Source organism: Crotalus tigris, unplaced genomic scaffold (genome assembly GCF_016545835.1).
Source record: "Crotalus tigris isolate CLP2741 ecotype Arizona unplaced genomic scaffold, ASM1654583v1 scf7180000019154.1569036, whole genome shotgun sequence".
Lineage (NCBI taxonomy): Eukaryota > Metazoa > Chordata > Lepidosauria > Squamata > Viperidae > Crotalus > Crotalus tigris.
The window spans coordinates 470,852-608,050 of NW_024097404.1; the positions used below are offsets into that span (position 1 = coordinate 470,852).

General features: G+C 37.7%; 1 protein-coding gene across 1 annotated transcript; it reads right to left on the minus strand.

Annotated features, from left to right (window-relative positions):
- Positions 1-7,404: 7,404 nt before the first annotated feature.
- On the minus strand, positions 7,405-65,902 carry SLCO2A1 (solute carrier organic anion transporter family member 2A1). The gene is made up of 14 exons (XM_039360092.1): positions 65,662-65,902; positions 35,265-35,402; positions 30,546-30,708; positions 27,468-27,680; positions 25,612-25,710; positions 22,714-22,847; positions 21,929-22,007; positions 19,492-19,656; positions 18,055-18,244; positions 16,108-16,264; positions 14,427-14,596; positions 12,871-12,935; positions 12,524-12,647; positions 7,405-9,399 (listed from the first exon to the last, which is right to left on the minus strand). The coding sequence occupies exons 1-14, from the start codon at positions 65,755-65,757 to the stop codon at positions 9,279-9,281; spliced, it is 1,914 nt and encodes a 637-aa protein (XP_039216026.1). The 5' UTR covers positions 65,758-65,902; the 3' UTR covers positions 7,405-9,278.
- Positions 65,903-137,199: the final 71,297 nt, after the last annotated feature.

Genomic DNA, 137,199 nt, shown 5'->3' on the forward strand with positions numbered 1-137,199 from the left:
GGACTTGGTATAAGTCTTGTAGTCTACCGATATTGAATGACTTTCTGTTAGTCCTTGGTTGCTTGTAGTGTAAATGGGCTATGGGTAGGCTCAGGACTGACCAGACCAGCTTGTGATGCACTCAGCACTTCACATAACATGGGTAATGGGCTTTTAAGATCGCACTGACATACTATGACATATATCTTAGGTAGGTGCCAATGCTTGGATTTGGCAGTTTTGTACTTTTGTAACAACCAGGTAGTTTTGTACTTGTTTGCAAGTGTGAACATAGTGTTTGTGATACATAGGTTGCACTCAGCATATTTGCTCAGAGACCAGCCACTGTTGTTTTGTTTTCCCACCCTGTATCTTGCAAGATTCTGTTCCAGTTGTCACTGTCTGTTTCCACCCTAGCATTGAAATCTCCCAGAATGATGAATTTATCACTGCTGGTGGTTGTTTAATAATCTGGTCCAAGTTGTCGTAGAAAGCTTCCTTTGTCGGGACTTGTGAGAGTTGGTGCATGCGCACTGAGAATGGTGAGAGTTGCTGAGTAAAAAGCAGAAGTTCATTATGCATTCAATATTCCAGTGGTTAAAGTTGGGATGTACTTCAGCAGAGCAGCTTTGATTGCAAAACATCTGTTCTAAAATGCCTTGGCCTTCTCCCCATATATGGACTCAAACGGGGAGAACCCAAGTTATGGGTGCAATAGAGCTTGCTAACTAAGGCATTGAGGAAACATCAAATCCGAGCTGTTAGAATATTTGGTTAGGATACACTCTCCTAACTACCGCATGCTTCCTATCCACATTCTGATTATCTGTTTCTTTTGTTTGGTATCCACATTGTTTCCTGAAATATATGAAGGTGCATCCTCAGTCTGTTGGATTTCATACTGTTTGTGAATTATTTATGACTGGCAAGATGCCCATAGAATAATGGACATGTATCAAAAGGAAGCAATAAACAGAGGGGAAAAATGCTACTCTCAACCTCCTTTTAACACTCCAGCTTGGAGTTAAAAGGAAAGCAAGATTGTGAAAGAATTTTAATTTCTTGTATTTATTTGAAAGCCAACAATGGGATTGATTAGTCTTTATAGAACAACTTAAAAACTTTGCTCTGCTCTTGCATAATTATATAACAAATTCTGTTTGACTTTAGGAATTACAGTTGTATCTATTAAATATAAATAAGGTGGACTGCCTAGGTCAGGGGTGTCAAACTGCTGGCCCGCAGGCCGGACACGTCATCCCAAAACCGCGCCCACCCCATTGCCAGCAATGGAGAAAAAGTTCCGATACATCGTGCGATGTCACGTGACGTCACAAGTTTGACATGCCTGGCCTAGGTAATGGAGCTCTGTGGTCCAACCTGGATTTGTTGCACATTTTCTGGAGTTTCTTCTTCCTTTAGGAACCAGCCAAGACACTAATTTATCTGCTGTTTAGCAAAATCTAATGCAAAATGTTTGTGCACGTTGTAAAGATTAAATGTTAAAGCAAATATTTCTGTTGCAGGAATATCACCTTTCCCAGCACTCTGAGTTCACTCAGTTTCAGTTTCTTGTTGAACTTATACATTGCCTTTTTACACTTTGGCCCTCTTTCTACCCTTCTATTTTTTTATCACCTACACATAGTTTTGCACTTGACATTATCTGATTGATTTGCCTTTTTTTCTCTTCTGATAAATAACTTCCCTAGTCAAATGTTGAAACTATGTGTTTTAGAGATATTGAAAGGATTTTTGTTTGATATGGCTTTTCCCCAAATAGAACAACAGCAACAAAGGAAACTGTAACTGAAAGGATCTCTTTTCTCCCAAGGTCATAAAAACCATAGAATTCAAGATGCCCATTTAGGTCAAGTTCAGTGACCAGAAGAGCAGAACCAGCAGTGCAATTATTGTCCCAGAACAGGACTTTTTAAAGTGGTGGGCTATTTTTAGCATCTGAACAATGTGAACAATACCCAGACATGTTAGTAGGAATTTTGAAAATTCTCCATTAAAAATGTTATCCTCTTTTCCCAAAGTAAGCTGCAGAAGAAAGGGAATGCTAAACTATAATTTAACTATAACCTGTCATAGATGGGCAAGTTGGAGAATAAGATGTTTAGTTATTTATGAATTCTAATCCCTATTGGCCCCGGGTAGAATTGCCAACTATGGAGGTACAGATTTCTCTAACTTAAATTATTTGGAGTCATTAGAATATCTGAGAGAACAAGACTGTGAAATGTGTTATTCTGGATGTTTAAAAACATAAATCACCTGAAAGTAATAACTGTAGGAAATGAGACATTGGTCAAATGTCTTTGATTTTATTTCACTTGCTGTGCAGCAAAGATATGTAACAGTACTGAACGCTCATGGGGTGAGAGCACAACCTTTCTCAAAAAAAAAAAAAAAAATCACACAGAGGCAAGTAAATAGAAATAAATTTATACAAGCTAGTTCAGAAATGTCAAACACAAGGCCCCGGGGCTGGATGTGGCCCAGGAAGTGGTTTCATGTGGCCCGCGAAGCCATCCTAGAAACAGTGAGGGAACAGCCCCCACTGCCTTGGCCCTGGCTCAGGCTGGCCGGGAGCCAATGTACAATTTTGTGGTGGCCATCTATGCTGAAACATATTCAGTCTTAGCTCAAGGCCATCTAGAAACAACGAGGAACCAGCCCCTGCCATGTCGATCCCGCCCCCTGGGTGCATGCTGGGGAGGTGTCATCCTTTGTGAGGAATGAAAAAATAGACCATGCCTTGGCGCTTGCCCCGGTCCCACCCCCTTCTGCTAGAGACCCTCAGATCTGTCCCATTCCTGCCCAGGCCCCCACAGGCACCTTGACACGAACAATGTAGAGCTGGTCATGCCCACCCAGTAGGCCACACCCACTCCATCCACGCCCACCCAGTAGGCCGCACCCACCCTGGCCACACACACCTGCCCCCCCCCCAGGGCAACCGCAATGCTGATGCGGCCCTGAATAAAATTGAGTTTGATACCCCTGAGCTAGCTTGATCAGCTATTTACAAATGTGTAGCTAAAAAAGGCTCCTGTGATACTGAAGAGGCAGTGTCCTGCTGTTTGGATATGAAAAATATCTCACAAACCTTTAAAGGAAAATCAGTAGAAATCAAAAATTCTCCAGTTGCACCTAACCCCAACATAGACTTGCCCTGGCAACATCTTTTGTGTGATATATTATCATGAAGTTGTCTTCGTATCACCCCTCCCTGCACCAGGGGCCACCTGAAATAATCCTTAGCTGTTTTGATTTTAAACCATTTCCTCTCTTTATAATGGTTACCGTCAAGCTAAGTCAAAAATGTGAAAAATCTGACCATTCTCAATTATTGTGCAAGTGGCACAGCTGAGTGTCCAGGTAGAATTAAACATGTAAGAACTTCCAAGATATTGAGGCCATTTATTCCTAGACTCTGATATACTATTAATTTATTACATTGATAGCAATCACAGAGGCATTTTCTGTTTCCCTCCTGCTTAGCTTTTTCAAGTTGTCTTCTTTTTCACTGATCTTCCTTGGCCCATTGTTTGGATGTGACAGAACTGGTCTTATCTCCCCTTTACCCATCTCCCCAAAGAAGCAGGCTCTTGATAGCATGACATCTGCAAAAATTACACAAGATATGAACTTTTCCTAGTTGGAGAATCACACTGCTTCAATTCCAATTGCAGCTTGAGGTCTCAGCTTTTGAACTTCAGGATTATGGGGGGGGGGGAACATCATGTCCTGCTGTGATGTCACCTTACTTGTATTGAAGTAGATAAGAACACAAGTTTGTCTACCGGGAGATGACTTTCTTAGAGGGTACATAGGAATTCTATGCTCATTGTGACACCCGCCCCCGCCCCCATCTTCTAGCATTTATCAAATTTGGGAATAAGAAATGCCACTATCTGCATGCAACAAACTCCTGAAGCTGTTCCTCCAGTAGCTAGATCAAATGGAAGTCTTCCCCTTAATCAGCTGAAGTAAGATTTCTTTGCTGAGCTGGCCGTTCATTTTGGTTACTTTTTAGTTATTGGTGAGATAAAAATGGCTCTGTTGAACAGCAAATGGCAGTTATCAGAGAGGCATTGAAGAGAGTTAATGAAGCACCTTGCTGAGCAGATGGCCTCTTATCTTGATGTTACAGACACCTCCATACAGATTTGTCACCTGCACAGTGTTTTATTAGCTCCCTTTGAAATACTCACTGGAACAGGAAAAACATGCTGGATATATATCATTCGCCCTCCTGGTAAAGGAATCATAGATGTTGCAGTCTTGAAGATGAAGGCAATCCATACTTCTGAATGAACCAGTGGCCACAAGCTTGCTCCTATCCATTTAGTTCCAACCCATTTTTTCCTCTCTTTTCCCTCTCCCTGGGTGTTATCTAGCTTGTTAGACTCCTGCTTTTATGGATCTGAATTTTAGTGCCTGTTCTTGTGCTGCTTTAATCAGACCCTCACTGTTGTCTTTTAATCCAGCCTTTCCAGCCAATGATAGGATTTCCCAATGCCTGACACCTCAGCTATCTTTGATGGTACATGCGGGTTTTGATATGTCACAGCACTTCCTCTTCTTGATCTTTCTTTCATGTCTGTTTGTGCCTCAAGCATTCTTTAGCAGCTCATATTTGGATGCCATCTTACCAATGTATTCCTGGATGCTCTGGGTTTTGTCTAGGACAGAGGCATTGAAAGTCACCAAACCTTATCCACTCTCTTTCTGGTTGGTGTAAACTCTTGAGTGTTGGACTTGCACTGGAAATTTCTGTGCATTGTGAAGACTTTCCAGATTTTCACATTGGCAGATTCTTTATCCTTCATATCCTCAGTAATCAACAGAGTATCTGATAACTGGCAGGGCATATCTGTTGATGGTGTGAATTTTTTTTTTCTTTCCATTGAGCTGGACTTGTCTTATCCTTTGTCGATACTTGCTACTTGAATGTTTCTGTCTTCCTTATATTTTTCTCATGGTTCCCATGTGGCTGTGGGATAACAAAATACTTTTAGCTGGTGTATATGTCTGCTATGTGGCCTGTTGGTAGTCCCTCCCCATCAGTCTTAACTAGTTCCCTCTCTTTACTACCATTTCAATCTAAATGACATTCCAATGTCCTCATTATAGATCAGGGGTGTCAAACTGCCGGCCCACGGGCCGGACGCCTCATCCAGAAGCCGCGCCCACCCCATTGCCAGCAATGGCAAAACCGTCCTGATACGTTGCACGTCATGTGACATTGCGAGTTTAACATGTCTGCTATAGATACATGTCAGGTGGATCAATGTCTCATTTTCTCATTTACTCTTAGCATACACTTGACATCATCAATATACAGGAGGTGGCTAATGGTAGTTCCACTCTTGAACTGATACTAATACTCATGGTATCCAGTCCTTGTGATAATCCAGCTGAGGAAGTTTAAACGTATACAGAGAAGCAGTGGGGACAGTGCATTACTTTGTTATATGCCTCACTTAATAGCCATTTACCGTAAATGCCGGCGTATAAGGCGACTTCTGCGAGCGCTGAAATCGGCGCCAAAGACGGGGGTCGTCTTATACGCCGAGTCGTCTTATACGCTGGAAATACTGGTAGTTTCCGGCGTATAAGACGACGTTCTAGGAATGCGGCCCGGCTATAAAGACGGGGGTCGTCTTATATGCAGGGTTGCCTTGTACGCCGGCATTTACGGTACTGTATGTGAGCAGCCAGTGTTGTCTCGCAGTCCTCTTGAGGAAGATCCTTAGTGTCCTGTTGACTTTGTATAGTGCCAGGCATCCACAGATCCATCTGTTTGCCCTTGAGTTTGCTCCCAGGTTTTAGGCTGTCCTGTAGTCAATCCAGGTTGTGCTCAGGTTGGTCTGTCTAGATCTTGAGGATGGCTCTTTTTATCTATTAGCATCTGGTGTTTTGAGCCTCTGGTGTTTTTCCAAATGCCTTTCTGAGCTGTGCTTATGTAGTGACCCATATGGTCCTGTAGCTTGAGGGCTACAATACCTGATAGGAATTTCCATGTTTTGGGGAGACAGGTTAATGGTCAAAAGTTGGACAGTGCTGTTCCTTTGTGACCATCTTTGATGATCAGTAATATCCTTCCTTGTATTAGCCAGTCTGGGTGGGAGCCTGGTGCTAGCAGCTGGTTCATCTGTCCTACTAGGCATCAATGCAATGTTCTTAGCCAGTGGGTATAGATCATGTCTGGGTCAGGAGCTGTGTAGCGTATCACGTTCTTGACTTACTGTTGGCTATCTGCTACTGTGGTGGTAACTGGTTCCTGTTTTGGAAGATCGGATGGTCTGCTTTCAAGTCCTGCAGTCACCTAGTGCTACCCGTATGTGTTTTCTCTTTCTCCCTATGTTCTTCCAGTGCTGCTGTTTCTGTGTTGCACCGCAGTTAGGTATACACCATGGATGGCTGTTTGGGGAACAGGGCATTTATCTTCTTGACATCTGCTTCTCTAGTGTCATCTCCTTAGACTGGTAGCCAGGCTGTGAACCTTTGTATAGCAGTGGAGTCAAGTCCTTGTATTTTTTCAGTACCCAAGTCTTATTCTTTTTCTCATTATTTTCAACCTGAGCTTTCCACTTATCTCCCTATCTCTCTCTCTCTCTCACACACACACAGACACATCCATCCATCCAGTTCAGATTTCCTGTTTCTGACACCACAATCTGTAAAATATGATTTACAGTTATATAAAACTGGGGGGTTTTAATGTTAAAGTACTGGAGACAGATTGCAATACAATCAAATTATATGCTTTTAAAAAGCAAATCTAAAGGAAGACTAGGAAGACACGGGAAGTATAAAATTATGTTATACAACACAATCTAATCTATATGGATGCAGAGATGCTGCTATCTTGGACTGAATAAAGATACAGCTGCCAATCCAGTAAACTTCTATATAGAAACAGGAAGTACTCCAATTATTTTAGTCACGTCATATTTACTTATGTAGCAACAAGGCTTAGTTGCATCTTCTCTGATACAGCAATTCTCTTTCATTCTTGTTCACTGAGATCTGACTGGAATCTTCTACTGATTTGAATGTAATCTCATTCCCAAACCTTCTAAGTTCTGCAGATCAAACTATTTGTAGTACTTGTTACAAATCCAGTTAAAAGGAACATTCTTGTACTTCTATTTCAATAAAATCAGTTTGATTTTTAAAAATGTGATCGAGACATGTTGTAAAAGCACAGAAGATTAGGCTGAATGTGTAATGCTAAAATTATAAGTGGTAGCTGAAATAATGCTTTAGATGCAGTTTTAGTAGCTTCATATTTTTTATTAAATTGAATACTATTTAACCTTCCTTTCAAATGCCAAAATTTTCTTTATGGTTTTTAGATATGTGGATTTTGCAATATATAAAACATGCAATAATTAACTACTCAACTACTTTGCTTTTAAAATAAATTTATTATGTGTATCAAAAGTGTATGTTGTACATGTGTGTGTTTACAATAGCAGCATAAGGAATGGTACTGTATACTTGAATATAAAAACACATATAACTCTCCAAACCATTTTCCTATTCAAATTGTACTATTTTATTTTGCCATCATAGGATTCCCAAATAAATGTTAAACTTGGTAAAAACTAGAAACAAAGGGGGGTGTTTGGGTCAACTAAACAGTGAGTAATGTTTAAACCCCATTACTCCCATTGCCAATCCAACACTTAAAATTACATCTTCTTATGGCTTGCAAGTTAAAATGACTCATGTAGTTTTTTCCTCACTGGCTCTGTTTACAATATGTATTTCATTTTCATATTGTTGGTAAAACTATAAATCAGCAAAAAAAAAAAGCTGTACTTTAAATTGCTCTATTGCTCTATTTGGCACGCAGTATAACAACTTTGTTAAATATAACAAAATATATCCGTCATAAATCAATGTGCCACTAGGTGGTGGTACAACATTTCTTTGTGGTAAGTTTTTATTCTTTTATGCAGATATTTAAAAAAAGGTTTGAAGAAATTACATATTTATGGAGTTGGAAAATGACCTACAGTTTCCTCAAACTTTATAATTTTGTAAACACATGCAAACAATTGTTTGCCAACTATGCATCTTTCTCTTTAAGGCATGCTTCCTAATCAATTTATTTATCCAGTCATTTATTTGCATCTTTCTCTTCCTCCAGCAGAATAGAGAAGAGAACACTGCCTTTGATTAAATGGGTCAAATCTCAAGCAAATATAATGCAGCATAAACTAAATAGCATCTTAGTGGTTTTAGATTTAAGAAGCTTAACAGATTTTCTCTCTCTGTCCCCCCAAGTACTCTTCTGTTTAGGGGAGTAGGGGAAAAGACCAAAATGACAAGCCATGCTTTTAAGTTGAAGAGAAAGTAACATGAGGAATGAATTATTTCTTGATGAAATATCACATATTTCCATCACTATAATTAAAAGCTGTTCTGTTACTAAAAAGATTCATAAGAATTAAAATTTGGATGAGTACCATGTCAAAAAATTCCAAAGTCAAACACAGTATGGCTTATAGCAACAGGGAGGCTCAAAAGCAGGGGAAATATTGAAAAAAGTGGCTTCTTCAAAATCTGTCAGTAAAAAAAGAGTAAGAACAGACTAGAAAAAAGTTTTTTATTTAAAAGTGTACATGTCATAACTACCAACTTTATACACTGACTGGCATTTTTATCCGTTCTGGCCTGTATAGTAAAGGAAGTAAAGGAAGAAGCAAAGGAAACAGAGAGAGGGCAAACCAAGTTGAGATTGCTTCTCCCATGGTCCCATCCCTTTGGCAAGCCTGGATAATGCGTCAAAGTTGATTGAGTAGAACAGTCCAAAACTCCATAGCCAAATTGGATGGCTTCCCCTGCTAGCAACTTTTAAGTGACTCATATGGTTCTTTTAACTGTAACAGTTTTCACTTGCCATTTCCATTGTTTTGACATAAAAGCAAGAGAACCCGTTGTCTTCCAAATTACATCTCTGGCCCAGTCTTTGAAGATGCCTCTACCACTGTAGCCTGGGGGTCCCTTTTGCTAGCTGTGGGTGTTTTCATTTCAATGCCTCAGTGAGATGAGTTGGCTGTGCGATCTCTGTTCCCCAACACAAGCATGTTCTTTTAGTTGGACTACATGCAGCAGAAACTGGTCACTTAGGGAGTTCAAGTTTAGCTGCTAATATAAAATGGCGCCTGTACTGTAAAAAAAATAAAATAAAACAAAAGGCACAAAGGCCACGTTAAGTAAATTTAAACATCATACAAAATGATGCTTGAAGCAGGTCTTGTTGTAGTGTGGAGCTACTCTGGATCAACAGCTTTATCTTGCACATTGTACTGCTTGTTCCTGGTCAGCTTCCAACTGATGAAAGATAACAGCAGAATGCCAATAATTTTGTAGCCAACCTGGAGGCCTAAGTACCTGGAGAGAGAGAGAGAGAGAAAGACAGAGAGAGAGAGAGTGAGAGAGAGTGAGAGAGAGAGAGAGAGAGAGAGAGAGAGAGAGAGAGAGAGAGAGAGAGAGAGAGAGAGAGAAGGTAATTTCTTTTGAAATAAAACGCAATAAAAAAACTTAGCTGAATGACTTAGAAAAAAAACAAGTGATTTGCAAAACATGTTAAAAGTAAACAATTCTGAATTTGAACTCTAAGCAGTTGCCCGAGTGCAAAGCAAATGTTTCACTGATGAAACTGGCTATTTCAATAATTTTTAATTGGTTTAAAATGCTCTGTTTTAAGCTCCGAACACTCAGATTTGGATACAAAAATTTGAATTTTAGAAATCTTTAGATTTCTATGAAAATGGAAATTCCAGATCTGGATGTGAGTTTTGATAGTGAGAACAATTAATCCAGTGGAATGGATTAATGTCTCCAGAAAGCTCCATCACTGTAAGTTTTCAAGAAGACACTGGACAACCATTTGTCTTGAATAGTACCCCTTGTTCGAGTAGGGGGTTGGACTGGAAGATCTCCAAGGTCCCTTCCTGTTAGTCTATGTGATTCTATGTTATCAAGAAAAGAAAGCGGCACGAGAAGAAACTCCTCTGTTAGGGACAAAAAATAGTTTCCCTTCTATAGGTGTCCCAAAACTGTTATATTATTTCTTTTGGAGAATTAACAAAGTGAGATAAGTACAGTAGCAATTTTTCAATCATTTTATGAAGTGGAATGTTACAAGTGGCTGGCATTACAGTAATAAGTCTTCTGGGATCAATTATCCTGAACTTCCAGATAATTACTAGTCATATGGTTTTTCAAAAGAAAAAAATGAGGTTATAAGATAACAGCAATATTATACAGGTGATTCATAATTACTTAGTGAAGCAGTTCATATCATGGCAGATTGTGTGATTCAGTGTGCTAAAATGTTTTCTGCTGTCTGGAGAGCATAAGATGTGCAATCCAAGTTAATGATTTATTATTATAAAGGCAGGAATATGCTTGCCTCAGATTGGTTTCCATTTTATTTCCATTTTAAGACAAAATTCCTTCCTTCTTGAATCCATATTGCAATCTTCTCAGCCACCAATGATATGGCTCTCTAACTTCCATTATGGACAAATTGGTACCGCTACATGTGTTGGAACTGCAAGCCATAGATTTCTGACAGTTTATGTCCCATCTGGAGGCAGCAGGTTGGAGAGGTCTTCTACAGATGGCTCTGATTCAAGGGTCTGCATCCTGAGTAGCTGTGGAACTATTACTATTTGTTCCCCATTCAATTAGCCCCAGTTAACTGCTCTACTCTAGGAAGGGAAGTCATTTCCACCTCATAGTTGTTCCTTGGGAGAAGGAATGAAAGGACAAACTGAAAATCAGGATATGTACTCTACGGATGCTTAATTCACTTCCATGGTTGGAATGCTAGGAAATATCTGAGATTCCTTATGAGGTGAATCTCCTGAGGTATCAACAGAACAGTCACTGGAGAATGTGGTAAGAGATGCCAAAGGGCCATTGCAAAGACTTCCTTTGTTACTGATTAAAGTCTCAAAACTTTACTAATTTAGGGGTTGCTGGAGCCTTGATTGGTGGATGGAAGGAAAGCTCAACCCATTTGCATCCCAAGGAGGAAACTGCTAATGCACTGACAGCCAAGTTTGTTTTCTTAACTTTACCTAGCCAGAGGCAAGGGCAGAAAGAGTGAATGTTCCTGCTCTTGAGATGGACTTCATGGAACATTACTGGGGATTTCCTGGCAAGATGCATTCCATTTTTTCTGATCTATTTATGTTAGTCAAACTCTCTGTTGAAGTTGATGATGGCAGGAAGCCTGAGGATCAAGGGGAGGAAGCCCTTGTCCTCAAATTAAATCATTGGGAATCTACTTTCCCAACTTCCTTAAAGGGCCTATCCTGGAAATAATTGCTCAGTGATGAATAGCCACAGCTAGATCACCTTCATAATGCACAGAACTTTTCTATAGCATTCAATACACGACCATTTCCACAAAAAGCCAATGTATTTCAAAATTGTGGGGGGGGGGGAGATGATGGAACGGGTGGTCTTCTCTCATTTTATTCAATAATCCTGCAAGACCTTTTGAGCTCAGAGTGACTGACTGGCAAAAATCATCCAATATACTCTAACTTCAAGTAGGAATATGAATGAGGTCTTCCTAGACCCAGTAAAATACATTACACTGGCAGTTCATATATTTTCCCTGAAGCCGTGTAACCAATGTGCTTAAAAGTTAAACGAAAAGGATGCTATCTCTGAGAAGACACCAGTCTTTTTGCATTAAGATGGGGGTCCTCTCTGAAGAGTGATATAAGGTGCTTTAAGAAGAAGCATATGGCAAAAGTTCTGAGACAAAGGGGATGGGGAATTCCTGGGAATTTACATCCTCCTCAAAATCCAAGTCAAAACAAGTCTTCTCAAATGAGTGTGTGTGTGTGTGTGTGTGGGTGGGTGTGTGTAAAAATCCTAAGTGGTTGTAAAGGAATGCCAAGACATTCACACTTTAGGCTTCAGGAGCATTAATAATTCTGTCTCCCCAAAAATATTACACATTTTAAGCTGATTAAACAACAACAGCCTTCAGACTCAGCCAATTCAGATGCATAGATAGAGCAGCAATCAAAGCCCAGGGGGCCTAAACATGAGAAAGAAGAGCCAAGAAGATTCAGGCATCAACTACCGTTGTTCATACATAGTCAGATGCAGAAATAACTGCATCAAAGCCTTTTAAGAGACAAGCAGAACAAAGCCACATTATGAACAGGTTTTCCTGCTATTGCTTTAAGCTTTGTAATTATTAATTTTCGTTTAGTTTACACAACTTAAAAGTGATTTTAATGCAGCAAACTTGCACCCTGAGTGCTATGCACAATAAAGAGAATATTGGGCAAATTACCAAGTCAGATTTTATGCTGCAGATAATAATAATAATTTATTAATGACATCAGCATTTTTGGAGGGCCCCGTAAATACTGGCATGATTTATGGAAGGCAAGCAGTCCATCAGTTCTATCTATCTACCCCAGATAAGAAAAGCCCTTGTCTAATTCACACAGAGAGAACTATCACTATTCCCATCACTTACCTGCTGCGGAAGAAGCTGTTGTTATAATAATGGCAGGCTCCACTCTTACTATTGCAGGCTTTCTTCCACCATGTGCAGGAAGAGTCAATGAGGATGCCAAAGAGGGTAGGAGCTGGCAACCAGGCTTGGAAAGAAAGAAATAAAGAAAAACCCACTAGTTGCCAATCCTTAAGTCATTTTCCCCCCTTTTTTGCTATGCTCAATATAAAACCTTAAAATAATATTTCCTTAAAATAATATTACCAACACCCTTTGCATGTATACTCAGAAGTAAATCCCTACTATGTTCGATGTGGGTTATTGCTTTATAAATAACTTTAGGTTTGCAGACTTGGGCTGATACTCACCCAGTAATCTCATCAATAGGAACTGGATTCCAATAGCAAAAGACTTTTCATCATAGGACACCACTCTGTTTAGAATCAAAATATAGTAAAGTATATCAGAAAGCCAAATAGGGGGAGCAAGGATTTGGTACCGCTCTCTGAAAAACTAAAAAGACTGATGATGATTATGAATGGTTGTAGAACAGCCATAGCAAATTAGTTATCTATTTATTTAGCATATGGCATATCACACATGATTTAGCAATATATATTAACATTTCACCTAGATTAGTAAAACACTGTAAAATATAAATGTTAAAAAGATCTATGTTCAAATACCAATATCTAGGCCTTTTAGAGACCGAGTGCCCAAACTGCAACCCAAAACCCACTTATGTATTGTTGGGTGCCGAGTGGGTGTGGCCCATTGGGTGGGCGTGGCTACGGTGGTAACGGCAGACTGGGTGGGACTAAACGTTCAATCAATTCCAACTTTGTGAGATCTTTTTTTTTCCTGCGAGAAGTTGAAATTGATCGATTGAACCTTTTTTTTTTGCACACAGCGGCGGATGCCTAAAGCGAAAAGGTTTTATAAAACCCAGCTGAAGACCTAGGACTGGGGCAACGGTGCATGTGCCCAGAGAGGGCTCTGCGTGCCACCTGTGGCACGTGTGCCATAGATTCGCCACCATGGATCTAGGCCATCCAACCACTGAAGCGCAGCATCATTTATTTTTTTAAAATCAGATACTGGACTGGTATATGCCCTCAGCTTACAGTGATTTGATCTACAGCAGGAGTTCCCAACCCCTGGTCTGTGGACCAGTATCGGGCCATATGCATGCCAAACAAACAAGCATGCCAAAGATTTTGTGTAGGCAGCACACAAAATCACGCACCCTCTGGTCCATGGAAAAACTTATCTCCATGGAACCGGTCCCTGCTGCCCCAAAGGTTGGGGACCTGTGATCTACAGTTTGATGTAGAACCCTGCAATTACCTCCGAGGGAAGGATACAATGCCCCATTTATACGGTGGGTCCCAGCAGATGCTGTGTGGGGTGTGAATCCTATTGGGTTTTTTTTCTATGGCTGACATGGTAGTTCAAAGCCTGGCACTTGTTTTTGTAGGGTCATTCATATGCCTGGGCATTCAGCAACCCATTTGGCTTTAGTTATTTAATTATTTTACATAAAAAAGTGTTAAACTTGAAAAGAGCCTATAAAAATATAAAAAACATTTCTGGTGATAGTACTCCATAAATTCTATACTTTGTACAATAAGACCAGGTGAAACCTAATTTCTTTTACTTTTAGAAGGCACCTGGCTGCCCTACTAATGGTCAGACTTCAATTTCAGACTATTCAGCAACAGTTATACTGACTCAGGAATTTTGGAAGTTGATTCAAATGTCAGTAGAGCACCTATACTGGGAAAAGCTGTATGAAAATATATCAAGGTTTTAGGATTTCTTTTATTTTACTCCATATTGCTATGTTACAGTTGGCATTTGTATGTATTACAAATTACAGATGTATTGCATGGGACTATCTACTAAGGCCCTAGCCCCTTCTTACCGTAACACCATCATGTAGAGAGGGTTGTGAGAAAGACAGGCAATCAATGCAGAAAATGAAATGATGAATATAACAGGCAACAACAGATGGGCACAGCTAACAGGGCAAGATCCAGTCTTTGCTGAAGATTGTCCATACTTGGTGGAGATACAGGAGCAATTTGTATAGATCTTGTTGAAAGAAAAGAAGGGAAATCAATCTCAAGAAATCAATTCACTTCAAGGTTGGACCATAGCTTAATGGTAAAGCATCAGAATCGTAAGTACCCAGATTCAATCCCTGGCCTTTCTAGTTTAAAGTACAAATGTTAAGAAAACCTCTGTTCTAAATGCCCAACTGGTCAGAATATACAACACTGAATAAACAAATAGTTTGATACAATATAAATCAGCTCCCACTGGTTCATGGCTTAATTACTTCATGGCCAATTCACTGTTTGGCTGCTGAAAAGTGTGGTTATATGTTTGAGGGGAAAAGGAATTTGGTTGTAATACTACTCTAGTGTTATAGACATTATATGCACATTTAAAATTATATATTGATATTACATTTGTGATCCATTATTCTGAAAGTTTAGAGCAGGAATTAATAAATACAAATACCCAAATAGATAAATAAATGAAAAAGTACAGTGCTGATACTGCATCTTAAACAATTAGCTTTGACCACAAAAAGCAATTTTAAAAGTAAAATACAGCTTCTAAAGCTAACTTAGATTTTGGCTTCTGCACTTCTTGAAGTACATGTGAAAGCCCAATAATAAACAGCAGACATTATAAGAAAGCTGTTTAGCACACCAATATACAGTCTGTAAAATGGTAAAAGTTTCCCTGTCAATCATGTCTTGACTCTAGGGCAAGGTGATCATCTCCATTTCTTGGCCAAAGGAGCATAGTCCAAAGACAATTTCCATGGTCATGTGGCCACCATGGCTATTCGCCAAAGGAGCACCGGAACACTATTACCTTCCGACTGAAGTGGAACCTGTTAACCTTCTTGAATTTGCATGCTTTTGTATTCTAAAAATTATTATATACTGTAATTTTTATTATGAGAAGGGGAAGTGATTAGATACATGGACAATAAACATATTTACAATATTAATTTACTGATCTGATGCTAAATTTTAATTTAAACAACAAAATCAACTTTGTTCCAGCCTGATCCATTTTTAAGTGGAGTGTGCCTTCTCACCATACTTCTCAAAATTTATGTATCTCCTAGCCTGAAAAAAATTGTGTACTTCTGTTTCAGAGTGATTATGGAGTGTGATGAGATATTAAAGAAATGGATCCTTTTTAAATAAATAGAACAGGACTCATATTAAACCTGACAAAAAACTGGTTTTGTCTTGATAGTATTAGTAAAGCTACCTTATGTGTTGTATTGCCAATCCATGTATTTTTTATTATTTATGTTGAAGAACAATATTTCTTCAATTTTTTTTTGAGAAGTATATTTAATTAAAATAATCAGAATTAAAACTGAGATTCTCTGCATGAAAAGCACTATTTTCAGTAATGAATCCTGCTCTAAACACTATCATTAAGGAGAAAGCACTTGGTTTCCTTATCTAAGAGTGACTTGGCCTTAGTCCCACCCTGTCTACGTGTTGAATGCTAGATAGATTTGAATCCCATAAATAACCCAATAGAGCCATTCTGCATCCTTAACCTCTTACAATTCCAGAGACTGAAGAATTAGAGAAGAAACCACTACAGCCAGCATGACAGGGAGAGAGGTACTCCACACCATCATCTCCGCAGACTGGATGGAAGAGATACTTTGAGCAAGAGCAGCGAAGGTTACATGGATCCTGTTCTGGGGAACTTGATGTACTGCCAGAAAAAAAGGAGACAAAATAACATGAAACCAATGAGTGAAATGTGTTTTCTTGAGTGGGCTGGTGATTCCAGCCTGTTATTGTTGGGTTCTTGCCATCTTGAACCTTGGCCTATTGCCTTCTGAAGGTATTGCTAATGATGTTTAGTTAAATCATACACAATCATTACACATACAAACATATGCAGATAATTTGGGGAGAAAATCATTTGATTCCTGAAATAATCTATCTGATATAAGCCTATCAGTAGAAATCAAGTGGAAACCAAGGGGGGAAATGTCAAAATGATACTGTAATTAAAATGGAAAAGCTTCTTAAGGCAAAAGTACATTCTCAAGGCAAGATCACATTCTTACAATTCTCTTTTTGAATTGGACCCTTCATTCCCCCATATTATGAACTCCTGACCAATGACAATTTAACATTATGAATCAATGGAATGCAATACATAAGTTTTTTCGAGGACTAAGACTGGAGCCACTTTCGTTCTAAGCACAGATCACGTATTTTATCAGTGAGCTTTCATCTTTCTAAAGCATCACAGGAAAAGCTTGCTAAATAGTGGGATTTTCTCAAAACCTTTCTGGGAATGAGCTTATAATCTTTGGAATGAATAAGACTTCCATCATTTTAGCTTCTCTATGCTCAAGTTCTTGAATGGAAGAGCTAGTGAAAACAGATACAGGTAGTCCTTGATTTACAACCATTTGTTCAGTGACTGTTCAAAATTACAATGGGACTGAAAAAAATGACCTGACCATTTTTCATACGACTATTGCAATATCCCCAACATTCAGATGCTTGGCAATTGGTTCGTATTTATGACGGTTGCAGTATCCCGGGGTTATAAGCTCACCTTTTGTGACTTTCTGATAAGCGAAATCAATGGGGAAGCCAGATTTGCTTAACAACTGCATTACTAACTTAACAAGTACAGTGATTCACTTAACAACTATGGCAAGAAAAGTTGTAAAATGGGGCAAAATTCATGTAAGAAATATTTTGCTTAACCACAGAAATTTTGAGTTCAATTGTGGTCGTAAGTTGAGGACTACCTGTATTGCTTTCATGTCTCCAAATAATTTTAAATGAATAATTTGGAGCTTTTTGCAATATTATAATATAAGAACAGTTCTACTAAGTTGGACCAAAACTTCATGTGAGTAGTTTACCATGGTAATTACTAGGATATTCAAAGGCAGAGTATGGACACCATGTCCTGGAATTGGGAAGACAAACTTAGCGATCATAACTAACAGTTGTAGCTATCATTTCCCTCTACTTATCTTTTAAAGCCATCTAACATAGTGGCAATTCCACCTAATTCCATAACTTAATTATGAGTAGTCTATGGAGAAGAGTTCACCCCAAATATCATACAGTGCCAGTGATACAGTCCCATAACATGCAGCAAGGAGATGCACAAGCATCATTGGAAAACAAAGGAGATAGTTTTAGTGATATCCCTGCACAAAATGATTCAGCAAAATGTAGACTGCACAAGTCAGCATAAGTCAGAATAGCAAAAACAATAACGCCACAACAAGACACTGGCTAAAGAACCCATTTTGGATTTCATCGCCACACTCATTTGCCATATTTGTTAGATAAGGTGGAATAAAGTAAAAAAAATGAACAAATTAAATAAATAAAAAATTAAATAGAAATCTGAAGACTGGGACAGGAAGAAATTGTCAAAATAAAATAAAGAGAAATCTCTGTGCCATTTTATAGCTCTATGTCCTAGTTGCCAAAGAGTACTGCCGGAAGAGTAGAGCATGTTACCTGGACAGGTGAATTCCAGCCACGGTCTGTGAAGAGCAGCCCATAAAAAAGAGAGGAAGATAGCAAAGGGTGGAGAAAAGTAACACCACAATGGTGAAACGTGGAATGGTTTTGAGTGAGAAAGCAAAACGTTTCATGATGAACCCTCCAAAGAGCATCCCTAGTGCAGCTGAAGGCAAATTCATAGATCCTACAAAGGAAAGGAAAGGGTTGAGGAGAGTTACAAATCCTTAACAATTGGAAACAGTGCTACACAACTAAAGAAAAAAATCTCTTGATGGAAACAGGATGGAATCAGTCTTAAAATTGGTACAGGCAGGATTGTATGTTCTTTTTGCATAATAAAATCTTTCTTCATTTTTATTGTGAGGATCGGATAATCAATTCCATTTCCTAGCTGTTGCACTTTGAAATTCCTACTGGCAATTTTTTTCTGCATATAAAACTGAAGGAATCCTGCATCTTGCACACTGAACATCCAGCAAAAGGCAGACGATTTCTACAGGAAAGGCAACTGCAAACACAGACAATTCTTTTGCAGAGAATACTGTGATTCTATTTACCCTCCCAGAGCCAAGGGGAAAAAAATGACATTGTCTCCTTCCAACATAATATTCTCAGTAATAGGGAAAACAGTGAACATGCTCCTGTCATCGAGAGGCCTAGTTCACTACTGCTAGTGGCAAAAGAAAAGCACTACTGAGCCAATTATTTTTCACAGTAATAGCAACAGCAAGAGCGCCCTAGGCTCTAACCTCCTATACAGTACTGTATCTATCTGCTGTATAGAAGGGCATTTAATTTATCACAGGGATGTTGGATTTGGTGCTTTCTGAGCTTGGTTGTTTTCTTGCAGGTGTTTCATTAACCAAACTAGCAGCTAGTAACAAAGATCCCTTATTTCAACCCTGAGCTACACATATTTTCTTTTACTGATATTGAGGTATTTCATCCATTTAAATCAACGTGCCTCTTAATTATTTAAGACAGCAATACAGGCTTCAAAGGAGGAGTTACACAGCCACTGTATCTTAAAAAAATAACAAATATAAATATAAAAGGAAGGATTTTGGATGGATTAACAACTAGAATATGTAGAAATGGTCACCTGCAGCCACTATACTGCAGATGCAACGAGAGCAATATTCTTGGTGAATTCTAATTTTCATTGCCCTCAATTTAGTGTTGTTAACAAATATTTGTTAACAGATATTTGGTGGCACACTGTTGGCAACCCATAGATTATTTGCTAATTATTCTATGCCTTCCAATTTCACAGATTAGATCTTCAATCTCAATAGTGCGCTTGCTTTCTGGTGCATTACTGGATGAAATGAATATGAAGAACGTAGCTAAACACTCTAAGTAGTCACTGCTTTGTTTTCAGAAAGCCTCAGCTACTAGCTCAAATTAAATGGGTTGTTCTAGTTTTCTCACCAATGAGGAAATTAGCATAAGAGGAGGTAGCACCAAATTGTTTTTCCAGGTACTTGTTGAGGAAGGTAGAGAGACCAGCAAGAATAGAGGAGAAGCTGCATTGCGTCAAGACCAACAACATGAAGAGTGGATTGAGGAGCAGTCTTAAGAAGCCTTGTGGGAACTCTGAAAATAAAAATAGAAGTGTGTGAAGATCAGAAAGGAAAGGGCTTCAGGACATGGGTACACCCAAAGAATTATTGTAGCATTTTATTAAAGATGTCAGTTGCAGTAAGAAGACCAATTCTTAAGATAAGTCTGTTAGGCATCTATTCTTAAAGATGCTGATGCTTTTCTAGACTAAGGTTCCTCTATCTGATATTCTCCAGATTTATTTAACTACGTGAAATGTAGGGTTGCAGTTCAACGTATCTGGAAACCACTAGACTGGGGAAGACCAGGCTTGATTGATTTAGGCTTTAATTGCTTTCTGCTAAAATGCTCATGGAAAAAAAAAAAAGACGAGAGCTCTTTAGAATCTTTTTTTCCTTTTCTTATCCCTCCATCTCACAATAGTTCAAAAGAAGTATATAAGATAAATAACACAGATAACATTTACTCATACTTTCACTGTGTTATGTTCAGAGATAGCTCTGAATTGGAGCTTAAGAGATTTAAGTCTACAATCCTCAAACTGTTAAAGCACATACAGCTCATTCAGAGCTATATTCCTCTATCTTGTGAACTTTTCTCTATGCTCATCTAGCAAAAGTCAACAAATCAATATCAACAAAGTATAAAATTACTTTTGGAAAGCAAGGAACCAAGGTTATAAAATAATCTATAAGATTAGTTCTCTACAACTCAGCAGAAACTTTAAACTTGCATGCGGTATGGAAAGTTTTCAGATTAAACTTTTTGTTTCCATTCAATCATTCGATTCAATCATTCCATTCAATCTGATTCTTGGAGACTTCCTGGACATGTGATTTGCCATTACTACCTTCCTAGGATTGGCTTTATGCTAAAACTGGGACTAGAATTCCAAGTCTCCCGGTTTAAAGTCTTATTCTTTAGTATGCCAAGCTAGCTTGATTAGATTTATCTTATACAGGTCGTCCTTGACTTACAACAGTTCATTTAATGATCATTTGAAGTTACAGTGGCACTTGAAAAAGTAACTTATGACCATTTTTCACATTTATGATTGTGGCACCATCCCCATGATCACGTGATCAAAATTCAGATGTTTGGCAACTGATTCCTCTTCATGGCGATTGCAGTGTCCCAGGGATCATGTGATCACCTTTTGCGACCTGACAAGGGGGGGAAGCAATGGGGAAGCAGATTCACTTAACAACAATACTAACTTAACAAGTACAGTGATTTATTTAACAACTGTGGCAAGAAAGGTCATAAAATGGGACAAAACTCACTTAATGACTGTCTTGCTTACAAACAGAAATTTTGGGCTCAGTTGTGGTTGTAAGTCGAGGACTACCTTGTACATTATGAAAAGTCATGGCTACATTCACACAGCTACTCTGATATGCCCCCATCCTATCCCAGAGCATCAGGTTATTATATTATGCTAAATTTTGCTGACATCTCCTGAGGCTTGCTGCATTGGCCCTTAATTGTACTCCCAAAACAGACAGATACAAAAATTCTAAAGGCTATGATTGATGGTTTCTCTGTTTGAAATTCCAGCCCTGCCCAATATAATTAATTAACCAAAAATCTTCTTCCAATTGATTCACAATGTTCTAGTTTCTCCATGCACTGATTTTTCTTCTTTTCTGTTGACAAATTGAACTTTTCTTCATCCATGAAACTATATATTCAACCTACTGATCACTTAGTAGCATCAATGGATTAGAGTTGTTTATATCTCTTGGTTTCTATCTAGTGATCACCAGTGTATTTTGAAAAAAAAAAGCCTATTAGTAGATATGTGCCAAACAGTTGAGTTAGCCATCAGTTGGAACTAGTGAAAATTTTTCTAAGATTACTATACAGAATGCCTAAGCGATTATTAGAATATGATTTTTCAATCATATTTCAAACAATGTGGAATATCTATTGTCTCTTGGAGTAGAATTTGAAAATACCTCTACCAGCTAGGTAGAGGTAGTTTGTAATTTTATAATGTCATCTAAAAACACTGAAAGATAGGTCATTAGATGGCTAACTCAAACCATAACAGAGTGAGTAAGAAATAAATAGCTATTTTTAGTTATCTTGCTTTTCAGTATTGCTGCAAAAATTGAATGAAATCTGGTATGGGTTGACTTGAAATATCCAAACAATAAATCCATATTGAACTTACAAATATTAACAGGATGGTTGCTGTCGTAGATGTTAAGAAACATTGTTTTTTTTCCTAAAGAGGTGTAATTATTTACCAAAACAACGAGTTACTTTTACTGGAAATACACTTTTATTAAAATCACTTTACTTTTGATAAAAACCATCAGGGACTCTTCCTCTGCCTTTGCTTTCTCAATCTTCTTCAGGATATCTGCTTCAGATGCTTCCTGATGGAAAAGAATATTTTTTTTTTAAAAAAAAATCACTGCTGGGAGCCCAGTGAATTTTTTTGCAGGTTCTGTTATAAAATATTACAACATTTTTGGTACTCTTCTTGAAGATCTGAGATTGGTAGGAAGGAGTGTGTAGCAGAAAGTAAAAGATAAATGTGATGGAAAAAGATTAATGAATGAACTCACAGATGCAATAAAGCTTTTTTTATGTAAGAAAACAGAAGATCATTTGGAAGGTCATAGAATATAGACTATACAGTATCCAAGCTTATGTTGGAAATCTCTTGGTGGCATTGTACAGCATTGGATGCATTGGCTTTCAGTTGCCTACCATGTCAAAATGAAAGCATTTGTTTTATTTATAAAATCCTACATGGCTTTACTAAGTTGTAGTATCATTTCTATCTTTTCATTATATATGGATCTATTGTTTTATTATGTATAACAAAATGTTTGTCTATAAATTGAATTCATATATTAAAATAACCAATGGCAGTTTCAGGACAGTAAAAAAAAGAAAAAGTTTGTAATTTTTAAAAATGGCTAATCTAGGACAAGAAATAATCACTTCTCACCGCACAAAGTGGAAGTAAATAGGTTTTTTCCCCTCTTATGTAACACGCTATATTCCATTATGGACAGGACTCTTTGACCGTTGCCATTTAGCAAGATCATCTCCAATCCAATACTTAAGACTTACCTTCCCTTTCAGCATATATCGAGGGAAGAAGAAATAAGGAATGGAACAGAGGAGCAAACAACCAGCAGCTACGAGAAGACCTAACCACCATGCTCCAATCCAACGTGGGTCACCTGGGGTCAAGTTTACATCCTCTAAGAGATATATGGAAAAACAAATCATAAATATCAAGAAGTAAAATTACCAGGCCAGACTCCCAACCTGGCATTTTTCAAATGTACTGGATCTGCAATCCCCCAAATTCTCAAGAAGCATGACCCATAGTCTCTTTGCGAATTGCAATCCCATTTTAGCTGGAAGGTATCAGATTGGAGAAATCTGCACTAAGTAATATGTATGCTGTATCAAGAAATTACATTACAATTCTGCCAATACTTAAAATATGAACCTTCTTCCTCAGTGGCCAAATGCCTTGAAATTCTAATTATTTCTATTGTTAGAATCTATTTTCTTAGAGACCAATCCATCTCAGGATTTCTTTTAAAAAAAAAAGCCAGTAATGCTGTCACGTTTGATCTGCGGTCCTGTTTACCGTACATCCCCCCTTCTTTAAAATTATGGTCAACCACAATTATCTATTACTCAGTAATTCTAACCTTAACAATATTTCTTTGTTTAGTGGGTTGGATAATTGTCATAATTCCAACAAGCCCTAGCAGGGCTTCAACAAGTATTAGTCTTAATGTAAGTTAGCATAGCTTTACATTCTAGTCGTGTTTTACAAATCCTAGTACTGCTTATGTCTTTTTATAGTTTTTCTCGTAGTTATCTATAGCATTTAGTTTATTGATGGTAATACTGATAGTAATTTTATAGGTCTCCCTCAGGTTTGGATTCCTATATTTTGAAATGTTACATTAATAATTTTATTTTGCCTAATCTTTTTTAATTTTTATTTCTATTTTAGAGTTACTGTTATGTTGTTAGTTTTATGCTGGTCTGTGACTGAAATGAAATAAATACACATTATTTAGCATAATTTCATTAAATTGGGTTGAAGAAATGGTTCAGTATTTTTAAGGAAAAACTGCTTTAAAATAATTGACAGGAAATATTATCTAATGACAATTTCTTAAAAGAAACAGCCTCTAATGGAATCGTGAATAAAGAAGTATAAGTAATGAGAAAACCGAAAGAAAACCTATCTATAGAACTGGGCACCAAATATGAACTTCTGGTGAGGCAGAAAATTGTGGAAACTTAGTAGTATCGTGTGGTGAAAGACATTTGTTTAAAGTAAAGACTTTTAACAGTTTATGGCTGAAGGAGGGAGGCTATGTGACATGTCTGATTCATTTGTGGAATTGCAGCATTATTATAGAAACCATTGTATTCCAATTTTTTTTCTAGATGTCTGATGGTTTTTTAAACTGATTAGTCAACAACTTAAATAGTCAATGTAACTGGAAATATTAACTGTCCTTTCCCTGAAAAGAATCTCAGTAGAGTAGCTGTCTTAATAAGGCCAACATTTGGAGTCTGTACTGTCCTGCAATCTTAGGGAAGAGACCTCAGATCACTGTACTTTGAGGCAGGACATCCTCCCAGCAGGATGTCTAGCTTCAAACAGTCAGCTGATCACTAAAGCTGGCACAGAAAGTATCGCTCCACATTGTTAATGAGCAGGAAGGAATAAATAGCAATCTTCAGACTTTTCCAGCTCTGCCTAGATTTCCTGTCCTTCAGCATTAAAAGCATGCAGAAAAGAAGAGCCCACACCCCATTTAAACGATGGTATAGTTTTCCTGGATGTGACTATTCCACTCAAGATTGGGTGAAATAATCAAGAGGCAACTAATGAGAAGAAACGCATTGCCACTTCCCGCTCTCGGCATATTTATTTGCTTAATGTAGGACAAGATGTCCGCAATCCTTCTGAAATTCCAGTCTGCCTGGGATGTCTTTGGCATGCGTATGAGAAAGAAAATCTCTGGGCTGCTAGAAAGAACTGTGTGTACCCCACACATTTATAAATGTACTAGTATAGTGGCTGAAGTCTGTGCTTTCAGATTTACAAGATTCCATTAGCTTTATTATTAGCAGAATTAGTTAATTCTATTAGCCTTTTTCATCTCGTTATATTTCCTGTCTGATTTACGTGGGAAAGCTGACATCAACTTTTTGCTGCTACTTTTAACTGCCTGACCAATTAGGGCGGGTCTCTTTTCTAAGTTTCTTCCTCTGACTTTTAAGCCACTGGGGGCTCCTGCCTTTCTTGCCTGATTCTTTCCTATGCAACTTCTCTTCCCCTCATTTCCCAAGGTCATCCACATATTGCATTATACTTAAACTTATAAGTCCAAATTCTTAATTAGATGCATATTATTTTGCATATGCAAAACCTATTACAATAAAATGTGAATTTCTCCCTAGAAATCCCATGGTAAGTAATAGAAATAACATTACAATTAGACAGGACATGGGAGAATTGGACAAGAAAAGGTGAAAGCAGATCTCTCAGTTCAAGAGATCCATCTTGACAATTGGTTTCTGTAAATTTGATCTGAGTTCTTGGCAACACATTACATGATAATACTTCATTCAAAGCATTATTCAAGCCATAGTAGCTTATACACGCATATCCAACTGACTTCACTATGTGAACAACTAAATTATCCCCTCCCAATTTGATAATATTCATATTAGAATAATATTTTAATGAACATATTTGCATACTTCCTACTGTTTCTGGCTTTTTGCTTCAAGAACAAAGAACTGCAGAATTTCACAGTACCTCTAATTGAGGAAGGCTGTATACTTCCACCCTGCGATGTCTCAAAAATCTGCCTGCAAGTGGCAAATGGAGACAGGAACATATTCTATGTGATTGTGGCTTAATTTCCAAGCCTCTGAATGTGTGAGAGCCCATGGCTTCCCTAAATTAGACCAAACACTTACTCAGGCTAACCCGTCCAAAATCTACAAAAATCCTCAGTGCTGCAGAGCCGAGAAGGTAGCCAAAAGCTGGACCAAACACTGAGATGGAAAATAAGATTGCTGAAAAGAAAAAAGAAAAAAGGGATTACATTGTGCAGAATACGTTTCTTCAATTACAATTCACTGGTCTTAATTCTTCCAAGACTGTAATGAAGTTTGATCTGAATATCTAAAGCAAGGACTTTTATTTGTACTACAAAATAACTGTGTAAAGTACTATTGTAAAACAAATTGTATAATTAAGACTTACTGCACTACATTGTTAAGCCTGTATTTAAAAGTAACTTGACTGTCAGTTGGTCTTTCTGTGAACATACATAGGCCAAATACTTGTAAAAATAACCCAGAGTGTTTTGGCAGACAGCCTCTGTTAAAAACTTGCTTTCTAAGAAAGTGATTGGTGATGACTTCCCACTGGGTCTGCATATTTAATGGGGATGAAAACAATGATGTGTTTCTGGCAGGATAGGGATCACCAGTGGGAATAGCAAATGTTACGCTGGTATTATTTTCTCCTAGTATAAGGACTGGCAACCAAAACTAAAAAAGATGAGATAATAGACAGACAGACAGACAGTTATATAGATGACCAAACAATAATAGAAACAAAACCAGGACATAACTGATTTTATTAATTTTCATCCACACCTATTGTATCTATCCCATTTTTAAATCCAATTTTTAAATAAGACTGAAAGTAAGTTTTTTTTAGAGGAGGAAAAGCCTCTTGTAAAAAAAAAAAGCCTCCTCAAACTGAATCAAACAACAAACAAAGGCCTTGTTTCAATTAACAAATACTAAATTAAAATTTGTGGTAAAATTGCTTAAGAGCATTTAGAGTCTGACTGGTGTCTGAGCATTTGTACAACATGTCCTTATGCATGTAGGTCAGCATTGTGGATGCTGGTTTCTACCCTTCCTCTCTTTTCCTGCATAAGCTTACCAGAAGTTGCATCTAATAAGAGAACCCAGGAGCTTAAGATAGATGGGCAACCTGCTTCATCTTATAGGATAGCCAGTTATTTTAATAATGTAGTAGCACTGGTGCTACAATACAGCATATAATGCTGCAATTGCTGGATATGCCAAGGTGAGTTGGTATCTTGCAATTGCCAGAAGACTTGTTACTGGCAGTGCTTTTTTCTAAAAAAAAAAAAAAAAAAAGTGCCAGAACTCACACATCATACAACCTGCCTTGCCTACCCTACAAGGTTCCATCCAAAAAAGGTGCCGGAACTCTGTTCTGGGCGTTCTATGAGAAAAAAGCCCTGGTTACCGGTAAAGGAACAAAACAGGAACAAGTGTGTAGTGAAACTGCAAAAACCTTACCATATGAAATGTCAATGGCCCAATGGTGGGATTCAGCCAGTTCGTACCACTTCGGCAGAACTGGTAGCTAATTTTTTGTTGCCCAGGCCCAGAATGGACTTCCGGAAGCGGCATCCACATAGAAAACCGGTTATTCACATATTTGAATCCTACCACTGAAATGGCCATATATATTATGGCAGGAAACCTCTAAGTTTACTGCTTAAAATTCTTTTTATAAGAGAACTTCATGAGGCAAAAGCTGCCATTACCTACAGGAACAGACCTTAAGTCTGTCATCATGTTGTCAATAGTTCCCACAACTGAATATGGATTTCATGTCCTTCCTGGACAGCAATTTTTATTATAAGATTAAGTCCCAGACTTATGTTACACCAGAAACAGTTCTTCTACATTAGTGATACATCAGTGACACTTTATGATATTAAAGCAATACAAACCAGACAATAAGGATTTTACAACAATACAACTTTCAATCAAATATTTACCTATGTACAAAGGAGAATTGTTTGGCTCAGCAAAGTCATCCACATAGGAAATTCCAAAAGGTTGGATGGGGACTGTTCCAATTCCAGCCAAGAGTTGGGCAAGTATCATTAATCCCCACATGATACTGGCCTCTGCCTGGATGTTCACAGTGGCATTCAAACACTTAAATCCCCCTTGACAGAGCTCTAATCTGGACTGGCTGCTTTGGTTATCTAGAACAAAATCAACAATAATTTCAGAGGAACACACGGGAATTAACTCTTTATTATACTAAGTTCTTATATTAAATCTTGTTTTAGCATTTTTGTTTTAAAAAGAAAATTACTACTGTATATATAAAAATGGGCAAACAGTGAACTTAAGAATCAACCTGCAGTAGGTTATCCATACATAATCACTTGCAATGCTCCAGGGGGAAAAAAAAAAAGAGGATTGAGGAAGTAACACAAGCCATATTTCCCATTGTTATTGGTATGCATAGGTAGAGTCCAGCTGAACAAAGAATTATTTAACAATAGAGACTGTGGGAGTACAATAACTCTATTTGGGATCTAAAGGACTCACACGTGGAAAGTGAACATTTTTGAGGGGGGGAGGGGGAGAAAGCTGAAAAAGTCTCAGGAGCACCTGAAGCACCTTATGCTGGCTAACATCCATCCAGAATCATCCTTTGTAACAGCAGCATCATGGGTGGTAACGACTGCAATTCTTATAATCTCAGAGATCTACTAACAATATCAAGCTAGACATGACAAGTGAATTATATCCTTAAATTTGCTTAATGATCTCATTATGAGCCGAGGTGGCGCAGCAGTTAGAGTGCAGTACTGCAGGCCACTTTAGCTGACTGTGTTCAAATCTAAACCGCCTTCCATCCTTCCGAGGTAGGTAAAATGAGGACCCAGATTGTTGGGGGCAATGTAAATATATATATACATTGCTTACTGGTGTACACTGCTAGGAGAGTACTTGCACTTAAAGCGATATATAAGTCTCATAAATAAATAAATAAATAAATAAATTCCTGGATTTGTGGAGAGTTGCCACACCTATAAACTTCCTTAGTTTAATTAGTACCTGGCCTCAACTTTTCTGTCAAGATATGATAACATTGTTATAGGGATATGTTCAGAAAGATTTTTGGAACCTCGGTTCTAAGGGTGAAGGGAGTAAAAGGAGAGCGAGAGAAAGAGAAAGAGAGAGAGAGAGAGAGAGAGAGAGAGAGAGATTAGTTTTCCTACACTGTAGGTTGTTATTTCTGTATTTTCACTGCTGGTTCATATATTACCACAAATTTTCAGCACTTAATGAATTACCATGCAGGTTTATGTATTTCTATTTCTGATTTTACCTACTGACAGTCCATAATGTACAATATAGTAATAGCATTTTGGAATCATTGCCTGCACTGGAATAGAGCCCACAGAAGTAAGAGGTACTTCATATGTGTTCCCAAGTGTTCTGAAGCAATCTTTTGAAGATTTCCAAGGCCATAGTAAATAAAAATCCACAATCTAGGTAATAATATTTTTTGCTGAATCTTCCCCCAAGATCTTTCTTAACAAATTCGTAAGTATTTTCAAGATCATGGCATTTTCTACAAACACATTTTCCAATGATTTTATTCCATAATTGTTTGTGCAGAAAGATGGCTCTATAGAATGACAAAAATCTCTTGTAGTACAAGAGAAAATATTGTAAGATGTTATTCTTATGTGTACTGTGTATATTCAGATTTCCTCTTCCAAAAACAAATGAGAATGTTTTTCTGTATTCTTTCTGGATACTTTATAGATAAATATCATGACTGCAGAATTAAAAGTTACTATTACAGGATTATATGTATGATTAGAAGGTTTAGAAGGAGCCAAATGTACCTGCCAGTGCTTCCTAAATTAATTTTCTTACCCACTGTCCTACATTGCTTTTTGATGAATAGCATATTGTTTACAAATTCAGAATTTTAATCCAAGTCCTTGGCAACCGAGCAATCAAGTCCAGCTGATGTCACTAGAAACAACTGCTTCTGCCAACCAGATGTTGAACTCCTTTTGACTAGAGTAGATAAGGCTCTTTGTTTCTGCCTGATATTAAAAGAAAATGTGGGAAATGCTGGAAGCCAAGCTGACTATATAACAAATCAATGTATAAATCAATAGTTTCCTCTTAGGTCTAAATAGAATACAATGAGCAATAATACAGAAGTTTGAAACATACTGCAGTATAACAATATTAAAGTAGAGAAAAAAAGGAGTATCAATTTTTTTCTTAGACACATTTTTTCTCTTTTAATTTTTGTGTTTTTTTCCTATCATATTAAATCTGATCTTGAATTTTCACTTCAATCTTCATCTCATTGTAAAGTTTTTATATTAGCAATAATAGCATTAAGTTTAAAAAAGATAAATAGCATAGATGAGTAAGAGATTATACTGCTATGTATGTATGTACGTATGTTTATGTATACTGTTCCTTTCCCCTTTTTTGTTTTGTTTTTTCTGTTGTTTTTTCCTTAATACAGATAAAATACTATATCATATAAAGATTGAAAATTCTCTTTTTAATAGGAGTTTGATCAAAGAAAAGGCTTGTACTATACAGCAATATTCTGATTATTATTACTTCTCTATCTGCGGACGGTTTCTACTCATTTTAGTAGCATCAAAGAATCCTGATACTTTGAGAGCAATAATTCAATATATAAAACAATAATCAATGACACCCATGAAAGAAAACTTGCACTGCCTCAAATTCACCTGATCCTGATCCAGCTTGGCATCCTCAGAGTAGACAAGTCATTTCACAGAGGCTGCACATAGCTTGTTGGAATTTTGGAAGTTAAGATGGCCAAAGGCCAAGTTATTTTAACATGTAACTAACCCTCCAGACTTACTTGCTAGAGAGAATCACATACCTATCACACAGGATTTAACAAGAACAAATCAAGAATTTGGGGATGCTTTTAAACTGAAGGTAGGAAAGAAAGCAAAAAAGAAGAAGAAGGCAGGGAGCTCCACTAAACTTTCAAATATCTACAGAGGACTTGGAGAAGAAAAGAGTTCTAGAAAGTTACATACAGAGTTGTGCTGAAGAATATTCATATCGACCAGAAAGGAAATGTGGAAGAGTCAAAAGGAAGGCCCCTAGTGCCAACAGCAAGCCTCCCAGGCCAATGATCCGAGGTCGATGAACTCGACTCCCAAAGTAGCTAACAAAGATGATGAGGATAACATTGCCAATCTGTGGAGAGACAAAAATATACAGATGTGTTAGGAGATCCCAAAGGACACAAGTTAGTGATTTCACAAGATGAGGAGGATCATCTGGATTTCTTCTTTTCCTCCTTCGTTTGCTTGTTTTCTGTCTTAGAACTAGAAAAGATTCTGTAATTGTGAATGTGTGTGTGTGTGTGTGTGTGTGTGTGTGTATACACACACACACATATATACATACATATACATGCACACACTCATACCGTATATATGAAAATATACACACACATAGTCTCCTTTCTTGGTTTTAATCATTATTTTCAATATACAATTTTATAAAAGATTTTTTAAAGAGATGTAAAACTAATACAAACTAATATAAAGTGAAAAAGAGAAAAGAAGAAGTTAGAGATCAAAGAGAAAGCTAAAAGTGCTAGAAAGGGAAGAAAAGTTAAAAAAAAGAAAGAAAAATGCAAAAAATTAGCTTCTGACCTTTACAGCAGTTATAAGTTCAATACAGCTTTACGTCGTATTCTATTACTACAACACAACTCTCTTCTTTCTATAATCTAATCTTCAAAAGCATAAATCATAAGTTCATTATTTTCTGTTTCATGCAAACAGTCTATAAGGGGCTTCAGTCAGCAATAAATGTAGATGTTATCTTTTCTCTGATCAAAGAAGTCAATTTAGCCGTCTCAGCAAGTTCCATCATCAACAACAATCATTCCTCCATTTGTGGATAGTACAAAATCATTCCATATTTGTGCATATGATAATCATGCAGCAGGCATCATATATAAAAACAAGTTCCATAACTTTTTTTCCAACTGTTTGTCCATCAATCCCAAAAGAAACCCTTCTTGTTTCAATTGTATATTAATCTTTAAAATCTTCTTAATTGGTGAATGTATTTGAATTCAGAATTTTCTAACTTTTGACCCATCCACCAGAGATGATAAAATGCTCCTTTTTATTCACATTTCTAACATAAATTTGAAGTTTAAATATTATGGACAATTTCTCTGTGACATATACTAAAAGAATTTTTTTTAATAAAAACCATAAGATTAATAAAACATAAGGTACATTTCAATCATTTCAGCCACATATTTTGCCATTGTTCCATCTGTACATTAGAATCATTTTTTTGGGCCCAGCTGTTGGAGTCATTCCAACATATAATTGAGAAAACCTACAATCCCGGTGATCAGGCAGGGAAGCTTGTAGAAAAAGCATGAAAAATAGTTCCAAGCAAAAACATATGTACTTGGCAGGACAATAATGATAGCTGTTTGTGGGCTAGAATAAATGTGACCATGAAGAAATTTTCAGGGAAGAACATCACAAAGCAGACTTGATGGTAACCTCAAGAATAAGACCAGATCTTTTTATTATAAAAAATCCTTAAGAAGTTCCTGTGTTTCCTACCGTAAATGAGGCAATGCACTTGGAGTTCTGTTGAAACAACTTTACTTTGGGTGTCCTCTAGGTATGTGGACCAGCTCCTAAAATTTCTTGCCAGAAGGGCCTTTGCTGAAAATTCTAGGAATTGTAGTCCACACATCTGGAGGCTGTTCAGCTTGAGACAAAGAGTTTTGATGTTTGTAACATATTAATTGCAAAACATTTTTAGTGATTTTTTAGAACTGCATCTGCAGACATTTTGTTGAATTTCTACATATTTTATACCAAAGATGCGTTTTCAAGAGGCAACTGGACTTTCCTGCTTTTCTTTGAAGACATTTCGCTTCTGAAGAAGCTTCCTGGATGAGAAGTGAAACGTTTTCAAAGAAAAACAAGAAAGTCCAGTTGCCTCTTGAAAAAGCATCTTTGGGACAACCATGACCTGAAAGACTAAGAATCTCCACAGATACATATTTTATAGTTTACAGAATAAATCACAGTTGGGCTCATATGACTAATCCAAACAACACAAAATCCAGTCTTTACATATATCAGCTGGTCTTAATCATATCCACTTCTACATACAGTATACAGTGTTTGGATGCACTACAATATACAAGCCCAGTTTCAGTACTTTCAAACGATCCTCATAGAAAGCACCTATTCCTTAGAAAAGCAAATGACATGGACTCAAATTTGCAGAGACACACTCAAATACACCTCACATACCAACTACAAGATATCATGCTGACAGGTAGTGGCTCTCTAATGTCTATCTTATGATGCTAAAAATTGAACTTTAGGCCTTCTTCAGGAAAACATGTCCTCTGACACTGAGCTACATATTCTGCCCTTCCCAATATAAAACTCTCAGCTGTAAACCTCTATACAGGAATAACCTTTATAAAATAGTTCTGAGGACGATATAAAAAACAAAACAGCCTTGGCTGACCCATGGGCTACCAGACAACTGAAATTGACTTCCCAGAATGTTTGATCAGTATGGCCAATATAAACCCTGATTGGAAATTGTTCCATCTCAATGCATATGAAAAGTCATAGTTAGGGAAGGGTTTCTTAAAACAATCCTGAACAATGAACCTAAAACTATGGTGAGTTGATAGAAATATTTTAACATTCACCACAATGAAAGGTAAAGACAATGTTTGTCCTCACTTTGCATCTTAGGAGAGATTTATTGCCACTTAAATCTTAAATCTGCTGCTCAAAAGAGATTATTCTTTCCAACCTACCCAAATATGGGAAAGAGAAACATCTCTAGAAACAACAATTTGGAATATTGAATAAAATAGGTTAAAAAAAATGAGTTGAGGGGAAGTTCAAGGATTCTAATTCTGGCATTTTGCCTATCATGTGTAATTGAACAATCTAAAAGAAATGCATAGTTATTATTATAATTATCAGGAATAAAAGCCTACAGCCTCCTTAAATTTTAATTCCCATCAGCCCCAGCCACTATGGTCAGCTGAAGGAATTATGGGAACTATAATCTGAAGCATCTGGAAGGCACAAATTTGCACCCTTGATCTGGAGGAGGTTAATGAAGATGGACATCAGAATAACTGATTTACTCTAAAATAATCTGGATAATGGAATGTGAAACATATTATGGGGAGCAAATCATATTTTTAGCCTTATAAATACTATCACTGTGAGGGATCTTAAATTCTACAGCTGAAGGAGCAGGCAAACTGAAACCATCTGATGACCCTGGAAGGGCAAGAGACAGATAGTTAAAAACCAGATTGTAGTCTTTTCTTGGTGTGAAAGGAGTCAATACATGAGTACAATAAAATATATTATTTATAAGTTGCTGATATCAGTGTGAACAGCATGTTTGGAGACATCTTAGAAAAGTAGAACTTAATGGTGCCTGATCAGCCCATAGTAAGATCATCTCATGTATTTATCAGATTCCGGGTGTAAAGAACATGCTGTTATTTACATTGCCTTTTATAATTCTTAGGTATAATTTCAGAGTGTATATAACCTGTGAAATTTCAGAGCTTTTCTGCATTCCATTGGCAAGGAATGATTGTTGCAGTTAAAAGATATTTTGTTGCATTTATCTCCAGGTGTTTTGATTCCTATTTAAATGGACATTTTCCTATTACAATATCTAATGAAAGATGCTGATAAAAGTTTAGCTGCTTTTATGTGTTTGATTAATAGGAGATTTGGCAATTCTTTTTCCTTATGGAACTATGCAACATTCTTATCTTAATTTCTAATCAGTGATTCTGCTCTCCTTTTTATTCTTTCCAACCTACCCAAATGTGGGAAAGAAATTCTGTAAAGGGCTCAGGATGCCTTCCATCAGCAAATTATCTCTCTGAAAATCAAACAGAATGGGACCAAATTTGATATGACAAGAAAGATCAGCAAAAGCCCAGTAATATATATTTTTAAAAATGGACCAAATCTGGTTTGATGTTGCAATAAAAAAAATATTCCCAAAAAAACTAAATCTCCAAATACATCTCTTTAGAGGTAAGACCTCAATGCTGGTGATTCCTCCATTCTAAGATCATTTCCATATTAATAATTTATAATATATTCCAGACCTCTATTTTTCAAAACTTAGCATCTTTAAGATGTGTGGACTTAACTTCAGGCTTGCTGTGGAATTCAGGGAGTTGAAGTCCACACATCTTAAAGTTACCAGAGTCATCCAGCCATTGCTACACCAATTTCATGTCATAGGTGATTGGATGTTGCTACAATATACTATAATTCACTGACACAGAAATTACCTAAGGCCCCCATCCTGGATGCATTACTCAGAATGCAGTGCACATGTACACACAGATAGACAATTTTTGTAATTCTACTTACCACTGTTTATTTTTAATTTAGATGCCATAGAAAACACATGGTATCTTAGACACATGGTATGCGTAGAGACAGATAACATGTGACACATACCGTACTCACTATGCCTCATTTTTATATTCTCAGATTTATTCATTCATCATCATTCATCATTAATCTGTATTAAAATTCTGTATTAAAATTTTGTATAGCCTATCTGTAGCCTATTAATCCAATGTAATTCAGTAGATACTGGTATAACCATATTTCCATCACTTTTTGGAAGTTCAGCTGGAGTAACCCTACAACAGCTTCATCCTGAAGCGGCTCAGTTGATACAATTACCTCATGTAAACTGGAGATAAAGCCAGAGGACAAACTGGAGAGGCCAAAGCGCTTCTCGATGGTAGTCAAGCTACTCTTAAAGTAAGCACTGTAGAGGAGTTGAGACAGCTGCATCAGGCCATGGCAGAACACAAATACCTGTTAGCAAGAAGATGCATAATTAGATGTATCACCATAATGGAGGCCTAGGAAGTGCCAATATGTATCTGTATAATATTGTTGGATGATTCTAAGTTACAGGCAAAATAGTAACCAAATGTGTACATAAACTTAAAACCAAAGTCACAAACATCTGAAGAGGATTTGCTTATCTGAAAATCATTTTTTTTTAAAAAAAAAAATTGGGATCCATTGCCATACATGATGGTTTCAAGGTCAGTGAGTTCACATTTTCAATATTTGAGGGGTTGAATTTATGGTATTGAAAGAAAAATTTAAATATTGTGACTGGAGTTATAAAGAAGATGGAAAAAGTCTTTTTTTCCTTTGCGATTTGTGTATTTTTGTAGCATGTTAGACTGACAGTAAGTTACACATATATAAACTTGTGATTGATGAATGCATTGCCTTCTGATGGTCAAAGCTTTCTACTCCAATCATTAATTTAGCTCTTGTTTGACATAGGGATCATGTCGTCATGCTCTGCTTTTAACATGAAATAAATGCTTGTTAAAACAAACAAGAAATAAATCTGGCATTAGGCTAAAAAAACCTGGACCTATGTTATTCTTTCACTCTAACTCTGTGATCCAGCAAGCCATATTTTTCCTCTCCTCTGCTACTGGATTGGTCTGAGTTTGTTTGTTTTTTACTCTTTGGGGCTTTTCTTTAACATTGTTTTTATTTATTTATTCATTTAATTTTTTTGCATTTTTGAGATAAATTTCCTTTTGTTTCTTAGTGGTTTCATTTTGTCCATATTTCCTTGCATACACTGCATTTAAAAGACTTTTCTAGGATTTGGCAGCTACAATCACAACCAAAAAATTCCTGTTTGTTTGAGATGTGTTATATTAATAAAATAATGATAAAAATAAAGCATTGTTCCTTGCCATCATTTTAAAAGATGAAATATGGAGTCTTAGTGACTAGACCTTTACCCAATTTGAATGTGTCATAAAAAACACCTTAGAGAAATATTGTAGCCAAATAATAGAGATTGTGAAATTAGAAGAGAATATGTATCATAAAAAATCAGCAATAAAAATGAAGTAAGTTTTAAGAAGGAATAAGATAACATGTACAATAGAATCACAGAATCTGAAAAAACCATTCTGGCATTAAGTTCAACCCCTGTTCAATGTGTGAATGAAAAGTAAAGCATCTGGCTGTCGAGCCCCATTTTAACACAACCAGCGATCGTGAGTCCATCCTTATTCCTTCCACTGTTGCATTGCTCTTATTATTACATGTTTAATAGTAAGTAGATTTATAGGCTCTGCCTTCCTGTAACATAACTCTTTTCTTCCTTGTCCTGAATTCCGAAAAGACAGACAACAGGCCTTTTTTTTTTTTCTCTGTGACATTCTTTCAGATATTTAAAGAGTGCTATCCTATTTCCTCTCAGCCCTTTTTTCTTAGGTCTAAATATTTTCAGTTCCTTCATGCCTTCAAGGTGCCTTCAAGGTATTTTCAAGATACTTTCAAAGTACACAGGTAGACAAAATATGTTTGGGAGTTTTGCTGTTCTACTTGCAATTGCATTCTTCCCTCCCTGCATCAAATTAATCTGGCTCTGTTGAGCAAATACTGTCTTTCACTACTGCTTGGCATGACACTATGCAAGTTTAATGGCCAAGTACACTAGTTTTCTTTAATTCTATTCCGGAACTTTTATAAAGAAACCAACTGTGGGAATATTTGATAAAGAGAGTATTAGAGTAAAATCTTTAACCAAAAACTGGCTGCTGATAGAGACCGAGCTTTCTGGAGGGAAGATTTAGCAATTATTTATTTAATATATTTCTATGACATTATATTAGATATTATGATCTTGCTTGGTCAATTATGATAGGAAGCAGCATCGAAATATGTATTTTTGAGTGAAAGAAAAGAAAGCCAAAAATGATATAAAACATAATAGCAGGATAAAAATTGAATAAATCACTAAATAATCAGAACTTGAAATATGAAATGCAAAAGAGCTTGTAGAATATAAATTAAGAGCCTGTACTGCCCAACAGGTAATAGATGCATATTTTAAATAAATATTAAAATGACAAATAAAACTTAAGTTAGACTACAATTTTTCCAACTCTCGGCTTTTCTAATTCTCAATTCCCCATTGTTGCTGATTGTCTTTTTTAGGAGGGTTATCATAAATTTAACTGTTTCCAGTATTTGTTTATGCTTGACATAGAACAGGCGTCCATGAGATCCTTTGGCCTCTGTTCCAACACTAAGGCTGGCAATATTACATTCCGTGTGTGTTTGTGCATACATGCAAACCTAATTTTTGCATGACATTTTTGTTTAGCCAATGATAATAAAGAACAGTTTCCCAATCAAGGCCACTAGCGGAACATTCCTTCCCCTCTTGTAACTCTTAACTCAAATAATATTTAACAATAGAAACACAGAGAGACAAAAGAAACGTGAGGTTAGAAAAGGAATGGATAAAGTAGAGCTTCACAGTTCAAAGGGAGATTGAGAAATTCATGCCAAATTCTCCTCTATATTATTATGATTTTTAAAAATTCTGTATAACAAGTCCTCTCAAAACTCTTTTATAAGTAACAAAAGTGGCTGTGATGGCTAGTCATTTTCCTAACAGAACTTATTACTTTGCATCATTAACTGCAAAACAGGTTACTCCCTAGCAGTATAACGGGACTGCCTTTTTTACTCATGATAAAGATTAGACTTTTACTCTATTCCGATCTGTATTTACTCAGCTCTTATAATTTGGTGAAAATGTTTCAACATTTTTATGTCAGCATTATTCACACATTACTTATGAATGACAAACAGGGTAGTGTACAATTTAAGAAGAAAAGATGTATTGATGAACTTCCCCCCCCCCAAGCAAAATATACATGAAGAAATAGAGGTAAAAAACATTACCCCTGGCCCAGAAAACAGTGCCTCTTGAGATAAAACAGCATGGCTTACAGGAATGAGATATATTGGAAAGCTGTATATATAGAAAGGAAAATCAAAAGCATTTCCAAGATCTGGACTGTGATCAAAAAAGCTAGAATTTCTTAATAGTATCCAGATTAAATTCTTGGTTCTTTTCCTTGGAATTCGGACTGACACCACAGGAGCACAGCCTACTTGTTCAGCACAGTATGTTTTCTGTATGGCTTTTTAACAATTGTGAATGAAGCTGCAATGTTTCCACTGGCTTTGATTTATAAATACATTAAAATTATCTGAAAGGGATTTAAGCTACACTCTGAATTTTTTTTAACTCTTCCTCTCCCCCTCTTTTTTTTTTTTTTTTTTGGTTAGAGCAGCAGTGACAACAATAGGCTGCATATGAAAATAATTTTTCTCAGAATCAAGAATGATCAAGCAATATGATAAGCGTAACTGTTCTGGTAACCATTTCATAAAAATGCTCAGTACATGTCCTAAAATCCCAAATGGTTCCCCATAAAAACACAACCTAATCTTTCCTTTGAGATAGTTCTTCCTCCTCTTTACATATCCTAATTTTTTTTTAGCCAAGTTATAATAATGCCAGAGAAGCACTTTAGGAACAAGAACATTTATAAAGTGAGCATCAAACAAATCCAATTCTTTTTTTTAATTAAAAGATGATTATCTTCCATGCTGCTTTATGCTTACTGGGGCAACTACATCTTAATCTAATGGATCTATCTGTATTATCTGAGCCGAAAAGAAGCTCTACATACTATGTATGCTCAATATGTTTCTAATCAATATGCTTGCTCATGATGAGGTCCAGAGGTGGGATTCAGCTGGTTCGCATTACTTCAGCAGAACCGGTAGCTAATTTTTTGTTGCCCAGGCCCAGAATGGACTTCCAGAAGCGGCATCCATACAGAGAACTGGTTGTTCATATATTTGAATCCCACCACTGATGAGGTCTAATAATAGGGCAATAAACTATTCTAAATGCTGAGTCTCAAGCAGCCCACAATAAAAAACAGCATTTCTCAACATGGCACCCTCCATACATTGAGACCTCAGTTCCCCTGCCAATCTTCATTCAGCTATGCATTCTGGAAATAATATTCAGTTCAGTTCTATACAACAATACAGGAGAGCAAAGAAGCCATGGTGTCAATGAGAAAAAAATTCAAACTCCTTAACAGGAAAATGCCCTAATGTTTTTATTCCAAGGGCCATTACTTGTTGGCCTAATTAGGTTGCTATTTGCTACTAATACATACAGATAGTTCTATGTATTTGTGACTGGAGGAGCCTGGTTCTGTATATGGATTCTTTGATTTGTTAATCTGAATTGGATTTCATTTTCATTTCAATTTGCTTTTATTTTTATAGCTATACCTTTAAGATGATATTTGCTGGTGCAATTTTAATGTTAGTTTGCAATGGCATTCTAAACTTGTCTGTTCAGTCAAAATCACTGAATTCAAAAGTTCAGGTATTTATTTTCATGTAAGCAGGTAAACATAAAAATAATAAAGAATGTTTTAATCTTACATTAACAATTGAAGATATTTCCTCCTACAGGAGAAAAAAAGATAGATAATGGGAAATAGAATCCAGATGGCATAGCAGTTAACATTTCCCTGAAAGTAAATTAGATGAAATAAACTAAAAAAACCTTATTACTGATACCAAAAGTGGCCTGATTTTAGGCAGATGCATTTTAAAAGTTGGGAAAAAAAGGGGGGGGGGAGAGCCAAATTCTGTTGCTACCCGGATGCTCCATTTGACAGAAAAAGACATTGGAATTGTCTATTAAAAGGCATCTGGCTAAAATCAGTTAAGCTATCCAGATTTCTCAATGGAAGTGAGACACTAGCTCCTGCTGAGATATACTAGTATTTTTCCAAGAAGCTTGTTTCTTTTCATTAGTACATTCAACTGCAGAAAATCATTTTTGGCTCTCCTGAATTGAATGGTAAAAATAAGTCAGTCTGGTTCTAACACATTAGGAAGGAATTTACTGGGAAAGAGTGATCTTAGTAGGTCATAAAAGGTGCTCCGTATGGGAAATTCAATCTGCCGTTCAGCTTTTTGAGTGTGGACAAGTCCTATAAGCCAATGGTTTTTCATACATATGAAATCTAGAGAAGCTGGAAGTACCAAAAATATGATAGCTCTAGTTAATTCTTAGAATGGCACAGAGCCATTCTCCCAGGCTAAAACAGGGTTTTCCCCTTGACATATTCAGGAACATTTTAAAAGAGTCTCACAACACTGTCACCCAACATTATACATCTGTGTTTTCTTAAGTCCCCTATTCATTGCCTGGATGTTTATTTGAAAGTTGGACAAATGACCATAACTGCAAACTGTTTATAGAAATAGCTTAAATCCAACCACAATTTATTTTTAAAATGTCTATTTTCTCATGCCCAACTCCTATAGAACGGAGAGGTTTTAAAAAATCCATCACAGACTTATTTTTTCAAGTAAATGTTATGATTTGCTAGAATAAAACCTGGCATTGTATTCATGGTTATGTAATTCACCATAATACATTGTTGTTTTTAGTTGCGAAGTCGTGTCCGACCCATCACGACCTCATAGATAACATTCCTCCAGGCCTTCCTCTCCTCTACCATCTTCTGGAGTCCATTTAAGCTCACGCCTACTGCTTCAGTGACTCCATCCAGCCACCTCATTCTCCATCATCCCCTTCTTCTATTGCTCTCGATCTTTCCCAGCATTAGGCTCTTCTCCAGGAGTCCTTCCTTCTCATTAGGTAGCCAAAGTATTTAAATTTCAACTTCAGGATCTGGCCTTCTAAAGAGCAGTCAGAGTTGATCTCTTCTAGGACTGACCAGTTTGATCGCCTTGATCCAGGGGACTTGCAGGACTCTTCTCCAGCACCATAGTTCAAAGGCCTCAATTCTTTTGCGCTCAGTCTTTCTCATGGTCCAACTTTCAGAGCCATACATTGCAACTGGGAAAACCATGCCCTTGACTATACGTACTTTTGTTGGCAGGATGATGTCTCTGCTTTTTAGTATGCTGTCTAGATTTGCCATAGCTTTCCTCCATAATACATATCCATGTTCAATTATAGAAAAAGTATGCAGTTATAGCAAAAAAAGCATCTCTTACAAAAAGATGCATGCATAGAAACTTACATGCTAGAAATGACTGTATAGGCAACAATTACATATAGAGATTATATAATTAAAATGTAGATATCAGAGATAGCTGTATATAGAAAGAAATACACTTATTAGGGATAGTTGAATAAGAAAATAAATGAAAACTTTCAAAATGCAGAATTGACAGAATGGTCTGCCTTCTAAGGCTTAGTTGCAGAAGATCTATAGCACAGCAAAGAAGAGAATTGGAGAATGCAGCTGCTTTTTGTTTTCTACCATCTTTTTATTAAACTTTAAATGAAACATATATGGAAAAAGATATAGGTCACTGCTGGAAGGGTTTTTTTTTTTTAAAAAAAAGGGTAAAGTATTATTATGAGCATTTGGGTTATAGCATATCTTGGTATCTGAAACACCCATAGATTAGGGCATAAAGCAATAAAATATGTTTCTTCTCTGGTATTGGCTATCAGGGTAATTAATGCAAATGTATCCAGTCCACATTAAGCAACCAGAATAGCTTATATAAAGTAACACAGTCAACAACTTTGCTTACCCTTCTAAAAGCAACATTTAAACATCTGCTATAAAATATAAGCACTGTTGAACATTTCCAGAGATTTGGCAGAAAAAAGTCTATGCCATTGTTGCAGCATTAGCTCACAAAAATCGAAGTTTATGTATATAGTAACTCCCCTGGAATTAATTATCAATAAAATCCTACTATGGTTTAGCGTTAAGGGTTTACTCTCTGTTTCCAGAAAAGCAACTTCCCTTTTATATATCTTTATATAAAATCAAGGATAAGGAGTAAAGCATGGACTCAGCCTATCATACAAGATGATGTGAGACAGAACAGTCCAGAGTGAATCTCAATTTGGCACAAAACCTTCATTTGAAGGAATCCTTTGTCAGAGGAAAAGTAAAGGCAGGAGTTTTCTGAAAGCCTTATCATCATCTTGAGAAACAAGAAACCAAAGACAATCATCCTTATTTGTACTGTATTTTTCCAGTTAAGCATGTCTAAGTAATGCAAAGGGAATTGCTGAGGTGTGAATGTTACATCTGCACTGAAAAACCCTGAAGAATACAAAAGTCCAATCCCTGTGCCAGAATATATGGTGGGGGTGGTAATAGGATCCACCACTGAGAAATGTTTTCTGATGGTATTTCTCCTTCACTCCCCACACATACTGGTGATACATGTCAAAAGAGGGAGTTGTACTGAATGAATGGATTCTCTTTATTCCGTTTTGTTTCCTGTATTTCTCACAAACTACTCTGAAATCAGGACTCCATGAAACAAATTCGGCAGTGAAAAGATATCTCCTTGCAAGGTATGTGCATTTTATTCACATAGGATAGCTATATACATGGGCTTTCAGAAATGTGTGAATTCCTACATAAATTTAAACCAATTATATTACATTTGTTTAATAGTAAACCAGCCTTATTATGTAGCATTTCTTTATGACTAAGAGATAGATAGATAGATAGATAGATAGATAGATAGACAGATAGATAGATAGACAGACAGACAGATAGATAGAAATGAGCACCTACAGACTGCTACTAAGCTACATGCTCAATTGCTTTTCTTTGTTCATCTATCCTTTTTCTTTCTTTCTACAAATCAGGGAAGAGAACAATTTTAATCAATAAAATTAATGTTGAATAACAGTTTATTCATATGTAACAACTATAAGTAAAGATATTTTCATTCTGTTCCTTTCTGCTCTTCCTGCGAGTTACTGGAGCAACACTACTGGCAAACTGTCTTCTGGGGTTAAGTTCACTGTTCCAAATGCAAGATACTGTGCCCAAAGTTTAAGTTAACCTTCACTAATCTACTCTAAGTGATGTGCTTTATAACACGCCCAAAATAAGGTTGTCCTGTATTTGGACATCTTAATTCATGGAGAGTTATGTTCAAGCAATATCATTTTGGTTGCTCTTGAGAAAAGCCAGCAGAGGTGTTTTCACTATCTAAAGATTTTGGATTGATAGGTAAATACATCAGTTGTATAAAACCTCTTTTAAGGTATATAATAAAGGACTACTAGGACTGAAGGGCTGAACCATGTAAGGAAACTTCTATTTCATAAAGTGTTAATACAGGGACATTTGCAAGAATAAGCAAATAGTGCCCTTCTCTTGGTTTTGATGACGACTACCACTGTCCACATGATTAATACTCAGAAATTGTGAGAGCTGAAATTTGTAATATCTGGAAGTACTTAAAAGTGATTGAAATATAACATTTTAAAGATATCTCACAGATCATAGCTTTAAAAAAATAATTGTTCTTTAAAATGCCCTAAATTGTGTTTGCCAGCCCTTTCTATGAAAGTCAAAAAATCCATCTAAAAACAGTTCTGTTATTAGGTATGCCAAAAAGACCGTAAGAGCTGAAAACTTTGGACAGACATCATGATATTTAAAAGGACCTAACTGACACACAGTTCTAAGCCAGAGGTTGGCAACTTGTAGTCTGCGCCCCTGAGCAACCCCTTCTGCCCAGAGTCGTATGACACGATATGAGAGCAAATAAATTTTGTAATAAATAAAAATTTGCCCCCAAAATTGCATTGCCAAAACTTGTTTTGATAATAACAGGAAAAATATCAGTTTCCTTCCACAGAGAGAGGAACATGTTAAGAATTAGGGACAAAAGAGATTTTTTTAAGGTCATTGCCTTTCTAGGTATTTCAATAATCAGAAATAAGACTTAATAATTAATTATACAGTTATAACAATAAAATCAATAGACATATAATGATAGGGAATAGAACAGAGGATCCCAAATCCATATTTATAACCTCTGGCCCAGAAAAAATTAATTAAACTCTTTAACACTTTTTAAAGTCTGTTTTAAATAATCAGACATGAACTTGATAGATCAGAAGTAGAGGGATAAAAAAAAGATAAAATGAAACATGAGTCAGATGTGCAGAGAGCAAGAGCAATTCCAAACAGGTTATTACAGACACTGTAGCCATAGAAAGTGTGGGGAATGCAAAATCAGTACAAGTTATTTTATAACAATCATGGTGGTTCTGCAAGCACTTTTGAATCAAAGCTTTAAAGCTACGATGAGATGAGGGTATTAAAACTCAGAATCTCTATCAAAGGAAGATTTTGCCATCAATTAATTACTTCCGTCCAACTGTCACTAACCAGATTTCAAAGAGTTATAAGTAAAGAATGAACAAGACAGGGGTAGGGAAGAGAAAGATGGAGGAGTGGGGGCTGAAAAATAAGATCGGTAAGTTTAAAGGATAACCACGTTCTCAAAGTGAAGATCAGTGCATCTAAGCATAAAGTTTCAATAAAGCAGAAGTAGACAAGTAGGTAAAGTTAGTACAGAAAAAGATGTTTTGGAACAACTCATGAAGCAAGGCTATTGGAAAAAATTGGGGGAGCCACGACTCCAACATTTAGAAAGCATCAGGTTGTCTGCACCTGCAATCAGACTAATTAATTTTCAACTGCATAGCACCTATTTGCTACTTGACCCAAGGTTGTGAAATTATATATCACTTGAAAGAGAAAGTCCTGCTGTTCCTTCAGTGAAACTGCAACAACAATCTCTTAAATAGCCCCTTCATACTCTTCTACCTCTTTATTATACCCCAAATTAATTGTACAAAGTAGCTGCCACACTTTGTCAAATGACAAAGGGCCAGCTCTAGAGTTCAGTAACAGAACCTTCCTGTGATGTTACATTACAAAAGCACACATTTTCTATGGTCCCTGATCTGCACGCATTTCCAGAAAGTGCTCTGAAAGTTGCCACTTCAAAGTAATTATTAACAGAAAGGAAGATTGTTAAATACATGGGGAGTAAGCCTATTACCTCATTTAGCTAAACCTAATTGTATAAAATCAAATTAGTCCCCTTATTTTTTGGAGTGTATTCCAGGCATATCATCTAAAGACCAATTACAAATCTTGGCTTCAGAAAAAGTCGCACATCCCTAATACACAAGGCCATTGTCTTGGGATCAATGAGAAACGACTAAGACAATTTGAATTCTCTAATGGAAACTCTTTTCTCCTAATTTAAGGCACAATTTATGCCTTGGCTGGCAATCACTATTATTGAAGAAATCTGCTAGCAAACAGTGAGATATCTGGATGAAATTAATGCTTGAAAAAGCACTGGCCTTTTTAGGAAACCCTGCTTAAGTAATTTTCAACATTCTCACTTGTCTCAATTGCAGCAGTGTCCTGAAAAGCATAAAATTAATATTTCAAACAAACACATACAGCTGAGGGGCTGCATAATGCCAGTAATCTTGTTCTTTCCCATGAGAGACATTTATACTGAATGTATGAATGACTTCAAAATGCCAGAATTACTACAGGATGCTAAGATAATTGAAGGAACACTGGCATTAATAACAGAACTTAATAAGAGCTTATATTTTATCATGATGAAATAAGGCTTAAATCTGCTATTGAATCACATGTAGCTTTACAATCTCAAAAGGGTAATAAAGAGAGGTAGAACTAAGATAGACTGGTCACCCATCATTCAAAGAGCTATCAAAATAATATATATAGACCATCTTCCCTTAAAATTTCAGATCGGAGAAATATAAATATTACATTACATCAGGCCTCCACATGTGGAATTTTACATGAAATCTCTATTTTATAATGTACATTCTAACCTATTGTATTTTCAGCACTGACCACAAGGAGGTGCCATGTGACCAGTTTCATCCTATTGGAACTCATCAGACACTTCTCTTCTTGCAACTACTACACCCCAAAACCTGGATAGCTCTAAAACTTAATGTAATACATATAGTCATTGAAAGTGCAAAGATCTATGAATTCAATTCCTGATGCTTTTTGAATCTCATAAAGTAATATCTACTGTGGCTACCCTTGTCTGACAATACCTAATAGTATGAAATAAGGAGAAATTTCCTGACAGTGAGAATAATCGACCAATGGAACAGACTGCCTTCAGATGTTGTTGGTGCTTCATCACTGGAGGCTTTCAAGAAGAGACTGGATTGCCATCTGTCAAAAATGGTGTAGGGACTCCTGCTTGGGCAGGGGGTTGGACTGACCTACAAGGTCCCTTCCAACTCTGTTATTCTATTCTATTCTATTCTATTCTATTCTATTCTATTCTATTCTATTCTATTCTATTCTATTCTATTCTATTCTACTCTACTCTACTCACAAGAACAACAATAATAATAAAGTTGGAAGGGACCTTGAAGGTCATCTAGTCCAACCCCCTGCTCAGGCAGGAAACCCTATACCATTTCAGACAAATGGCTGTCCAGTCTCTTCTTAAAAACTTCCAGTGTTGGAGCATTCACCGCTTCTGGAGGCAGGTTGTTCCACTGATTAATTGTTCTAACTGTCAGGAAGTTTCTCCTTAGTTCTAGGTTGCTTTTCTCTTTGGTTAGTTTCCACCCGTTGCTTCTTTGCTTCTTGTCCTGTCTTCAGGCACTTTGGAGAATAGCTTGACTCCCTCTTCTTTGTAGCAGCCCCTGAGATATTAGAACACTGCTATCATGTCCCCCCTCGTCGTTCTCTTCATTAAACTAGACATACTCAATTCCAGTAACCATTCCTTATATGTTTTAGCCGTCAGTCCTCTAGTCATCTTTGTTGTTCTTCTCTGTACTCTTTCTAGAGCAGTGATTCTCAACCTTTCTAATGCCGTGACCCCATAATATAGTTCCCCATGTTGTGGTGACCCCCAAGTGGGTGTGGCCACCAATAAGAGGGAGTAGGACAGCTAGGGAAAAGGAAAAAAATGGCGGACAGCATGGTTTGGCGACCCCCGTGAAATGGTCATTCGACCCCAAATGGGGTCCCGACCCACAGGTTGAGAACCACTGTTCTAGAGTCTCAACATCTTTTTTACATCGTGGTGACCAAAACTGGATGCAGTATTCCAAGTGTGGCCTTACCAAGGCATTGTAAAGTGGTATTGTAAAGTTCCTTTTGCTGTTGTTAAAATTTCAATTTGGTTTATTTGCAAACTCACAGTTCCTCCCTGTGTATGTTTTTACTCCATATTTTCCCAATTTCTATGGTGTTTTTTCCTCATTTGGAAAAGGAACAGCACTAACTATACTCTCCTCTTAGTCTACTCTACAATCTTTCACTTTCCCTTCTCGTGACCTAAAGCTTATTAACCTTTCTTCTCCTACTAATACCCTAGACTTTGCCACCAATTGCTCCAGTATCAAATAACCTATCCTTCCTCTTTAGACTAACCTTATCTTGGAGGGGCTTTCCTCCCTGAGATTTAAGTCATCACAATTTGAAATATTCAATTTAGGCATTGAAAACACTGCTCAACTTAAGAATCCCAATTAAAACATTCCCAGTAACACTTTGCCTTTATTTGAACACATCCGCCACATTATTTCTCATGACCAGTGTTATGTCCCGAGCCTTTGCAAACGGCTCGGGCGTTTGCAGGCAGTCCCGGGCAGGTGCAAAGCTGCCCGGGACCAGACAGGCTGTCGCCAGCACCGTGCGCATGCGCGGGTGCTGGCGCGGGAAAAGTAACCCATTTACCCGGGAGTTGCCTATATAAGAGGCTGCGAGGCGTTTGGGCGAGGCTGAAGCCATCTTCCTGTAAGCTGAACGCTGAATAAAAGAAACTGAGAACTCCAGCTGCTTCTCGTGTCTGTTTTCCCGCCACGGACTCAACACTGGCGACGAGGATGGGATGCCTTGCACTACCTGGAAAGGAAGAAGTGTAAGCTTACCCAAGGAGTCCTGAGCGGCGAAAGAGGAACGGCGTCGACTCGGCAGCTGCCCGCCAATCCGGTGCGCATTCGGGGGTAGGCTGGCTGATAGACCCGTCTCCTGAAGATCCGAAGATGGCGAAAATCGGAAGGCTTTCGGAATTCGACGTCTCACATCCAGAGCGGTGGGAGTCCTACGTATCCAGAATGGAGAACTACTTCAAGGCAAACCAAGTGAGGGAAGATAGCTTGAAGGCGGCCACCCCTGCTTTGCGTTTGCGGCCAAGTCTGTAAGTCGCTGCTGAAGGAGCACTTCCAAGTCCGTTATCTCATGGCGCCACACCTTCGAACAAAGGGATCAACGGTCCGGTGAGTCAGCCAAGGAATACATCGCCGCGTTACGGAAGGCCGCCAAGCCCTGCGAGTTCAAGGACCTCGAGGAACGACTGAGGGACCGATTCGTGTGCGGGTTAAGGCATCGCGAGCTACAACAGAGACTTTTCGCAAAGGAAGAATTATCCTTCCAAGACGCCTTAAGGGAAGTCACCGCAGAAGAAGCAGCAGGCGGCGCCGTCAAAAACATGCGGCCAATCAGAAACAGTGCAGAGGGTGCGTCCGTGCACCAGGAAGACGTCCGACGAAACTCCGAGGAGGATCCGGACGAGGAAGTCGACCGTCTACACCCCGCGAAGGAAGAGAACCAGAAGGGAAGCTCTTCGGCTCCGCTCAAGTGCATCGGCTGTGGAGGTCGCCACAGGAGAACCGACTGCAAGTTCCGCTCCGCTACCTGCCGGGCATGCGGCAAACAAGGGCACATTGCAGCTGTGTGTCTGGGCCGACGAAAGGCACAACCCCAAGAAGAACGCCTGAAGGGTACCAGATTCCCCAGCCAGAATAGGGTAGGTTTTTGCGCTTCGCGAAGAAGCATCTGTAGAACAGGCACACACAAGCCCATGAAGAAAAAGCTGTCACTCAACGTGAAGCTACAAGGGGTTCCATTATCTATGGAACTAGACACAGGGTCTGCCCTGTCCATCATTTCATTGCATACATTTAGGAAGATTTGTTCCAGAAGTGGGTCTAAGGCCAAGTTAAGGCCTTCTGATATTGTATTAACAGATTTTCAGAACTCAAGAGTGTGTGTTAAGGGGGAGGCCACCCTTAACGTGCAATACAAGAGTTTTGAAGGTCCACTAGACTTATTAGTAGTAGGGGGTGAACGAACGAGTCTCATAGGACTCGATTGGTTTGAGGCCCTGGGGATACACGTCACAGGACTCAATAGCTTACAAACACTCGACCTACAGGAAGTCTGCAAAGAATTTGCAGATGTTTTCAGCCCCCAGCTGGGCACATTCAAAGGACCACCTGTGTCCTTAAAGCTAGACCCCACTGTCACTCCCATTAGGATTAAAGCAAGAAGGGTCCCTTTTGCTTTAAAAAGTAAGATTGACACTGAACTAGACAAACTAATCCAACAGGGAATCCTAGAACCTGTTGATTCCAGCCCGTGGGAGACCCCCATTGTCACGCCTCTAAAGGCAAATGGGGACATTCGCATTTGTGCTGATTACAAATGCACACTCAATAAGGCATTGCAGCAACATGCCTATCCTGTTCCTGTGGTCAGTCACATCCTGGCCTCTCTCAAGGGGGGGCGTGTTTTTGCAAAGCTTGACCTAGCTCAAGCATATCAACAGCTGCCTGTTGATGATGATGCTGCCATAGCTCAGACCATTGTGACCCACAGGGGAGCCTTTAAAGTAAAAAGGCTACAGTTTGGAGTGAATGTCGCTCCTGGGATTTTCCAAAGCGTTATGGAAAACACACTACGAGGTATACCAGGGGTCTGCCCCTACTTTGACGATGTCTTGATTGCAGGAGACTCCACACACATTCTAGCTGAAAGGCTTAGGGCTGTCCTGTTAAGATTCAGGAAATCAGGCCTCAAGCTCAGAAAAGACAAATGCCAGATTGGGGTGCCTTCTACTGAATTTCTGGGATTCAAAATTGATGCTGCTGGGATTCATCCTGCTGAATCCAAACTAACTGCTATTTTAGAAGCACCCAGGCCAAAGTCTAAGGCCGAACTTCAGGCCTTCCTAGGCCTCCTGAATTTCTACAATTCTTTTCTTCCACATAAAGCTAGTGTAGCTGAGCCTCTTCACAGGCTACTAGACAAACAGGCTGTGTGGCTGTGGTCACAAGCGCATGAGGCTTGCTTTAAAGAAGTCAAGGCCTTGCTCACTTCTAACAGTGTTCTTGCACATTTCAACGAGTCTCTCCCTGTGTGCATCGCTTGTGATGCGTCCCCCTACGGGGTTGGAGCTGTCCTGAGTCACCTCAGGTCTGATGGAACTCAGGTTCCTATTGCATACTACTCCAGAACACTGTCTTCTGCCGAGCGCAACTACGCTCAGATAGACAGGGAGGCTCTGGCTGTTGTTGCTGGAATTAAAAAATTCCACGACTATATGGCAGGCATTTCACGGTCTTCACTGACCATAAGCCTCTGCTGGGACTGTTTACCACACGTAAGCAGACTCCCCACATCATTTCCCCTAGAATGCTTAGGTGGTCTATTTTCTTGTCTGCATATGATTTTTCATTACTCCACAAGCCTGGGAAAGAAATGGGCCATGCTGATGGCTTCAGTAGATTGCCTCTGCCAGTAGTAGAAGCTGACCCCGCGCCAGCTGTCAACATTCTATCAATCCAAGCCTTGCCCGAGCTCCCTCTTAGTGCCAGGGATGTTACCGCTGAAACAGGTACAGATCACACACTTTCACGTGTCCGCTCCTGGGTCCTGTCCAGGTGGCCTGAGCACTGCCCTAGTCCTGAGTTTCAGAGTTTCTGGTCCAAAAGGAAACGAACTGTCCCTTTCTCAGGGTTGTCTGCTTTGGGGAAACAGAGTTGTCATTCCCACCTCAATGAGGACTAGGGTCTTAGAATCCCTCCACGAGGGTCATCCTGGCATTGTTCGTATGAAGGCTCTTGCACGCAGCCACTTGTGGTGGCCTGTTTAGATAAAGATATTGAGGCTAAGGTACACGCATGCCACCTGTGCCAACGATCTCGCCCAGAGATGCCCCAAGCTCCTGTGCATAGATGGGAGGAAACACAGTCCCCATGGTCTAGGGTGCACATTGACTACGCTGGGCCCTTTCAGGGCCAGTTCTTCTTGGTCCTTGTTGACAGCCATTCAAAATGGCTTGAGGTTGTGCCTGTCTCATCCACCACCACTGCAAAGACTATTCAGGTACTGAGGGGGATTTTTGCTGCACACGGGCTGCCAGATGTCATTGTGTCCGACAACGGCCCTCAATTCACCTCCTCCGAATTCCAAGCTTTCTTACAGGCAAACCTGATTCGTCATGCCACATCTGCGCCTTTTCACCCATCCACCAACGGTATGGCTGAACGCATGGTGCGCATCGCAAAGGACGCCTTGAAGAGACTCACCTACGGGGACTGGCATCACAGGTTGGCTGACTTTCTCCTTTCTTATCGCACCACACCGTCCACTTCTACAGGGAGAAGTCCAGCTGAACTTCGTTGGGGGCGCCAACTTACTACTAGACTTGACCGGTTGCATCCGGACAGACTGCCTTCATCTACCTCACATCCTAGGGCACCTAGACAACTACTTGTGGGTGCCCCAGTTTGGGCTCGCAATTACGGGCCTGGTCATACATGGGTCCCCGCTTCTGTGTCCAGGATCACAGGTCCTCTCTCCTACGAGGTTGCCCTGGACAACGGTCGTGTCCTGCGTCGGCACATCGACCAACTTCGCTCTAGGCGAGACTTTTCTGCTGAGACTCCTGGGTCTTTTCCAGGGGGGGAGGGGGACCCTTTGGAGCAAAGGGAAGGGCAAGAGCTACTGTCCATCTCCACTGAGGGAGCCACAAACGGCTCGTCCCAAGGTTCTGCAATTGCTCCGAAAAGAAAGTCATGGAGCTTACCCACACAACAGGCACTCACGCCTACTCCAGCCAGGGAGTCACCCCGGGGGCATACTCACTTTCCACACACATCACACAGCACTCCAGCAACGGAGGATACCCGGGGGCATCCCAACAAATCATTCCCCGCAAGAGAACTGGCACACAATTCCCAAGGTTGGCCTGACCTTACCCCAAATCCTACAGGGGGTCAAACATACACAGAGTTAGTCGAGGAACCAAGTCCCGACTACAACAACCCTAGCACAAATCAGGGAACACCTGAGTTTTGGGAAAGTACAGAAACCCACACGAGCCCGAACACAGAATGGGGTTCAGGGAATGGACAGCCTCCTGACAGGTCTTGGACTGACCTAGGAGGTTCTACAGAGACGCCCAGCAGCGGCTATCACTTCAAGGGGCCTGAGGGTCTACAGCTAGGTAGGTCAACCAGGTCACAAAGTAACAGAAGCCCTGGCCTGACGAGCCCGGTGGGCAAGCAAGCAGGCCAGGCATCGGGGCACAGTCCTTGGAAGACACCAGGGCACAATAGAGAGAACAGGCTCACGCCTCCCTCCAGTCAGGGGACTTATGCCAGTAACCCAGAGCTAAGAAGGTCACAGAGAGCAAAGAAATCTCCTAAGTATCTAGAAGATTACATAACATTGCTGGCAAGGCAAAAGCCAGTAATCAGTGGGAGCACTGGGGAGCAAAATGTCATATAAAATAAATGTTGTATGTTGGTAGTAGTTTTAGCCCGGGGGAAAGGGGTGTTATGTCCCGAGCCTTTGCAAACGGCTCGGGCGTTTGCAGGCAGTCCCGGGCAGGTGCAAAGCTGCCCGGGACCAGACAGGCTGTCGCCAGCGCCGTGCGCATGCGCGGGTGCTGGCGCGGGAAAAGTAACCCATTTACCCGGGAGTTGCCTATATAAGAGGCTGCGAGGCGTTTGGGCGAGGCTGAAGCCATCTTCCTGTAAGCTGAACGCTGAATAAAAGAAACTGAGAACTCCAGCTGCTTCTCGTGTCTGTTTTCCCGCCACGGACTCAACAACCAGGTAGAATATTTTTATTGCTATAATCTAGAATGGCATTTGCCATTTTTGCAGTCATATTATACTTCTGATTGAGTTTGAAATCTATTACTATTCCAAGATAGTTTTCACAAGGCATACTTGTGTATTTAATTTTTGTTTCCACAATGAAAAACTTTGTGCTTGTTTTATTGTTATTTTCAGCTAATTTCTCTAACTAATAAAGATTATTTTAATTGTTATGTCTGTTTTGAGGAGATTCACTATCTAACTCAAATCTTATATATCTTATAATATAATTAGAGCAAGCATTCCCTCCACATCTTCATGCAAGCTATTAAGAAAGGACTGAAGGACAGAGAATTCAAGAGGGATCCTCGAGGCACCATACTTGATACCTTAGTAAGTTACAGACAAGGCCATGCCATTGTGCCCACACTTAGCTAGTTTGTTAATAAGAGAATTGCATGGATACACTGTCAGATGCTTTGCATAAATCAAAATTATTAGATCTACATTACGGTGAGTTTGGTGTAGTGGTTAAGGCCCTGGGAGACATGAGTTCTACTCCCCGCTTTAGGCATACAGTAAAGCCAGCTGGATAATCTTAGGCCAGTTATTCACTCTCAGCTCTAAGAATCAGGCAATGGCAAACACTTCCCAAAAGCCTCACTAAGAAAATTGCAGGGACTTATGTGGGCAGCTGTCAGGAGTCACTACTAAATCAAAGGCATACAGAAGCACAAAAAAACTCCTACAACATTGCCACAGTTTACTAGGAATCCACTTAGTCAAACATTTGATAAGATTAACCTGGCAAAACTTATGAAGTCTATACTGTTTTCAATGTGCTTACTGTTCAATGTCTTTATATCTGTCCAAAAACCTTCTCAGGCATTGCTGTCAAACTGACAGATTGGTAGCTTCTTAGATCCTTTCCCTTCATTTTGAAGGAGAACAAAGTGCCCTCCTTAGTGGTCCTATGGAATTTCTCAAAGATAATATGGAAAGAATTAGCCTTTGTGATCTTGTTTTTCCCAAAATCAAAAATGAGCCACAATGTACTGTTCAAGTGTTACCCTCTCTCTTTCCTTGGACAAGGACTGCGTTTGTGCATTGGGTAGCACTTGAGGACAAGAGGGCAGAAATGTGATGCTTAAATAGACACACAAGAAAGCAAATAAAAAGGTGCCACAGTTCACATTAGGAAAAAAACATTACCAGGGTCCAAGTGATAGTAAAAACAAGTTTCATGGGAGGGGGTTACTCATAAGCACAGGAGTATATACATCCTTCAGACTGCTCACATCTACTCTAAGTGATCTGACTAAAATTACAGGGCACATATGGGATTCTCCTGCCTCTTAATTACTAACAAGACATTAGAATAATATCAACTCATTAAACATAGCAGGACAAACTAAGCGCAAGACAGCTTCTCTGGGCAAAGGAAAATAGGCCATTCTCTATATTAAGTATTTCATTGATACAAACCTACTTTGCTATGAACCATCCCTTCTGTTAGCAGAGCTGCCAAATCAGACATATGCCACATCTTGACTCAATTTCCAGTCATCAACACCCTGTTTTCCTACCAACATCCAAGAGAAGCTAAGAAGCTAAGGACAGAAGTGGCAGACATGCCTCAATTGTGACCATAAGTCTAGGGCTACCTATATACCAAACTGACCTTCTTCCCTATCTAAAGGTCAGGAAATTAAATGCAGTTTTGGAGATAACCAGATAAAAATGGACTTGCTGGGTGATCCAAAGTCCAGAAAGGCAAGCTTCCTAAAAATATCAAAGACTTGCAGAGAAGAAATGGATTCAGAATGAAATAACACCTGGATGTCACTTTAACATTAAATGCATTATTTAGAACTTAGTTACACATTAAAATTTTATTATATAGCCGTGTTTTTCAACCTTAGCAACTTGAAGATGGGTGGACTTCAATTCCCGGAATTCCCCGGCCAGCATAGCATAGCTGGCTGAGGAATTCTAGGAGTTGAAGTCCATCCATCTTCAAGTTATCAAAGATGAAAAATATCATTCTATACATTACTAGAGAAATATAAAGAATAATCCTTTATTTTAGTTATTTATGTTTCTGAAAGCTATTAAGGAGCAGCTGACATATACTGGTATAAATAATAAATAAATTTTATTATGCCTTAGAGGCAATAGAAGAAAGGATTGCTTGCAGCTACCATACAAAATATAGTTTGCATGGATTTTGCACCTGCAAAAGGAGGGTGTTTTTGGTGCTGCTGAAAACAATTAATTTTGATCCCCCAATCAGCCATAGAAGAATATTAACTTCTTTAATGCTCCCACTTTTCCATCAATGAAGTCCAAATCTCTTAGTAAACTTTCCCAGGGCAAAGACAATACCACAAGTATAATGCCAAACTAATCCCAAGGACTCTGAGTGATGTCAGTAATGTGACTCTCAGGTGCCTCTCCCAATCTTGCTGACCTGTGGCTTTCCAGTTTGGGCAGCTGGGAGTTGAACTTCAGGGGCATTTGGAGATAACTAGCCACTTTTTGGCTTTTATCTAATGGTTCATACAAAGCATTATGTGGTTTGTTAAAGTGTTGTGTGAATCCAAACATACCCCAAAGTATTGGAAAATATAATTTGTGGTTTAATATAAATTGAAATTTAATTTTTCAGTATCACCAGACACCACAGCTGCCTCTTCCTTATGTACTTTATTGTCACAACTACCTTTTCCTGGGTATGCAAAACTTTAAAAGAGTACTAGATTGCATTTTTTATTCTTTGCTAAATTCCTGCCAAATTGTTAGTGAACATGTCTCTTAGAAAAGATAAAGTAAATAATTACTTTCTACATTTCCTTATCTTCCTATTTTAAATGCTTTCAGTCTTTTTGTTACCTCTGTAACTGATATTCCAGCACTAAGAGTTCTTCAGATGGGTAAAGAAATATTCTGACAGGTTTTTTTTTACATTGCCTCTTTACTTATTCTTGCAATGGAGTTCAGTCACGGTATCTTTTACCATCCAACTTCCACAATCAAGCCATGGGACATATTGACCTAAGAGAGTATGACCAACCCCAAATCATTTAATAATTCCCAAAGGGGACATATTTTTAAATCCAGGTCCCCAATTCTAGGATTCCAGCAGTATTTACATGGCCTTGGGATTTCACAATACACATTTTAAAATTAATAATTTATACTTAATTCAATAATTCATCAAGCAATTTATGCTGTGTGTAGGACTAATTTTGCTAATTCTGCTAAGGATTGAGTAAAATACAATTTTATCCATCACTTATAGTTCAACAATATACATTCTTTCATCTCCTTCAATTTGTCAACTCAACAGTCACAAAGACCTTGATCCAGATTAAGACAATATCTCCGAGGATGGATTTTTCCAAAACTTGTAACTCCAGGAGCTTTTTCAGTTCCATGCTTTTAACCTACAAGAGTGTTTTTAAAGCAAGTTTTTTTAGTTCCAGCAACTATAAAGATACATTTGAAACTGGAAGAAAACATCTGGTAACAATCAAGAAGCTGAGAAGAGCTCCTTGACTATTTCTAAGCCTAGTAGAAGCAGAATATATTAATACAAAGCAGATTTCAATTCATATAAATTATCAGTCACCTTTCTTTGGCTCAGAATTGTTACATTTTTAATATGTGTCTCTATGCTGATTCCTATTAAACAAGGAAGTAGTGTTTCCATCTTCACTGCTGCTGTGATTGGTTATATCTAAATATATTTAAATAGTGCGAGAATAGCACTGTTCTTGTTCCATTACTATATTTAGCATTTTCTCTATCTAAAACCATGTATACAAAGCATGGAGGACACTGTCATTCCTCTAATTAGCTCAATATTCCCCAAAGTGGAATGAGAAGCCCCAGATTCCACAATAGTAAAGATTTTGTTCATGCTGCATAGAATTCTGGGAGTTAATACATCTGAAAGACTGTTATGTGAAAGCCAACAAGATAATTTATTTAACTTTTAAAGTGCTTAACCTACTATTCACCCATCTCTGTAATCCAGCAGGCAATGAGTGCGCCATGTTATTTGATTTAGCTTGCCTCTCCTCTTCTAAGTGCTGAAAGGCAAACCTGATATGAACTTTTCATCATCAGGACTTGTTACTTAATCATTCAGCTGTCTCAACTGCCAATTCCCCAACCCACATCTCTTGTTGACACCCATGATTCCACAATTCAGATAGCAGATAGAAAAGCAGAATGATATAGGAAGCCTAGCCTTTTTATTTCTTTATAAACAGCTCAGTTACACTTTACAAGTCATGAGGAAATGATTTAACTACATGGTGAGGCTCATTCATAAGTTTAAACAGGGGGCGGTGGGGAAAACATGCTCTGCATGCAAGGTTCTATGCTAAATCAATGTGTGTTATTGCTGGAGAAGCTTAAGAAAGGCGTTTTATAAACACCGCTACAAAACAAACAGGAACTCCATTATCTTGAGCTAACAGACCTCAGATTGTGGGTACCTTTAAAAGCAGTAATATTGTGCATTGTAACAACAGAAAGGGGCTTATGACAGCAATGCCATTTTCTTAGTTTTTGATAGAGCCAATGTGTTCAGTATTGTTAAATTCTTGATGCTGGTCTGTCTTTTATATTGAACTAACAATGTGGAGTTATTGGCACACTGACATGCAAGTCGAGATACCGCTCCCTCATAAAATGCACTTCCTATGGGATTAAGATTATTGTACCAGGTGTACAAGCAAATAAATGACGTGGGAAGGAAGCCTTGGAATCAATTCAAGTTAATGAAAGCAATTATGCCATTCTGAAAGATAAATATGGGAAACAATAAAATAATTCTATCATCAGAGCTTCAGCTCAGCAAGAGAAACCACAAGAAACATCAGAAATGCTAAACAATTAATGAGGTAATGTCTAAAAAAAGTGGGTATATGCTGCAGTGTATGAAAACACTTGCACAGTTTCTCTAGATAGTGCTATATCCAAACTACACACAGGTACCATAAACGTTTGCAAAAAATCTAATTTGCTGAGAAACACATGTCACTCAGCTTTTTTTAATGAAAAAAATGAAAGTGTTAAAATTCCATTGATCTGATAAATGGAGAGACACTTTGAGACTGAATTGAATTCCTCATCACTACAAAAACATACGTGACCATAAAAATCTACTTTCTTGAGTAGAGAAGACCCATGTTCAGTGGTGGGATTCAGCCAGTTCGCACCACTTTGGCATAACCGGTAGCTAATTTTTTGTTGCCCAGGCCCAGAATGGACTTCTGGAAGCGGCATCCACACAGAGAACCGATTGTTCACATATTTGAACCCATGTTCGCATTTTGTAGAAGAGACATTGTAGGACTACAATATATATATACCCATGCAGACCACTGCACCAGTGTAATTGGTAAAAGAAGTAACACAGAGCAATATTTCTCAATCTTAGCAACTTCAATGTGCATGGACTTCAGTTCCCAGAATTCCTCAGTCAACAGTCCAGGCATCTGAAAGTTGCTGAAGTAGAAGAACATTGAGTTAGACTGAGCAATGGCATTTTTTCCTGACAAAGAAAGGTTTGTCAGGCTTTACTGACGTTGCCCCTTATAGCAATCCAACTTTTGTACACTTCAATTATTGGGTCAATTCCAATCCTGAAAATGCTGGGGACAAAATAGATGTTTGCTTTTGATCCAAAATCTTTCAAGACAAGAGACATTTTGTTCTGTTTATTTGGTAGTTTGGAAAAACCAGTCCATGCAAAGTCTTAGTTAGCTTTGCCCCATTCCTGCTTGCATACCTTGATTGATGGCTATTTTCTTGAATGGCTGGTGACTTGTTGAGGAAAGAACAGCAGCAAAGCCATTGGATCAAACCACTCACCCTGCCTATAACAACTGTCACACAAGCAATGCCAGTCCATAATGACTTGAACAGTGACAGAACAGCAAATGATTTGCTGGAATTTTATATGTTACCTCAGGGATAGAATTTGGGTAGAATCTGATTGTACCAATTTGGTAGTAGGGAAAAGCCCCAAGTGAGCTATTTCTCTCTCGCCTGGTGGTAGATTATGTTACTTTTTCCAGAAATTATAAGGTTGTGCTTGCTTTTTGCTTTGCCTTTCTCAGGACTTTCCCAGTTTTGACTTATTCAAATAAGCAAAGAAACAAAAATTTCCCTCTGGATCAATTACACAAACTTTGGTCTAGAATCTGTCCCTCAGATTTGACTTTTAGGCTCCCAAAAATTGTGCACATGATTTTGTTTCTGGTATTCTGTGGTCACTTGTAGTAAATCTAGTTGATGCCTATGCAATGATCCATGCTATAAAGTTCTGGAAGCAATTTATGTAGAACATTTCAACTTTTCTCTTTCAGGGAGTTTTAAAAAGAATACAGAAAATGAAACTTAACACAAAATGTTTCAACTGCAAATACTCATTGCTATATAATATATGGTCTGATCTGATGTTGCACCACCTGCCAGAATTCAGAAAAGGCAATTTGCTCAAATGCCTTTAAAGAAAAATTGTATGGGCTGGGAGGGAGGGAGGACGCAGATTCTGGGTAAAAACTAACAGATAGTTACATTCATATAAATTGCAATATTTAATCTGCCTGTAGTCTGGAACATGGAAATCCTTTCTTTTTTTCCTGTCCATTACTCTATCTCTACTTACCAGCTATTCATTACCAGGAGAGTGACCTAGTCTCTTTTTTGCTTCTCCCAGCTGCCCTGCCTCCCCCAGCTGAAACACTATATATGAAAAATAGAGCTATACATGGCAGAGAATACATCTTTCATCACTTATACATTCTTCTATCAGCAAGAGCACCAATACGTACAACTTTCTTTGATCGCCACTATTATTTGCACATAAGGGGAGGATGCCTGCATTTGGAAATGGTGCCATGGTGTTAAGTTCTTCAAGCAACTTTCAACTATTTATAGAGGAGAGCTATAACTGTCTGAAGAGCATATGTGATTAATTCAAATGTTCTGATTTGATTAATACTAACATAAATAAACAGAGGACAAGTTATCCAGATGGCAAATATCCTGAAATCTTAAATTCCACAGACAAAACCATAATTCATCTTGGCAATTTGTTATTCAATTAAAATCTAGTTGGTAAAAATAAAAAAGAACTATTTAATGTATAAGTATTTGCCATTTCTAAAAATGTTTTCTTGTTGTTACTAATTATCTCATAACATTAATCCCAGGGGATTACTATTAATACCACAACAAGGGAGATGTTAGGATTGCCACTCTTTTGGTCTCACTAAACTATTGAACCTTCCTACCACAACAGTGTCTATTTGTATGTTTTCTTGATATAATACAAGAGGGGTTTACTATTGCCTTTTTCTATGCGGTATAAAATGCCTTTGCCATTGTCACAACAGTTAGCATCCACCTCCAGCATCTTCCTATGTCACTATTATCCAATATAAGCACCTGCTTGCTTTAACTGGACAACTGGGGTTATTTTTATGCCTTGGGTGACCCTACTGGGACTATATATGCCTGGGATACACTCCCAGCATTCTTTGCTCAAACCTCCCAGGCACACTTCTCCACCATGATGAGGCAGTATATGGGGACAGGGCGGGGGTGTGGGGTAAATTGGAAGAAGAAAGATTATTAATCTGCACATACTAATGATGCTACTCTGACAGATGAAAATGCAAATTATGTGCAAACTCTAATCAAGAAAGTCATGAGCACAATTAAAAATGGGACTATGATTACATAAAAGGACAAATTAATGAAAATAGGTATAACAGCCAGCCTTAACACTGATAGTGAAATGCTGAAGTAGTACATAACATCTGATTTTTAGGATTGACAATCAATTACAAATGAATCAGCAGTCAAAATACATGCAGAATACCACTTAATAGAGCGGCAATTAAGATATTGGGAAATTTATTCAAATGCTGGGATTTGTCGATATCTGCAAATATCAGAATTGTGCAGGAAATTATTTTCCTGGGATATTCTATAGAACTGACCCTGGTCACTGAAGAAGCAGGATTGAAAAATTATTTATATTTTGGAATGTTGATATTAGAAAAGACTTTTATGACTATAGTATGAATAGCCAAGAAAATAAACTGAGCATAGAACTAATCAATTCAGAATTGTCATATGAAGTACAAACAACCAGTTTAAAATTATCACATTTTGGATATATTATGTAAAGATCTTGAAAATCTGTAATGCTGGAAAAGATAGAAAGAAAAAGAAGATGATCAATAGCAAGACAGATGCACTGGTTTACAGCAATAAGTACATCCATGGAGGACTTGAATGGCCAGGTTCGGGATAGATGTTTCTTAAGAAGTATTGGTTACTAAGAATTGATACTGACTTAATCACATCAATCACATCACTGAGAAAAACAAGCAGGAGCTCTCTGTAGGGAAACCCTTTCTGTTAAAGCTAAACCTGGGGGGGGGGACTAAAATTAATCCACAATGGTGATGACAGTAAATGGGATTCTGCATTAATAATTGAAACAAACCTACTAAGGCATTCCAAAATTTCTTCCAAACTGGAAGAAGACACTTCTGTGTTTCTGCCAATAAAACTTTTTTTGATGTGGCTGGGTTGAGATGTCAGGGAAAAAACTCTGAGCTTCCAAAAATAGATCTAGAAATGCTGACATACACAGGTATAAGAAAATCTGGTCACTGATTATGCAAGTAGTTTTACAAGGAAACTTAAAATCAAAGCAAGAAATTTAAGAAGCATGAGCAAGAAAAAGTTATGTTGTCAAATAAAGGAGAGGTAAAGATAAGTAGATCAGAATTTGCCACTCGAACTCACATGATTAAATGATTCAGCCATGAAACCATATGAAAGAACAAAATGGCAACAATCAAACAAGATACTTGGTCATAACCCAATAACCACCATGGGTTATTAGTAATAATAATAATAAAGGTGGTATATGAATGAATGAATGAGTGACCAACCAGCTTTCTGACAGAAGAAAATTTTGAGGAATTATGTGGCTAATTGCAAGAGTTTCTAGACACACTATAAAGAAAAGGCACTGATATTACTAACTGGTGATTTTAAGGCAAGTGGTTGAAATGGGAGAACTTGAAACAATTGAAATAATTGGACTGAATAAATCCAATAACATACAAATATATAAATAGAAAATAATCCTACTGGCAACATCTTCAAGAGTGTCAATAACTCTATTCCTGAGTATTACTGAATGCATACAATATCAGAATCAAGTAGATTACATAAAAGACAACAAAAGATAGAGAAATGCACTGCAGTCATCCAGGATATTACTAGGGGCAGATTGTGGAATAGACCATAATGAATATATCAGTTAAATGTAGAAAGCTAAAACAGTAAGTATGCCAATAAAATGAGATCCAGAGCAGGGTTCCCCAACGTTTTTGGGCACCAGCAACTGGTTACGTAGAGAGAGGTTTTTCCGTGAACCAGAGGGGGTGCAATTTTGTGTGCTGCTTGCATCCTGTTTGTATGGACTGGTTGCTGGCATGCTGCGGCCTGGTACTCGACCACGGACCAGGGGTTGGGGGCCCTGATCTAGAGGACATACAATCAAAATATAATATGGAATAGCAGAATTAAAAAAGCCCTTGGAGGTCTTCTAGTCCAAACGCCTGCTCAAAAAAATACCCTATAGTGTTTGTAGACAACTGGCTGTCCAATCCTTTCTTAAAACCTCCAGTGATGGACCACCCACAACTTCTAGAGGCAAACCGTTCCACAGATTTTTCTTGCTGTCAGAAAAATTCTTCTTAATTGTAGGTTGGAGCTCTCTTTGATAATTTTCCATACTTTCAGTCCTGCCCTCAGGTACTTTGAAGAATAGGTTGATCCCCTCTTCTCTGTGATCATCTGACATGTCAATGCAGTCTCATCCAGAAGGTGAAATATTTAGCACACTTCACTTATAGGAAACTAAAGCTGATGATCTATGAGAAGAACGAGATACATGAAAAAACTAAAGTGGAAAAACAATATTCTCAAAATGAAAAGATTCCAGTGCTTTTAGAACAATTTATCCTAATTGCCTTGGGCAAGTAAAACTGTATATATTAACTGAATATACTTCTGAATAGAGCTTTTGGTATCAAGCTATAAAACACAAAAAATAAAAATAAAAATGTCAGCTAATGGAGAAAATAAAATGACCAATACTTTTAAGATAAGAATATTGGAGAAATCACAGAAAACATGCATTTTAGTTAGGAATACTCAAGAATAATTGCAGAAGAAACCATCAGAGAAAAATGTGATCAAAGAAATCAAGCTGTTTATGGACAGTATTATAGGATGACAGAAAGAAAATATTCTCCCAAAACTGAAGCACAATAGTAGTCACGATTTAAAGTATACTTTAAAATGGTTTAAAACTACAAGGTAAGATGATAAATGGCTACTGTTTCTTTCAACACAGACATTATATGGCCTAGAGACAGAAAAAGATGAGTGTTTATATGTATGGCAGAGAATGTGCAAATTACTGAATTACTATACTAATTTCTCATGCAAACAAGTGCATGAAACAAGCCCTATAGGGACAGAGAAATCCCAAATACTGTAAATATGCAGGTTCAGAAAAAACAGAGGGACCCAAGAACAGATAGCTAATATAAGATGGTCTATTCTAGTTTATAAAGTAATACAAAAAGATGAGTTATTAACTACAGCAAAGCTTATAATTTATATCAGAATAAGCTAAAGAATGTCAGAATATGTAATATTTTTTGGAAAGACCTTATGCATAAGAAAGTACTGTAAGAACAGAATTTAAAAGGGTTCAGAATAGCAAAGCAAGGCAAAAATCACTTCCAACCATTTTTAAGCAATTTAAGCTATGTTGATAACCCTGTTTGTTTGCCAAAAGAAGAGGTCATCTTAAAGAGCTCATTGTGAAAGCAAAAGTGAGGAAAGCAATACCTGATTTTGTGTTAAACTATTAGGAAACACTAATGCTTAGTGGATGTACAGTGGACGAGAAAAAGTAAAGTTGATGGATAATTTTATTTTCTTGGGCTTAGAAATAGATAAAGGTGAACAGCCTGCCAGAGAAGAAGAGATATTCTGGAAAGGATGTCAATGACAGATTTAAGCAATGTCATGAAGGATGTCCCCAAACATTAAAAAAAAGCTAAAGCAATTATTTTTTAGTGACAATATACAGTTATGAAAGCCTGGCATTAAGTAAAACTCATAGAAAAAAATTAAACACCTAGAGATGGTTCATATAAGAACAGACTGCAAGAAGAACTAAGTAATCAATCCTGGGACAAATAAAAGCTGACTGTTCCCCTCAGGTAGTGACTAGAAGGCAGAAAATCAGACCATCTGGATATAAGATGCAAACAGATTATGAACATAAAGTAAAAAGAGGAAAAATGGGAGACGATAACTTAGAGGACAACATTTGGAGTAGTACTTAGTACTGAAGATAGGTCAAAGAGGTAAGCATTTGTCTAAATGCTTCACTGAGAGGCAACCCCATCTGATGTGTCACCTAATACTCCAGCTTAATTAAACTGTGAATCACAGCAAAAGCATATAGGTTTGGGCAAGTAAAGAATTTTGGTTTTTTAAAAAAATGTTTTTTTGCAATATACAGCATATGTTTTAGTACATTGCAATATATACAGAGTAATACATTGTTATTCAGAAATGAATACCAGTTGTTGATTTCATAAACTTCCTATATAATTTGCATAGGATGTTCTAAATCTTGTTATGAAAGCTTTATAATCTTAGGCATTTCCTATCAATTTACTTCCCAGTAAAACAGGAATCTTATTCGTCTTTCACAGAATGTGACCTCTAGAACAGCATCTCCCACAAAGACCTCTCCTGAAAGACTTTAAAGTCTTTTTTCTCCAGGGTTTGAGGCTGGACGTTTAAAAAGCCTACAGTATAAGATTTTGTATGTTTGAACTTTTTTTTTTTAGACATGCACTGGTCTTCTCACTGTTTATATTGTTATTGTTTTTAATGCTATGTGTCACTCAGAGTTTTTATGGAGTCAGGGGGCCTTATAAATGTGGCAAATCAATGAGGAAATAAGTGCACAGAGAGGACCATAGCCTTGAATACTGTACTCAGTTCAAGGGCTGTGTACCGCTTCCAAGAAACCCATTAATAGGTTGAAATCTGAATTAAATAATGGTGGATTTTGTCTATTAATATTTTCACAATTGAAAACTTGCCCATTTTTAAATGAACTTTAAAGTGGGCTCGGATGAGGCCAAATGAGCCAGGCAAGAAGTAAGAAGGGCTGTGCTGAGAGGGGCGAAGGGCAGCGAGAACATCTCGACCCCGTTCTGTCCTTAGGAGGAAACGGCGCCCGTCCTCTGAGAACGAAGCAGCGGCGAGGCGGACTCCTTCCCAACTGCTTCCCACTCTTTTTCTCTGAGCGAAGGTCTTTCTTACCTTAATGTTACAGAAGACTTTGCCGTGACAGGTGTTCAGCCGCGGAGGCTTATCATCCGTTGCCGGGGCTTTGCTGTTTTCGGACTGAAGCCCCATTGTCTGCTCAGACTGCCGAAGTGCCCGCACCACTTAGCCTAGAGTTCGCGCTGCGCCTCCGTTTGCTGGCCGAAGAAATCGCAGCAGCAATCGGATACCGCGCTCGCTTCTATTCTCCCTTTCCATGAGCCCCTATGGAAAGAGCGGGAGCTGCAGTTTTTATAAGCCTGCCCTACGTTCCGAAGTACTGAGGATACGTAGCTTTCCCCTCCCCCTTTCCTCGACTACGTAAAAGCGGCGGGTTCCCGGCGGCTACTCCAGAGAAGCAGGTGCGGGTTCCAGTTCGGGTCTTTTGGGGGACTTTTCTTAGGCGCTTCCGACCTCCTGCTTTGTTTTGCCTTAGTTGCAGAGCGCAGGAAGTCGGACGGACCCTATTGGAAACGTCAGAAAATTCTTTCCCTCCCAAGTCCCAACTTCAAATCCTCCGAAAGGAGATACTGCGGGGACCCCGCTGGGGGAGGGCGTCCCTTCCAAGCCTCCGGGAAGCGCGCTTGCTCTGCCCGCACCTTTCCTTACGGTTCCCGGCTGCTTCGCCAACATACACATCTCAATACGCGTCTCGTTTAGTTCAGTGAGATTTCCTTGTGAACAGAGTCATAGATAAGGCAGCGCGCGGCCTGGGGGCTGTAAGCGCGCGTTACTCCCTGAGTAGCCCGCGCACATTCCGCACTTCTTCCCCTCACTGACTCCGCTGATAACGATTTTGGTCTGCGACCTGTGACCCGATGGGCTCCCGCGGGCTTTGTTTGCAAATGGCCCGGCAGAGGCACTCTCGCTGCTTGGAGATATACGTAAAAGTATTGATTGAAGCTGCTTTTACGCAAGGCCGGCGGCTCGCTCTTGCACCAAAACGCTTCCAACGATAAGATAGACAAAAAAGAGAAGTGTCTAAATCACATGAGCTTTCGGAGGTTCCCAGTCTCTACCGAGGAAGGCGATCTGCGTATTCTTACAAATCGTAGAAATGTTTTGCAATATTTCCCTTTGGCACAGATTTCACGGCCTTTGCAGCAAAAGAGTATTATTTATTCTTTCATTTAAACTTAGAAATTTTTAAATGCTGTTTAATATTTAATGGACACATGATATGAATATTTTGAAACGTCTTTTTAATTGCTTTTTTGTTTAGGTTATAATTACTTTCTTTTTTCAATGTGTCTTTTTATTTTGTGGGATGTTTTGTAAAATTTGTACACATTGTTAAAACTTAAAAGTACAACAGCTAATAAAAACTGTTGTGCTTTACTAAAATATTGTTGAGGGAAAAGTCTTCACCAGGGTCCAGTCCAAGCTGGGAATAATAAAAATGGAGATTGCTTTAGAAACAAGGTTGTAGTTTATTGAAGAGGAGAGCCAGACAGAAAGATGGCTCTGGGAAAACTGACCACATGTAGCAGAGAGTGGTGGGCTTTTATACCTTCTTGAGCTTTTCTTTGGAGTTGTTCCTGTGGTATGAACTTTGACCTGAGTCTGAGTGTGCCTTTCTGGTATTCTGATGGTGGTGGGTTAATCCTATTATGTCTGAAAGGTCATATCCTGCTTCCCTGTGGCTGTGGCTGATGACTGTTGGATTTTTGGTGTGAGGGATTGTTGATTCTAAGGATCTTTTTTTCTAATCCAAGCTTCTTAGATCCAATCTTTTTGACAAGATTATCACATCTTCATTTCTGCAGACCTGGTTTCTGTTGGGGACAGAGAGACCTGGGTGGGGGATTGGCCTCCACCCTCAAAATCCCTTGGGGAAATATATTCTGCCCTTTCAATTTTTCCTAAAATATTTCCTCTCTGGATTCTTCCCACAATATGGCACCCATTCTCTAAGATAATGTAATTTGAACCTAGCTGTCAAGCCCCGCAGGGCTTGCCATTCACCGGTGGGGGTGTGTGTGTGAACTGGAGCAGCCAGCTCCAGTCCTGGGGCAGCCAGCTGAACAGCCAGACGCCGCCCACAGTCTGGAGCCAGGCAGGCAGAAGGCAGGGACGGGGCAGGCAGAAGGCAGGGACGGCCCTCATGCTGCCCACAGTCCGGAGCTGAGCCAGCCACTGAACGGGGAAGGCGGAAGGCAGGGATGTCCCTCCCCCGGCGCTTCCTGCAGCGCATTACCTGCCTCTAGCCGGCTGCGGAGGTTTGCCGGCAGCCGGGAGGAAGCCTGACATCAGCCACAGCAGCTGGGCTTCGGGAAAGCCTCTGGTCACTGCAGACTGCCTTCAGATGACACGGAGGGCTCCAGGAGGTGAGAGGAGGCTGCTGACGTGCAGGTGGACCTATGGAAGACACAGGAGGGGACGGCTGAGGGCATGGACAATGTGGAAAGCCTGGCGAGCCGGCGGAAGGCCCTGGACTGTAGCTGCTGGGCAGAGGACCAGCAAGGCGTGGCCGGGCTGAGGGAAGGACAGAAAAGGACCTGGGGGTTTTACACGCTCTGGGCGGATGCTGGTTTGTTGCTGGGGGTGGGGGTGTAGGGCAGGGCACGGTTATGTAAAGCACTGGGAGCAAAACACTCACAATGCTGACTTTTCGTTTGCTGGGAATAAATCTTGCTAACCACCTTGTACCCGCATTCCTGGATTTTGTTTCATTTGACGATGACAGACGTAGGTGACATTAGCTTGCTGAACTTACAGGGCAGATTAATTTATCTGATTCTAGACCAGTGTTTCTCATGCAGGCAGAGGAATTCTGGGAGTTGCAGTCCACATAGCTTAATGTTGTAGAGGTTGACAAAGATAGCAGCTGATAAGTACCTATATAAATGAAGCAGATCAATTAAATATTATCCAACTTTCCCTAAGCATGGCTGGGATCTAGGCTTACACTGTAAATGAGGGGTATCAAACTGCTGGCCCATGGACCGGACGGGTCATGAGGAAACTGCGCCCATCCCATTGCTGGCAATGGGAAAAAAGTTCCAATACATCGTGTGACATCATGTGACATCACAAGTTTGACATGTCAGCGATGGCGAACCTTTTAGAGACCAAGTGCCCAAACTATAACCCAAAACCCACTTGCATATCATCGGGTGCTGGGTGGGCGTGGACCATTGGGTGGGCCTGGACCATGGGGTGGGCATGGCTGTGGTGGTAATGGAAGACTTGGTAGGACTAAAAAGTTCAATTAATCAATTCCAACTTTGTAAGATCTTTTTTTTCCTGTGAGAAGTTGAAATTGATTGATTGATTGAACCTTTTTTATTTTTGCACACAGCGGTGGAGGCCTAAAGCAAAAAGGTTTTATGAAACCCAGCTGAAGGCCTAGGACTGGGGTAACGGCACGTGTGCCCACAGAGAAGGCTCTGCTTGCCACTTGTGGCACACGTGCCATAGGTTCACCACCACGGACCTAGGCCTTATTTCAGCTGAATGAGATAATGGGAAGATAATGATTTATTTCTGGCACAAAAGTGACAAATCAACAACCAAAAACAGCTTTTTAATATACATTTTAAACTTCTAGGAAGCTGGACTATGTTAAACAAAAGTTCTTTAAGCTAAGTACATCCACATGTACCTCCTAGCATTTTATCACAATTTTCATTGTGCTTCCTATTCAATGTAGTCACATCCACTTTCCCTAGTCTTAGTAAGCACATTCTGTCCTCCAAGTTATCCTTTACCAAGAAAAAGTCTACATGAGGTTGAAAATATTTTGCAATTGTTGTCACCCTTAAATATTAATGCAAATAGACTTACAGGCTATCAAATTGCAAATGAAGTCAAGCATGCTTTTCTCCTTGTTTGGTTTAAGGGGCTCTATGGGGAATGTAAGATGGGATTTGCAAATGAAAAAAAGAATGGGGTTTAGTCTTTTTTTCTGATACTCTAGGGATGCTCCTGTTTGGTTCTAGCCTTTAAGTTTTTAACTTCTATTATTTATTAGAAAACAGCACAATCATTTTAAAAATTAAATTTCACTGATGAACATCAATTCTGAAATGTGATTTGCAGAAATGATGTCCCTGTCTTTATGTTTTAGTGATTCACTTGTAATTTCTTTAACTCAGTCACCGAGAATCAGTCAGCATGAAAGTTTAATAAATAAATAACAACAGCAACTGTTATTATTTCTTCCTTGAAATAGAACACCACCCATGGAAATTCAGAGTAGGATCCAAAGCAATAAATTTTCCCTAATGAAACCAAGGAAAAATTAGTTCTAGCTCAGCAGAAGTTAATGAGAACTAACTGCTTTTAGATTGTTCTATAATTGCTTCCCTATTCCTTTTTCTCCAGTGCCCCCTCCCCACCTTGACTCTCCCTCCTTGTAATGAAACACAATTGAAACCGTCTCCCATTCAAATACATTCCTTCTTATCCTGGATAGGATTGGGAAATAGTTATGTGATACACAGTGTTCTAAGTGCTTCAATTTTTTTTTAAATAGTCCATCCTTTCAATCTTTCAAAAGACTGAAAAGTTATTCTTGAGAAAGATGGTGAAATGATGCCTGTCACCTTGCCTTCATCAGGGAGATACAAGCAAGCAAGAATTTTCAGCAATGACAAGGCAACCACACTCATGGTTTCAGCTAAACCTGCAGAACAGTCCTTGGCCATCATCTTGTGCTGCTGCTGAACTGAGGGTTAAGAGTTCAGCTGCTGACCCTCAACAACATTATGGGAACACTAATGCTAAAGAGAGTTTCTGCAGTGTTTTCAAGCTGGTTGTGACAGGGTAGTTGAATGAAACATACACAGACCTATATGAAAAGTAGCACATATAATGTGGAATAATGAACAATCACTAGAATAATGATGTGTTTGCATAATTACTGGAATAGTGCTGCGTTAGTAGTATGTGACTAACCTAATGCGCATTGTACTTGGATACAATGTATGTAGCAAACTCTCCATTGTATACCCATGAGACACTAACCTAATGTATTACAATGTGTATTTCAATGTGTATTCCTTTGTTCCTGAGAAAAGGAAAGTATAAAACTGAAGTCTGAACCCGCCCTCGGGGTTCAGAATTGCTTGTTGCTATTGCTTCTGAACCTGTGCAATAAATCACTCTGCTAAAATCCTCTGGAATTTGTAAGAGTCCTTTCGTTTTCCACAAGACATAGATGCATTGGGTATTACATTATGATATACTTCACCATGGTTTAAAAAATCTGTTCATACAACATCTTCAACCAATATCCATGGCTTGTTTATTTATTTGATTTTACTTTGCACAACCCCAGCAACTCTAGATGGTTTACTTATAAAATCAGGGGAAATACATTGATATAATAAAAACAATGTAACAAAAGATGGCACAAGGGGGACAACAACCAAAGTAACCCACATTATCCAGGAAGCGGCTTTGACCCTCACCAAATACCTGGGCTAAGAGCCAAAATAGCTGAGCTGAGCTTATTGTGTAAGACTATGATGGCTTACTGTCCAACTGAATAAGTCATGAGTCTTGCAAATTGTCAGGGATAAAAATCAAGAATTGCTGCTTGAATCTGATTCTTTTCCTATATCTTTCCTCTGCCATCAGTACTTAAACTGGGGAGCTATTCTTGTAAACCATACCAAATATTTTTCAAAAACTAGGCCTGTGTATCTAGGCCCGTGGTGGTGAACCTATGGCACGCGTGCCACAGGTGGCACGCAGAGCCCTCTCTGTGGGCACACGCACCATTGTCCCACTCCTAGGCCTTCAGCTGGATTTTATAAAATCTTTTCACTTTAGGCCTCCGCCGCCTTGTGAAAAAAAAGAAAAAAGTTTCAAGCAATCAATCAATTTCAACTTCTCGCAGGAAAAAAAATCTTGCAAAGTTGGAATTGATTGATTGAACTTTTTAGTCCCACCCGGTTTGCTGTTACTACCAAAGCCTTGCCCACCCAATGGGCCACACCCACCCAACGGGCCACGCCCACCCGGCACCCGATGATACATAAGTGGGTTTTGGATTGCAGTTTGGGCACTCGGTCTCTAAAAGGTTCGCCATCACTGATCTAGGCTGTAATAATCTGAATGATTACTGGTAGTGTAATAATCTGGATGTGGTGGTCACCTAAAGAAGTGTGGAAAGTTCTTATCCCTGCTCCATACTGGACTCCAGTTTAAAAGATCCTTAACAAAAGGCTGCCCAGACTCTCAGTGGCATTCAGAATCTGCCTTACTAAATCTCTTATTTCATGATATCTGCATAACATCTTTTCAGAAATTTGAAAAGTAGCATATCCTGCCTCAGTTGTTTTTATCGTGATGAATTCTAAAAATGCATTCACTTCTTTTGCAGGCCTAGTAGATTACTGATTCATATTCATTTGATAATTAATTTCTAGTGTAAGAACTTTTTCACAAGTGTCATTGTAACGTCAGGAATCCACTATGCTAAGCCTGTGCATTTGATGTTTGTTTCCACTGACCATTTTTGTATTGTTATCTCTATGCATTTAATTCTATCACTTTCATACCATTTCTGTAAGCTTTAAAGATTGTTTGAATATTATTTCTGACTGTCCTATCTAATTTTCTGTCAGGATATGTAACTGCAGTCAGTCTTAAGCTGTTAGGACTGAATATCAGTAATAACACCAAAAGCCCAGGATGAGTTATCATATCTTAACAATTTTTTCTGTCCATACTACTTTGAGCTCATTCACAAATCCATCTAATTTGCAATGATCAGTCAATCTAACATGTCTAAGACGATATTCTGGCATACTGTACAAACTATAGAGGAGTACTTTTTCTTAGTTATGATTAAGTAAAATCATATTAACAACTTAAAATAAAACAAGTCAGAATGAGCAAGATGTTAAATGAAGAACAGAGTTAATAAGTCCTGATGAGTATTTGTGTAAAGGAAACAATACAATACATTGTGCTCCATTGTTTCAATTATTTTTCTGACACAGAAGCACAATCTTTGCTGAAAAGGGATCTTATAGTATTTCCCTTCAGTAACAGCTGTTGGGAGGATATTGAATCTAGCCAAGGGTAAAGTCCTTCTAAATTTCAGAATTGTTATGCAGCGATGATATCTTACTAGTTGGAAAAGATATGCAGAGTAGTTTCTAGGTAGAATTGATAAATGTGCTTCCAACTCTAAATCAATGGCCGGTTGTTTGAGATCAGCTAGTGTGCGATCATAGCCCATCAGAGTGATGGCTGGCCATGAAACCCACAGAGTTGTAGTTTGGCATGTATTGCCTGGCACAAGGAAGACTGAAAGCAATTGGTCATAATTAAACAAGTCAAGCTGGCTAGAAAAAAGTAGAGTTTAAGCCAATAAAAGAAAATGAAAATTAGGAAGAAGTTTCTGTTTTAAGTAGGCTACACGGTATGCACCACTTGCAGACTATAATGAAGTGCTTTAAAAATATGTTTCAAAAACTTGGATTTGAACTCTTTCAAGAGAAAGGAATGACTTGTAGGGGCCCTAATCTGCAATGAACTGAATTAACCTTCCAATTTTGCAGGCCAGTGCATGCAAGGCAATAATTTTAGTTATTGCAAAGTCCCAGAGTGTCCTATAGAAACCATGAAGGTTTCACATGCTTCATACTACCATTATATAATTTGTATTAGTTACATGATGAAAATGGCACAGCATTCATAATTTCTATCATTGTGCAACAGTGTAATATCACATATAAAATCACTTTCCCCCCTTATTTTCCTTGGGATGCCTATGGGAAAACCCAGTAGATCCAAAGATTTCTGCGCCATAATAGGACTTATTTTCTGCTGGAATTCAAGAAACACATATTTTTCTTTTTTTAAAAAATATAATTTTATTAGATTTTTCAGTTAAAAAAACTAACAAAAAAGAATGGTTTAAGTAGAAAAAGAAATAAAGCATGAAAAAGAAAGCAAAGACAACAGTGCAGGGAAAAAAATACAAAGAAGTGATTTCTGATTTTTTTTATAGTAGATGTAAGTATAAATTTACATTAAACTTTTTTAGCGCATGACTTATTTTATCAATGTATCAAATACAAATAAAAAAGGAAATTAAGGAAAGGAAAAAGAAAGGGAGAAAGAAATATGAGGTACAAGGGAAGAAAGAAAAAGTGTTAACTTCCGACTCCTTTTTGCACAGTACTAGATAATAGCATTACAGCCTCAACTTTTCTCTTTTACAGATTAATATATAACTAGCCATTTCTATAACAATAAATATATCTAATCGGCAAAAACAAAATCAAAGTTTCATTTTTTTTTCATCACAAGAATAAAATCCAGAAGTGATATCCAAATTAAAAAAAACTAATTCAATAATTAATTAAATATATTCTCTTTGAATAAAACAATCAATTTAACCATTTCTGTTGGCACTTAATAATTTCTATAAACGATCACCATTTATATTAACAAAATTCACTGTATTCTTTCAGATTCTTTAACCTTAAAGGGAAAATACTTCTTTTCACCCATTTTAAAACACTAAACTTTTCTTTAAAAACATTTCTAAAGTCAAAACTTTCTAATACATCTTTTTTTAAACTTCCTTTTAACATTTAAACTCTTAACTTTACAATACAACTTTCATTTTTTTCTGTTATCTAGCATTTTTCTAATCATCAAATCCATATGTCATAACTTTATTATTTTTCTATTTCATTCCAAAAATCCAAAAGGGGTTTCCAATCAGCATTAAAATTAGTCAGCCTTTTCTCTAATCAAAGTTGTCAAATACGCATTTTCTTAAAAATATAACTTGAAAATACACATATTGACATACAAATCCCATTAGATTAAGCAGTGTATATGTCCTTTGAATTTCAGCCTTGAAAGTAGGAGTAAGATACACACTGATGGCCCCCTATAGCATAACGATGGCCTATCTAGAATGAGGTCTTTAAAAATAATTTAATATAAATAATTTATTTGACAATAGGACTTTATGATAGCATAGGATGGGGTGCTCTTGATAAGAGACTTCTCTTTCTAAATCTCAATATACAACTTTCATTTTTTGAATATACTTACAGTAGTATATGAGCAATGCCATTTGAAATGTCAGTAAACAACATTATTGCCTAATAGATAGTAAGGCCTTTTGAGTAGAAAATTGTCAAACCTGTAAAGCACCACTTTATATAAAGCACCACTTTTTGATTGGTTCGATATAAATTAATGATGGCAATAAAAATAGTCAATATTTCCATGTACTTCTTGCCCAAGCTATAACTTGAAAAAATAACACTCTGGAACATGAGAGGAAAAATATGATGAAGAGCTGTAACTTTTAGAACTGCCTTTCTTGTTTGCATGCGCGCGCGCGCACACACACACACACACACACACACACAGACTCAATAGAGTATATTCCAGGTTCATTCTATTAAACAATGACATCTTATTGGACTTTGAAGTCATGCCTGCTAAGTGGGTCGGCCTACTCTATTAGCCTTTTGCAAGACATTGAAGTCATGGCTGATTCCCCAGGCATTTGGACCTACCCTTCTACTTCTGGTAGCTAGACCTGTCCCCTCCACCATGTATGGGATTCATAGTTAAGGATGATTGTTTAACTCTCTTTTGTGCATCTATAGCACACAGTCTTAGATAGACAAGTCTGTTAGTTGTCAGTTACCTTGACTTCTGGCTAATGTGATAAAAGGTTAAGAGGCTATAATTTCCCCTTCACCATTTTCTACTACTTACTTATTTTATTTGCTTATTTAGTTTGAGCCAGTTTGGTGCAGCAGTTAAGGGATCAGGGTAGATACCCCAGACTTCCTTAGTCACATGCACACACACATAACATGTGCACACAAAAGCACACACACAGTTCATCTTTGAAGGGTATGACATTAGTCAATATCAGTCCTCTTGGTTTTAGTTTCTTATTTAATCTTCTTAATTTTAATCATCACTTTGTAACCCACTCAGAGTCACTGCAACAGAGATGTGGGTGGCACATAAATTTAAATTTAAATAAATAATAAGAGTAGGGCTGTATGGGGTTGACCTAAATTTTCCCAAGCTCTGACAAGGTGGGTTAACTTCCTGGTTTTTACAAACAGACTAACCTCTCTCTAACCCAGGTAAGCATCACTGACTAACAGGTCCACAGAGATCCATTGCAAACCACAAAAAGGAAGAACTTTTCACTGCAGTTTCTTGGTTAGCAATATCCTCTATGGATATTGAAAGGGCGAATCATTCTTGACATATTTACTATTCTGTCTTTTTTTCCTTTTGCCTACGCTGATTGTTACATAAAGCAAATAAAGATTATCCTCAAATTACAACTACAATTGAGACCAGAATTTCCATTGCTAAACAAGGCAGTTGTTAAGTGAGTTGTGCCTGATTTTACACCTTTTTGTTGCCATGGTTTTTAAGTGAATCATTGCTGTTATTAAGTGAATCTGTTTCCCCTCTTGCCAGAACATCACAAACATCTGGCTAGCAACATCAAAAATGGCAATCAAACAGTTCTTAAATCTCCTTAATAAAAGCAGTAGGAAATAAAATAATAAACACTCTGGTGCTATTTTGTGTTATATTGTTGCCCTCTTCATGCTTTTATTGGCTAAATAAGTAGCATTTAGGAGACACTGCTGGCATTATCTGAGTCTTCATTGTAGTAGGGGAAGAGAGGGGAGTCTGTTATTTTTATACCATCTTTGCATTATCAAAAGTGATTCTAGACTGGGGAAGTACTGAATGCATAGGCCAGTTATGGCGAACCTCTTAGAGACTGAGTGCCCAAACTGTAACCCCAAACCCACTTATTTATCATCGTGTGCCAGGTAGGCCCACTGGGTGTGGCCAAGTGGACATGGTCACCTCAGTGTTGCTCGGGGAGGGATGCCTGTGGGGGCAGGGCAGGGTTGGGGGAGATCCAGGGAGTCTCTGGCAGGTGGGGTAGTGGGCAGGAGGCTCGTCCTGCGGGGGGAAGCGAGGCAAGGTGAGGCAGGGCGGGGGTGCCATTATTGCAGGCAAGGAGAGGCAGGGGCCGGGGTGGCTGCTGCCTGACACCATCGGCCCCCACACACAGACGCCAGCCAGCGCATGGGGGCCGACAGTGTCCATCAGCAGCCACAGCCTGCTGGCCCCTTGACTGATGCACTCAGCTGCCTCTGAGCTGGACAGACAGCCAATAGCTGAGGAGGCTGAGGAGGCAAAGCAGTGGGTCGTGCTCAGGAAAAGGAGAGCTTGCGAGGCCAGGAAGGATGGGATGGGGGGAGGGAAACCAGCTGTGCTGGGATGTATCCGACCACATGGGACCTCAGCGAGTTAGCGGGTGGCTGGTTGAACAGGGATGGTTGCCAACTCGGGCATGGTGCACATGCCCACAGAGAGGGCTCCCCAAGTGCCACCTCTGGCACACATGCCATAGGTTCGCCACCACTGGCATAGATTGTTCTGCTGAAAGGATAGCAACCTATTGACCAGCAAACTCTGAGTAGAGAATTGTTTTCTTATTCTCCTTTCTTTTATTTCATTTTGTACAAGTCAGGGAAGGGATATGTGGTTTCTTAAGTGAAGCAAATTTTGATGGAAAATTTTAGTTTAAAATATTAACACAAGGAGCAGTACAAACACTTCCAATTATAATACATGACAAGCTGGAGTAGATGATTTTCATGCTTTTTTTTAAAAAAAGAAATTCATACTATTATCATACATAGATGAGCCCAACCATATCACTCTTCCATTTTTTTTTATATTACTGTAGTAAAGTTTCTATAGACCAAACATAAATCTGAAACTATCATCAGTCAGGGACCATCTCAACAAAACAGCAAGAAAATATCCCTGGAGGTGCAATCAATCCCCAAATAACTACTACAATATTCAGCACTTAAAAATTGAGCTTGCATTGTATGTATGTGGGTGTGTTTGAGAGAGTGTGTGTGTGAGAGAGAAAGGTTTTCATTACATTCTTCAACAATTTTCTTTTTAAGATCCATGTTTTTCTATAGTCATTTTTATTTTTTTTAAAAAAAACTCCATAGTCTGTGTTTTTTTTTTGATGATGATGATGATGTGTCATCAAGTTGTTTTTGATTCCTAATGACCACAGAAATTTTCTGTACTATTAGGCCACAGAAAACATCAAACTGATTTATTGCAGTTATAGGATGAGTGGAAAAAAATTTCAATTTCTTTTTAATCCTGCTGACAGTGTATCTAGCAGCAAAAATAGATGAGTTCAACAATACCCACTCATCATTGGCATCCTTCAGTTTTGAGAGACTATGGTATCGTGCTCTGAAAAGAGGTCCTAAGGCAGCATCTGGTGTGGCTAAAAAGGCCAATTTGAGAATGGCAATCCCTTCCACACTGAGGGCAGATACAATCTGTCCCCTGTCCAGCCCCCAGATTTCGCTGGTTCCGGGATTACCTCTTTGCCTCAGCCTGCCGCACAAGTGTCTCTTTGAATTGGAGAAGGCCATGCTGCGTCTTTAGCCTCCAGGCTGAACGATCAGAGGTCAAGGATTCCCAGTTGTTAATGTCCATTCCCAAGGCCTTTAGGTCCCTCTTGCAGATATCCTCATATCGCAACTCAGGTCCCCCTCTGGGGCGTTTCCCTGCACTAGTTCTCCATACAGGAGAGCTTTCGGAATTCGACCATCAACCATTCTTACGACATGCCCAAGCCAGCATAGACATCGCTGTTTCAGGTTTACATGCTAGGGATTCCAGCACATTCCAGGACTGTGCTATTTGGGACTTTGTCATGCCAGGTGATGCTGAGAATACGTCGGAGACAGCGCATATGAAAAGTTTTCAGCTTTCTCTCCTGCCATACGTGAAGAGTCCAAGACTCACTGCAGTACAAGAGTGTGCTCAAGACGCAGGCTCTATAGACTTGGATCTTTGTATGTTATGTCAACTTCTTATTAAGCCATATTCTCTTTGTAAGTCTGGAAAATGTGGTGGCCACTTTACCAATACGTTTATTCAGCTCAGTATCTAAAGAGAGAGTGTCAGAGACAGTTGAGACGAGGTACACAAAGTCATGGACAACCTCCAGTTCCTGGGCAGAGATTGTAATACAGGGAGGTGAATCCACATCCTGACCCATGACTTGTGTTTTTTTTCAGGCTGATTGTTAGACCAAAGTCTTGGCAGGCCTTACTAAAACAGTCCATAAGTTGTTGAAGATGTTCGGCAGAGTGAGCAGTAAAGGCAGCATTGTCAGCGAAGAGGAAATCCCGTAGGCATTTCAGCTGGACTTCAGACTTTGCTCTCAATCTAGAGAGATTAACAAGTTTTCCATCTGATCTGGTCTGGAGATAGATACCCTCTGTTTCAGTTCCAAAAGCATGTTTCAGCATGACAGCAAAAAAGATCCCAAATAAAGTTGGTGCGAGGACGCGGCCCTGCTTCACTCTACTTCAAATGTCAAAGGAATCTGATGTTAGGCCATCAAAAACAACAGTGCCCTTCATATCCTCATGAAAGGACCTGATCATATTCCATATTAAAAGTTTTTTATTTTTTCCATGTAAACATTATAAAAAAAATACAATACAATTTTGAAATAAGATAAATTCATAACCATTGGTACGACCTGCCCACTCCCCCAGGCTGCGTCCACCCTCTCTTAAAACATTCCCTACTTCCCTCCTCTTTCTCACCTCCCATCCTACTCTCTTCCCCTCCCCCTCTCCTCTCACTGCCCTACTTCCTCTCTACACTTTCTCACCTCTCATCCCTATCAAACCCATGAACGCAGCATAAGGGGGGTGCCCAGGCCGCACCCCTATAAGCAACCATTATCTATATTACACTTACCCCCCCACATTTCCTCCCTCCCACCCCCAACCCCCCTCCCTTCACTTCCCAGAGCAGAATACAGGGTTAATAATAAGAAAATTTATAATAATAAGAAAAAAGAAAAGAAAAAGAAAAAAAAGAAAAGAAAAAAAAGAAAATATCATACTTAACCTTTAACTCCAATAACCTATAAGACAATTCTCTATAATATTTACTATAATATTCATTCATAAAATAAATGAAACTTTTTAGTTCCATACTTTTTCTGAATATAATCTATCCATCTTCTCCATATAGTAATATATCTTTCTTGTGTATGATCCTTTAAATAAGTAGAAATTTTTGCCATTTCTGCAAAACTAGATACTTTAAGTACCCATTCTTCTAAAGTAGGCAAAGAATCTTTCTTCCAGTATAAACCTATTAATAACCTTGCAGCAGTTAATAAATTCAACATCAAAATAGTTTCTTTATCATTTAAGTCCACAAAAATACCCAATAAAAATAGTTGAGGAGTGAACTTTATCTTCCTTCTAAAAATCTTTTGAATGTTCCATCAAATCATAATCCAAAAAGCCTTTACCTTTTTATAATTCCACCAAATATGAAAATATGTCGCATCTTTATTGCCACATCTCCAACATTTGGGCTGTATATTAGGATACATACAAGATAATTTTTTAGGATCTAAATGCCATCTATAAAACATTTTATAAAAATTTTCTCTCAAATTTTGAGCTTGTGTAAATTTAACATTTCTAGTCCAAATTGTCTCCCATAAATCCAATGAAATCGGTTCCTGTATATTTTGAGCCCATTTAATCATACAGTCTTTAACCAATTCTGTTTCCGAGTCTAACTCTAGTAAAACATTATAAATTCTTTTTATATGAGCCTGACTCTGATTTTTAATCTGAATAACCAATTGTTTGTCTTCTAATGTTATTCCCTCTTTCTTATCTACAGTCCATCTATTCACTATTTGTAAATATTGAAACCATGACTGTAGGATATTTTCCTGCCTTAATACATCTAGGGATTTCAAATGCCAATTCGAACCAGACCAAATTAACAATTCTTTATACGAGATTTTATCAAAATTTGTCCCCTTAGAAGTTCCCTCAATTGCATGTCTGGGAATCCCCCAGATAGGTATTTTATAATTTAATCTGTAATAATACTTTTTCCAAACACGAAGTAGGGCATTCCTCAAAATATGTGATTTAAAAGTCCAATCAACTTTCTTATTAAAAATCAGGTATGCATGCCAACCATATATTAAATCCCAACCTTCCAAAAAAGAAATATCCTTATTTGTTAAATTAAGCCAATCACTTAACCAAGTTAAGGCGGCTGCATCATAATATAATTTCAAGTTAGGTGCCTTAAGTCCTCCTCTTTCTCGAGCATCCTGTAAAATCTTAAACTTAACCCTTGGTTTCTTTCCGGCCCATATAAAATTGTTGATGCCCTTTTGCCATTCATCCAAATTTGCCTCTTTTTTTAAAATAGGTATCATCTGAAACAAAAAAAGGAACTTTGGTAGAACATTCATTTTTACAGCTGAAATTCTCCCCAACAATGACAATTGCAATTTTTTCCAGTCTTTTAAGTCCTTTTGTACTTTTACCCATAATGGTTCATAATTATTCTTATACAATTTTCCATTTGAAGCAGTTAAATATACTCCCAAATATTTAACCTTTTTTACCATCTGGAAACCTGTAGCTTTGACCAAACTTTCCCTATCCTTAACTGACATATTCTTAGATAATATCTTAGTCTTATAATTGTTGACTTTAAAACCAGAAACATTCCCATACTGTGTTATAAGTTCTAATAAACAATCAATCGCTTGATTCGGTTGTTCCAAAATTAAAACCAAATCATCCGCAAAAGCCCGCAATTTATACTCATTCTTCCTTATCTTTACGCCCTTGACTACCTTTGATTCTCGAATCTGAATCAATAAAATTTCCAACGTTAAAACAAATAACAATGGGGATAATGGGCATCCTTGTCCCTTTTTCAATATTTTTTTTTATTGAAAATTTTTAAAATTTTACAGAAAAAAGTTCCCTTCCCCCAACCCTCCCAACCCACCCCAACCCTCCCCCAACCTTCCCAGAGCTGAATTCAGGCTTAATTAAAATTTAAAGGAAAAATTTTTAAACACAAATAAACCATATACAAATTTGGTTACAATAATTAAACAAATCATAAAATACTTTAACACCAATACTTAAAAATCAGAAAAAGAAAAAAAAAGAAACAAGAAGAAGAAGAAGAAAAAATCTTAAACTTTAAATATAAATTATTCAAAAGCTAAATAATATTTTTTTATATCATACTTGTATTGTATAAAATTTATCCATCTTTTCCATAGCAAAAGATACTTCTCTTGCGATTGATCTTTCAAAAAAGCCGAAATCTTTGCCATTTCCGCTAAATAGGAAACTTTAAGAAACCATTCTTGCAAAGTAGGCAAAGATTCCTTCTTCCAACATTGCCCTACTAACAACCTAGCCGCTGTAATTAAATTTAACATTAATATAGTTTCTTTACTGTCACAGTCGGAAACAATACCCAACAAAAACAATTGTGGAGTAAATTTTATCCTTCTTTTAAAAATTCTTTGAATATTCCACCATATCTTAATCCAAAAAGCTTTTATATTTTTGCATAACCACCAAATATGATAATAAGTAGCATCCAAACAACCACATATCCAACATTTAGGCTGCAAGTTTGAATACATACGAGACATTTTTTGTGGATCAAGGTGCCATCTGTAAAACATTTTATAAACGTTTTCCCGTAAATTTTGGGCTTGTGTAAATTTAACATTCCTCACCCAAATAATCTCCCAAGTATCTAACAGAACCGATTCATTAAAGTTTTGTGCCCATTTAACCATACAATCTTTAACTAGTTCTGCTTCTGAATCCAGTTCCACTAACACCCCATAAATTCTTTTGATATGGGTTCGTCTTTGATCTTTTATTTGTTTTAACAAATTCTCATCCTCTCTAAGCAAACCCACCTTACAATCTATCTTCCACCTTTCCAATAATTGTCTATACTGAAACCATGAAAAAATAATATTTTCTTGTGTTAAATCCTCCATGGATTTTAATTGCCAATTTTTACCATCCCATCTAAGTAATTGTATATAAGAAATACTATCCATCTTAACTCCTCTCCTTATCCCTTCTATCGCATGCCATGGAATAGCCCATAATGGGATTCTTGAATCACTTCTATAATATTTCTTCCAAACCCAAAGTAAGGAAGTTCTTAAAATATGAGACTTAAAAACCCTGTCAACCTTCTTATTAAAAATTAAATAGGCATGCCATCCAAAAAGTAAATCCCATCCCTCCAGGAGGAGTACATCTACATTTGTTAAGTTAACCCAGTCACTAATTAATGTTAACACCACAGCATCATAATACAATTTCAAATTCGGTACCTTGAGTCCACCTCTCTCGCGAATATCTTGTATAATTTTAAGTTTTACTCTTGGTTTTTTCCCTGCCCAAATAAATTTGTTGATACCTTTCTGCTATTCATTTAAGTTAACCTCATTCTTTAAAATAGGTATCATTTGAAATAAAAAGAGAAACTTTGGCAAAACATTAATTTTAATCGCTGCAATTCTCCCCAATAGGGACAATTGCAGCTTCTTCCAATTGCCCAAATCCTTTTGTATTTTAACCCACAGCCTTTCATAATTATTTTTATACAGTTTTGCATTGGAAGCAGATAAGATAACCCCCAAATATTTTACCTTATTAACAACCTCAAAATCTGTCAGCCTAACTAGAGTCTCCTTATCCAAATTAGTCGTATTTTTAAGCAATATTTTAGTCTTATTGTTATTAATTTTAAAACCCGAAATTTGTCCATACTGGTGTATCAGTTGTAACAGTTCAATTACAGAGTGTTGGTTTCCTCAGTGGTGATCAAACCGTTAATTTCTTGTTTCTGATCTTCTGTTAATTTAGGGAAGTGAGCATCTTGTATATATTTATCTATATCTGAAGCCTGTACTTTCATTCCCATATATAATTTTTTATAATAGTCTGAAAAAGATTTCTTAATCAGCTCCTTCTGATATACCACTTTACCATTATAGTTTATTTTATCTATAGTCCTCAACCTCTGTTTCTTTCGCAATTGATAAGCCAACCATCTCCCTGGTTTGTTAGCATTGCAAAATGTATTATGTTTCATATACAGTAAGTTGGTTGCTGTTTGATCAGCGATCAACATATTAAATTGTGATTTAATCAATTTTATAGATTCTTTAATTTTCTCATCTGTAGGATTCACAATTAAGGCTTTTTCTTTTAATTTAATCTTCCAACTCCTTACATTTCTGCATCTGGTTCTGTCTATAAACCTTATTCATTTGTATCAAGACCCCCCACATGTAAGCTTTACCTGCATCCCAAACCATTGGCATTGAAGTTCCCTTATACATATTTAAAGCAAAGTATTCCTTTAATTGCTCCTTTAATTTCTGAACATTCTTGTCTAAATAAATTTTCGTTCATCCTCCAAGATCTCCTCTCCTCTTTTTCATTAACCAATTCCATCCAAACTGGACTATGATCCATCAATGTTCTAGGAAAAATCTTAACATTCTTTACCCTAAAATATAAGTCCGTTGTAATAAAAAAAAAATCAATTCTTGAAAAAGATTGGTGTCTGTCTGAGAAAAAGATAAAGTCTCTCTCCTCCAAATTATGTTCACGCCAATAGTCTCTCAACTCCCAATCCTCTTTCAAATCAAAAAAAGCCTTAGGTAATTTAGCCTGTTTAAAAGAAATAGAAGATCCTTTTTTATCTCTTTGTGTATCTAAAACACCATTCCAGTCTCCCATTAATATAACAGATCTATAGTCCAGCAAAGTCAATTTTTGATGTAGCAGTCTGTAAAATTGTTCCTGTTGTTGGTTTGGTGCATACAAGCCTACTATAAGTACTCTCTTACCATACAGTCCCACTTCAATCATGACATATCTCCCTTCAGGATCAGAATCTACTAAACAAGCTGATAAATTTTGCTTAACATAAATAACTACACCCCCTTTTTTCCCAAGAGCAAACGATGCAAAATGAGATCCCAGTCGGGTGTTAACTAAATATTTTTGATCCTTAGAATTAATATGTGTTTCCTGCAAACAAATAATATCATTGTTATATTGCTTTAAATAGTGAAATATTTTTTTCTCTTCTGAGGGGAATTGAGGCCATTAGCATTCCATGTCAGGAGCTTTACCATCTCCCTTGGCCATAAGCATGGAGAAGTCTGCTTGAAGATCTGCCATTGAAGATTGTACCGCAGAACTCTTGGGTCTTGCTCCTCCCACAGGCTCAGAAACAAATTCTTGTAAAACTTCTTTAACATCTTTCTTCTGTTGTTCCTTTTCCTTACGTCTGTGGGCTGCCCGGGTCATCCTTTGCTCTTTCATCCCTGCTTGTTGCAACCACTCAGCCTGTAATTTTCCAGCTTCCATCAATACTACTTCTTCAGACTGCTGTTCTGCCTCCTTGCCATCCAAAACTTTCATCATCATAGGTGGTGATGAGCGTGCTCCCAGGACCAACATATAAAACTTCTTTGCTTTAGAAACAGTATTAAGTCTGTAATGCGTCCCCGCATGACTCACCACTATGCCAATCGGAATCTCCCATCTGAATGGCATCAACCTTTTTTTAAGTTCATCAGCTAAGAAGGCAAACTCTTTTCTTCTTTTTAAAATTTTAGATGGAATCTCCTTTAGAATTATAACATCTTGTGCAGCAATCTGAAACCTCTTATTGTAAAAAACTTGTATAATTTCATTACGCAGAGATCTTTTCCCAAAATAAATTACCACATCTCTTGGCAAATTTCTTTGCTTTGCAACCCAGGAGTTAACTCCAAATATTTTTTCAATTTCCCTGGATATTGCCTGTTTTTCTCTATCCAAAACCACAGCAAAGTCATTTGCTACAATCTCTCTCAGGTCTTGTTGTATGTCTTCTCTCAGCCCCCCGATTCTTAAAGCGAATTCCATTTCTCTATATTGAGACATAACAATATCATCTTGTGAAATTTCCATCTTTTTTTCCATGCCTTCAAATTTCTCCTCCAAAACGTCCACCTTATCTGCTACTTCTTCCACTCGAGAATCCAGCTTCTCAACCACAGAAGCAAGTCCTTTTAGAGCCACAACTATGTCTTGCCTCAAAATAATATTATTCTCCACTAAAAGCTCTTTCACTTCCCCTCTAATATGAGATATAGCATTTCCCATTATATCTTGCATGTCTTTTACCGTTACTGATGGCAGAGGAGGGGAAGGGGGTGGTGTAGCTTTTGGTTGTTGTGCTGGTAGAATCGCAGGAGAAGAAACCACCTTAGGTACTGTAGATGTTGCTTGCCGCCTTGAAGCCATTTTCAAAAAGAAAAGTTTTGTTTCTTCTTTCCTCCTTCTTAAAAAAGAATTTAGCAAAGAGGGAAAGTAATCTTCCTAAAACACAAATCCAACTCAAAAAAACCTTTAAAAACAATCTATTCCATTCCGTTCCGCTCCCTTCAAAAACAAAAACAAAAAAACCTTTCCAATCGCCATTTTACTTTCCCTCTCGATAAAAAAAGAAGAAAAAAGGGAAATAAAAATCAATCTTTAAACTTAAAGTCCAAATAAGATCAAAAATAAAATCCTTTATCCAGCTCTGTCCGCTTTTAAAATAACTCACCACATTTCTTTAAGCGCGGAGGTGGGAGTGGCGTCTTGCTTTGTCCCCAAGGGACAAAGACAGCTGAGAGGCGGAGACAACCTGAACTCCGTGGGAGCACTCTTTTCACCCCCAAAAGAAAACTTCCTTGGGGGTCTCAGAGGCTCTACCTCTATTCAGGTGATACTCCCCTCCCTCCCTTTGCCCGGGAGGGAGGTTTTGAGCCGCAGAACAGCTGATGCCTGCTGTTCTCTGCGGTTCTAACGCTTTCTCAGGAGGACGGCTACAAAGTAGCCGCCATCGCCCGCGCTAATCCACCGGAAGTTGTCCCTTTTTCAATATTAAAATTCTCAGTCAGTCCCCCATTTACAACAATTTGTGCAGATTGTTGCTGATATATAGCTTTAAGTGCATGTAAAAAATTATCCCCAAAATTCATTTTCTCTACCAATGAGAATAAAAATTGCCAATCCAATTGATCAAAGGCTTTTTCAGCGTCCAAGAAAATAAAAGCCACAGGAATATGATTATTCTTATCCAAATACTCAATTAAATTTATAATTTGTCTAACATTATATTTCATATATCGCCCTGTTATAAATCCTGTTTGATCACTATGAATCAAGTCCTTCATAACCTGCATTAATCTATTTGCCAAAATTTTTGTAAAAATCTTATAATCAACATTTAATAATGAAACTGGCCTATAATTCTTAGGCTCTGTAAGATCCTGATCTTCCTTTGGAATCAGTGATATAAAAGCTCTTTTCCAAGAAGGAGGAACTTGTGTACCTAACAAAATACTATTAAAAAGTTCCTTTAATGGCTCCATCATTTCTTCAGATAAAGTCTTATAATGCTTCGAGGTCAGTCCATCTGTTCCCGGAGACTTTCCAACCTTTAACTGCTTAATATCTAAACCAATTTCCTCCATAGTAATTAATCTATTCATCCCATTTTGTTGTTCCTCTGAAAGTTTAGGAAAATGCACTGATTGTAAATATTTATCTATATCCACACCCTTTATGTTATCACTTGAATATAATTTTGTAAAAAATCTAAAAAACTCTTTTTAATCAAATTTTGCTGAAAAAACCTCAATACCTTTATATTTTACTTTCTCTATAATTCTAGCTTTCTGTTTCTTTCGTAACTGGTAAGCCAACCACCTCCCAGGCTTATTCGCGTTACAAAAAGTATTATGTCTCATATACGACAGATTGGTAGCCACCTGATCTACCATCAGCATATTAAATTGTTCCTTAAGCATCTTTATAGATACCTTTAAATTATTATCAGTTGGATTAAGAACAAACTCTTGTTCTTTTAATTTAATCTCTTCTTCTATTTCTGTACGTCTTTGTAACCCTTTTTCCCTAAAAACTTTATTCAATTGAATCAAAATTCCCCTCATATAAGCCTTACTGGCGTCCCAAACCATGGACATCGATGTTCCCTTATTCATATTTATAGCAAAAAAGTCCTTTAAATGCTCTTTACATTTTTGTACAAACTCTTCCCGAGTAAACAAATTCTCATTCAATCTCCAGGGTCTTCTATTCCCATCTTCTAAATGTAGTTCCATCCACACTGGACTGTGATCTGACAAAGTTCTGGGGAAAATTTTCACCTTGACCTGATGATGTTGAGGAGCTGAGGTGGACATCCAATCTTGAAGAGAATTTTATATAAGCCATCCCTACTAACCAAGTCAAAAGCCATCATAAGATCTATGAAGGCTATGAAGTCTTTGGTCCCTGCATTTCTTCTGCAACTGTCTAAGGGAAAATACCATGTTAATAGTGGATCTGTTGGCTTGGAATCCACACTGTGATTCTGGATAGAATCTCTCTGCAAGCACCTGGAACCTCTTTAGTACGACATAGGCAAGCAGCTTCCCTACAACACTAAGAAGAGAGATGCCGTAATAGTTGTTACAAATCACCCCTGTCGCCTTTGTTTTTATACACTTTTTACAAATGCTGTAGGGACCGCTGGTTTTTGTGATGTTAAAGATTTCATCTTTACACAGGGACAAAAGCATTTTTATGCCTATGTGTATGCTGGTAGCACTCTAACTAGAAGGGCAACATCTTACAACACACTAAGATAAAGATGAGAAAATATAAGAAAGGAAAGGAAGCTCCCTGCAACACATACCAGATTTATTGGACATTAGTAAAAAGACCTCTGGTAAAAAATGCAAATAACAGAGTATCTGGAAATTTATAATATATTAAACGATTTGCAATTTATAGGTTTCCTTTTTTGAGTGCCAGAGAGAATAAAAATAGTTTTAGCCTTGGTTACAGATTGTTGGTTGCAAGGGTGAGGGGCTTAGTATGTAGTAAGAAGTCAAACCATTTGTTTAGTTTATGATTTGCTAAAAATCCTCTTTTGAGAATACAATGGCCTGCCAACTTTCTCCAGGAAATGCCTGATGTCCCAGGAATCTTTGTGCATGAGAGCCCTGCCAGAGTATCATGGCATTTCTAGTCTACCCCCTCTTCCTCTCCCCAAAACAGGTAGAAAACAATAGGCATGGATTGGCTATTGGGGAGTATGCTGTTGTCTTAGGTTTTTCAGATACTCTTCTTCTTTTACCAGTTTTTATATTCTTGGAAGAATAGGCATGCAAAAGCAGGACAGTTGATTGGAGTCTGGCATTCTTAACTTGACTGAGAACAATTCTTAGCTATTCCAAAAGGGATTTTAAACATTCTACTCTGGATTGCAGCAAATTAACAACAGATCTAGGCAGATGCTTAGTTCCACAATGGTAGGGTTGATTGGTCAATTGCCTGCTTTTGGCTTTCCCCATCTAAACCAGACTTGTAGTTCTCTAGTAGCATAGACTCTAGGAATATGTGAGTAGGCAATAGGTTGCCAGAAAGGCTGCATCTTGTAAGCCAAGATGAATCCTCCTGGCTTTTCAGGAAAGTTGGGAAAAGATCTTACCTGAAACTTCAAAGAATCTCTTTTAGCCAATGTAGATAATATGAGGGAGGGAGGTTTTGATAGATATTTGTTTATTAAGATGTAAATATTTGCTTGAAAAATGAACTATGTTAATAAAATGCTGCTCAATTTTATTAATTTTATATTTTAAATAAAAATGACTAAAGTCAGCTAACATTCTAGTCTACTTGTTTTTCCTTCAGGCATCTCTTCCTTTAAGATGTTGGTTCAGTGACTCAGTGCTGCACACATGTGCTTTTATATAGAAGATGTTCACACCTGTTGTGAGTCAACTGTTAGCAAGAAAAACAACAGCTTCAAGCGCCCATAGTGAAACCTTGGACAAAAGTCTTCCAAAAGTCTAGATGCCCTCCAGATAATCTAGATTTCTGTTCTCATAACTTAGAGTGAGCATGGACTGTGACACATCAAGTCTGAAATGAAATAATTTAGAATAAACTCAGTGGCTGCCAAGCTAGATGATCTGTTTTTAACCTAATCAGTCATTAATATAGCACATTTATATTAATAATCATGCTATCATCAATGTGGAAGGAATAAAAACCAGATTAATGATCTGGGCATAAAAAATGATTACACTTCATGTTTGTTTGAGCTTCTAAACTTGTAAAGCTTTTGAATTTTTATTACTTATATAGCATTAGTAACAGCTTCTTTCCTACTGGGTGATAACCTTTTCATTCCACTCCAATCTCAGCTCCATATAGCATCTTAGCCATCACCTTGCCTTGGAGTATTTTAAGTGCAAGGACTACCACCTTCATTTCTACGCTGATCACGATACTATTTTTAGCCCAATTATTAGTCTGAGAAGATGCTTATTTGATATCTATCCTTGCAAACCATTAAAGAATACCATGGGATATTTAGCACAATTAGCTAAACTTTGTTATTGGCTAAATAATAACAAGATCTGGGGACTATTGGATTGTTTCAAAAATTTCATGGAAAGACTGGATTTGAGGAGAGATTTGTAAGAAATGAGAGGAACATTTTTATTGAGTAACTGTTCCAAAAGAGAATTCCAAGCACAGAATAAGCAAGAATAAAAGACAAATTCTTTTGTGGGACCAAGAGACTTTGGGATGGTGAAGAACAGGGGTCTTCAAACTTGGCCTTTTTATTACTTGTGGACTTCAACTCCCAGAATTCTTCAGCCAGAGTGCCTGGTTGAGGAATTCTGGGAGTTGAAGTCCACAAGTCATAAAAGGGCCAAGTTTGAAGACCCCTGGTGAAGAACAATGCAGCTGGGAGAATGAGGACTCCACGCTAGAATGTACTGAGGTAAAAGTTAAGAAACAGTTTTGAGATGAATGGACAAATTAAAGATCTAGAACCTAGTCCTTGATTTACAGTATGACCATAACTGAGCCCAAAATTTCTGTTGTTAAGTGAGACAGTTGTTAAGTGAGTATTGGGCCATTTTTGATCTTTCTTGCCACGATTGTTAAGTGAATTACTGCAGTTGTTAAGTTAGTAACATGGTTGTTAAGTGAATCTGACTTCCTCATTGACTTTGTTTATCAGAAGCTCCCAAAAGGTGATCATACGATCCTGGGACACTGCAACCATCATAAATACATGCCAGTTGCCAAGTGTCTGAATTTTGATTAGGTGATGCTGCAATGAGTGAAAACGGCGATGTCACTTTTTTCAGTGCCATTGTAACTTTGGTCACTAAATGAATGGTTATAAGTCGAGGACCTACCTTATTTTTTACAGTAAAAAGAGACATGTTTGTATTGCTATTTTCATTATGTTGGGGATCTCCCAGGTTTAACAGTTTTCTCTGAGTATTAACAACACCAGATCTTATTCTTTGCCCTCCAAAGCTGAGGATTGTTTTTTTTTTTTTATTCAATTCCCATTAGTATATACTGAAAGATTGATTTTAAGGTTGCTCATCTGCTTGCAATCATCCAATGGATAATGACTTGATGTTCTGATTCTACTCCCTTCTCTGATCTAATCTCTCTTTCTGAATGACTCGTGACCTTTTGGGGTCTTCTGGATATGCACCTGTGTTAAGCAACAAGAGGTTACAAACTATTAAGTGCACAAGCTGATGCTGTCCCTGGAAAGAAAATATTTCCTACAGTTTTTTTTTCTGTATGGGAACTCATGCTGTCTTTGCATACTGGCAGAAGCAGTTTTATGGTGATGTTGTTTTATGAGGCTATTGGTACATTTTTGGAAACAAATATTACCAGTGCTCCTTCTTGCTATTCTTTGTTTTTTTAAGCATATTGTTGTTTTATTTAATTAAATCTTCCAAATACTTAGTACTAACAAGAGTTCTTCCCTCTGACTAAAGCCAAGATGATTCCCCACCCCCCACCCCAGATTTAGTGTAAAATCATGCTGACTGGGGAATTCTAGGAGCTAAACTCCGTCCCTATTAAAATTGCCCAGGCTGAGAACTGATGCAGACCATTCAGAGAGATGGGAAGATGCAATAGGTAACAGCCTTGTGGAATTTTGTTTTGTATTGCTTTATTTAATTTAAATGTCAAGCGTGGAAAATCAGGAGATCCAGGCAGTTCAAATGAATATAAGGGCAAGCTTAAGCTCTTTACAAGAAACTGAACTATTAACGGTCAGTGTAGATTGGCAGCAGATAAGAGTCAATGAAATTCAAGGTGGGCTGTGTTGCGTCCTTCGTGAAATGGCAAGACACGAGAAGCAGTTGTAGTTCTCAGGAACTCTTTATTCTTAGTTCAGCTTTACAGTTGGAAGACACCGGCAACGCCCAAAACTCCTGGCCTCTTATATAGGCCATCCCTGGGTCAATCTGCAACTTTTGGCGCGCCAGCACCTGCGCATGCGCACAAGTACTGGCGACAGCCTGTCCGGTCCCGGGCAACTTGCACCTGCCCGGGACCGTTTGCAATGCCCCGAGCCTGCTTGCACAGGCTCAGGACATAACAGGCTGGACTTACATCTCTTGTGGGTGTGAGGGACTCAAGATGTGTTGATGATATGTTTGACCCCTCCCTCAGGCTCAGCCTGGTCATCCCCTACATTAAAATGGTTAAGACCTGCCTTGCTTTTCATAAAAGAATTCAAAACTTACAATGGGCAAAACAAAAACTATATAATCAATAAAAATAAACATCCATCTAATAAACCAAGAGATGAGGAAAAATGGACATATGAATTAAAAATGTAAGCAAAACAAAACAAAGGATAATCTGGAAAACCTCAGAAGCTGTGGACATATCTGGATTTTTTTAAAAAGAAAACAGATACATACGTTCTCTCTTCCTATAACTTCACAAAGGGTTACTCACCCAAACACCCTTCTCTCCCCTCCCTTTCCCTTCTATCTTCTCCCCTCCCCTTCTATTTAGCTTAAGTAACTGCAACCAATTGCTTCCTGTAATTGATGATCAGCTTCCTGTTCCTGTATGAGAGACTGTTTTAACTTAGTCACATTTGCTTGTTTGTCTATTTATTTGATCGTATTTATTACATGCTCCAATAATAAAAGATAGTATGAAGCAAATAAAAGGAGACGATCCAAATTTAGAAATTACAGTGGAGAAATATTGAAAACAACAACAAAAAAAGCTCCTTGAAGTTTCTTTTCTAGCTTGAACTACTTGTCTGAAGTATTGCCACAACATTTTTGTGGATTAGTAATTACCCCAAAATATTAAAACGTTTGTTCTTTTTTCATCCATTCTCTCATGTTTGAGGTCAGTAACTTGGTGCATAAACATCTTCTCTTATGATTTGACTGATGGAAACAAAAATCAGACAAATGCTGGAGCAATTGACAGGCAAATCTAAATGCAGCATTAATTGTTTTCTGAAGCAGAAGCAAATTCAGGAAACAAGGTGGAAGAGAACAACTATTTACAAAAAGCAGAAGAAATACACTTCACAAATGAATTTTGTTTTTTACTTGGTGTGATATGCACATTGAGATCTATGAATATTTTAGCTTGTTAGCTTTCTATGCATGTAATATGAAATGTGAGTGGGGATTCATGACTGGTATCTGTATTAGACCTGATATATTTTTGTGACTCGTCCAACATCGTAAGCAAGTCACAGAACTAAAAGTTAGAAATTGCTTTTTTTAAAAAAGGGGGGGGGGCTTGGCCCCATTACTTTGTCCATTGGCAAAACTTGCTTGTTTCTGGTGTGTTCAACTAATTTTTAACATGAGCCAGATCAATCCTTTGGAAGGAATAGCATTATAAAAATAATAAAACTAAAACATCTCATTATGTAGGAAATCAGAGAATCCTCAGTATTATTTTTCAGATAAGGAATGATAGACGAGCATAAATGTTAGAAAAGATAAAGGCCACTGCAATGGAAAATATATTTTAGGATTGATTAAACAGAAATAAAATATGCATACTGGCTTTATTTAAAGAAATAAAAGAAACTAAATGAATAGTTTGTATTATTCTACACAGTGCTTTTTAAAAAAAAAAAAAAAAAAAAGGTGCCGGAACTCACACGTCATATAACCCACCTTGCCTACCCTACAAGCTTCCATCCAAAAAAGGTGCCAACTCTGTTCTGGGCGTTCTATGACCAAAAAAGCCCTAATTCTACATGTGCATTTATTGGGGTACCCTTTGTAGAGGCCTGCACCTAGCAGTTGAATGGCATGTCGAGACATCCATTCCAGAGAAAGGAGGAGCCAGGATTACAAAGAAAAATTCAGTTCAGTTCAGTTATTTGCTTGCTTATTTAATGCATTTACTGTGTTTTTTCCCTATGTTTTTAATAGTTTCCCCTTACAGTTACATTAAAAATTCAACTGAGTATTTATCCTCAGAAGCAGTATAAATTGAAACATCAGTGGCTGGGCATCATAGGAAGTGGAGTAGTTGCGCTCTGATATCCTATTTATATTCCTGCTGGGTTCTGTTGGGATGCTGAATAATACAGGGTTAGATCCTTCCTTATCTGCTTAGAATTACTCTGAGTTTTCAGAGCTCCTATTACATAACCTGATTTTTTCTAAGGAACCAAAAAAAGGAGGAGGAGGCAGGTTTTGCATAACAATGCTTCTCAATAGATTGTATTCTGCGTTCCCAGCTCTTTTTTATTACTTGCCACAGGAAGCAAACTAAGACAACCGTGTGACAGATAATGTTCTGTAGAAGTTTCAAGAAATCTGTGACAGGACATTGCAAATTACTGCAATGTCTGAGTTTTCAAAATAAACACTTTTATTTAATTCCTCTGCATAGAGAGACAACAAGGGCAGTAGCATATCATTTAATACACTATTTTAATATATGTTTTTACCAATTGTTATATGTTAATGTTTTAGTTGCTGGTTTTTTATTGCATACTGCTTGTGTTTTTTAAACAGAGCCTTATGAATATTTTAAATAAAATGGGTTGTAAAGAAATGGTTGTATGTGTATGTATGTTAAAAGAACATTTGAATATCAGAGAAGGGAGGATAGTTGTTAAGAAAATTTGGGATGGTGTGAAAGACCACATTTCAGCTCCCTGAAGCCACACATTCAAAGATTGTGGCATCCTGAATCTTCATTGTGTTCCTTGTTTCTGGATTAGATTTCCCTAAACCTGTCGCCTTTCAGATATCTCAGACAGGTAGTCCTCAACTTACAAAAGTTCATTTAGTGACCATTCAAAGTTACAACAGCACTGAAAAAGTGATTTATTACTGTTTTTCCACACTTACGACTGTTGCAGTATCCCCATGGTCACTTGATCAAAATTCAGATGCTTGGCAACACATATTTATGAGCGTCACAGTGTCCCGGGGTCATGGGATTGCCTTTTGAGATCTTCTGACAAGCAAAGTCAATGAGGAAGCCAGATTCACTTACTAACTTAACAACTGCAGTTATTCACTTAATAATTGCAGCAAGAAAGGTTGTAAAATGGGGCAAAAATGTCTTACTTAGCAACAGAAATTTTGGGTTCAATTGTGCTCGAAAGTCGAAGACTACCTATACAACCAACCTCATCTCAGTAGTGCTCTAGGCCAGTCGAACCACAGAGCACTGATTACGCATTACTAGAAAATTGATGTATGTGTGGGGGGGAAAAGAGGTATGTGTGTGTGCGCGCAGGTGCATGGGACGTACAATTGCAGTCCCATTTAGCATCTTGCTGGAGCTGAGTGGAATGTTATCCACTCAGCTCACATACTAGTGTAGAATAAACTGGATATATCTCACAAAAGCTGAAAGTTTCAGTTTTTGTCTCAAGTGGTTTGCTGACAGGGAATGTTGAATGTAAAGATATAAATGTGTGCAAAGGGAGGGATGCAGTAAGATATGGAATACCAGAAAGAAAAATATATTTGTACTAGACTTTGGCTATCAGAAAAATATAGAGAGGAATGTTTTGTCAAACAAGTATGGCATCCTGTGATTAAAATGAGTTTAAAATCACTAGAAAGTTTCTCTTCTACCTGTATAATAGATTATCTGCTTCAGTCTGATTTGGGAGGGTGCAGGGAGAGATGGTTGGGTTAAAAACTCAAAGAACATTTGATTACTTTCCCCCTTCATTCTTTCCTTGAATAAATATGCCCAGTTGCTTCAGCATTTTTCCATAGCTCTTGCATTCCAAACACTCCCTATCTTTGGCCTTTGAACTTTTATTCATTTGTCCGGATGCCTTTTTTGAAGTGTACAGCATCTAAGAGTACGGGAACTATTTTGGAGAAAGTTTGCTCAGAACAGAATGAAACAACCTTTTTTTACGTCTTTCTCACAATATTCCTTAGTGTTATAATGTTTTTAACTCTCACATTCAGGATCTGAGCCTGCAATCTAGAGTGATCTGAGAGAGGTACCAGACACTGTTGTAGTCTCAGAGTGTTCTGCAGAAAGGAATCAGAAATATTCAGCATGACGCATCTGGCTTGGTTAGATCATGTAATCGGTTAGATCTGTGGTGGCGAACCTATGGCACAGGTGGCACGCAGAGCCCTCTCTGTGGGCACACGCACCATCGCCCCAGTCCTAGACCTTCAGCTGGGTTTTATAAAATCTTTTCACTTTAGGCCTCCACCACCTTGTGAAAAAAAAAAAAAGTTTCAAGCAATCAATCAATTTCAACTTCTCGCAGGAAAAAAAATCTTGCAAAGTTGGAATTGATTGATTGAACTTTTTAGTCTCACCCGGTCTGCTGTTACCACCGCAGCCTTGCCCACCCAATGGGCCACACCCACCCAATGGGCCACGCCCACCTGGCACCCGACGATACATAAGTGGGTTTTGGGTTGCAGTTTGGGCACTCGGTCTCTAAAAGGTTTGCCATCACTGGGTTAGATCATGTAACCAGGCGACTGAACTACCTGTAGCTGTGAGCTCTGACCTGAGCTTTTGTGAAATCATACATATGATGTCAAGACCAAGAAGTGGAGAACACCTCACTCCATTCTAGATTAAGTTACTTTCCCCCCTTGGTACTAGCCTGGCTTTAATATTTATTAACATAAATGAAAATGCAACATCCTTCTTAACTCCCAAAGTATAGAGTCTATATTTTCTTGAAGCCTTTACAAAATGAAACTAGTTACCTTACTGTTTCATAATGATGCATTTTAAACTTAGCCTCAAGAGTTGGATTCTTTGAACATTTTCAACAACTAAATAATGAATTTTTAAAATAAATAAATAAATATATTAAAGGATTGCAATATTTTATGATATTTTATGAGAATGATGTTTGAGTTTGATGATGCTTGAATTTATGTTTTTATTCTGATTATCCCCAAAGGAGGAGGAGGAGGAATCATAGATCTTTCCATTGAAACAAGCTGAAAGGGATAATCACTTGTTTCAATGGAAAGATCTATGATTCCTCCTCCTCCTCCTCCTTCTCCTTTTCCTCCTCCTCCTCCTCCTCCTCCTGTTTAGTAGAAGTAGAATTGCAATTAACAATATTTGGAAAACAGCCATGTGGACAGTGGACAGTGTGATAAAGTTAATGGAACAGTGCAAGTAGAGAGGCTGGTGTGGTCTAGAATATTTTAGCTTTAACCCAGGTTTGAGGATTAGGAGCTTTTTAAAATTTCTTTAAACACCTATAGGCTTATATTATAGTGTTCTGTAGCATAAACTCTACAATATAAGAACTTACAGCATTGCTGATTTTTTGATGTTGCATTGCTCAAATTGAATTATATGGTTGGAAACTGCAAGAAAAAGAGTCAAAGACTTTTCCTTACAATTTCACTTTTTAGAATACAAACTATGACTACAATAGATGGAGATACATCTGTGAGATACAAAAGGGTCCATATGTTTGATATCAGTTTCAATTTATTGACCTCTATCTATCTTGAGAGATGGAATTTATATTAAATTTAAATCTGTTTAAAGCTTGGTTAATTTTAATAATTTGCTAAAAATCTTACCAAGACAGACATCTAAATAACACGTTAACCCTATATTTATAACTTCTACAACTCCTAAATGTGTGAACCTCAACATCTAAAATGTTCATTACTCTAATGACCATGCTAGCTGGGAATTCTGGGAGCTGAAATTTGTACATCTGGAAGTTGCTAAGGAAGTTGCTGATTTACTTTAGTCAATGACTGAAAAACTGACTGTTTGTTAGCTAAAAGAAGTTCACTATCCCTAAAATTATACATTAAAACACTAAAGACTTCTTTCTTCTTTTGCTCCCCTACCTTTTATCAAAGACCCACTTTTTAAAACAATAATAGCTGATGACATATGTGCAAGTCGCTTGATTTATTTTAAGAACAAAATCAGAAACAATTAACATGAGAACATAAAAATATTAAAATTAAAATAGGACTGAAGGAGATTAAGCAAGTAATAGTCCTTGTAGATTTTTTAAAAGCACATTCTTTTACAAAGAATGTGGAGCAAAGATTTATGATCAATTTGTATTTCCTTTGTAAAGAATAATATATATTTCTTAATACACCCATTACATAAGAAATATTTGGTGGAAAAATGCTGTTCCTGGTTTACTCCAAAAAAATAATCAGTGCCGTTATCAAAGTCATTGTAAGATATGAATGATTTCAGGAAATATTGTCACATATTTCCCTTTGAGGGAAAGCCCATTGCTATGGAAAAAAAGGAAGCTGAAAGATTTTTTTTTATGTTTTTGTTTTTGGTAGATTTCTTTCAGATGTACTGGGTATTTTGTTAGAACATGGGGTATGTAATTGATGGCCCTTCACCTAAACACAATTGCTTCTATTTTGGTTCATAGAACACAGTTTTTGGGGATTCCAGTCTGTGGATGGATATGTTCTTCTATTATGCCTTTTTTTTTTATAAAAAGTTTTATAAATTTTACAAAAAATACAAAACAATACAAAAACAAAAAACAACATATACAAATAAAAAACAAACATTACCCAACAAAACCCCCCTTCCCCAACCCCTACCCAGACCCTCCCCCTATTATGCCTTTTCTAACTATTTTTTCCAAGTTATATTTGTTCATCTTTTATATACTTTCACAGATACATGCAACATGCCTGAGTCTCTGAGAGACAGTTTGCACTGAGACAATAGTTCGTGTTTTTGCTTCCCACAGATCTATTTTTTCTTATGATGTAGTGAAACTAGAAATTAAAAACATCTAAAAATGCCTTTTTTATGTAATGGAACGATGGGAAAAAACAATAAAGTATGGCTTATCTGGAAGCCTTAGGGCTGAGGACTTGGTTTCTAACAGCAGCATTCTTAGAACCATAGGGTTGGACCACGTCTTAGAAGTCTAGTCCAGCCCCATGCTCGAGCAGAACATTTATTGGATGTTTCATAGCAGCCCACAAATGACAAAAGGAATGAGAAAAGTAGATTTATCCAGTTAATTCTGTTTCTGTTGTTACTATGTCTGCTGCTAGGAAAGGGCTAAAGAGAGTTCAGGTCATGTGCTTTCTTTGGGCAAATCCACAAACCATAGATAAATCCATCCAAGGTAGTGCAAATGTTGGGAAAGACTAAAGGTTGACTTGTTGGTTAAGTTCATTTGTACTTATTGCGATGAAGGTTTGTCTTTGTCTGGAAGCATAATAAATATGAATTTGGGTAGGATTATAAGCTATATTTTTGGGGTGAAGAAATGTAAGACTTAATGCAACTGTGGGGAAACTATAATCTATCAAATTCTGTGCCCATAGCGTTATTTAAAATCATTAAAAACCAGTAACAGCAAATCACTTATTATAAAATTATTTGCCTAAAACACAAATAAAGACTAAATAATTAAACTAGGGATCATGGTTTTAGAAAACCAATGTCCCAACATTTTCTCTCTTGCTTGGGATTAGTAAGATTATAGTGCAACCTATCTGTGTGATGCAAAGGTTACAAAATTCAGTTTATGGAATAGTAGTGTGGGTATGTGAGACATATTAATAAGGACTGGATAAATTCATATTAAGAAGCATGTCATGTTTTCAAGATGCTAAAAAGTATTGGAGTAAAATAACAAAGACATGTTAATACATAAACATAAATTTTAAATCACTCAGTAGTTAACAGCATATAATTGTATGAAATAAACTAAAACAATAAACTAGAAAACGAACTAGTCTGGATTTATAATCTCTGTTAAGCATTCAGTTTCAGGAATATGAAAATGCTAAGAAATTGGGTCAATGGAAAAATAATAATTTGCAAGGTTTAACTGTTGATAAGGCAAAGATGAAAACCTTTGAGACTATCTTTGGAATAGTGAGAAGCATCTGACCAGTTCCAATACTTTCAGATAAGATATTCTTATAATATATTCTTCTTTTAAAGGAATTTAAAAAACAAGGCAATACTTAGAAACCTGATTCAATTTACAAACCTTATAACAAAAAATTCAAAGCACTTGCTAGGCCTTATGAAATATGATCCATAAACTAAAAGTATAAAAATTGTATCATTAAATGCATGCAGAATTTTAGGCAGAATAATTGATTAAACAACAATGGGATTTTTAATAGAAGAAAAGTATTAAGTTTACCATTAACATAACTGACAGAAAAAAAACTAGTATACTGTAAGGTGTTTTACAGATCGTCTATCACTCCAATATTGACTTTCTGACTTTCTTTTTTCTCTGTCTTACAGGCTCCTAATCCTGGGAGATGTATTCTCAGATTGATCAGGTTATAGTAGGAATTGGAATCTGCCTTGAATTCCTTAAACAAAGCAAACAAAGTTTCACCCTAATCAACACAGGCAGACTGGTCCACTCATAAGTGGCGCCAAAAAGACAATAAAACAGACTATTTTGTGCTTTCCTATTAAATGGCATGGGGGAAAGAAAACACATGACTCAATCCAAAGTACTTTGAACAATCTAAGATGCCATTTTCCATAGCAGCTTTTCCTGTTACTTGACCCCTTAATTCTATGCCCTTTTAATTTGTTTCCAAGGACCAGCATTGATGGGAATCCCTCTCCTAAAAGCTTTTCCCTGCTTCAGTATCATTTCTTAACTGAAAAATTAATAGCCGCTCAGCTGTTTGATTCAATGGAAACAGAGAGCAGCCCTCACATTCCTATAGGTGAACTCTTCCTGACACCTCCTCTCAATAATCATTCTTAAACAGAAAGCAATCATTTCCTACTTAAGAGTTTCCGTGCTTAATTGGCTATTTATTTTAAAAGCCCCAATAATAGCTAATTACAGCAAGGCAGCTCTCTGGAGACAGTTTCTCAATTCTTTTAGAAAATGGCAAATTGAGATGGCAAATATTTATCAAAGAAAGGAAGAAGGAACCCCTAAAATCCCTTGCCATGGCTTCCTAACGGAACTACAGTTATACAGAATAAAACAAACCTTTTACAGCCAGTATATTAGAAAAACAACCAAATAAACAAAGCCTAATGACCATTTTAGTTCAGCACTCATTCCAGTAATCTAGACATGAGCCTGCCAGCAGAAATACCTTTTTCTCCTCTCTTTCCCACTGGTTTTGTAATATAAGGCCTGAGGAAAGGTTGTGGAACCCTTGAAAACTTGCTCATCCTTTTGAGTGTTTCATATTAGTTTCAATAATGATAATATTCAAATATCAACTTAGCGTGGGTTAAGGGGAGAATCTACAAACCTATGGTGTCTTTTTATTGTGTATTTAATTAATTTAATAGCTTGAAATAATTATACTCTAGTCTTCATAAATTATGAACAGCTGGGATCTTTTCTGTTGCATGTGTGCCTCTTCAAATTTCCCGTTCCGACTGAATTTATTTTAGGAAAGAAAAAACCATTGACATACTAAAAAACATTATGTGCATTAGCACACTTCTTTCCAAGGGTATTTTCATGTCTCAGAGGCATTATTAAAAATTAAAATGGCTGCAGGCCAGTGTTTCCTTTGGAATCAAGATGTGCTAGAGGAAATAGCATCATCCTTGGAGTCTAAAAGGTGTGGTAGGGAGCATCGTCATCGGTTTATATTTTGGTGAATAAGAATCTATATACAGTCAGATCCTCCAGTGAAAAGTCTAGGAGACTAATATGAACAGAGGATGAGTAAATCAATCTATGATCATGACTGAAGAGCAGAATTTCAATGAACAGCAGCTGCAGGAGACTGGGGACAGGAGAAGCTTATTGTCTACTTAGAAATATTATGATGACTGATATGGAAAATCAATCAATGCTAAAAATGGTTTTTTGGCTCAATTTAGCAGGCCTCCCTTTATGCTCTTACCCACTTGAGGAATGAACTCCTAAAGGAGCTCTGTCAAATAGATGTGGCATACTGGCAATATGAAGAAGTTTCCTTAAGATAGAATTATCTTTTTGTTGTGTCAAATTGAATTTCCTAGTACGAGATAAAATAATAACTCACGGGTCTATAGATTCAATTCATGATTTGAAAGCGTTCTAAGTTCTTGAGTGGATGAGTGAATATACATGAGACTCACTGCATATTAACCCCACAAAACTGGTAATATAGTTACCTTATAATATGCTTTTAATGATATGCTCCTTGTTATTTGTTTTATTGTAATACTATCAGCAATTGCAATATTTAATACTTTCACATTTTTATTTCTTTCAGATTAAAAACCTCAAGAGCTTACATTTGCAAATGAAACCATATTACAACAAAATAGAAAAATATAGATACCAATAATAATAAAGAAACAGCATTATATAGCACGTAGTAAACAACCTTACATTAAAGGCAATGCAGCAGCAGATGTCAGGGATACTTGATCCAAAACAAGAAGAAGAGAATTAAAAACAAAATACAAATTGTGCTAAACTCAGCTCATAATAAACATTTCTCAAAAAATGTTAGAGCTTAAATTGGGAATGGGACAGCCAATAAATTTTTAATTAATTAATTAAATGTTCAGTGTTGCAACAGCGGGCAACTAAATTTCATTTTTGATGTGTGCCATTGTGCCCACAGTATAAAAATGACAATAAAGGTTATCTTATCTATCTCATAGATTACCTCTAAGTGAGCTTAACTCAAAATTAGGATGCTATGACTCTAACAATAGGTGGACTTCAATAAGTGTGAAATCTAAAACAGTCTTCTTATGCTGAAAACAGTCCAAAATCTGTATAGCTTTTTAATGATTTATTTTATTTATACCCAGTTTTTGTCCAGGAACTCAAGACAATGTGCACAGCACTTCTGCCTATGGTATCTTTCCAGAACAACCATCTTGTGAAGCTGTTTTGAGAGATAGTGACTGGTCTGAATTTAGCAAATGAGTTTAGAATATACTTAAGCAGGTCCACCAGTAATCAGTACCCAGATGAACATAGATTAACTCCAAGATTAACATCAGGCCAACAATCATATAAACAATATTCCAGTCAAAAAACTGCCAAATAAACCAATAGGAAGCAGCCCAACCAAAGAAATTCTAAGACCACCCCCACTGACATATAAACTGAGAGCAAACCCCACTCCTTATTAACACTGGTGATGTTACCTAATCTGAGTAATGAAACATCTTCAGAAAAACAACCAAGAACCAAAGATCCCTCGTTTCAATCCTGGGCTACATATATTCTCTTTTATTAAGCAGGTATCCTCTGTCATAGTCCAATATGCTCATCATCGCTTTTGCATTCAACAACTTGATTAATCCCCTATAGGAATAAACTGATAACCTTTAGTATAGTTACTGACTTGAATTTTATGTAATTAGAGAAAAAAATACAATTGAGAATATATTTTTTATTAAATTTTTTTAAAATTTTACAATAAAAACCCCTTCCCTAATCCCTCCCAACCCACCCCAAAACCCTCCCCCATTCTTCCCAGAGCTGAATACAGGCTTAACTAGAACTTAAAAGAAAAAAAGTTTTAAGCCCAAGTAAACCTTAAGCAAATATAATTACACTCAACAAACAAGTTGTAAAATACTTTAACTCCATTATATATAAAAAACAAAAAGAGGAAAAAAAGAGAAGATAAAAAAATAAAAAAATAAAGAATAATAATAATTACACTTCTAGATAGTATCTTAAACTTTAAATATAAATTATTCGAAAGCTAGATAATATTTTCTTATATCGTACTTATATTGTATAAAATTTATCCATCTTTTCCACACCAAGAGATACTTCTCTTGCGATTGATCTTTCAAGAAAGCTGAAATTTTTGCCATTTCTGCTAAGTAAGAAACTTTAAAAAACCATTCTTGCAAAGTAGGCAAAAATTCCTTCTTCCAATATTGCCCTATTAACAACCTAGCCGCAGTAATTAAATTTAACATTAAAATAATCTCTTTGTCATCACAATCCAGAACAATACCCAATAAAAACAATTGTGGAGTAAATTTTATCCTTCTTTTAAAAATTCTTTGAATATTCCACCATATCTTAATCCAAAAAGCTTTTATACTTTTACATGACCACCAGATATGATAATAAGTAGCATTCAAGCAATTGAAAATATTGAAAAAAGAAATATATAAGAATAAAATGAGCTAAACTACAATATAATCACAGATATTAAAACGATAATAAAAGTATGTCTAAAAGTAATTACTGAATTATTGGGTAGCTTAAACAGTAAAAAACAAAAATACTGTGTAAAAATATTAAATTAATAACCTATCAACCAAATAACTAGCAAAAATACTACCCATGTCAAACTAATGTTAAGATAATGAAGAGAAGGACGAGGGGGGACATGATAGCAGTGTTCCAATATCTCAGGGGCTGCCACAAAGAAGAGGGAGTCAAGCTATTCTCCAAAGCACCTGAAGGCAGGGCAAGAAGCAACAGATGGAAACTGATCAAAGAGAGAAGCAACCTAGAACTAAGGAGAAATTTTCTGACAGTTAGAACAATTAATCAGTGGAACAACCTGCCTCCAGAAGCTGTGAATGCTCCAACATTGGAAGTTTTTAAGAAGAGACTGGACAGCCATTTGTCTGAAATGGTATAGGATTTCCTGCCTGAGCAGGGGGGTTGGACTAGATGACCTCCAAGGTCCCTTCTAACATTATTATTATTATTATTATTATTATTATTATTATTATTATTATTATTATTATTATTATTATTATGGATCATCGCACAGTCAGCCAGATGTTCAGACTGGATTTGGCATTTTGTTTACCTATTGAGTCCTTACCCAGGACCTGGGATAGGCAGATGTGGATGTTTGATGGTATTACAGATATCGTCGCAGGATGGAAGCAGTTCCTAGTAAGGCCGCCTTTTGCAATTGACTAATATTTATTTATTTAATTAATTAATTAATTTTATTTACATGCTGCCCAATCCCAAAGGACTCAGGGCGGCGTACAAAATTAAAACAATCATCTAACAATAATACAATAAAATAATACAATCATGCCGCATGTCCGATCATATCCCGCCCCCCCCCAGGGACATCAGCCCCAGACCTGCTGGAACAGAGAGTTTTAACAGCTTTCTTAAAGGCCGGCAGGGTGGGAGTAGTTCGAATTTGTCAATGCCAATGGTGTTCAAGTGGTGCTCCAGTTGTTTTGGGATTGTACCCAAGGAGCCTATCACTACTGGTACTACCCTTGCTTGCTTTTGCCACAGTCTTTCTATTTCTACTTGTAGGTCTTTGTATTTTGTTATCTTCTCCAGTTCTTTCTCTTCTGTTCTGCTGTCTCCAGGCACTGCAACATCCACTATCCAGACTTTTTTGTCTTTCTTATCGACAATTGTTAAGTCTGGGGTGTTATGTTGCAGGTGCTTGTCTGTTTGAATTCTGAAGTCCCAGAGCAGTTTAATTTTATCATTTCTATGACTTTCTCTATTTTATGATCCCACCAGTTTTTGCTTACAGGCAAATGATATTTTTTGCAGATCTTCCAATGCACCATTGTTGCTACTTTGTCATGCCGCTGCTTGTAGTCAGTCTGTGCAATTTTCTTGCAACAGCTTACCAAGTGGTCCACTGTTTCTTCAGCTTCTTTGCATAGGCGGCACTTACTGTCTTTTGCTGTCTTCTCGATTTTGACTTTGTATGCATTTGTCCTTAAGGCTTGGTCTTGTGCAGCCAGAATTAGTCCCTCGGTCTCTTTCTTCAATTTTCCTGCTCTTAGCCATTGCCAGGTTTTATTATTATCTGCTTTCCCAGCTATTTTTTTCATGTATTGGCCATGTAGTTCTTTGTCTTCCCATGCCTCTATTCTGTTCTTCATTTGGTCTTTCTTGTAGGCCAGTTTGGTCTCTCCAGTAGTCAGTAAGCCTTCCCGATATACTAATTTCAGTGCATCTTCATCATTGTTCTTCAGATATTCTTCCAAAGCCATTTTTTCTTCTTCAACCATCTGATGTACTTGTAGCATTCCACGCCCACCTATTTGCCTTGGTAGATAAAGTCTGTCAATGTCACTGTGTGGATGAAGGGCATGATTCATTGTCATTATTTTTCTGGTCTTTCTATCCATTGCTTTTAGTTCTGCTTGAGTCCAGTCCACTATTCCAGCTGTGTACCTAATGACTGGGATTGCCCAGGTGTTGATTGCCTTTATGGTATTTCCTCCATTGAGTTTGGACTTTAAGATCTTCTATACTCTCTTGATGTATTCATCTCTAATCTTTTTCTTGACTTCAGTGTGCTTGATGTTGTCAGCTTGAAGGATACCCAAGTATTTGTAGTAATCTTCCTCATCCAGACTCTTAATGTTATTTTCGTGGGGCATCTTGATTCCTTCAGTTTTCACTATTTTTCCTTGTTTGATACCAAGTGTGGCACATTTGTCCAAGCCAAACTCCATTACAATATCTTGGCTATATATACGAACAGTGTTGAGCAGCGATTCTATTTCAGATGATGTTTTTCCATACAGCTTCAGATCATCCATGTAAAGGAGATGGGAAGTCTGGTAGATGTTTTTGATGTTCGATAGCCATGTCCTAAGTTATTCAGTATTGTTGTTGTTGTTGTTATTATTATTATTATTATTATTATTATTATTTTACTTCATACAATAATGCAACAACATAACATTTCAAAAACAGTTCAAAATGAAGTAAAGGGGAAGATCACAGATTTTTATCTTTCTACAGTTTGCGCTCTTCATTACAACAGTGCTGTACCTAACAAGCTGCCAAACAAAATTTTGCTATTTGCCAAACAGTTTTATCTGAAAGCAGAACATTTATGTAAAACTTGTCCTCGAGATTTATTTATAATAGGAAGGTTATGATGGAACTATGGATGTACTTTAAATAGCGGCAGTACAAATAAACATGGCCCAATGTTTCTAGGACACCTTCCCCTCATGGCTAAGTAATATTTTCTTATATCTGCCCTTAAGAATGGATGAAAGGAAAATGTTAAAATATGCAAAGATGAATATGCTGAGATATTATGAAAAATAAATTGCTTACACTACTACACTATCTGAAACTAACCAGATCCAGCTCTGGTATTTCAAAGATTCTATTCTAACTTGTGTATTACAACTCAGAGAATGGCAATAAAGTTGGGAAAATGATTGAAAATACTTTAAAATGGTAGAGATTTACCATAAGAACCATGGAATTAACTTGTGTTTTAAGAATCTGGATGCCCAGAGTTTATAATTAAGAGGAGTCAGAAGAGGAAACAGAACATAAAGCTAACCTGTTATAACATTTTATTGATCAGCCATTACACCATATCAGAACGGTAATAAATGGTGGAATTCAGAGAGAAGATAATGGGATCAATTAAAAGGAGATACAAGAGACTGAGTACAGCCTGCAAGGAAAACAGAATTGGGACTTTTGGAAGAATGGGAAAGGCTGTCCAATGGAGCTGAGGGGAGGAAAACATTTTGGAAAGTATTAAAAATGTGGCTATGATGAGATAGAGCAAATGACAAGAACATCAATTGAAGGACAAGGAGTAGACATGATGACTTTGATTGATGCCTCCATCTATGTTCCATTCATTAAGGAAAACATTCATATTGTATATTCATTGTGGAACGATTTGAAGCTTTACAGTGCTTTACAGCTATCTCTAAGCAGTTTACAGAGTCAGCATATTGCTCCCACAATCTGGGTCCTCATTAATAATAGAGTCTTGTTTAACTCTCTTCTGATAGGGATAACTGCAATATCTGCCAGTTCCAAGTTATGATTCCTTGCTGAGCAATCATAATGTAGATATGGACAAGTGGGAAGGAAAAACATACATCTCGTTTGAGATTTAGCAGATCAGGTCAAGGTGCTAATGAAAAGTATGCATCCAACCAGAATTGTGAAGTCAAGAAAACATTTTTAAAGTGGGTACTTGAAATGCTCAAGCTGGTTCCGGGTCAGACATAACAAAATATGTCTGTTTAGGGTCTATTTCAATATGAAATTTTATTTGTGGCATTGTCAGAATTATTACTTGTAGGATCTGGAAATGTCCATGTCCACATACCAGAAAGTGGCAATTGGATGCTTTTGTATTGATCTTTAGGTGAAAAATACCTACAAAAGTGTTGGCTTTGCTATTGATTACATAGTTTGCCAAGTATTATGTATTTCCAATTAAATAATCATTTAAATTAATAGTTCCATTGCTTGCTTGAACAATAAAAATCCACATTACTATAGTTTATGTTCCTAGAAAGAAATACAGATAAGGCAAAAGATAAATTCTACGCACATATACAAATAATCCTGGATTCATTGCTATGCAGGGGATTACTTCTGATAACTGGTAACCAAAATTTCCATGTTGTTAAAAATCTACAAGGCTGTCTTGGACAAATTTGGTGCTGACAAGCTGAACAACAATGGCCTGTGCCTGCTATCATTTGCAGCAGCAAATGAGATAACAGTTGGAAACAGCTTATTTCAGTATCCATTAAAACAATACATAAAACAAACTTCACCCAGTGGAAAAGATATTAATTATGTCCTAATAAACAGCCCCTTTATGGATTACTGCCTTGTCGTGGCGAAGGGGCTTGCGTAACTCAATGAAGCTATAAGCTATGCGTGCAGGGCCACCCAATACGGACAGGTTATAGCAGAGAGTTCTGACAAAATGTGATCCACTGGAGAAGGAAATGGCAAACCACTCCAGTATCTTTGCCATGAAAACCCCATGGACAGTACTAAAAGGAAAAAAGATATGACACTGGAAGATGAGCCCCTCAGGTCGGAAGGTGTCCAATATGCTACTGGGGAAGAGCAGAGGGCTAGTACTAGTAGCGCCAGAAAGAATGAAGCGACTGGGCCAAAGCCGAAAGGACGCTCAGCTGTGGATATATCTGGTGGTGAAAGGAAAGTCTGATGCTGTAAAGATTTTTTCTCCATAGGAACCTGGAATGTAAGATCCATGAATCAAGGCAAGCTAGACGTAGTCAAAAAAGAGATGACAAGACTAAACATCGACATCTTAGGAATCAGCGAACTAAAATGGACAGGAATGGGTGAATTTAACTCAGATGACCATCAGGTAGACTACTGTGGGCAAGAATCCCTCAGAAGAAGTGGAGTAGCCTTCATAGTCAATAAAAGAATAGGAAAAGCAATACTGGGATACAATCCTCAAAATGACAGAATGATCTTAATTCGAATCCAAGGCAAACCAATATCACAGTAGTCCAAATCTATGCCCCAACCACTGGTGCTGAAGAGGATGAAATTGACCGGTTCTATGAAGCCCTACAGCACCTTATAGAATTAACACCCAAAAATGATGTCCTTATCATCATGGGGGATTGGAATGCTAAGGTAGGAAGCCAAAAGATAACCAGAATAACAGGCAAGTTTGGCCTTGGAGTACAAAAGGAAGCAGGGCACAGGCTAATAGAATTTTGTCAAGAGAATACGATGGTCATAACAAACACTCTTTTCCAACAACCCAAGAGACGGCTCTACACATGGACATCACCAGACGGTCAACATAGAAATCAGATTGACTATGTGCTCTGCAGCCAAAGATGGAGAAGCTCTATACAGTCAGTAAAAACAAGACCAGGAGCTGACTGTGGCTCAGATCATGAGCTTCTTGTTGCAAAATTTAGGCTTAAATTGAAAAAAGTAGGGAAAAGCACTAGGCCACTCGGGTATGAACTAAATCATATTCCTGATGAACATACAGTAGAGGTGACAAATAGATTTAAGGAACTGGATCTGATAGACAGAGTGCCTGAAGAACTATGGATGGAAGTTCGCAACATTGTACAAGAGGTAGCAACTAAAACCATCCCAAAGAAAAAGAAATGCAAGAAAGCAAAATGGCTGTCTGAGGAAGCTTTGCAAATAGCTGAGGAAAGAAGGGAAGTGAAAGGCAAAGGAGAAAGAGAAAGATACACCCAATTGAATGCAGAATTCCAGAGAGTAGCTAGAAGAGATAAGAATGCCTTCTTAAATGAACAGTGCAAAGAAATAGAAGAAAACAACAGAATAGGGAGGACCAGGGATCTCTTCAAGAAAATTGGAGATATGAAGGGAACGTTTCATGCAAAGATGGGCATGATAAAGGATCAAAATGGCAGAGACCTAACAGAGGCAGAAGAGATTAAGAAGAGATGGCAAAACTACACAGAAGAACTATACAAGAATGAGTTCAACATCCCAGATAACCACAATGAGATGGTCACTGACCTCGAACCAGACATCCTAGAATGTGAAATGAAATGGGCCTTAGAAAATCTGAGCAACAACAAAGCTAGTGGAGGTGACAGTATTCCAGCTAAGCTATTCAAAATCTTAAAAGACGATGCAGTAAAAGTGCTACACTCAATTTGCCAGCAAATTTGGAAAACTCAACAGTGGCCACAGGATTGGAAAAGGTCAGTTTACATTCCAATTCCAAAGAAAGGCAACACCAAAGAATGTTCAAACTATCACACCATTGCACTCATTTCACATGCTAGTAAAGTTATGCTTAAAATCCTACAAGCTAGACTCCAGCAGTATGTGGATCGAGAACTACCAGAAGTACAGGCAGGATTTCGAAGAGGCAGAGGAACTAGAGATCAAATTGCCAACATATGCTGGATCATGGAGAAAGCTAGGGAGTTCCAGAAAAACATCTACTTCTGCTTCATTGACTATGCTAAAGCCTATGATTGTGTGGATCACAACAAATTGTGGCAAGTTCTTAAAGAGATGGGAGTACCAGACCATCTCATTTGTCTCTTGAGAAACCTATATGCGGGTCAAGAAGCAACAGTGAGAACTGGACACGGAACCACTGATTGGTTCAAAATTGGAAAAGGAGTCCGGCAAGGCTGTATATTGTCGCCCTGCCTATTTAACTTATATGCAGAGCACATCATGAGAAAGGCAGGGCTAGATGAATCAAAAGTTGGAATTAAGATTGCCGGGAGAAATATCAACAACCTAAGATATGCAGATGATACCACTCTAATGGCAGAAAGTGAAGAGGAGCTAAAGAGCCTCTTGATGCGGGTGAAGAAGGAGAGTGCAAAAGTTGGCTTGAATCTCAACATTAAGAAAACCAAAATCATGGCATCCGGCCCTCTCAGTTCCTGGCAAATAGATGGGGAAGAAATGGAGGTAGTGACAGATTTTATTTTTCTGGGCTCAAAGATCACCTCAGATGGGGACTGCAGCCAAGAAATTAAAAGACGCTTGCTCCTGGGGAGGAAAGCTATGGCAAATCTAGACAGCATTCTAAAAAGCAGAGACATCACCCTGCCAACAAAAGTGCGTATAGTCCAGGCCATGGTTTTCCCAGTTGCAATGTTTGGCTGTGAAAGTTGGACCATAAGAAAGGCTGAGCGCAAAAGAATTGAGGCCTTTGAACTATGGTGCTGGAGAAGACTCCTGTGAGTCCCTTGGACTGCAAGGCGTTCAAACCGGTCAGTCCTAGAAGAGATCAATCCCGACTGCTCTTTAGAAGGCCAGATCCTGAAGTTGAAACTCAAGTACTTTGGCCACCTAATGTGAAGGAAGGATTCACTGGAGAAGAGCCTAATGCTGGGAAAGATTGAGGGCAATAGACGAAGGGGACGACAGAGAATCAGATGGCTGGATGGAGTCACTGAAGCAGTAGGCGTGAATTTAAATGGACTCCAGAAGATGGTAGAGGACAGGAAGACCTGGAGGAACGTTGTCCATAGGGTCGCGATGGGTCGGACACGACTTCGCAATTAACAACAACAAATAAACAGCAGTTTTTAAGCATCACTAATGGAGGTCTGATCAGTGAGAGGAACCAACTGTGGCTCTAACCATCACTTGTACAGTTATTCCTACAACTCCAACTGAAACAAACTGCTTGTAATTAGCCACACCCAAATGTTATGACTGGGTGAAACTACAAGATTTTACTTGCCAGCAAAAATTGCAACTGCTACTGATTTGCCATCCTTAAACATCTGCAAGATGTAAGTGATCAAGCACTATAATTCTCATTAATAAAGAATGTGCCAAAGAAACTTGTCCTATAGCAAGATAGTGAACATAACTATGGATTTCAGATGAATGTCTAGCATTAACTGACAAACAAAAACAGTGCACATTCAAAAATGTGGCATAGTATCAGCAATTTAAGTTTGTATCTGCTTCAAAATATAAGAGAATGCCTATTGGGATAATAAAGGAATAGAAGAATTTGAAAAAGCCACACATTGCCAAGAATATTACAGCCTTTACTTGTATTATGATGCCTCAGTAGTAAATTTCAATATTCAAATAATTTTAATATTCAAATGACAAGATCAGAAAATTAGAAAGCAGTTTTGTATGCTGTGGAACTGCATAACTGAATCATTAGCAGAAGTATTTGCTACTCTTTTAAAGTCATCCTATTCAGGGAGATATTCCAGTAGAATCACCAAGATGAATATTTCAAGAATGTAAGTCTATATTCTCAGAAATAAAAGCGATTATACAACAGTTACAAAGAGGGAAAGCTGCTGGAACAAACAAACTCATTGCAGAAGTGTTAAAGACTGAAGATTATGTGTTAATATTTTGGTTCCACTATTTTAAATGGTTTGGAAGCCACAAAAATACCAAATCCATTGAAACAGACAATAAGTTACAATTTTCAAAAATGAGGCAATCAAGAATGTAAGAATTACCATAAGGTTAGCTTATTTTCGATTGCAGGCAAAATATTTGTGAAACTAATCAATAAAGGTTTCAGAAGCAACTACTGTATCCTACGAATAAGCTGGTTTCCTGAAAGCGAATGCTGTGATCAAATATTTGTACTAAATGATTTTTCAAGAACACAACAGATATGGAAAGAGCCTCATTGTTGCATTTGTTGACATTGCAGCGGCATGTAATAGTATCCATCAGCCAACATTGCAAAATGAATGCTTGGTAAAATAATAGCCTTCTGCAGCAGGTATATAAGAAATCATAAAGTCATATCTATCCATTAATGTCAACATATCCAAAGACTTCCCTTATGTACTAATATAAGACAGCAAAGAATCTCTCTTTATGTTCACTACTGTGATCAAAGCAGTCATGCTGAAAATCTTAATTGGTGTGGTGTCAAATTTGGGCAAGATGAGTTCATCATAGATCTAATGTTTGCTGTTGAAAGCATGATTTTTACAGAAAGTGAAAGAGAAGATTTTGAAATCTTATTCACTATAAAAACTGCTGATTATCCCTACAATAGCTTTATTATCAATATTGACAGTACAAAGGTATCTGCAAATATTGGCTCCCAGGAAACCTTCTTAGTTGTTGGAGGTCAAGCTGAACAATTTAAAGAACAAAATAGCTGTAACAGCCAATATCAACAAATGAACTGGCCAGATTGGCTCAGATTTCAGAGCACTGGCGTGGTTCTGGAGAAAACAGTAGCATAAAACATTGCTACTAACATGTGAATCTATCGGTCAATAATACTATCTACCAAAGCTGTTATATGCTGCAGAATCTTGAACTTATTTAAAATTAATTGAGAAAGCTCAAAATATTCCAAATATATTGTCTGCCAAAATATTAGGGATGTTAATTTATAAAAAACAGAAAATCAAAAAATGAAAGAATAGTGCTGCAAACAGTTTATTATACTCTGTGAAATTCAGATACATTGAATGTAAAAGTTTGAACACATTTGCCCATGATACTTTTCTTATCAACTGTTTTGAAAAAATCACGCCCTGTGGGTTGGAAAGTTACAGCAATCGGTTCCAAAGAAAACTTGGCTGAAGTATGTGGGAGAAGTTCTAATGAACTTAGATTCAAGATGATAGAAGTTAAAAACCATAACAAACAAAAATGGAAGATTATACTATTATACATAGTACTTAGAGCCACATATTGGCTGTAACAATGTTGTACTTACCGGTTAACAATTTCAAGATTGAGATAAATAGGGATCAAATTATATAGTTGACCTACTCTATTATATCTTAAAGATTGTATTTTTATACACTTTGGAGAAAAGAGTTGGCATAATTATTATATCTCTTAAATAGTTTTCATTATTTTGTTTTGGAGATACAATCATATGTCTACTTAAAATCAATAAATGCAATAGAGGAGGCAGACAATAATTATGCAATCTATTTCTCCGCCAAATAGTGCAATGAAAATTTCTGCTCTTTTGAACTTTTGGCAACTATGAAACTCACCTGTCCATCTGTGATATTTTATAACTTCATCCAAACTTTTCAATTTAAGGGACTTGCATATATTTTAATAATAGTACTTCCTGAAGGCAAAGGTTCGTTCTCCGAAAGCTTCGTTACCAGGCTAGGTAACATCTTCAGCAGAGTTTAAGGGATGTCAGTGTCAGTGTTCTTCTGTTGTTCAGGTGTGGGTGTGTTGAGTGAGGGTTTTGTGGTGGGTCTTGTGATGGGGAGGTTACATCAGATCAGAGTCATTGGGAAGTGAACTGCTGGTGGGATGACGGCTTGTGTGGGTTGGTTAAGGGTCCATGCTGTCTCTGGTTGGCTGTGTGGTTGATTTGGATTCTGAGGGGTTCATATGCTGGTTATAGGTCAATGTGTCTGTTGATGGAATTGCTTGTGGAGTGCCAGGCTTTGATGAATTCATGAGCATGGTGGGTGGTAGTGTGGCCAATGATTTTTGTATTGCTCCAATCGAACTGGTGCTGTTTGGTATTGGTGTGGGTAGAGTTTAAGGATTTTTGTCATTTTTTGTCAATTTGCATCATCATTAAAGATATTAGCTTGGGAGAAAGTGAGACTTATCTTTGTGTGAGGACAGAGGAATTCACAATTGTCCCAATATTCATGAATGCAAGAGAGCCCAAAATGTAGGCAAGAGTACCAGAACAGATTGTTATGCAAAAATCTGGTCCCCAGCCCCCACTCCAAAATTGCAAATGGGAAGTATTTCACATAGTTCTGACAACAATCCAATTTTTGCCTATGATTCACTTATACACTTCTACCTATAGTCTCTCTTGGCACAAAGTCACAACTTTGTGCCAAGAACCATAAGCCCATATTGGAGTGGCTAAGTATGATGAGCTGTTGCATGAGACAAATCCATACATGTAAGTTCAAGTTCTCCTTTTGGCTGTCCCTTTGGGAAGGGGTTAGAAGAACTGGTCCTTAACATGGAAAGGTTTCTTCCAGTAGTATAAAAGGTAATAAAAAGATTAAAGTCCTTGATTTCTTGCAGATTTGGACAAATAGATTTTGTCCTTGGCTGTCAAGTACAAAGGTGCAGCATTCTTCTGGTTATTACACAAACACCACCTTTGGCTGCAAGGAACTGGCCTAAAACTAATAGTAGGATTTCTATGTGTAGGGTGCCAATTGATTTGTAGCTGTATCATATAGTATTTCTGGTATAAATGATTCATAGTAATCATAAATATATATATTTCCAGTCTTATTTCACATGCCTGGTTAAAACAAAAATCATTGGGAAAACATTGTTTGTTACTCTGAATCTGCAGGATCTTTACCTTTCTCTTTTTTCACAGATGGCCTGTTGTGAGCTATTTGTTGTATTTTCTCAAGATGCCTGTTTGGCTTCTTTTTATTTATCTGGTATTTAGACAGGATAAGGCCTGCTGAGATGCAACTGTCCCATTCACAAGGTACATCCTGTTATCACACAAAGTTAAGTACACATTCCAGGCATGGAACAATGATATGGCAAATGAAGGACAGATCTCTGCAAGCATCATATTGTCTGGCGACAGGACTAATCACAACAGTCAAGATAGGCCTAAGTGAACCCTCTTGAACTAATAAACTTCACTGACACTAAGCAGCAAAGCATTCCATTTTGGTTATTATCATTTTAGTTTGGCTCTAACTGAAGTAAGAATTTTTCTGGCACAAGGTTAAGCAAATGAATCAATTCTGCACAAAGGACCAAAGAATGCCTTGTTTCTTTGGATGAGCAAAAGAATAAAAATCTTGACTCAGGTAGACCAGTGTCAATTATACAGCAGAACAGATTTATCTGAGGTCACATTTATAGTCACCGAAGGGGTAAAATTGGTTATTTGTTGTTTTATAGTGAACAGGGTTAATATAGCCTTATTGAATGACAGAATCTTCTCACTGCCATAAGATTCCCTATCATTGTACATTAAAATATTTATTCTTGGGAAGGAGAAAATGTGAATCTAATTATTAATGACACATTAAAATGGAAAGTTCAATCTTCCTTCATCCCAGTAAGAGAATTTATATACAGTATGTGTAGGGTTTTTTGGTGCTCTCTGAGCTTGTTTTCTTGCAGATGTTTCATTACCCAAACTGGATAACACCCAAGCTCAGAGAGCACCAGGGACCCCACATTTCAACCCTGAGCTACAAATATTCTCCATTACAGTATATATAATTCAGCAAATCCAAGGTTTTTGGGTGGAAGGTAAAGCAACTGCCCTGATCCTTAGATGTAGATGGAGCCACTCCAAAGGATGTCTTAGGATAAAACACAATCATTTGAATATTTTCATTCAAGACAGTCAAACTCAAGCATTTAAAAGACAATTCTGGGAGCTCTTTTGTTATTTCACATTTTTCCCCATGGGAAGGAATTAATGTAGAATAAAAGTACATTGATAGAAGATACAGTAGGAAGTTCAACGGCACCTTCCACTTTTATTATTGTTGAGCTGGTGTCTCATACAGCATACTGAACATGGTAGAGGTGACTATATTCAAACATTTTCTAAATTCATTGAATGCCCTGAATTGTAAACTAATAAAATAGTGGGCTACCACAATATTTTAAGTCACAAAGTAAAGTTAAAAATAACCTTTTGGATGTTCAGTTCACCTAGTTACAGGTAGTTATATTGTGTGAACCAATTCAGAGTTTTCAAAAGCCCTGAGCAAGCCTAATCTTGAGGCTTATTCCAAATCCACTAATTGATTGATTGTTTGATTATGGGCTGTCAAGCCATTTCTGACTCCTAGAAACCACATAGGTACATTTTCTCCATGATTCATCTCCACACAGTTAGACAAATTACAGCCTAATAATATCACAGAATGATTAGCTGATGGCAGCTTATGGAAAAGCAAGAAAATGAAGCATCAGTTCAAAAGACAAAAGAATAGGGAAAGTCTAAATATAAAAAAAATAGATATTTATGCTAGTTTCAGTGTGGCACAATAGTGCCTCCTAAAGCTTGTGTAAGCTGATCCCACACTAAAAAGTCTGAAGTGATGGAATGTAATATTTATAACTCTCTCTGTATAACAAAATTACAGTTGATAAAAATCATATTTCTAATTCCAAAGGTTACTCAGAAGATGAATTCTGATTGTTGACCAGACTCAAGACATCATAGACTGGGCACTACCCCTGACTGGACAAAACAACAGTCAGAGCTTATCTGAATTACCAACTTGCTGCAGTATCAGGAGAAGCTTCTAACTATTTCTTGAGACAGGAACACACACACATGATTCATCCTCAACCCAACACCAGTCAATACGAAGGCAACCTCTATCTGTTTTTTTTAATTTTAGGGAGCACCCATGCAAAACAGTGTTTTCCAACTTGTGCTAGTACAACTGACTACTGTGCACAGTGGTATGAACATACTTTCTCCTGCAGTCATATTGATCACTGCTCTCCAATGCCATTTTGCCCTGAAAAAAACCTGTTCGTTTTCTTTTGTTTCATTGATTAACTAGTGAAACACAACTATTATTGTGGGTGGTCACATAGTCAGCCAGTTGCTTGGATTGGATTTGGCATTGTTATCCACCTATCGAGTCCTTCCCAAGAACTTGGGATAGGCAGATGTTATTTGATGGTGTTAAAAGTTTAAATAGTTAAAAAACTATTCCAATTAAAGCTGCCTTTTGCAACTGATTGGTAGTGATTCTGTCAGTACCAATGCTGTTCAAGTGGTGCTCCAGATTTTTATTTGTATTCCTTTTCAGTCTTTTTAACTGTTTGGTTGTTGTTATTAGTTCTTCCATTTGATTTTTATTAAATTCATCTTCAAATTCTTTTATCCATCCAGTATTTTTATTATAGTCTTTTTACTATGTCTGCCTGCACCTGTTAGCTTTCCATTTTTATACAGGAAGGTGAAAAACACAATGTTATACTTTGCTTTGGAACTTTAAAAAGAAATCTACAAGAAATGTTACAGAATCCTTTTATTAAAGCTGCTAATGTATTCAAGCCCACTGAACATAATTACACTACAACCTACTCTTTGATGCTGATATTTGAAGAAGTTGTAATTCAACAGTACTGAAGGCCTTTGGCTTGAGAAGAATTGCTATTATTATCGAAGTTTCAGAAGACTATCTTTTCTTTTTTCTATCATAGTTTTTTCCTTGCTAAATTCTCCCTCCCATGTTTCCTTTCTATGTGATATGTTTCTTTCTGTGTTTATTATACTTCTAATAAATATCCTATTTAGACAGATTACAGTGCTGATTAGAACATTCAAGGCTTTCACTACTTTTTTGTATAGAACAATGTCAATCAAATGCAAATAATAAAACTAAAGGAGCTTTGCCTGTACTAATTTTGGCAAACCCCTATCAAGCCAGAGACAATCATTGGACAGGAGTGAAAAATTGAAATTGGGAATTAAAACTGAAGAGAAAATTGATATAATACCAGATCCAAGAAAGCTCTTCTGGATCCTGACACCAATAGAAAGCTTTTTCTAGTCCTGGTCTCCTTCTTTAATAACTGTTCCGATCATATCAAACTGTAAATCCAGTTCAATCTTCACCATCCTAGTTTCTACAGCTATATCAAGTGTATAACTTCTTCAGTACCTTAAAGTGCCATCTGGAAGGAAACAGGTTGGGAAGGCTATTTTTATTTAATAGCAAGACTTACCAATTTTTGCAAATGCTAAAGTTTTAACCTCCAAACTTATGATAATATAAAAATCACAGCACTAGGAAGAAACTGCCCAGCATTTTTCTAGGAAACAAAGCCTTGCAAAGGTCAGCCCAGATTGTATGTAATTTGGAACAAGACAGTTGGCAGTTCTCATTCATAGTGCATTTTGCTTTGGATGAGCTTCAGTTAATACATACCTAAGATAATACATACCTATGATCTAAGATAGTTCAGTGAAGATAGGAGAGGGGACAACCTAAGTCGTGTAATCCTGTTATCACAATTGCAATTCTAATAATTCAAACAAAACATATGTTTTAAGTTTAATGGATTTTGCCATACTACATCTTCAGAAGGGATAAGAAGTGGTCTGACTGTAAAGCAACTTTCTGTATACCTGGATTCAAAAGTTTTTAAAACACAGTTTCTCTTCAAACCAATGCAACATCTATTAAAATGTTGTTTCCCAACTTAGAAACTTCAGATAATCCTTTAAAAGAAGCACATTTGTGACTAGGCAGATGGTGAAGTGTGCTGCTACATCAGCATTTCTTAATAAAATTTGGCCAAGACTATTTTCTACGTACATGGGAGGAGATTGACGTACTGAAAGAACCGGATGCAACTTGGAGCTGGAGTAGCAGTTTGATATGCTAATTAATCTACATATACCCTCAAGTAATCTTCCCAATATTGCATACAAAAGTTTACATTTCTAAATACTAATGAATTGTGCAGAGAAGTATATAAGCCATTCTACTGCCTGAAGCAAGTTCATAGCGATACAGAGCCAGAATTGAAAGAATTCAGTCTTCAAAAGATAGTTATACAGGGTTATAACTTTTCTTAATTGTTATTCTGGGTTGTTTTAACATGAGGATAGTCTGATTTTGCCATGTTATGGATTCATAATTAAGGTCCCCAAGCATTTGCAAGTCACTTATAATGGTATCACAGCTGCAATAACTCGCCTACTAAATTCTGAGATCTTTATGATATTCAGGCATTTCTACAAGTAGGTTTGAGTAGAGGCTTGCCTTATTTCTACAGAAACCCCCCTGAGCTATTAAACTGACGTCAACGGGTAACTAGTTGTCGAACAAAGATGATTAAAACTTGGCAGGGGGAATAAATTGATGAAAGGTAGTTCTCTTGCTTCTCACACAATGGGCACATAAGCCATGCTGCTGTGGAAAAATAAATAGGCAAATCTAGTGGAGAAAAGGCAAAATGCAGATATACTATGATTGGTTCACAGAGTGGGAGGGTTCCTATCAAGAATTTCAAATCCAAAGAACTTTGGTTTCAAGGATTCAAGATGGGGGCTTGTTAAGGAAGGCAGCAGAGTTTCTTCAGGGAGACACTGGAGCTGGAGTAGCAGTTTGATATGCTAATATCAAACTGCTGAGTGCAGAAAGACATGACTGTATTCTTGATCATGAGCAAAAGTCAGGCAGAAGAACAATTTTCTTCTGAGAATTATTGTGCAAAAGGCTAATCCAGAACACAATCAACTTTCAGGTTTTAATTAAAGCCTACGTCAACAGCACAAATGGTTTTTGAAATGCTCCATCACAATGAAGGGATGGTGGTGATAATTCTGCTAAATTTCTCCAGGAAAAGGAATTATTTAACAATGACTACACAGTAAAGACAAGACATTCATGCATATATCTTGATCAATGAGTAAGAACAAGAACACCACTCATTGGAATTTGACTGAAATACTTTTTAAAGGAAATATCTTTTAACATTACCAAACTATAATGTTAAGGAAAAACTGACAAAATGTCTATCTGGTACTATTGTAAATTATTACCAGTTACTTCTAAACACATGCTAAATACATATTGACAATGTCTAGAGGCTGTTCTGTCTTTATTGGTGTGTCAAATTCTCTCTAAGCTTAACCTGCAGAGAAACAAAAATATTGGTTCCAAATGTTTTCATAATTACATGCACACATAAGAAAATAGAGCAGAATTAGGACAGAGCTTTCCACTACATTTTCTTGTTTCTTGAAAGAGCTCTTTCTCAATCTTTTTATTCTCTGTCTGGGATCACACATCATTTTAACTTGTATAATCATAATTTAGGACATCACAACTAATTTGGGTTCATGCAATATGTTAAACTACTGTATAAATTGTAGTTTACAGATAGTAGTAGCTGTTCACACAAATGCATTAAGCCAAAATCAAAGAAAATTGCATTAAGACAATTGTGTGATTCATGAATCAAGTCCGTAACTAGGATTAAATGAGCATGTGATCAAGTCTCTGGTTCCAACAAAGGGTGGCCAATTTGAATTTTTACCACATAGAGTTCCAGAGCTTGATTAAAAAGTTATGTGCAGAGCTGAGTCAAATGGTGTTGTATCTACTTATTAATCTTTTTAGCCTAACACATTGTATGAATAAAATCTATAATTCATCAGCAATCCATGGTCATAGCTCCATCTTGATTTTTTGAAACTCTTGCCATCCCCAGATGTTTTTATGAAAACAGAAAATAGTATTTGCACAAACCTGTCTTTGTGAGGACACTCTTTAAATGCATCTTGCTAAGTATTCAGGGCTGCTGTATAGGAATACTGTCATGAAATCTTCCTGGATATCTCTAGACTCAGAGAATGTTCACACACTCAGCTTTAGGCTCATTCCTTGGAAGCGAGAAATCTTGTATGATTGGGTTAGATTCCAACTGACCCCAAATTTGGATTGCAAATTATAGTGGAAGAAAGGAACTAAAACTTCAACTTTTGGGGATCTCCCTACTAGGTCAGCAACTGCATCCATTGGCATTGCTGTTCCTTCACATAAAGGAGTCAAATATGGGCTAAAATCATACAGAATGGATCTTTTGGTACTGTGAAATTTCCAGAGATAATGGATGGAAATATCTCCATTTCCAGAGATAACTTCACCCAAACTATTCTGAAGCTCAATTATTTAGACGCTCACTTGGCAATTATTATTTACACAGAATGCCCTCTTTCAGTTTCCCTGCTAAGTCCTATTTTCTGATCCAAGACCCTGATGATTTATTGTTTGGCCTCTGATTAGTATATTTCCTCAGTTTGTTACAATTGACCAGTTCAAGCCCCCTCATAAATCTTTCAGCTATGGTTTAAACTTTTGTGCTTATATGTGTACGCACATGTAAATGAATTGCACAATGGAGGTAAATCTAATATAATGGGTGGAGGGCAGGGTGGGATGTCTGCTAATTGAATTACCTCACTCACTGTTCAGGGAACAAGCGGTACCAGAACTTTTCTAAAATAGCCTTCAATAGTTTTGTATACAGCCAAAAAATGTTATTTCAAGCAACTTCAATGGAGTATTGAGAAGCACGCAATGAATTATTGTTTACAATAAAAAATTATATATGGACTTCTCAAACCTAATAGCCTATAGTAATGTGAAGCTACCATTTCTATTATCCATGACCAATTGGCCCATTATTTATGAGAATTGTGGGAGTTACTGTCCACACTTTAGAAGAAAACAGTGTGCATATGTATAGGTATAGATTTTTTTTTCTGGATTTTCCTCCTAAAGAAAATCCATATTAATAGTAAAAAGAAAAACCGTTAACAGGTACAGGAAATGACACATGTATTGCCTAAAATCATAAATACTTTGTCAGTTTGTCTTATTCTTTCAGTGTAGAATATGATTTTGCATTTGTGCCAATTCTATTCTATTCTACACTGATGGGATTTACACCCTTTGTTCTGGAATTCCAGTGTTAGAAAAAAATCAGACAAATTGAAAAAGATGCAAACTAGGACAACAGGAATGAATAAGGAACTAGAAAATAATGGTATGAAGAGAACTTGAGGAAACTGAATGTGTTTAGTCTTGAGAAAGTGGAAAAGAAATATAAATATTCTTCAACTGAAGAGATATAAAGTAGAGCTCAAGATCTCTTTCCTATCAAGATCTATAGGGCACAGAATAATGAGTTTAAATTATAAGGAGGTTAAATGTTAAACATTTTCAAGCTGTAAGCACAGTTTGACAGTAAACTAATAATTCAGAGAAGTGAACTTTGAGACTTTTTTGATTTAAATTCTTCCACTAAGCAGGGAAATGGCCTAAATCAGAGGTCCCCAACCTTTTGGGCACCAGGGACCAGTTCCATGGAGAACTTTTTTCGTGGAAAAGAGGGTGCATGGTTTTGTGTGCTGTCTGCATCCTGCAGATGGAGCTTCGCTTGTTTGCATGGCATGTTTCTGGCATGCTGCGGACCGGTCTGGGGGTTGGGGACCCTGACCCTTCCAACTATTTGATATCTTTCAGAACATCCATTTCTTAGACTAGACTCTAACTGGAGAAGCAAATGTTTCTTTTCCTTTTCATTCTTTAATAGAAAAGCCAGTAGTTAAATCTTTATAGGAGAACTTATGTGCTTCTTTATTTAAAAATCTAGTATCCAGAGAAGCAATACCTTTATTAAGCCAGCTGTCAAGCATCAAGATCATTGGAAACCAGTTAGGGACAAATAATCATGGATAAAAATCTAACAATGTGGTTGTTAAGAGTTGAAACCAACTTGATGCCCATAATCAATCAAATCAAATATCTAGAAGTCCTCATTAGGAAAGTTAATGGAAGAAGGGGAAGAGAAAAAAACACCAGATAGATTAAAAAAGCATCTTTGTAGCAGTATATTAGATGATATGATGGATGGATGGGTTTCAGAGTTGCAAATAGGTCTTATGAGATATGGAATACTGTTAGGGCACAATGAGTATTGTGGGAATAAACAATAATATTGTAATTTGTTTATTTTTGATAATAATTCTACCTGTTAGTCTGCATTGTTTCCATTCTATTGAGATTCACTAATATAGAAGTCCAAAGTTGTTTTTCTTTGCAAGTTTATATTATAAAGTGCAGTTTGAATTATAGGGCATGTGTGATTTGTTATTATTAGTTATATTTTCTTGCTTATATTTTTGCTGTTATTCTCTGCATATGAAGGTTTCTTGTTTGCTTTTCCCTTTTGATTTTATTTAAAGGCATAATTATAGAACGTTTACATACATAAATATGTGCTGCATTATTTTAGAAGCAGTGTCTAGAAGTATGGCATTTCAACTATTGGATTTGTTGGCATTTGAATGATATGTATTTAAAAGTATATGAAAGTGAATGGCCAATTTCAATTTTCATGGGAAGCCATATGGAAACTAGATGAATCAATGACCTGGTCATGATATTTCAGCAGACTTAAATAATATAAAGGTAAATAATAATAATAATAATAATCCCCCAGTGAGGCACTACCTTGACGTGGTTGTGGGGCTTGTGTACTCTGAGGAAGATGAGAGCTATGCCAGAGGTTCAACCATACTGGACAGGTCTCATCAGAGGAGTCAGACAAAGAGTGTCTCTCCCATACAAAATATGGTGAGACGTAAATTTCAGAATGCCATACCGGCTCGGATGTCGCCCGGGTTAACAAGGTCCGCGCTAGATATTGGAGTTCCTGGATATCTGGTGAAAAATGGGTTACAGGACTCAGGACTGTTGGCTGAGCAACCAGGGCCAGCAGCTGCAGAACTACTGGAAGAAAAGGTGTTTACCCGTCGCAGATACACAGTGATGGAAAATAAAGAAATAATGATCTGTTACTACAGATCAAGTCCAACAAGACGAGGATATCTAAAACGAATGCACCAGTTCTGGAAAGAACAACATCCAGAATCAGAAATAACAGAACAGAGACTAGCAGATCAACGCCGATTTATAACACGAAATAAAGTATTTACAGAAACAGAATTGGACGAACTGCAAAGGTTTACCCAGGGCAAAGAAATCAAAGCCTTACAGAAGTAATTCAGAATGTAGAGGCAAACCAGGGGGAGTTGGCAGTGAAGGAATCCAGCAGAGATATACAACTGTTCTCATTTGGAAACCAGGCACCTCTTCCTCAGGAAGAACAAAACCCTCTAACTAAAGAAATAAAAGAATTGAAACAAAGAATAACTGAGCATCTAGAACAGCACAAAAACAACAGAATAAGGCTGCCTGCATTGAAGCTTGTTTCAAAGAAACAGCTAGCACGAGCATTAAAAGATGCAAATACTGCAATAGCAAGTATAAGCACCAATTCATTGCAAGAAACAAACCAACTAATGTACAGCACAGCTGCAGTTATAACTGAATACCTGGGATGCAAAATCAACAAAGAAGAAAAACAAACAAACAGTACATCACAAAAATGGAAGGTTAGACTAGAAAATAAGATCAGCAAGTTAAGATCACATGCAAGCAAGCTAGAACAGATGAAAGAAAAGAAGCTGAAGAACAAGAAGACCAAAGAATACCTAATCAAGAAATACCACTTAGAAACAAGGAAGATCAAGGAAGCACTGGAAATAATAAAGCAACAAATAACAGCTATAGCCAGGAAAATCAGTAGATATGAAGCTCGAATTGCAAACTATAGGCAGAACCTCCAATTTCAATCCAATCAGAAACGTTTCTACCAATCCATCAATGGAGAAACTGCAAGGAATCAGTCAGTACCTGACAAGGAAGAAACAGTGCAGTTCTGGAAGCAGATATGGGATAACCCAAAGAAATACAACAAGGATGCGGCTTGGTTAAAAGAGGTGGATGCAAATAAAACAGAAGTTGAAATGAAAGAACTAGTAATAACAACAAAAATGGTAGAAAAAAGAGCAAAGAAAATCAAAAATTGGTCAGCACCAGGTGAAGATGAACTGCATGGGTTTTGGTTGAAACATCTAACTGTTATACACCCACTCATTGCCAAGCAGTTCAACAATATACTACAAGGAGGAGAAATTGAAAAGTGGCTAACAACTGGGAAAACCTACCTAATAATGAAAAATCCAGCAAAAGGGGCAACACCAGGTAACTACAGGCCAATTACCTGCTTACCAACAACTTTCAAATTACTAACTGGTGTGGTAGCTGATGCAGTACAACAGCATCTAGTTGAAAACAATCTCTTTCCACCTGAGCAGAAAGGAAACCGCCCCAATAGCAGAGGAACAAAAGATCAACTCCTAATAGACAAAATGATCTTGGAAAACTGCAAGAGAAGGAAGACCAACCTGAATGTTGCATGGATTGACTACAAAAAGGCATTTGACTCTCTGCCACATGATTGGATAATAAAGTGCCTAGAAATAACAGGAGTCAGTAGAAACATCAGAAAATTTGTGCAAAGATCGATGGCACAATGGAAGACACAGTTGCAGATCAATGGTGAGAAGCTGGGAGAGGTTAATATCAAGAGAGGAATATTTCAAGGAGATTCATTATCACCATTACTATTTGTTATTGCACTGTTTCCTCTGTCAACAATACTGAATAACTCAGGACATGGCTATCAAACATCAAAAACATCTGCTAGACTATCCCACCTCCTTTACATGGATGATCTGAAGCTGTATGGAAAAACATCATCTGAAATAGAATCGCTGCTCAACACTGTCCGTATATATAGCCAAGATATTGTAATGGAGTTTGGCTTGGACAAATGTGCCACACTTACTATCAAACAAGGAAAAATAGTGAAAACTGAAGGAATCAAGATGCCCCACGAAAATAACATTAAGAGTCTGGATGAGGAAGAGTACTACAAATACTTGGGTATCCTTCAAGCTGACAACATCAAGCACACTGAAGTCAAGAAAAAGATTAGAGGTGAATACATCAAGAGAGTGAAGAAGATCTTAAATCCAAACTCAATGGAGGAAATACCATAAAGGCAATCAACACCTGGGCAATCCCAGTCATTAGGTACACAGCTGGAATAGTGGACTGGACTCAAGCAGAACTAAAAGCAATGGATAGGCAGACCAGAAAAATAATGACAATGAATCATGCCCTTCATCCACGCAGTGACATTGATAGACTTTATCTACCAAGGCAAATAGGTGGGCGTGGAATGCTACAAGTACATCAGATGGTTGAAGAAGAAAAAATGGCTTTGGAAGAATATCTGAAGAACAATGATGAAGATGCACTGAAATTAGTATATCAGGAAGGTTTACTAACTACTGGAGAGACCAAAGTGGCCTACAAGAAAGACCAAATGAAGAACAGAATAGAGGCATGGGAAGACAAAGCACTACATGGCCAATACATGAAAAAAATAGCTGGGAAAGCAGATAATAATAAAACCTGGCAATGGCTAAGAGCAGGAAAATTGAAGAAAGAGACCGAGGGACTAATTCTGGCTGCACAAGACCAAGCCTTAAGGACAAATGCATACAAAGTCAAAATTGAGAAGACAGCAACAGACAGTAAGTGCCGCCTATGCAAAGAAGCTGAAGAAACAGTGGACCACTTGGTAAGCTGTTGCAAGAAGATTGCACAGACTGATTACAAGCAGCGGCATGACAAAGTAGCAACAATGGTGCATTGGAAGATCTGCAAAAAATATCATTTGCCTGTAAGCAAAAACTGGTGGGATCATAAAATAGAGAAAGTCATAGAAAATGATAAAATTAAACTGCTCTGGGACTTCAGAATTCAAACAGACAAGCACCTGCAACATAACACCCCAGACTTAACAATTGTCGATAAGAAAGACAAAAAAGTCTGGATAGTGGACGTGGCAGTGCCTGGAGATAGCAGAATAGAAGAGAAAGAACTGGAGAAGATAACAAAATACAAAGACTTACAAATAGAAATAGAAAGACTGTGGCAAAAGCAAGCAAGGGTAGTACCAATAGTCATAGGCTCCTTGGGTGCAATCCCAAAACAACTGGAGCACCACTTGAACACCATTGGCATTGACAAATTCGCTATTAGTCAATTGCAAAATGCGGCCTTATTAGGAACTGCTTCCATCCTGCGACAATATCTGTAACACCATCAAACATCCACATCTGCCTATCCCAGGTCCTGGGTAAGGACTCGATAGGTAGACAAAATGCCAAATCCAGTCTGAACATCTGGCTGACTGTGCAATGATCCATAATAATAATAATAGCCTTTTGGTTTATTGAAATTAGTTCTCTTAAAGTCCAAGATTCTAGTTTGACTGTGTTCTATTGCTTCTGCTTTCATAATGTTGAATTCCAATATTGCATGATCACTTCCTCCCAAGGTTCCTGTGGCTTCAACACCTTCTATCATTTCATCTCTGTTAGTGAGAATTAGATCCAATGGTTAATCCCCCAGTTCCCTTCTCTACTTAAAGGTTTCCCCTTTTTAATTGTGTTTGAGTCTAGGGGGCATTGCTCATCTCTGTTTCTTAATTGATGAAGCCAATGTTGCCCGAAGACATTTCCATGGTCATGGGCCAGCATGGCTATATGCTGAGGCACATGGAATACTGTTACCTTCTCACCAAAGTGGTACCCTTTTATCTACGTGCCTTTGCTCACCCCATCATGTGCACTCGGGCCTTAAACCTGGGCTGTCAGTTTTCCAGCTGACAAGCTCAGCGTCTTTAACCACTGAACTGTCTCATATTGACATTTACTCAAGTCTCTGACTAGTATGCAGAACTCTTTGGGATTTCTTAGCCTCATGTCATTCAGTCTCATGGGCATTTAAGTTTGACTATTTTGGAGGATTTCATGCTCAGATAAATAATTCTTAAGCACCCATCTATGTCCTGCTCATAAATACAGCTACATGAATATAAGACCAGAGCCTATCAATGTGCATAAACTAACACCACTCCTCACTGCATATCTGATTGGTAAAGCCCATATATGTCAACAATGGCCAATTTGATGTGATAATTCTCTCTAGCATAAAAAATGTGCTCAATGCCAAGTTATTCCATGTAGATAATTCCTTTTAAACAAGTGTTTTAATGTTAATCCATATCTCTAATGGACTCATACATCTATAAGCGCAATAGGTCTAAGAACCATATTGCAATGTCAAAACAGGAGCCTGGAATTAATTTTGGCTAACCAAAAGCAACTGCTACTTGAAAAGTAAATGTTTGGCCAGGCCAAAAATGACTCATAGTTTTGTGGAATAGTTTCTGCAGTATTGAAACAATCATTTCATTTCTTTTCTTGTTATGCCAATAGAGTTCAGCTTATTTGATCCAATTTGCACTGATTTAATTTGCCTTCTTGACATGATCATCCTGCAAAATCCTGAATTGTTGCAGAATATAAAATCAATTTATTTAATGTGTGATTCAAAGTAGATTGTAATAATTTATACTTAAATGATATTTAATCCAGAAAATAAAATTCAGTTCCAAAGTCATAGAATCAAGGCACAAAAGTGGCAATATGTAGATGAAATAACAGCATCACTCTGATTTAAAAGATAATGAACATTCTCATTAATTGTTGTTCTGATGAGTGCTGAAATTTCAGAAGTAAATAATGAACACTGATGGATCAGATCAATAGATCTTGTTTTCTCTAAAGATCAATCATTTATTTGATACCATCAAAGACCAAAGAAATAGCTTGTCAATGTTTGAACTTCAGAACCAACCTAGAAAATAAGGAAAACAGTCAAAACACAACTGTTATGGATCCAGAATTATATATGGTTAAAGCCCAAAGTTTTCTAAAAAAAATTGCCATGGCAAGGCTGACTTCATATGCAGAACTTGCTAGAAAAAGTGAAGACAAAATGGACAAGTTTCATAATTGTAAGTACAAGATGAGATCAAATCTTGTGGGATGCACCCAGAGAGGAGTTTTGTGACCTTGGTGATTTCTATAGATTGATCTTACAATAGCTAATCTATGATTGCTAACTGGGATTAGTCTGAGAATTTGCTGACAAATGGAACAATGAGCTTGAGGTGCCAAGCTCAAGCATAAAGGGCAGGTTAGCAGCAGGTGAGTCACAGATTCAGGCTCAGTTTCTGAACAAATGCAATGCTCCACACAGATCATTTAGTTACCCATCTCTACATCTTTTCAAGCTCTGTAATGTGGTTTATGGATATGTTATTGTTAAGGTGACCAACTTTTTTACAACAAAAAGGAGGACACGAATAAATTGAAGAAAAAAATATCGTAAATAAAAGAAACATTGTATTTATTGCAACAATAATACAGAATACACTATAATATGATCAATGCATAATAAAAAACATTTGTAACAATAACATTTTATATTGTAATTATGCTTACATGCCTATTAATTATTTAAATGAGTACTTTTCCATTGAATGAATATTTTTTGTCAATGTATCATCTTCTAACAATATATTGGAAATATCTGAACAAGAAATATCCTTCATATTGAATTTTACGGCAGGTGCTGCAGCTAGAGTATCAACATTCAATCTCGATTTCTCACTTGTCCAAAAATCTACACGGCTGGACTGCGCGGGGATGGGCGGCGGAGGCAGGTGTTGTGAGCCAGGCACTCCAGGATGGCCACATAGATGCGCAGGGTGAGGTGGTGGCAGCGCAGGTCAGCATTGCGTAGACCACCAGCTGGCGCGGCCCATGGAAGGTCAACTGCACCCCACGCCCCCGCCCACAGCCACCCCGCCAGCACCGCTGCCCTGCCATGGAGAGCCGGCCCCGCGGCTCGCAAAGCACCAGCCAAGCCAGCTCCAGCCCTGAGCCGCCCCCCAGCACCACCGCCCACCCTGCGCATCCCTGTAGAGCCAGCCCCATAGCTTGCAAAGGCAAAGCACCAGCCGCGCCAGCTCCAGCCCTGCAGCTGCCCCTCCCAGCTGCCTCCCAGCACCACCGCCCACCCTACGCATCCCCATAGAGCCGGCCCCATGGCTCGCAAAGGCAAAGCACCAGCTGCTCCGGCTCCGGCCCTGCAGCTGTCTGCCCAGCCGCCCCCCAGCACCACTGCCCACCCTGCGCATCCCCATAGAGCCAGCCCCGTGGCTCGCAAAGCACCAGCCGCGCTGGCTCCGGCCCTGCAGCCACCCCCCCAGCACCACTGCCTACCCTGTGCATCCCCATGTAGAACCGAACAGGTTCTGCTTACCGCTCCAATCTCCTCCAGCTATCTGCGGAACTAAGTAAGAGATGATGTAGTTGGGTAGCAGTGAGGGGTGCAAAATTCCTGCAACTTGCACGTGCAAAGTTTGCCGCCTGGGTGTTTTGGCGCGCTCAGCAGCAATTCCTATTGGCTTTCGAAAGCCAATAGGGGGAGTAGCACAGCTCAGGCAAAAGTTGAAAAAAAACATCAAAAAAAAGTCCTGGAATGCCTTCTGGGCGTTCTATGAGGAAAAAAAAGCCCTGCAGATAAGTCTTCAAATATAGAAAAAGAGGACATTTAGGAGGACATTTTCGAGGGAGGACAGAACTCCCAAAAGGAGGACTGTCCTCCCAAAAGGAGGACGGTATATGGAAAAGGAGGACATTTAGGAGGACACTTTTTGAGGGAGGACAGAACTCAAAAAAGGAGGACTGTCCTCCCAAAAGGAGGACGGTTGGTCACCTTATTATTGTTTTAGACATTGTAAGCTGCACATAATTGAGCAGGCTTGTTGTTCAGTCGCTAAGTTGTGTGCAACACTTTGCAAGGCGATGACTCTGCTTTTTAATATGTTGTCTAATTTGCCACAGTTTTTTTTCCCCAAGGAGCAAGTGACTTTTAATTTCATGGCTGCAGTCACTGTCTGCAGTGATCCTGAAACCCAAGAAAATAAAATCTGTCCCTGCTTTCATTTCTTCCCTTTCTGTTTTTCAGGAAGAGATGGAACCAGATGTCATGATCTTAATTTTTTTAATGTTGAGTTTAACTTTTGCACCCTCCTTTTTCACCCTCATTAAGAAGCTCTTTAGTTCCTCTTTATTTTCTGCCATTGAAATGATATCATGTACATATCTGAAGTTGTTGATTCATACAGCCTAGCATTTCACATGAGGTATTCTATATATAAGTTAACAAGCAGGGTGACAGTATACAGCCTTGTTCTCCTTTCCCTGGTTTGAACCAGTTATTTCATGTCTGGTTCTGTTGCTTCTTGACACACATACAGATTTTTCAGGAGACAGGTATGGTGGACTGGTACTCCCATTTTTTTAAGAACATTTTTTGTGATTCACAAAATCAAAGACTTTAGTGTAATCAACGAAGTAGATATTTTTCTGGAACTTCTTTGCTTTTCCTGTAATCCAGCAACTGTTGACAACCTGTAATTCCTCTGCCTCATTGAAGCTTGTGCTTCTGGTTCACATACTGCTGAAGCCTAGCTTGTAGGAGTTGGAGCATAAGCTTGCTAGCATGTGAAAAGAACATAATTATATGGTAGTTTGAACATTCCTTGGTATTACCCTTTTTGGGGAATATAAACGGACCTTTTCCCATTTCCAAATTTGTTAGTATACTGAGTGCAGCATTTTAACAGCATTATCTTTTAGAATTTTAAATAGCCCAGTTGGAATACTATCACATCCACTAGCTTTGTTGCTGGTAATGCTTTCTGACGCCCATTTTGCATTTCAGAATGTCTGGCTTGAGGTCAGCAATCACACCATCATGGTTATCAGGGACATTAAGATTTTTCTTGTATGATTTTTTTTGTGTATTCCTGTCATTTCTTCTTAATAACTTTTGTTTCTGTTGGGGCCCTACTATTTTTGTTTTTTATCATGCCCCTCTTTGCAGAAGATGTTCCCTTGATGTTCTAATTTTCTTGAAGAGATCCTTAGTCTTTATCATTCTATTGTTTTCCTCTATTTCTTTTCATTGTTCAATTGATTAGAGAGGAGACAAATAATTATAAATAAAATCCTGTTAGAAAAAGAGTGAATAAATTGGATATAGTGTTCCAAATCTGTTAATATAGATTATATAAGAACATTATAAAACTGACATTTTCAATTTAGTAATTCCACAGCATGGAATTTTTTGACTGTTGCCACACAGAATTTCCACTGTTCTATTCATCAGAATTCCCACTGTCATTTAAGCAAAATGATTCTAAATAAAAAAATGGAATCCCAAAATGTATTATATTTATTTACATCCAAGTCAGTTTTCTATTTCATTTCTTGTTTGTGTACTCTGGAGATAACTCTATTGATTTCTTCACAGGCTAGTTGTTCTTTCCAAATCTTGAATAACCTGTTATCACTTGCAAGCCTGTTCATTTACTTCTCCTCAAATATTAAATAATTTATAAATAACATGAATACTCCTGAACTGTGTACAGATTTTGGAGAACTCCAGTTCTTTTATTACTTACATTGTGAAAACTGTTGGCTTATCAGTATCTTAAATTTCCTTTAGGTTCAAATTAAGAAAGGATTAATTGTGCCATATTTTATATATTCTTCCTTTGTGCAACTAATGTTCAGAAAATTTCTAAATGGAAACAAAGATACAGAGCACTGACTTTTAAGACTGGACTATTTTTCAACTATTAACTTGCTTCCTCTAGTAGTTGAATAGGTTGACATAATAGACCTTTCTTTCTGTCAGGCACTTTACTGTAACTATTTCCTGTGTTAATGGTATCTCAGAGTTAGTGGATATACAGGTAGTCCTCAACTTATGACCACAATTGAGTCCAAAATTTCTGTTGCTAAGCAAGACACTTGTTAAGTGATTTTCCCCTCATTTTGTGACCTTTTGCCATAGTTGCTAAGTGAATCACTGCAGTTATTAAGTTAGTAACATGGTTGTTAAGTGAATCTGGCTTCCTCATTGATTTTGCTTATCAGAAGGTCGTAAAAAGGGATCACATGACCCTGGGATACTGCAACGATCATAAGTGTGAAAAATGGTCCTAAGTCACTTTTTTCAGTGCTATTGTTAACTTTGAATGGTCACTAATTGAATTGTTGTAAGTCGAGGACTACCTGTATAAATTTTCAGTTCATAGATTTCCACGTTAATCTTATGATAAAATGTAGCTTTTTTTTAAAAAAATGAAGAATTTCCCTCCTGCTAAGAGTGACTAGCCCAAAGTAACTCAACCAGCTTTCACACCAAAACAGGACTAGTGCTCATGCTTTTCTGATTTCTAGCCTTGTGCCTTAATCTCTAGAGCAAACTGGGTTATACTACTACTACCACTACTACTACTATTACTATACTACGCATTGAAAAAAATCACCACCAAACAATTACAAAAGGCAGCTTCACTTACATTCTGTGATACCTTTAACAGCATCTGCCCATCCTAGGTCCTTGGGAAGGACTTCACAGATGGATAAAAATGCCAAATCCAGGCTAAACAGCTGGCTGACTGTATGATAAACCATAATAACATTATTATTTACTGACTCAAAACCCTAAACTGGCTGCCTAGGAGGCATTTAATTATTTTTTATATTCTTTATTCTGATGTAAGCTATTTTATAAACTTGCTCTGAAGTCCTGACATTTTGAAGCCACTATTGCCCATTCTCTGCAGGATCTTTGATGATCCTATGAAAGCAGTTTCCTTTTGTTACTCTTAAAAGTAGTTAAGAGTTTATTCCTTAAAAATAGAGTTAGGAAAATGTAACTGAGAAACCAGTTAATTGTTCATATTACTATGAAAAATAAAACAATCCAAATTATCCTATATATGCACAATAAAACTTTCAAGACAGAGTAATGGAACTTTATTTCAATACAGTAGAAATGTTGTAAGTCTGAAATTAAGCTTAGGCAAAATGGCAGATATAATTAGTTGGCAGATATAATTAGGCCATTTAGACCACTTGAATTCAACCAGCTCAGTGCAGGAATTGATTACAGCATCTCAGATGAGTTCAACTTCTGCTTGAACATGTCCAATGCTGGGGGCCCATTACCTCTTTAACCAACTGATTCCATTGGGGAGCATTGATGATGTTACCTAGCTTGGTAATGAAACATCTGCAGGAAAACAACCAAGCTCAGAGAGTACCAAGAAACCCTCATCTCAACCTTAAGCTACAAATATTCTCCTATGTTTGGTATTGATCCCACTGTTAAACTGCTCTATTCCCTCCCCCCCCCCCCGCTATATGCACTCAGTTATTTTACAAAACTAAACATACCCAGCTACTTCAATCTGTCTACATACGATACCTTTTTAACTATTATATTAATACAATGGCAGGTGCTTTAAGCAAGGAAGGCCATCCCCCTATTTGGCTAGCAGATCTAATATTTATGTTGTTTTATGTATATGATGCTATTGTACTGTTGCAAACCCCAGCAGGGCTTAAAAGGGGCACAAAAGTGCTGGTCCATTTCAGTAAGGAAAATCCATTACATATTAACTATGAGAAAGTTTTATTTTTTCTGTTGTTCCTATCCTGTGGTGGTGTTCCAAAGGTTTATTATTTCATTTTAAATTTTAAACTTCTTTGCCTTCACTGTTTCTTCAAATTGTAAGTCATTCACAGCTGCTCTTGTGAATTGGGTGGCCGTATAAATCTATTAAACAAAGGAAAAAATATTCTTGATAAATTCATGCTGGCTTCTTATAATTGCTACATGCTTTTCAATGTTCTTAAGATCAGTCTCTTTAGATACAGAAAAAGCAGGGATAATATAATATTTGAACAAGCCAGCTAGCAGATATTGGAAAAGCAAAAGAGATAGCAGTAAGAGACAATTGAAGCAAACACAGGAGCCTTAGGGGGGAAAAAACCCAAAGGAAATTAAATATATTTAAGCAGAGAACAGACTGCCATTTATGTCCACTCTATAGTAGCTTGCCATTATAATACTTCCGCATCCATCCCCACTATCCTTTGAGCATCTTAAAAGAGCGGTGGTGGCACAGTAGTTAGAATGCAACTTCCTTCCAACTGCCAGCAGTTTGATTCTCACCGGCTCAAAGTTGACTCAGCCTTCCATCCTTCCAAGGTCAATAAAATGAGGACCCAGATGGTTGGAGGCAATAAGCTGACATGCTGTTTAGAGAGTTGGAAGCAGTAAAAAAGTCTAAGTGCTATTGCTATCTTAAAAGTAACCAATTCAAGATCTCCCTTTAGAATGAGTACATCACCTTTTGCCATCAATCAATATTTTAAAAATGAAACAGATAATGTATACATGTATGGATACATTTACAAAAGAACTGTAGCACTGTTGCCCTGCATGCTATATCTCTTGCACTGCTATCTTTTACATTAATAGGCAAAAATTATATATTGTAATGATTTCTGGACTATATTTTCAACCAGAGACTATTCATGCCAATAATTCCCAATTGTGAATGATCGTAAAGTATCGTAATGGATGCTGGATTAAGGTTTGTAAGAAACTGGCAGTTCTTTATGAATATGAAAGCCTTCTAAATTATATCTTTTTGGGCTCTAAACCTCTACAAAATTATGGAAAATGTTGATACTTAAAGTTAATGCTTAAAAACATTATCAATGCAAATTGTTTGATTGAAGGACTGAATATGAGCCTGTTTAAGAACATTTCCCTTCGAGGCATTCCTACCAAACAGACATTAACCTACCAAGTTTCATTAGTTTTTCTTCTACCATAGACTTACACTGCCAAGTCTACTGCCCTCTAGCTAATTAGTGCTATTTCGAGTATTCCTACTGGTCAGGATGGTTGGGTGAGTATCTGGAGAGCCACATTTTCCATCAAATCTCTCCACATAATTTAGAACAGGGCTTTTCAACCCTTTCACTCATTGTACCACTTTTAGGATATGGCAACATCCGAGTACCACCAGTCATCTAGCAAGGTGTCAAAAACTTGATGATTAAAAAAAAAGAAAGAAAAAAAGTGATAAAGTACAGGTAGTCCTTGACTTACAACAGTTCGCTTAGTAACTGTTCGAAGTTACAATGGCACTGAAAAAAGTGCCCACCAAGCCACAGCCGAGCAAGACACCTGCCTGCCCACCCGGTGGCACTCTTCCTCCTGTTGTGAGCATTTCTGTTGAGGATTGGCAGAGGCGGTGGGGTGGGGGGTATTTGGTTTTTATTCCCCCCGTCTGCTGGGCAGTTGCAGCAAGCTTTGGTCACTTCACATGACCCTGGGACACTGTGACCATCATAAATATGAATCAGTCGCCAAGCATCTGAATGTAAATCACAAGATCCGGGAGATGCTGCAACATTCCAGCTGATCGGCGCTTCTTCTTGGCTCAGCAGAAGCGCCAGGATCAGTGCTGCTTTCCAGCTGATTGGTGCTTCTTCAGGTCTCAGCTGAAGCACCAGGATCAGCGCCGAACTCCAGATGGAGCCTGGCGCTGATCCTGGCGCTTCCACTGAGCCCTGAGAGTCCCGAAGTGCTGATCAGCTGGAAAGCGGCACTGATCCTGGCGCTTCCACTGAGCCCTGACAGCCCTGCAGCTCCAGCCATCTCTCCCTCAGGCTTGTGCCACCGGTTCAGTTCATTCCCCTCCCCTGCTACCACTTTTCTAGGATGGTCGCGTACCACCTGCCAGGTGCCAATGTACCACAGGTGGTACCTGTACCACTGGTTGAAAAGCCCTGATTTAGAACATCTACAAATGAACTCATCTAGTAAGGTT

Bases quoted from the DNA above. Each gene is read 5' to 3' on its own strand.
- SLCO2A1 (XM_039360092.1), bottom strand. From the start codon at position 65,757: ATGGGGCTTCAGTCCGAAAACAGCAAAGCCCCGGCAACGGATGATAAG. The intron at 35,403-65,661 runs GTAAGAAAGACC...TCTTGCTAACAG, and splicing joins AAGTCTTCTGTAACATTAAG to GTATTTGTGTTCTGCCATGG. The intron at 30,709-35,264 runs GTAATTGTATCA...GTCTCTCCACAG, and splicing joins TTATCTCCAGTTTACATGAG to ATTGGCAATGTTATCCTCAT.